This window comes from Haemaphysalis longicornis, unplaced genomic scaffold (genome assembly GCF_048455015.1).
Source record: "Haemaphysalis longicornis isolate Haplotype H1 unplaced genomic scaffold, Haemaphysalis longicornis Haplotype H1 scaffold_7, whole genome shotgun sequence".
In the NCBI taxonomy this organism is placed as follows: Eukaryota; Metazoa; Arthropoda; class Arachnida; order Ixodida; family Ixodidae; genus Haemaphysalis; species Haemaphysalis longicornis.
Window position 1 is genome coordinate 115,752,732 of NW_027526422.1, and position 134,184 is coordinate 115,886,915.

Below are 134,184 nucleotides of genomic sequence, written 5' to 3' on the forward strand. Positions count from 1 at the left end.
AAAGAGGAGGAATGTTCCGACTGTGTTTTTTGCCAGTACTCGGATATGTGTGGACTCCACGGGTGTAATACAACGAAGAAAAGCCTCAGTGCAACGGAGGCGTCTTGCACTTGAAACAATCGCTGAATGCACCAAAAACGTTTTCGCGTTGCATGGCGTCACCCTTAAAAAACACCACAGTAGGCGAAGGCGGGGCTGTTAATACAGTTGGATGTGCGCGTGGTTCTCGTTGCAACGATTCTCGTCATTTGTACTTGAGGTATACTCATAATGGTTTCTCTAGAAGTATCTTCACACAAGTTAGGCAAAATTAGTTGCATGCGTTTTCATCTAAAGTTTGAGCTTTTTGAAATATCCAGATCAAAGAGCAGTTACGTGTAAACGGGCACTTTCAGGATTTGCGATTCCATTTCCTTCAAATAAGTGCATGAGGGGGATTAATTCTTACCCACAGCCCGAGATTTCTAATACAATGTCAAGATAACAACAAATTAAATCATTTAACACTGACCGCTGTTAAGGGATTTAAATTGTTATCATGACATTGCATTACAAGCACTCACCACTGTATGGAGGCGATGAGCAAAAAGGCCCGTGTGTACGAGATTTCGGCGCGCGTTAAAGATCCACAGAAGGCCAAGTTAATCCGGAGCCCCCACTACGGCGCACCTCATCGCCTGCGTTGCGTCCGGGCGTTAAACCCTAAATCAATCACTCAACACTGACCACTGTTTACTGGGTGACATGAAAGCTGCAGAGGCCAGGCAGCGCAAGCACTGGGCGTAGGCGGGCAGTAGGGCGGACATACCCAAGCCCGCTAAACGCTGGCCAGCACATTTGTTCACCGTCTTCTGCACTCGTCAGTATGTCTGCGTTAACAGTGCACGACATTTAGCCGCACAGTGAGGCACCAAAATGTTGCCTGCCTATTATATTTTGCATTGTTTTCCTCCAGTGGCTGCAACTCTTTTTGTGAGGCGTTCGTCTTGCAGTGGAAACAAATAAGCTGTTCTTGTTGATTTGCTAGTGACAATGACGATGATCACGATAGTGATGACGTTTTCACCTCCCGGGTCGCGATGCTTGTGTGCATAGTTCAGCGGAAGCTAAGTTTCGTCGTTCTCTTTATGGCCCGGCGGCGATGGAAATGCTCGTGTATACACCAATGCGTATAAACAAGTAATATCCAAGAGATTTTTATTGATTGATTGATTGATTGTAGGGTTTAACGCGCCGACGCAACGCAGGCGATGAGGCGCGCCGTAGTGGAGGGCTCCGGATTAATTTTGACCACCTGGGGATCTTTATCGTGCGCCGAAATCTCGTACACACGGGCGTTTTTGCTTTTCGCCTCCATCAGAAACCAAGAGATTTTTAGGGGGGGTTGTGTAGCATCATAGCTCCTGCTGTGTGTCCCCAGGCCACTGTCCCCTGTTCTTTGCTCCAGTTCTTAAGATTTTATCACAACTAACCCAACTGTGCATAAACTTCAAAAGGGCCATCAGGCATCTGCCGTTTTATGCAAGCTACGCATTAGCTGGAGACGGATAAAGTTGAAGTGAAAGTCTTAGTAATCCGTACCTACCTAGTGTATCTGCGGAGAAATTTTTCTGTGTAACTAAACCTTATCCCCAAATGCGCTAAAGAGACGCAGGTTCGACTCGTAGTCACTACTTCGCTGAGCATGTGTGCGTGTGCGGCACCCCGCAATTGACCGGCCATATGACACATGAGTTTCGTAATGCATTCCAATAAAGATTACTCAATTGGTAATGAACTTGTAAAAACCATACTGATGAATAACAGGCATGAAAACAAATGCAGTGGCACATTCCGCTCTTCATGTACCTGCACCAGCCTCTCTGTGCGTGATGTTGTAATGTTATTCTTTATGATGACGACGAGGACCTTTATGATGATAATTCCCACGAAACGTACGGGTATGGTATGCTGGTATTGCTCCCAAGCAAAAAAATTGTTCTGCGCCGCACTCCAAGGTTACCGACCGGAGTGTCATCTCGAAACAAATCTCGACTCCATGAATATTTAGCGTGAGTGGTTCGGTGTATTTCAGTCTTCTGCGCCTAGTGATTTTGCTTGCAGGTGCCGTGCGGTTCAGAACACAACCAACTGCTGTTCTACGATAATATTCTAGACTGCGATCGCGACTGGATGTAATGATCAGAAAGGCAAGAGTGTTTGAGCCACATACATGACTCTAAAGACTCCGTTAAACCTGAGCCCATACCAAAGACATTAAACGAAGCCAGCCAACGACCACCACCACCTCAAAGAAGTCCTCTTCAAAGAAAGAAGATTGTCGTCCTACTATATGACCGTGACGTACGGACTCCGAAATTGAACACGTAGACTGATGCCGCTGTGATGTAGAGACTGTGGTGAGGTAGCAACATTTCGGCCTAGCAACATTTCATGCACTACATCCATAGAGACAGAGAAAGAGAAAAACAAATGTTTATCTGTCGAGCAGAGGCTGTTATGAGCCTCGCCCCGTGTAACGCATCCAAAAAGCCAGTATATGTTCGAGCTTGCACAAAGTTCCGTACGCTGCAAGTGCATTCCTCGTGTCACAATGACGCGGCCTGGCTTGATCTCTAAAAGTAGAAGCTGAAGCATTCTTAACGGTCGGCAGGGCATCCACGCTGCCCTTTTTTTAAAGTTTTTTTTTAGGGATAACGTCGTCAACCGGTACCATCGCTTGGCGTACACTTGGCATGTCGTTCGAATGAACACTAACGTTACGTAACGTTCAGGCTGAGCATAGGCCCAACAGAATACCCAGTAAGGGGGATCCACAAGTGAGTGTAACATCGGCTGTAAGAAGCTTAAGCCGATCCACCAATTTTGCTTAGCAATGTAGCAACACACCAACAAAACTTACATAAAGTAAAGATTCCCTTGAGTAGGGTGTCGATCAAGAACCTCATCGCCCAGGCACCAGTTGTTTTTGCAGGAGGCTCAGCGGGGAAATGGATGGTTATTAATGAAGGTCTTGACGACAGTCCCTGAAGTGATAAGATGGAGAAGGCGCTGATATGATGACGGAAAATTAGGGCTGCACATACTATTTACATTAAGTAACTGACTAAATGAATAATAAAACTTCAAACTGCAGCTAGACTATCTCCAAATGCGTAACGACCGGTTGAGCGCCTTAAACTCCGTATAACTCTCCTGTACGAAGCAGACTGGGCTGGTGGGCTGATGAGACTTCCTACATTTATTTAGGTCGCGTAGGCCCGTCCAGAAGTGGGACCGGCGAAGACCAGCTACCGCCCCGGTGCGCAGTCGTGTCCCATCTCTCCTGTATCGCGTGTCCCTGCTCACGAGCCAGTACCAGGACCGCTGATGATGATCGTGGTGCACGGGGACGATGGCGATGGTGTCGTTACAGGGCTCCCACCCTAGCGCTTAGGAGCGTTAAGATGAAAAATTGATGACATGGGTTGCGCGGAGATCGAGCGCCGCTCTTTGCGCAGCAGCCTGATCGAAATAACGTCACAGGCTGCACGGCTGTGCGGGCGCACGAGGACACGGGGTCTCGCTGTGTGCTGACAAAATAGAATCTGTTTTGCCTTGCGCCGAATGGTCGTCCTGCCTGAGGCTCCTTTCTCTCGCCTGACATAGCGCCCTACAACTGGTGACCCGTGTGCTGATTAGACTTCCTACATTTATTTAGGTCGCGTAGGCCCAGCCAGAAGTGGGAGCGGCGAAGACCAGCTACCGGCCAGGTGCGCAGTCGTGTCCCATCTCTCCTGTGTCGCGTGTCCCTGCTCACGAGCCAGTACCAGGACCGCTGATGATGATCGTGGTGATGATCGGGGTGATGGCGATGGTGTCGCTACACTCCTATGCTTCCAGTGTACAAAACCACTCGAGCGACAACGGTCGAAAGTCTTTTCCCGCCGCAAGATTCGCCTGTTTGCCGCATACGCAGCCGCACCCTTAACCTCCGGCGTGATCATCAATCTATCTTCACCTCTAGCTTAGGGACCTGAAAAATCTAAATCGTAGCTGCTACGGGCGAGAGCCCAGGTCAAGGCAAGAGCTCCTTGGCTCAAATGCTCAGACAAGGACACTCCTTTCGCCAGATTTTGGCCTACGGCTGTTTTTTTCCTCTCTCTCTCTCTTGTACGCCCATACAGCTTCCGTACATGTGTTGAGGAGGGCCCAGAGTCACACAGGCGGCATTCAGTCACAGTAATGTTATACTCTCGAAGTCTGCCCGGTATGTGGTCTTCGCGATCCAACTCCTGTCCATCCTTGCACCCCACGTTGCGCCATCTGTGGCCTAGACCACAAGACGGGGGACAAAACGTGCAAACAGCGGTATCGCACCCCCTACCTATTGCAACGACGCCGCTGGGATCAAGAACGACACCGAAGGCACACTCCCGGACGATCATTTCACAGCAAGGACCGGGATACTTCATGCACCCCACGGGACCGTTCGACCTCCGTCCCGCGTCTCGCAGGCCCCGCCGCACCCCAAGGGGTTCAGCACCGCTCCCGCTCTAAGCGAAGATCTACAAACAAGGCGGGCCTCGTCACGCTCGGACGCTCTCCGACGCCTAAACCTAGTGGACGCCAGCACAGCCCTCCTCCAGAACAGCGCCAGAGCTTGTCCACCGCTCGCCATCCCACCTCGTCTCCCACTCGCCAGCGGAGCTGCTCCGGCCGACGCCAGATCCGGTCTCCAGCATCAGGCGCTACAAGCTTCGCTGCGCCCCCCAAGGTGAGCTGGGCAGAATTGGCCTCCCAGTCCACACAGCACGTACATAAGGTAGACCCGGTACAGCAAGAATTAGTTAAGCTCAGGCAAATGATTGAACTCCTAGTGGAAGAGAACACTCAGTTACGTACACAACTCGCCCGACAGGCGGCAGGACAGCTCTCGTCCCAGGAGAACATGGACACCACTACTACACTTCCTTCCGAGTCAGCCCGGCACACCCCATCTGAAATTGCACGCAGTGAGCTCCCCAGCGACATACCCACACCCGCCGACTCGGAGCCCGAAATCGCCTCTATACAGTCTTCCAAACGTCGTAAGGGACTTGATGCTAAACCCAAGGATGCTCAGTATACAACTGAGCAAGTCGTGGACTCTAAACTACAGCAATTCGAACAGAAAACCGAACGTGCAATGAACGACCGCCTGGAGGAGCTCAAGGGCATGATCACGGATCTCACCAATACTATCGCAAAAGAATTCTCAGCCATGAAAGCCCGAATCTCGGTTCTAGAAAACACGCAGAGCCAGCCGGTCTCCGGTGGCGGCGGCCCAATTAAGCACAAGCCGTACACGCGTCCCACCCCTGAGCCCAACACAAGCACATTCCTAGAGCATATTGCATTACCTAAGAATACTCTCGGGGATTAACATGGGACAAGATAACCGACGACCCTATAGCAGCATAATTATCTGGCAATGGAACTGCAGAAGCTACCGAAAGAAGCGCGACGTCCTTCAACAGCACCTAAATGCAGTGGGGAACGACGCTGTACCAGATGTTATTGCATTACAAGAGACATATGGCACCTCCAAACTCGCAGGCTACCGTGCCTTTGCCCCGTTAGATACTGTCCCTGTCCCTGCCAGCCGTGACACGGCACGCTTGTGGCTCTAGCGATCCGTGCGGGACCTCCAGCGCTTCAGCGAGATCCGCCACAGCAACCACCTGGTCACCACGCTGGTCCGTCGCAATATCCACGTTATACAACATGCCATGGGAGTCCAGGGGGCCGATCACGTGCTGGTGGAACTGGTTTTCACCACGGGCCAGCGCAAGAGCAGCGTCTTTATACTTAATACGTACAGTAGCCCCCGGCAGGCTCACCGTTTTTCTAAACTTTTCCGACGTGCGGCCGATATGGCAGGCCATCATTCCCCGCTCCTTGTCCTGGGCGACTTCAATGCCCCACACACAGCATGGGGCTACGGACGGAACACAGCGAAGGGCACCCGCTTATGGCTTGATGCACAACAAGAGCGTCTTACGCTCTTGACCGATCCGATGCAACCCACAAGGCGGGGTACGAGTACCACACAGGACACCACCCCCGACCTCACCTTTATTCGAAATCATCACCGTTCCGTTACTTGGACCAACACTAGGGTCGACCTGGGTAGTGATCACTACATCCTGAGCATTCACTTAGAGACGCCGCTATGCAGACGTCGTGCTGGCGTTACTCAGCAACTCGTTGACTGGCCGGAGTTCCGCAAGGCACGACTGCAGGGCACCGAACTCGCTCAGCCCATAGAGAATATCTCGGAATGGGTGGCCCAGCTACGGCAGGACGTTCAACACCACACCCGCACAATACCACAGGAAGCTCAGATCCAACAGGCGGACTCCCGTCTGCTACGGTTGTGGGAAGCCAAATCTAGCCTCCAGCGACGGTACCGTGCCCGACCGGGTAGCAGGGCGCTCCGCCGTATAATTGTACAACTTCAATGCGAGATAGAGAAACACGCCGCTCACGTAACGGCACAGCAATGGTACTCATTCTGCCAACATCTGGGAACTAATATGAGTGCCTCACGCACTTGGCGTATACTCCGTCATCTCATTGACGACACCAAGAGCAGAACATCCCAACGACAGGAACTTCTCAAACTCCTGCACCAATATCCAGACGAGCCCCAGCAACTCCTTTCAGCGCTCCGAGCCCGCTACATTACTCAAGCGCCCCCGTCGGTTGCACGCACATATCACGGCACAGCCAATCCGACGCTTGATGCACCGTACACAGAGTCTGACACCCGCAGAGCCATGGCCCAACTACGTACGCAATCGGCACCTGGTTCCGACGGGATCACCAATAAGACACTTCGGAACTTGGACGACGCCTCTGTCACGGCACTTACAGCCTACTTCAACAAATGCTGGACAGACGGGGTGGTCCCGGATGACTGGAAAAGTGCGATCACCGTATTCATCCCAAAACCAGGAAAGCCCCTGAAAATCGAGAACCTTCGTTCCATCTGGCTAACATCATGCTTAGGGAAGTTGTTCGAGCACATGGTTCTCCACCGTCTTACTGCTTATGTGGAAACACACCAATTACTCCCCGAAACCATGTACGGCTTCCGCCAGGGACGCTCCACACTGGACGTATTGCTACAGCTACACCATGACATCATACTGGGCACCGGAACCTCGCCACGGGACACGCGGGCCGTCCTTAGTTTGGATCTCAAGAGTGCCTTTGATAATGTAGCCCATGACGCCATCCTACGCGGCCTCACGGACATGAACGTCGGCCCAAGAGCCTACAACTACGTACAGGATTTTCTATCTCACCGTACGGCACGCCTTGCAATCGGGGACCTCAAAACCGATTCTATCCTGCTGGGCGATGTGGGGACTCCCCAAGGATCAGTGCCCTCGCCCTTCCTATTTAACGTGGCGATGCGGGATCTCCCGCCAGCCCTAGCCCAGATACCGAATCTCCGACACAGCTTATACACGGACGATATTACTCTATGGATAGCCGGGGGGCAGAGACGGCGACATCCAGGACGCCCTTCAAGCCGGCATCGGGACAGTGGAATGCTACGCCAACAGCAAGGGGCTACAGTGCTCTCCACAAAAATCTGAATTGTTAGTTATCTACCCAGGCCGTCACACCCCTCCACCCCACCAGAGCATTCAGTTATACTCTAGCAGGGGAACGCCCATACCTCAAGTTCCCGTTATTCGGATATTGGGGATGCACATTCAAGCAAACGGTCTCAACTCAGAAACCATCCGCCGCCTCGATGTTCATGCCACCCAGGTCGGGCGCATGCTCACTCGGGTAGCTAATCGGCGGCAGGGAATTTCCGAACACACTCTATTTCGCCTCGTGCACGCCTTCATACTCTCCAAGATAATTTATGCCACCCCCTATCTCCTGCTGACTCGACTTGAAACAGAAAAGCTCAATATAATTCTACGCCGTACCTACAAGCAGGTGCTAGGAATTCCCGGAACGGCCCCTACCCACCGCCTTCTGGAGCTTGGCATCCATAATACAGCTGATGAGCTCATCGAGGCTCAGCGCACTTCTCACATGCACCGCCTCGCACTCACGCCTACGGGCAGAAAAATCCTACAACGGCTAGGCCGCAAGGTCCCATTTGAACACCCTTCTGCGCAACCCGTGCCTGCCTTTTTACAAGCGGTGATAGAAGCGCCCCCTCTTCCCAAGAACATGCAAGCGGGCTCGCAGGACGGTCGGCGCCGGGCACGAACGAGGTACCTCACCCGCCTCCTCAAGACCCATTCACATGTGTGGTATACGGACGCCTCCCCATATAAAGGACGCCCCGCCCTTTGCGCTGCCACATCTAACTTTCCCAATAACCAGGAAGTCGCATGCACCTTGCCCCATGGCGACATCACAGACGCAAAAGAGGCAGCCATCGCCCTTGCGGTTGTACAAATCGCTCGCAGTGCCTCTCCTGGAATCATCGTAACTGACTCTCAGACCGCCCTGCGAAACATTACGAACGGCAAGTGCAGTCCCCCAGCTGCTCGCATACTACGCACCATCCCCGAGACCCCGCACTTACCTCCCATACGTCTCCTTTGGACCCACGCCCACTCGGGCCTGGAGGGGAATGAGGTGGCTCATGAGCTGGCCTGCGAGCTCACCAACCAGGCGTCAGATCATCCGGCCACTACTCTGCTCTCAGCACCCCTCCTTATTTCAAGATGTCCTAGCTTACTACAAGGACGCTAGACGCATTTACCCACACCCGCACGCCTCACTCACTCGATACGAAGCGACCACACTACGTCAAATCCAGACGAACACCCTTCCTTCCCCAGCACTGTACAGCAGAATACACCCTAGCTTATACAGCCCGTTCTGTCCATCCTGCGGAGTCTGGGCCAACATGCAACACATGTTATGGCAGTGCCCCACTATGCAGACCGACAATTTTATTCACAACGAATCAGACTGGGAGGCCGCGCTGCTCAGCCCCAATAAGGAGATATAGAAGGCGCTTGTGGCTCTAGCGATCCGTGCGGGACCTCCAGCGCTTCAGCGAGATCCGCCACAGCAACCACCTCCATGAACGGCCCGGCCACAGGGGGCCACCGTCGTGTCCAAGCTGGGCTCAACCGCTGACCCTCTGAACACTATCGGGCCACTAAATAAAGTTTTCTCTCTCTCTCTCTCTCTCTCTCTCACAGTAATCTGACCGGCACTTCATTAGCCGCCACCGCTTACGGGCAGGGCGAACAGGCACGCGGGGGTTCGAACGCGCGCTGACTATGGAAGCGGGAGGAGGGGGGCTCGGACGCGGTGCTCAACGCAGCCTTCCTCTCGCCGCAGGGTTAGCACACACGTGATGGACAGAGAATATTGCTTTCCCGGCTAGCAGGCGGTCCGCTTTATGCTTGGGGTGATCCTCAACGTCCGGCCAATCTGCGGATGCTATTACTCCCTTTGAATTCACCGAGCCCGAAGGGAGCCGTTTGGGACTCGACGGAAGAGGCTGGCCCGACGGGCTTTCCTTGCAGACACACTGACGCCCCCAGACGCCGAAACAAATCAGAAAATTGCCAACATAGAAGGCTTTCGCTTAAAAACAACGTAAGGAGTCTTCAGTATCTGTCCAATTTTATTTTTTCCCAAAATTTGCAAGATAACAAAGCTATTGGAGTTCAACTGAAACAAGACGAGAAATCGCATGAGTACAACTGCAGTAAAGGGATGATTGGCTCGTGTTGGTCTGACACAACAAAAAAACAGCCCAGCACATGCGGGGACAGAGGTTAGTTTGTTTCTAGTGTTACTCCCGTCCATGCCTCCACTAGGCTGTTTTTCTGTTATCCAACTGCACAGAGCAACCACTGCCACTCCGAATTTTGTTCCTTGTCTTTTCGAAGCTCGAGTCAGTTATTTTTGCTTCGCAAAACTACAGGACGTCATTTTACATGCCAAGGCTCCAACTTGGTTATGATGCGTGATTTGGACATACGGCTATAAATTGTGCAGACCACAAAGGTTTCTTTATATGGTGTCTATTCTGGCAAGAAACCGCATTCTCAGTTCTCCTCTCTATTACAAAAAAGTCACTAGGGGAGGTATGCTAGCCATGACGCTGTGATATTGCACCATGAGCTGTTTATAGAAAATGCTGAGACCTCGGTGGGGATCGTGACGCCAAGACCTGTGGGCCCTGCCCACATCGCCAATATTGGTGTCGCTGTTATACACAAAATGAAAATGCCCAGCAGGTCAATCTCCATAATAACCAGCCGCGGTGGCTCAGTGGCTAAGGCGTGATGCTACGGAGCGCGAGGTCGCGGGTTCGATTCCAGGCCGCGGCGGCCGCTTTTCTGATGAAGGCGAAAAGCAAAAACGCCCGTGTGTACGAGATTTCGGCGCACGTTAAAGATCCCCAGGTGGTCAAAATTAATCCGGAGTCCTCCACTACGGTGCGCCTCATTGCCTGCTTTGTGTCGGCGCGTTAAACCCTGCAATCAATCAATCAATCAATCAATCAATCAATCAATCAATCAATCTCCATAATACTTCTCATTCTTGTTATCTCATTAAATTCTAGCAAATACCATATGATCTAAAGGTTTGCCATAGTGAACTCAATCGACAGCTTTTTGACGACGTCATCGTTTGTGTGTCAGTCGCCTGTACAAAGTTAGTTTGAAGAATTGGGGGCCCGACCCCGGTTTGTGCATAATGTTTACGCCGCTCCTCACCTTCCAGATGGTGGCCTGTTGGGTTGCTGACACCGCTGGCCTCGGCGACTGTGCTTGGTCACCACCCGGTGGCCTACCTGTGCCCTTAGCGCCTGCGCGCTGTCTAGATCAACGAAGGATTCTGTTGCCCATCACCAGCCCGTCGACACCACCCTGCGCCTGCGACTACGCCTGGCAGCGCTTCTCATCGTCGATGTCATCAATCACGTGGAGCCAATCCGTCCTACTTAATCTTTGGCACATCACCCCCATCTCGGAGCCTGACACCGGTTCGCACAAAATGTTCACGCCGCTCCTCACCTTCCAGACTGGTTACCTTACACATTCTAAACAATACTGAACCAGCAACTACTTCCTTGTCGCGGTGTCGTGCCCCTACGACATCAAATTACGCGACTTGGTAGGTACGTGTTACATTGTCTGCACCCTACAATTGCTGTCACAGTTGATGTTATTGTTATCCGGAGATGTGGAACTAAACCCCAGCCCAACTAAAGCTCAGATAGAAGCCCTATTTGACGCTATCAAGAAGCTCGATGAAACCGTCCTAACCATTCTTTAAGATATTAACCAGCTCAAGGCAGTACAATATAATGATGAAGCAGTTCTCTCAACATTAACGAACCGAATTTTAGCGCTGGAAACCGTCGAAATCGAACACTCACCGAACGCTGTATCCGAAGACGCAGTCAAAATCAAGCATGAAATAGAAACACTAAAAGCCGCTAATACCGACGCTAGTAATCGACTGCGCCGCAACAACCTTCTCTTCTTCGGTATTGAAGACTCTGTAAAAGAATCATGGGAAGAATCCGAACTTAACGTCATAAAATTTTGCAAACTCGGTATTACGCTCGAACCAAGTGCATCGAACGTGCTCATCGGATCGGAAAATGTGCCCCTGACAAAAAACGACCAATCGTGATAACGCTTGCTCATCTTAAAACAAAAGAAAAGATTTTAGGCTGCGGAAACAAGGTTAAAGAAACGACCTTCGCCCTAAGGGAAGATTTGCTGCAGCCACTCGCCTTGCACGTGCTAAGTTGCTTAAATTCGTTCGGCCACAAGAGTGTCCATTTAGGCTGAGGGTGGACAAGCTTATTGTTGGAAACAAGACCTACTTCTATGACGTGAAAAATGATAGCATTATTGAACTTGGGATTTTACCAGTAGTTACACTGGATAACAACTCATTATCACAAGCCAACTCCGTTGGCAGCGCATGACAGGTTTCGAATGCTTCCGCCTTGTTTAACACGTGTATCCGCCCTACGGCATTTCTAAACATAAACATTGCATTCACTAACGTACGAAGCATAATTCCTAAACGGGATGAATTTTACAGTTTCTATAATGACATCAGTGCTGACATAGTCATATTTACTGAAACATGGTTGCATGAAGACATCATAGATACGGAAGTGTTTCTCTCCAATTTGAATATCACAATTTTTCGCCGCGATCGATAAAGCAAGAGAGGTGGTGTCGTGCTGAAAGGCATTGGAAACACAATAGCATCTCCACTTATATTCCATGACGACCAACTAGAATTACCCTGGGAAATTTGTCTCAAACGGAGCCTCGAAATTCTTTTTTTGTGCCTGCTATAGGCCGCCGGAAGAACACCCCGGCTTCTGCGACCTACTTCATCAATCCCTACTTACAGTTGCTAATAAGTATCCTAAGGCAGCCATATTTTTATTCGGGCACTTCAACTATTCAGCAATCAGCTCGTCGTTGCTTTCAGTGTCGAATGGGTCACCGTCTAAAGAGCTTCAGTTTTTAAACACTATACTTTATTTTGATCTTCACAAGGCCATAACCTGCCCTACCAGGGGTAATAATATCCTAGACCTCCTGTACCTTCATGGCCTGAGGACGTGAAAACAATTAATACGCTCCCTGCTCTTAGTGACCACAAAATAATCCATATTTGCATCGCTTCCCGCTGAAAAAGAAATCACCCACACGGAAGGTAATCACAGATTACAAGAGAGGAAATTTTAACCCCATTAATCCCGAACTCACCAGGTTCTTAGATAACTTTAGGATTACGTACCTAACTTGAAGTGTCAACGCTAACTGGAAACTTTTTTAAGACAACGATGCAGAACCCCAATAACAAATACATTCCTACTACCCTAATTTAATCATATTCTAACTCTCGATGGTTCAACAAACAGCTAAAATTGCTCTGTAACCGGAAGAAACGCTTGTACAGAACGGCCCGATTAAGCCAAAGTTCAACTTCGTGGGAGCACTACCGCTCATGCGCGAAACAGTACTTAACCAAACTCAAAGCTCCAAAAATTAAGTTCTTTTCTGACGACCTATTAGCAATTCTTCAATCAAACCCCAACAGCTTTTGGCGCATGCTTTCCCCTACGTCACAATCTAATCGATTAGACCTCACTAATGCTGACGGAGAACCAATCAACGCCACGCTGTGCGCTTCTGCTTTGAATAACCACTTTTCGTCTGTGTTTTCCTCTGTTAATACCACTGATACCGTAACACTGCCAGATCCTGCAGCTGTAGCGATGCCAGCAATTCAAATCTCTCCAGAAGGAATATTTAAACTGATTAACGATCTAAAAGTTTCATCTCCGGTGGGCTGTGACAGTATTAACAGTAAATTACTAAAACATACAATTTCAGTCTGTTTCTTAATCTTAACGCAATCATTACAAACAGGAAACGTACCAGACGATTGGAAGAAGGCTAACTTTATTGCTATTTTTAAATCAGGCAACCGTGCCATCCCAGCAAACTATCGACCCATTTTCTTTACCAGTATCACATCTAAAATGCTCGAACATATCATAGCTTCAAACCTAATGACTTATCTGGAATCCATCATTTCTTTCTTTGATCATCAACATGGTTTCTGGAAACTGCTATCGGGCGAAACCCAATTAGCGGAATTCACACATGATATACTTCACTCCATAAACGAAAATCTTCTAACTGACGCCATATTTTTAGAGTTCTCTAAAGCATTCGACCGTGTCCCTCATAACCTATTACTCTCTAAGCTATGAAACCATGGAATCCCTCTAAACATAATTTCCTAGAAAAGAATTTTAAAGAAAAACCGGAAGCAGTTCACAAGCGCTAACTATTATGACTCGCCTCTCTCTGACGTAACCTCAGCCATCCCCCAGGGTGCCTGCCTCTCCCTGCTTCTCTTTGCAATATACATAAATGACTTGCCCACTAATGTACTAACAAAATTAAAACTTTTTGCCGATGACTGCGTTTTATACTCTCCAATCTGTAAACCCGATAACAGCGCTAAACTTAAACATGATCTAGATTTAATTGCAGCTTGGTGTGATAAATCTCTTATTCCATTAAACCTCACTAATTGTAAAATGATGTCATTCACCCGCAAAATGAGCCCAGCACAGTATACCTATAGCATAAAGTATCTTGCCATTAGCGCAACACTATCATACAAATCTCACGGATTGCATCTGTAATCGTCGCTGTCATGGTCAACCTATATTCGAATAATCTGTTCAGGATTCTCACGCACCGACGGATACCAGCGCCGCAACTTGAAGTTAGCCTCGCAAGACATTAAAAAGTTAGCTTACGAAGCTTATGTGCGACCGAAATTATAATATGCTTGCTCAATCTGGCACCCCTCAAAAACTTATCTTACTAACGGTATAGAACGGATACAGAACCGCGCTGCCCGTTTTATTTACTCCCAATACTCTAACGATAATAGCATTACTGCACTGAAAGAATCATTGAACCTGCCGTCACTTGAGTCTCGTCGTATCATTTCTCGTTTGTGTCTTCTGCATGCTTTCTATTATCCCCCTAAAGTTAGGCACGTCCTGCTTCAATCATCACACAGAACTTCATCTCGCATAAACCATAGCCATCCTATCATACCTATAAATGGACACACGTCTGCAATGATTACCTCCTTCTTTCCTGATGGGATTACACCGTGGAACAAACTACCCGAAAATATAGTAACATGCATTAACCGCCAAACCTTCCGCAATAAACTAAAAAGTCATATGTCACGATCTAGCTGAATTTACTGTTCCCCTGCTAGTTTTTACAACAATTTTGAAGTACTGCTTGAACTGCTTGAATCGTGCTCTGAATCTTTACCCTTTTACCTTACTTTTACGTTGCACTTGGTAATGTTTACTGTATACTCTGCATTTTGTACCCTTTGTATTGTTATTGTTGTCTGAATGTTTACCCTTGGTACCAGCTGAGTTTTGTTGCGTTGTTTCTTACCCCTTGTACACCGCCCCACTTATGTAAAGCCCTCTGGCCTTTAAGGGGAAATAAATGAAATGAAATGAAGTGAAATCTTTGCGACAGAAAGTTTGTACGTCTGTATTGAATTTGTGGATGAGACGTACAAATGCTTGACTTGTCTTGCCTATCGCAACATTTAGTGCTGGAAGATATGTAGGGCTCACTTGGAGCCCGCATGGGCCACTGAAAGGGTGGTCTAGTGGCAAAGCCCTCTGTTGTAGTGAAAGTACTGTTTATCTGCGGAGCAACATATGAATGAATGAATTTATTGTAAACAAGGAAAGGAAAGACCACCAGCAGGCGTAGTTTGTCTCGCCTAAGGGTGGACACCGGAACGCCTGCTGGTGTGGGGGGTGTGGTGAATAGGGAAAACAGTTGTACAGGGAAGGGAGGATAGAGAGAAGAAGAGGTTACATATATACAAATATACAGGTCGAACAGGACATATATGTACAATACAGGGTGTCCCAGCTATCATGCACCAAGATTTAAAAAAAGAGTAAAGGCGTAACTCGAAAGAAACCAGGTGCATAATGTTTGCAGTACTGTGAAGAAGCGGACAGTATTTTTTTCTTTAATGAGACTTAATTAACTAATTGTAATTAATTATCTAACTCTAGAAATACTCTCCTAATCACTAAAGTGTCAATGAGGCACTTGAAGGTAACCACGAGGGGCATCTAACTGCGGTATTTTCAGCAATGAACTAATTGCGTACACATTTATTCTGACTGATAAAGGAAACCCGCGAAATATGAAAAATACCACGTGACGGCGCCTCCGCGCGCACCGTAAACAAACGCCCTCAAACAGGCTGCCTCTGAGTTAGCCAGAATGAAATAGACAAAAGAAAGAAAGAAGAAATCGCGACCGAGTTTGTTCCTTATCTGCACACGCGTCCCGCGAATCTTGCTGCTGCTGCTCCTTCCATGCATGCTATTATCAAGGTGATGCGCTGTCTCTTCGGGCGGGTAACACGCGAAGCAGTTGCTTTCAATCAGCTTTCTTTGGGGACGCTGCTTTACAATGCGCGCGTAAGCGTCGTCACGTGGTATTTTTCATATTTCGCGGGTTTCCTTTATCAGTCAAAATAAATGAGTACGCAATTAGTTCGTCGCTGAAAATAGCGCAGTTAGATGCCCCTCGTGGTTACCTACAAGTGCCTCATTGACACTTTAGTGATTAGGACAGTATTTATCGAGTTAGATAATTAATTACAATTAATTAATTAAGTCTCATTAACGAAAAATTACTATCCGCTTCTTCACAGTACTGCAAACATTATGCACTAGGTTTTCTTCGAGTTACACAATTTCTCTTTTTTTAAATCTTGGTGCATGATAGCTGGGACACCCTGTATATACAAGGTAAACACTAAAACACGAAGACAAAAAAAACACAAGAAAAAAAAAAACAAAAAAAAAACGAAGCACCCACACACACACCGTTTAGGTCATGTGGGGAGAAAGCGGAGAGCCGGGAGGAGTCCTGAGGCATCCAGGTACGACCCCAAGGCCTCATGGACTCCGTCCCGCTCTCTGGCACTGCCTGGCGGCCACAGAAATTCTTCGAGGGGCCGAGCCCTTCCCCCGAAGGCGGCCAACAGTTCGGTCCTCCCTGCCACAAACTGGGGGCACTCCAGGACCAGATATGGCAGGGTCTGGACAGCCGCCCGGCAGTGCTGACACGACGGGTCATTGATGAGTGCCAGGCGGTGTTTTCGCTCGGCTGTCCACACGCACCCCACGGTTAGGCGCAGGACAGCCGAGCGTTGATGTCTCGGCATCCGTGTGGCCCGGATGGGTGGTGGGGCCTCTCAAGCTGCCAACCTCGGGTCCGGATGCTGGGCCCGTACATGTCGCTATATCAGCAGGCGGGCGTCATCCGCAGCTGCGTGGGCTGCCGTGGGCGAAGGGGGCAGCTCGTGCGCGTCGGCGGCCAGTTCGTCTGCCCTCTCATTGCCCTCCAGCCCAATGTGGCCTGGCACCCACTGCAGCCAAAGGCGAGTCCCCCGCTGGGCCAGCCGTGCCCCCTTGTCCCGCTCAGCCCGCACCAGGAGGGAGCGCGGGTTGCCCTCCTGGATCCGGAGTAGGGCCACTCGAGAGTCACACAGCAGGGCGCAGCGCTCGGGGGGCGACTCCAGCTCCATTAGAAGGTCCAGGCCAGGCTTACGCCCACCATTTCGGCCGTGGCGGATGGTGTGGCGTAGTGCTGCCGCGCCTGCCTGGTGGCCTCCCCAAGCACTGCCGCCGCCGTGGCCGAACCCTGCTGCTGCCGCACGGAACCATCCGTGTACACCAAGGTGTGGTCCTCCAGGTCGCCCCTCACGACGCCCCGAGCCAGCTGCAGCTGCCCGCAGTGCGACGTCCGCCGCTTGCTACGCAGGCCCGGGATGTCCGTGTGCACTTCGGCCTCCAGTGCAGGGGGGTGGCTGGAGGGACGGCCTGCTTCCACGGGGGCCAGCACCTCCTCGCACAGGGCCAACATGCGCCCCATGCGCGAGTGGCGGTGTGTGCGGAGCCGCTGCAGCAGGGGGCTGCCTCCCTCAGCCCGCCGCAGCCGGTCAATGTGGCCCAGGGCGCGCTGGTCCGCCGTCATTTGGAGCGTCCATGCCCCCGCCTCAGCCAGCGTCTTCGCACACTGGGAGTCTCGAGGCAGGCCAAGGCAGGTGCGAACGCCCCTACGGTGGTCGCCCTCCAGCTGCTGCCAGCTGGGCTTGCGCAGGGTGACCAATGGTAGCCCGTACATGAGCAGACCCACAGCCGCAGCATTGTAGAGTCGCAGGGCCGTTCGCTGCGAGCAGTCGCGGTCCCTAGCAGCCATCTTTATCACGGCCGTGGTGGCCATCTGTGCCCTGGCTCGGAGCTCCCTGGTGGCCTGCCGGAAGTTGACGCAGTGGTCCAGTGTGCGCCCCAGGTAGCGCACACTGGACTTCCAGCTGAGCTCCTCGCCATCGATGTGCAGGCACCTGGCCCTGCGACGAGACTGGGCATCCGGGTGGACCAGCATCGCCTCTGTCTTGCTTGCTGACAGCTGCAGGCCAACATTGACCAGCTTGGCCCGCACCGCATCCAGGGCCGCCTGCAGCTGCAGCACGATGCTTCGGCAGCTCGCCTTGGGGCCCAGCACCCACAGGGCCACGTCGTCAGCATACACAGACTTGTACACCCTGTGTGCCCCTCCTCTCGGCAGGCAGTCTGGTAGTGCCGCCATGACCAGGTTGAATAGGAAGGGGCTGACGACTGAGCCCTGCGGGGGGCCCACGTTCACTGGCCGCGGCGCCGACAGGGTGCTGCCCACCTGCACCCGCGCCGTGCGGCCCGTCAAGAACGCCTCGACGAAACCCCGCAGCTTGCCCGCGATACCTGCCTCCTCCAAGGCCAGGGAGATAGCAGGGTGCTGCAGGTTGTCGGAGGCACCCTTGACGTCTAGCAGCACCAGGGCTGCCACCTGCCTGGTGGCCCGGGCATGCTCCAGTGCTGCCACCACGTCGGCAGTGGAGTCCGTCGCAGCCCTATGCCTCCGGAAGCCTGTGAGCTGCTCCGGGATGAACTCCTCCACCGACGTGATGGCCACCATCCTGCGCAGGGCCACCCGCTCCAGCAGCTTGCAGCCACAGGAGGTGAGGGCAACGGGGCGGTAGGCCGTAAGTGCCCCAAAACCACGAACTGGTTTGGGGAGGGGCCGCAGGATGGCCAATAGCCAATCGGGAGGCAGCCGCCCTGTCGCCCAGATGCGGTTGTAGGCAGCCAGAAGCCTCGCGAACCCCACCTCGTCCAGGTTGCGCAGCATCTGGTAGGTGAGGCCGTCAGCCCCTGGTGCTGACTTCCGCCTGCAGGAGCGCAGCGCCCCACGGAGTTCGGCCTCCGTGATGGGGGCGTCATTGAGGGGATGTCGTCCCTCTGACTCCTCTGGCGCTGCAACCACCTGCCCAGCCGCTACCTGGTGTGGCGGAAGGAAGTGCTCCGTGAAGAGCTCGGCCAGCTCCTCGTAGCTGGCGTTCCTCCTGATGGCCAGGGCTGCCAGGGGGTTGCGGTTACCACGCGGCTTGAGGACCGACTGGAAAATGCCCCAGAGGCGGCGGCAGCGTGGGTCGGCCTCCGAGCTAGCGCATAGCTTGGCCAAACGCTGCCTGCTGAGGCGGTTGGAGTGCCGTCGATAGGCCGCGTCCACACGGCGGTATGCCGTCCAGTCAGTCCTGGCTCCGGTGCGTTTGCGCCTTCCTCTCAGTCCGGTTCCGCTCCGCTCGCAGCTGCAGCAGCTTTAGGTCTGGCGTCGTGGCATCCTTGGCAATGGAGCAGCTCCGCGTGGCTCGCTTGGCGCAGCGAACCAGGCCCGCGAACAGCTCCTCTCCCCCCCCCCCAGGTCCTCCTCAGCAAGGCAGCGCCGGAAGTGGTCCCAGTTGGTGACGTGGTGCCGTGTGGGTCGACTGTCCGGCTTGCCGGTTTGTGCGATGTGCAGCGGGTAGTGGTCCGAGCCCCAGGTGCTGGGCTCCCGCCTCCAGGTGGCCTCGACCCCGGCTGACACCAGGCTGAGGTCAATGACCGGGGCAGTGGTATTGCCTCGCCTAAAGGTGCACTCACCGGTGTTCAGCACAGTCTGGTTGAGGCGCAGCACGGTGTCCCACAGGTGTTCTCCGCGTGTGTCAGTCCGGCCATCTCCCCACATAGTGTGATGTGCGTTGAAGTCACCACAGAGGAGATGCCGGGCTGCGCAGAGGGACACCAGCCGATACAGGAGGCTCGAGTCCCAGTGTTGGTTGGGGCGCGCATACACACTGCACACAGTCACGTCACCACCCGGCACGAGCCGAAGCGTCACTGCCACACACTCCTGCACAGTCGTTGTCATCGCACTGGTGTTAAGCACCGTGTGCGGCACGTCGCTGCGCACAAACAGTGAAGCGCGCGAGGATTCTGGGAGGTGGGAGGGGTCGCCGCACACCACAGCCGAGCACTGCCTGCTGTCACACGCCGTGGGACTATGGTAACCCGTGTATGCCGGCAGCGTGAACCCCTAGCCATCACCCACACGCACATAGCTCTCCTGCAGAGCCACTGCATCGGGCGCTTGCTGCAGCAGGTACGCGCTCAGTTCCGCACGACGCGGGCGGAGCGCGTTTACATTCCACTGCAGCACAGTGGGCACCGGAGGCTGTTTGCGGCGGCTCCTAACCACGATGGGGCTCGGGGAGTGGTAGTCCCTGCACGGCCTGGACGCACAGGGGTCGGAGGGGATTGTCAGCAGGCAGAAGCTCTCCCACGCTTCGAAAGACAACGTCTAAGTGTTCCTGCTGCTGCCGTAAACTCCCCCGCCCTCGTCCCGGACGTGCTGGGGGTGCCTGGCTGCTCTGCTGCTGCTGGGCTGGGGCGACTTGGCTGCCATGCGGCGGCGGCTGCCGTCCGGCGTTCTGGCTGCAGCTGCTGCTCCTCGGGTGCTGGTGCATCGATGTCGCCGGCGCGACAGGGGGCGGCTTGAGCTGCGCGGCCGCCCGCATGGCCGCTCGAGCGTCCACGCGAGAGGTTGGCGCCTGCGCTCGTGCTAGGGCAGCACACACTCGGCGCTCTTCCTGTCAGCGCGGACGGGCGCGGTCGAGCACGGTGTGGGGGCCCCCGCAGTTAGTGCAGAAAGGCTGCGCTGCCTTGCACATTGCCATGGTGTGGGAGCCCCCGCATCGCCAGCACCTTCTGTCGCGGTTGCAGCTCGCTGTTGCGTGGTCAAGCCCGCCGCACCTGTCACATTGCAGCGGTCGTGGTCGACACGGCCTCACCGGCCGCCGGAGCCTGTGCAGCGCTACCTCCGCAGGGGGGATGGGTGCCGAGAAACGCAGATACACTGGAGGCCCCGTGCGAACGGCCGACTGCACCGTGTTGTGCCAGAGCGCCTGGCCCAAAGGCGTTGCACGAGGCGACGCGCCGACAGCGAGGCTGAGTCACGCCTCTCCCTTTGTCGCTGCGGCGCGGCCGAATCCTGCATCTCGAAACGCTGCAGTGCGGCCGGCTCCTGCATCTCGAAACGCTGCGGCGCGGCTGAAACCCTCAGCGGAGAACGACCCAAACAAGGGCATGTCGCTACGCCCGGAGGCGAGGTCACGGAGACGGCGGCGGCATCGCTCTCCCTTTCCCCATTGGCGGCGCAGCTGACTCACCGCTTCGCTACCATTCGTCGGAATTCAAACTTCAGGCAGCGAGAGCCCTGATTGGAGCATTTCGAACTTCTTGGGGCCACAACGAACTCCCAGGCTATAAAAGAAGCCCGGAGGCTCTCATCGTCGGCTTTCCTCGGCGGCTTCTCTCCGGCACCAGTCTCTTCGGAAGCACCGAGTGAAAGGGTGCTGTCGCCTTTGTGCGAATGATGTAACTTTTGCTTACCCTGTACATACTGTATATAAATGTTACTTTAAGTTTTCGTCGGCTCGAGAACTTCTTCGCTCTGCTCTGCGCCGCGTCGATAGCGGACGGAGCGAGGCAACGTCGCTACACCGGTGGCTGCGCTCGGATGGCCAGTCGCAACAGCGGTGACAGCGGTGGGATGGCTGATTCCCAACTTCGGTGACGAGCTGGATGCGAGTCACAACCTTGGCGACCGCCCTGGGATGGTCATTCCCAACAGTGGTACCAGCGGGGGATAGCAACTTCCCAACAACCGGCACGGGTGTCTCAAGGCCGGATACGACTGCCTCGGCCGTGATCGTCGTGTCGTCGACCACGGTGACGCCCGTGCTGCTCGACGACGGCTCACGGGGGCTCATTTCGATGCCACAGATGATAGTAGTGGCCAAGAGAGTCCCCTTGGCTACCTGGGTGGCCGCGTCCGCTGCAACGACGTTCCGCCGGCCGTTCGCCCGAACATCCAGCAACATATCCTTGATCATGTTCTTGGCTGAATGACACATCACCAGGGTCTCTTGTTTTCGACGTTGTCTTTTTAAAATTCTGAGACGTAACACAACCGCGGTGTTTACAAAGGCTTATGTAAGAGTTTAATTCTGAAACAAGGCACACGCACAAGCACAATGTTTAAGGAATATTTAAAGCACAAGTACATTGGACATCTAAGGCACAAGCGCACGTGCACAACAACACAAATACTTCAGGAAAAAAAATTGGCCGCGTATCTGCTTCTTTCGTTGCAAATGTCCGCAAAAGACGATAGTCTTTGTCGACATCTTCCACGTAAATCCCTCTCTTCGCTTTCCCGCTCACCCCTCATGCTGTTCCTCTTTCGTCGCACTCCTCCCAAGGCAAACACGCGAAAGGTTTGCTCGAGTCAATTTAAATTTACCGCGTTCCACTACTCCATGCCGTGTGCCTCGATGCTAACGCTACTGTACGGCGGAGACACGCGTACATCGAGGTGCCCCACTTCAACGCTTATAGAACCGCGTTGCCCTTTTCCACGTGCGTTCCTAGCAGAGCGTGGAACCTATCTAGTGGAACTTTTCATAACTGTTGCCGCTTGAATTTTTAAAATGTCGCCAGGAGGTATAGTGGTGGGGGCGACAGCAGGCGACAGTGTGAGTTTTTAAATGCAGAGCATTTCTTTAACTCACGATGTCACCCGTTCTAGTTGTCCATCGTCGTCCGCACCCCTCCCCCTACACTATATAAAAAAAAAATACTTACCGGCGCCTGGTTTCCATCCCACGACCCTGCGGGTGGAACGCAAGGTACATGGTGCTCTACCCACTGCGCCACAAAGCCGACACAGAATGGAGGGCTACGAACGCGCCTTATATCCTTGACTCATTCAAACTACGTCAAGAAGCTGCTGATACAACGCATTCACTACCTGTGGGCGGAACGCTAGGTATATGGTGCTCTTCCCACTGCGCCACAATAAACATACCTTACTGATAATAAATGATGTCATACCCACCTGGTAATAAATTATGTCACGTGACCACGTAATTACGCCTCCTTATTTAATTACAATATAACAACTAACAGCAACAAGTGCAACAACATTAACGTAACGCAAACTACTTAACGTCGTGTGCCCCCGGAAATGCTCTGCATTTGATCGTGCCCCTCGCGAGGGGGATGTTTAGTTTCCTGCCGAAGCAAGAACCAGGCGGCCTCCTGCGCATTTTGTGGCGCATACCCACTTGGGGGATTTGCCAGGATCATTTCACTTACTACATGCCGGTTACGGCAGGGTTTGACTCTTTTTATTATTGCGTTGTGTGCGACCATCTTCATTGTTTTATTAAGAGTGCATTTGTATTTTAGCCACCGCACTTGCAACTTTAGCCACCGTACTTGCGTTGAGTACTCAGTGTAATGAACGACTTCTGAGTCTATCCTTTCTAGACTACCCAGCACCTATCGGTATTTGTGTCTAGGCGGGCGTTCGCGGGGAATGTGCTGCGTAGTGTGGCTGTCGAGCGAGTAACCTAAGCGTGAGCCCGAGTGTTGGAATGCGTGTCCTGTGTTTTAAGTGCGAATGCACTTCTTAAGCGAGCCTGAATCGTCCGCCGCCGTTGTCCGCATAGCAACAGCTGCGGGTGCGCGCGCTCCTCGTCTTCCTCCTCGTCTTCTCTAGCAACGGGGGGAGATGGGAGCGCGCTACTCTCCTCCTCCTCTCTCCGCTCAGTGACTACGGGTGAGAGAGAGAGAGAGAAAAGACTTTATTCATAATTCCTGCGTGCGGGAGCACCCCAAAACCGCGCAGGGCAGGGGGTCCCTGTCTTGCTAGACCTCAAGAGATGCCGGCCGGGCTCGAACTACTAGGAGTTTCCTCCGTTCGCTCTTGCCTAGCCAAGGCCCTCTCGAGCCGCTGGATGGCTGCACGTTGCAGTTCGTGGTTACCCGAACGGAGCAAGCCCATGAAGTCCACCGGGATTTCATCCGGCACACATGGCCTCACGCCATCACTGCTGTTACTAGTGTCACTATCACTACACTCACACAGTAGATGTCCGAGAGTCGCGGGAACCGTCTTGCATACACTGCACAGATCACTCTTGTAGAGCCCGGGAGCGACGTGTCTCGCAAGGGCCGGGGTAACGACGGAGTCCGTCTGTAGCCGGCGTAACGTCACTTCTTCTTGCTTGGTGAGCTTCGGGTGCGGAGGGGGGAAGGTCCTCCTCTGGTCCCGGTGCCACCGCAATAGTTCACCGTAGCTGAGCACAGGGTCTTGGTCTTCTTCTGCATCTTCCTCGTCATTGGGGGAGAGGTGCCCGTCCCGTACTTGAAGATCGGGGGGTGTCGCCACTCGGTGTGCGAGCTCACGGGCGGCGACGTCCGCTTCTTCGTTCCGGTTCGGTACTCCTCCGGGAAGACGGCCCATATGGGCCGGGAACCAGCGGAGGTACACATGGCTTGGTAGTCCCCTGGGAAGAAGTCTGAGCGCCTTTGGGCCCACTCTCCCTCTTCCGTAGTTCTTGATTGCCGATTTTGAGTCGCTCAGGATCGTCCCTATCCCGTTTGCGCTCTTGAGGGCCAGAGCAATGGCGACTTCTTCCGCTTGCTCCGGCGAATCTGCTTCCACGCTGCAGGCATTAACCAGCTGTCCGCTGCTGGACCGCACGACAGCAGTCACGTACGTCTGTCGTCTGCGAGGAACTCGAGCGACGTCCACGAAGTAAGCATGGCGGTCGTCTCCGTAGGTGTGTGCCAGCGCCTTGGCCCTGGCTGTGCGTCGTTCCACGTCGTGGGTGGGGTGCATGTTCTTCGGTAGGGGAGGAACGACCAGTCCCTGAAGGAGCTGTCGGTCGATCTTCCCTTGAGGGGGGCCGTCTGCGTCTTCCGCGGTTCCTAGCGGGTTCATGCCAGCAGCCTGGAGGATGCTCCGGCCCGTCGTTCTAGTGCCCAGGCGGACGAGCTGAGAGATGCGCTGGGCCTCGCTGATCTCGTCCAAGGTGTTGTGCACCCCCAGCCCGGCTAGGGCACTATTTCTAGTGCATCCGAGCAGGCCGAGGGCAGACTTGTAGGCTTTTCTGATGGCCGCGTTGATCTTGTCTTTTTCGTGTTGCTGCCATCTGTGGAAGGCGCCCACATAGGCAACGTGGGTGACCACGAAGGATTGAAGAAGTCGGAGAAGGTTCTCTTCCCTCAACCCGGATCTCCTCGAGGTGATTTGTTTGACTAGCCGGGAGGTGATTCCGATCTTCGTGGTTATCTTGGCCAGGGCAGCGTGGTTACCCGTGCCCGTGTTGATGTGCATACCTAGGACCCGGATCTCGGATACCCGGGGGATGTCTGCGCCGTCGCTCGTTTGGACGCTGATCTTCGCAGCTTCCGCTTCGGCCGAATTGCGGTTGCGTCCCGATGGGGGGAGAATCAGTAGTTCTGACTTCTGGGGAGAGCAGTGGAGGCCGGTGCCTCGGAGACCTTCTTCTACCTGCCTTACGGCAGCCTGGAGGCACTCCTCGATGCGGCCGGTCGGACCTCCCTTGACCCAGATCGTCACATCGTCCGCGTATATCGTGTGGCGGACGTGCTCTAGTTGACTGAGGCGGCGGGCCACCGGAATCATTACTAGGTTGAACAGGAAGGGCGAGATCACCGCTCCCTGTGGTGTGCCCATGCTGCCTAGCTTGCGTTCTTCCAGCTGCAGTTCGCCGACTTGTAGCCGCGTGGTTCTGTCAGTTAGGAAGGCCCTTATGTAAGCGTACGTGCGTTTGCCCAGACCGAGCGTTTCGACTTGCTTGAGGATGGCTGAGTGGAGGACGTTGTCAAAAGCACTCTTGACATCTAATCCGAGGATGGCGCGGTTATCCACCTTGCTAGGTGCTTCCAGCAAGTCCTTGTGGATCATGAGCATCGCGTCCTGCGTGCTGAGCTTCGCTCTGAAGCCCAGCATCGTGGGGGGATATAGCTCCTTTGTTTCCATGAACTCTGTCCATCTTCGGTTCAGTACGTGCTCCAGCACTTTGCCTATACAGGAGGTGAGGGAGATTGGCCGGAGGTTGTCGATCCCCGGGGGTTTGTTCGGCTTGGGGATGAGAACCGTGAGGGCCGTGCGCCATTGCTTGGGCACGAATCCTTCTCTCCAGCAGCGGTTGTAATACCTTGTCAGCGCTGCGATCCCCGTGTCGTTGAGGTTTCGCAGCGCCTTATTACTGATTTTGTCTGGTCCGGCTGCCGATTTACAGTTGAGGTCCTGAAGCACTTGCCTCACTTCCCACTCCTGTATGTCAGCGTCCAGGTCCAGATTGTCGGGTCCTTGATATTCGGGGTGGCAGTATTGAGCCGTGGCCGGGAGATAGTTGTCGTTGAGGCGTCTGCAGACCTCGCTCTCGCCGTGTTCTTTGATGGCGGCGTGCATAATCTGCGACAGCCGGTGCTGTTGGTATGATTTGCTTTGCGTTTCGTCCCTGAGGTGTCGGAGCAACTTCCACGTCCGGCTGACGTGAAGCTGTCCGTCCATCTCATTGCAGACGGCACGCCACTGCTGCGCACATAGCTGGCGGCTGTACTTATCGATTTCTCGACCGAGCTGGGCCACTCGCTTGCGCAGGGTTCTGTTCTGCCTTTGTTTCCTCCACCTCTGCTGCAGCGAGCGGCGGGCTACTATGAGGTGTGCTAATTTGGGGTCCATGTTGGGGAGGTCCTCATCTCCTTCAATCTCTTCAGTGGCCCGTGCCACGGCTGTCGCCAGTTGGCTGGTCCATTCGTCCAAAGTCTCGATTTCCGGCGCCAGCGCTTGCGATCGGAAGGCGTTCCAGTCAGTAAGGCGCTGTTTGCGCTGCGGGATCTCGCTCGCGTAGCGGGCGCTCCGCATTCCGACGCGTGAGGGCGCTCGTGTAGCCCTCGCCGTAACGGCGGGCGCTACTCTCCTCCTCCTCTCTCCGCTCAGTGACTGCGGGTGTTGGGCGCCTCCTCTCCACTCCGAGATCACGATATCCACCGTAATCGCGCAATCAACAACCGTGCATTCGCACTTACACACTCTCCCCCTCGGGGAAGTGCGAGGGAATTTTTTCGATCGGCGTATGTGAACAACTGTTTACTGGCGGCGACGTCGCGTAGATAGTAGCGCTTTATGTAATGAATGGAATGAATAAACCCCTTCGTTTTGCTTTCCTTGAATGCCTGTGTTTAAGCCTTTTATGAATGAAAACTGGCGAAGTGTTTGCAATCGCAACCTTGCACTCCCCCTATATCGCTGAGGTGTTCATGGAGAATATATTACAGAATGCAGCTAGGCACACAACCTAAGTGCCACAGGAGAAGTTCTAGAGATCCGCAACGCTATATGCTGGCATGGCAGCGTCCTAATAATTTCTCAGCGGCTGCTGCTGTCGCTGTGTTTCAAGTAGTGGTGATAATCTTCTCACTGCAGCCCATGCCAAAATATCGTATGGTCGGCTATTGAAAACCCTTCTTATGGTTGTCTTTAGCTATTTGGCCCTATTATCTTTAGACGTTTCTATGGCTGTGTTTAGCCATTCCTATCAAAATTCCTATGGGTGTCTTTAGCTTCTTCTATAGCCGTAGCGATATCGAAAGAAGAGCTGAAGACAGCCATAATATCGGCTATAGAAGAAGCAAAAAACACCCACATGAATGCCGATACGAATAGCTAAAGACACCAATATAACCGGCTATAAAAGAAGCTAAAGACATGCATAGGAATGTCGATACAAATACCTAAAGACAGCCGTAGAGCCTGTTATAGAAGAAGCTAAAGACACCCATAGGAATGGAGATACGAATCGCTAAAGACAGCCATAGAAACGTCTAAAAATTATGGGGCCAAATAGCTAAAGACGACCATAAAAAGGATTTTCTATAGCCGACCATAGAATATTTTTTATGGGTTGTGTCAGATTGTAATGTCCGCTGTGTAATGTAATGTGCGCCTGTGTCTTGTAATGCAATATACGCTTGTGTCCTTCAGTACAATTCTCGTAGCGTTTTACCCAAAATGAAGATGGTTTACAGGTCGTACTGCGGCCACTGCGGGCGGAAAGAGTGAATGAATGCAACGAGTGCGACGAAAGCATGATACAGGTGGGCAGCAAAAGGAGTGAGAGGGAGCCTATGCCGCTGCAGAACAAAGGAAATGCTAATACTGAGACGGTTATGGTGCTAAACAAGTTTCTCTCGGAGCAAGATGGGCAGAAATGGTGCGTGGGGAACTTTTGTAACCTTGGATTTGCGAGCAAGAGGAAAATGGTATACTGTGCGTTCACAAATGCTAGTACTGTACTTACTGTACGTTATGCGCTCAAAAATTCTAAAAATCCCCCTAAAAACTTTGAAATAATTTTGCGCCATCGTGAGGGCTACACCCCAATATGTTTACCCATTTCAGTCCTCATTTTTTTAATTTCAAGCAAAACAATGTCCGTGTGTGTTGTCCACAGGGCTACATAGGCCCACCAACGGAGAAAAAGGGCACGTAGAATGGTTATGAACTCATTTATTATCGAGGCAATTTATAAGCCTATCTGGCCATAACAAATTTTTCTGCAGCGGATGTGGTATTTCATTCCGCAAAAATCCAGCATCTATAGATTTTTTTATAAAACACTGTAAATACATCTGCAGTATTCTTTTCTGCCTTATATTTTCGTATTGTCTTGTTCTAGTTCAACAGTGTTGACAGGTATGAACATATAAAGCGGGCTTAGACGTTTAGACTTGGCTGTGAGTATATAAGATTATTGTGGAGACTATGTTTCACTTTGGCCGGCTGGCTGAATCGAGTCACAGACAGACAGACAGAGTGACAGACAGGCCAAAATTTCTCTATTTAAGTAGCCCAACAAAGACCATCGTCTTTAAAAGATGCCGGCTATAAACACATGTGGACGAAGAGAGGCATGAACCACCTATACGCGCACGGTAGAACGGTCCGCGAACTCCACAAAATATTAAATCGCTTCCTCGGAAATCTTGTATCTGTGTTCACAGCCGGGCAGCGCCTGACAGTGGGAATCTTTGTGATAGACCGACCACGGTAAAATAATACACCACAAACTTCTGCGGCTCATGATCAGGGCGCAGCCGTGCGAGCGCTTCCTGGGGGACTGCGAGTGCTATGGAGGAAAGAAAAGCTTAGGAGAAGGCCTGGCGTCATCACTACTGAAGCTTGAAACGTCATTTTCGGATGTTTTCCTTTTTCTTGTATATTGCGCGCACACGCCACCTCCTTCGCCTTCGCTCGGTCCACAGTCGTGTGCTTCGTCTCCGCCTGATGGCCATTGCTACTGGCTGGGACGCTCAGTTATGTAGGGCCGTGGTGGGCCGGCGTTCGGCGCCGTTGCTAGGACGTGGTTTCCGGTGACCTCCGATGAACATGAAAAACTTCGTCACTTCGTTCACACTTTGCCCTATGCGTCAGTAACCAACGGGGCCTCTCTTAAGCTTTCTTTCCTACATGGACAGAACTAAGAAACTCTATCGCGGGAACAGCAGCCGCCGCCCCAGCGCATGCCATCGCTCTTGTCGTACTGCGTATCGTGCCGCTTATTGTGGCGCCTGATATGATTTGAAAAGTGGTTATTCGGCATGCCTGCACGCCACAGTTGAAACGTATACCACAAAGGGCCTTCGAGTTCGGGCGAGAACTAATTGTATTCCAGGTTTGTCCATGCTATACACAGATGGCGAAGACAGTGTGAATCGCGTTGTTCTCGCTGAAACCACGATTTGTGAGGTTCCGTTTCACCGAGTTATCTCGTTACTGTAAATTGTTCTAGCCGACTTTCCCGTACCAGATGAATTAGCTTTGTGCTCAGCTTTCTCGCGTATCCACAAGTGAGGGGTTGATTTTCGCTGGCCTTGCGTTCATCAAATCAGCATAGCTAACTTGTAGGGAACAGAAGCATAGGATGAACAACGTGACGGAGATCTATAACCGGCCTTCTAAAAGGAGGGTCTGACCGCACTTGTTTCTGGAGAGAGGTTAGAGTGGGAATATTTTTGGTTCAGCATGACGACTCATTCACGACAGCGCTCAGGGCGCCCACAAAATTTCTTAGGTGATAAGACGTCGCAAAAGCATACGATTATTTCGTTGTGGTGTTTCTTGCATTAGTATATGGTGCGCTTGGGTCGCTTGTTAGAGCCGTCAACAACGGCGCCGCGATTCTCGAACGGGTAGGCTCCGCACATCGCAAATTTCACGCGAAGCACAGCGACCTACAGGCGGGATTCTTAGCCGCGGAGCTGTTTAAGCTTTTAGTTCGGCCGTTGAGCGTTACCAGAAAACTATCACCATCGGCGAAGTGTAGAAGGCGGAAATGATAGGCCAAGAAGTGTGAGGAAAATTGTCGAGTGGTCAAGGAGCCCACGAGCAGGTGTTAGGAGTGCGCGACTCAATAAAAAAATCAAACCAGAGATCTTTACGCCGTGAAACTGGCAACCTAATCACTGGGCCACCCCAAAGGCCTTTGGGGTATGGGGTAAGCGGCGGCGGGGAACAATAACATGTGCAGTCAATTAGAAAGAAAAAAAGGTTGCGTTGGCGCGCAGTGCGCAACACCTTCAAGGAAAAAAAGGTTAAATAGAAATTTTCACAAGTATGAGAGTCAAATGGGTTTTTTAAGCGGAAAAAATACATGAATCTAACAACAAATTTAGACACCCATAGTGTGCAAAAACCATTCCATCTCCCCTTTCTAGGCCTCCCCATTACGAGACGGGAACGTAAACGCACACATCGGTTTAGGAGGTTCAATAAAAGAATGAAAAAACCTTTAACCTAACCCCTGAAATTAGGCGGAACACAAAACAATTCAAAGACCACCGCCGAATGAAAAAAAGAGACGAACCAGTTAAAAAAACGATTCCCGTGGTCGGTATCTAACCTGGGTCCCTCACGGTATGAAACCTGCTTCTATACAATAGCGGTGATGGTGCGATCTCTCTGGGGCTGTTATCCTCACCAGTTCACGCGTGTTAACGTCTGAAGTGGAAAGTGCCGATCCCTTGTTCGCGCTACAGACACCGATTTCGGGAAGGAGGAGGAGGAGGAGGAATAAACGTCCCTATGAAGAAGTTCGCCTTGGGGAAGAGTCCTTATTCCAGGACCCCTTGAGACCGTCCGGCTTCTTGGGCTCTCTTCACCAGCCAAAGCTGGTCATCAGGGTCCGAGCTGGACAGTGCTCTCTCCCAGTGCTCAGGGGAGGGGAAGGGCAGAGGGGGTAGGTCAGGGTTTTTATCACAGCCCCACACAATGTGGTAAAACCGTTGCCCGCGGATTCCAGCGCGGGCTAACGCTGTCCACTTCGACAGAAATCTGAAAGGCTGCGAACAAAACGATCCGGGCTTGCCAGTCGTGGAAAACTTTCCGCGGCAAGTTCGGAAATTCTTGTGAGATGCAAAACGCGATCTGTGTACAGCATGAGCAAACCTGGCATACAATTAGTTTTCGTTCGCCTGGATTGCGATCTCGGCTTCCTGAAATAAGGATCCGCGCCTACATTTACAGCTTTATAAACGCTCTCTCTATCTCCCTCTCTCTCTGTATGATGAACGGTTAAACTGTAGGTGAGTCAAATTACCAAATTGCAAGCCAGATAAGGCGACCGAATAAGCCCCACGATACTCAATCCTACGTGGGTGGTGGCATGCGGCCAGGTGGGAAGCTACTGGTATTCCTGCCGTCCCCCAAAAAGCGCCGTATGCTGGCGCACCGATCGCGGAAAAATGGCACCGCCCTGAGGGCGCCGCAAAATTAGCTTGTGTGCGGGCCACCATATACCTTAAGTGTATACCCAGTCACCCCTGAGCAAGGAGATGCGATGGTACCGAAAATTCAGGTTCTGCGTTTTTTTCACCTTGGTTGTAGAGTTATTTTATGCCTCAACACGCAGGCGTGCGTTGCGCGCATGCGTGCGCGCGTGCGCGTGTGCGTGTGCGTGTGCGTGTGCGTGCATGCGCGTGCATGCGTGCGTGCGTGTGTGTGTGTGTGTCTGTGTGTGGGTGTGGGTGTCTGTGTGCGGGTGTGGGTGTACGTGTGTGTGCGTTCGTCCGCGTGCGCGTGTGTGCGCGTGCGTGCGCGCGTGGGCGCGTGTGTGCGTGTGAGCGTGTGTGTACGGGCGTGCGGGTGCGCGTGAAACAGAAAAACGAAAAAAGGGTAAAATGTTAAGTTTTTGCATATTATTTATTATAACTATTTCTGCGCCACATTGTTTCGAGGTGTCACAGTTGAAGGAACCCATTTCAGTTCTGAATTTTCGCCAGCTGTGATGTACACAGTAATTTCACACCTCGCGCAGTTAAAGCTTTATCCGACGGCTACGGGGCGTTGTACTCACACGGCGGTAGTACTGACACTGAGCTCACGTACTTCTTATCGGTTGCTCCTCCCGTCTAGGCTAAAAAACAGCCCCGTTATACACTTGCCCAGGCAGGCGTTCTTCGTAGTGTCAGGCCAGGCCATGCACACCTGCCTTCTACCATAATGACAAAACAAAGCTTTTTCCATCGTCAGGCCACTTCTTCGTAGAGGAAAGCCTTCCGTCAGACAGCCTAAGTACCAGAAAGGTGAGAACACAGCGTGCTTACTCTCCTTGTTTCAGCAGCGTTTTTGCGACTTAATCGGTCAATGTTCGCAAGCTTCATTCAGCATAGAAGCTGAGTGAGGTCTGGTGGTTGAAGCTCGCCGAGAGGCCGCCCATAAAATGGTCACATCATTAATGCCTCGAGGGACGACTGCTCGGTTGTACACGAATTTCGTTTACTCTACAGCATTCATTTTATTCCCCCTTCATTCATTCTAGAACCGACCTGTTTGTGTCGCTTTCGTTAAGATTTAGGTGCCACCGCTTTTCAAACTATTCCTCCGGCTAAGGATACTTATTTCCAAGAAGTAGCTTTCGCTAACTAACCCAACGCCAGCCCCAAAAGCCGTCTCTTTAACTGAGAATAGTAAGTAACAACAAAAACTCAAATTTTGTGCAACACTACCACAGCATTGACACGTTAGTGGGAACACAAAAAATGGAGTTGCCTGTGTATTGAATGCACCTTAGCATTAAAGTGGTATGATGAAACGGATCTAGAGGGATAGCTACAATAGTGCAGTCGTGTTTTTCTTGGCGGTTACTTTCGTCGTCGGTCGCTAATAGTCCAAGCGTAATTTTGTGAGGACGGTTTTGGCGCTCTTTTCCCCAGTCCGCCTTGCGCCATCAACACACAACCATCATCATCACCATCACATTCTGTGACGACATAAGGATCCGGCAAAAAAAGTGGTCGGTGATTTCCCACTGGCTGATCTGCTTTCCCTTATATCTGAGGTATTGTGCCAAGTTCGCGATAAAATTGGTACAATTGTTAGCGTTATACAGCAGTACTCTACACAGCGAAACTGGTATTTTGTTTTTATGTCTCATAAAAGGGAAGCGGCCAATAGCTGCTACACTGCTCTAATGATGTAATTGGAGTGCTGAAAGAACGCCAAATGTCTTTTGAGCAGGTTTCCAAGTTATCTGATGGGCATAGTGGAGTACTTATTGGCTGAGGTATTTTGTTCCCCCCTTTTCTGACTGCTCGATGTATTTGTTGACCACGTCCTGAAAGCATTTACTATTCAGAAATATTTTGAAAGAAGTGTTGCAGGGTACCTTTAAGAGACAACGCACGGGCTTGTTTATTCGAAGCTACTAGCTTTTGTTATCTGACAACACCATTCCAACACCGAAGAGAATTGTTTTGACACACATACACCAAAGGGATCAAAATTATATAAAAAACCTTTTACATTTTCTCCCGTAAGACCTGAAATGTGACTTCATTGGTAGGGGGCCAAAAATATAGTAATCAGTGTTTTAAGTCAGTGCATTGCCACCAGGTAGAACCAGACGCAAAACTACAACTTCACGCGTTTCTGCAGATATACCTTTGGTTGGCACCGCCTCCCGATACGAACTATTTCCCATGACATCATACGGGCAGTGCGAGAATGTGGCTGATGACTCACCTCGGCTTCATCTATTATTCTTATAATACAACTTTTTTTGTTTGAGGTGCGAGCATGGAGTTTGATACATTGATATTCTGAGGGCCGGGCAAAATTCAAATGAACAAAACTTGAATTCCCCTTTCCCGGTCCCATTAAGAAGGTCCGATCTATCTTCCCGTCGTTCAGGGGACACGGAGGTGCCATGAAGACAAAATTTAACTTTGTTCGGTTTGAGATAACTACCATTTGGTGATTCACTCAGCTTCATTGCATCCACGAAATACAATTTTCTAAAATAAAGAAACTCCACAAATACTAGGAAACGTCCGAATTTCGCTCTACAGCTTCGTATTATACGCAGGAGTAACGTGATACAGACCACTACAAAAAAAAAACATAGTTATTGTGTGGTAACGGTAGTTGTCATTCAAGTGACCCTATGGAACCAAAATGCATGCATCACTACAATCGCCCAGTCACGCTTATTGAAAGTTGCGCGGGTCGGCGGCGGCCCGACACACAAACGAAATGCTGTACCGTCATAGAGAAATCGCCCCAAAGTGACTGGGGACACACCACTCCATAATTTTTCCCTTTAGTGTCCCCATAATTCCTTTGAGATGAAATTGGTGTTTTGGTTCATTACCAAACGTGAATTTTGTCTTCATGGCTCCTTTGTTCATGGTTCATGGTACACCGCTCCCCTCATTCTATTGTCACGGAATGAAGCCAGAAAAAAACGACATCACAATTCCCTGCACAACGGGCAGGCAGCCGCGTTCCGTCGCATTCTTCAACTCACTGAACAGGAGATCATGAAGAGTGACACGTGATCAGGAACCTTATGCGGTGCAGTGACATTTCGTTGGGTAATAACGGAAGGATTGACGATAGATGGTGCCTTTACTCCGTCCCCGGGGAAAATCACAAAATAGTGACCAGTAGCGCATTAGTTATTCCTGAATTGAGTTGGCTACAGAGTCGCTCAATCCGAATCTTCAGTTACAAGGCATTCTTTGGCTTGGTGGCGGAGCTGTTTCCTGGGAGCACAGGTCGGAAGGGGTGGGAACGTTTTGGCGGAAAGGTTATGCGCTCGTGTAATTGTCGCACTTATGTAATGGCCACACCCCGAAAGGGAAAGATTACCCGTGTATGGCCAGCACTAATGATTTAAAGGATTGGCAGTGCCCTTGAAGAAGTTAGGAATGAATGATCACACGTTAGTGATGGCCTTTGCGGGATAATCACGGATGATTATTTCAGAAATGCATTATGTTTTGCATCAAAGCGGGGGGCATAAAAGCAATGAGCAAAAAAAAAACAGCACTGAAGAAGTTCGTCTCTCACTGAGTAATGCACAGAACCTCGACTTCCACTCAAAATGCTGGAAGGACGCCAGACGGCATTGCACGAAACTATGCGAAACAACTAGGCACAAATTGTGAGCAAGGCATAGACAAAATGGTTTGTCAATTTTTTAGGAGAATTTTAAATATTATTGAAGATGTAAATGAAGAAAATTACGTCCTATACTGTAGTACAAAAAAAAAATGTTAGTGTCTCTACTCCGTGGATGAAGGCGAGGGTGCGGAGTACGGCGATTCGAAATGACATCCAAGTTGCGCCCCGAGTGACATCTGATTGGAAGGGGCGCCGGCCGACTGTCATTTGATTTGAGCCGTGAGCTGCACCTTGATTATTCCCCAAATGAAACTGCAACTCACGGCTCAAATCGAATTTCGCGTGATTTTTGCTTGATGGTGGTGTGCGTACGGATGGACGCGGAGGGACATTCAATATAGCCTGTCATGTGAATTTTCACGCATGTGCTTGCCTTCGGTGTTTCAGCGTTGACCCGCTTGCACAACCGGTTTAGTTTTTAAATGCAGAGCATTTCTTTAACTCACATATAGCGTCCGCCGTCCGTCCGCAACAGCTCAGCGCGCAGGTGCGCCCTCTCCCCCACTCCTCCTTTCCCGCATCACACTGCCCTCCTCGCTCTCAACACCAGGTACGCACCCCTCCACCTACACTATATAAAAAAATAATACTTACAGGCGCCTGGTTTCGATCCCACGACCCTGCGGGCGGAACGCAAGGTACATGGTGCTCTTCCCACTGCGCCACAAAGCCGACACAGAATCAAAGGCTACGAACGCGCCTTATATCCTTGACTCATTCAAACTACGTGAAGAAGCTGCTGATACAACGCATTCACTACCTGTGGGCGGAACGCAAGGTACATGGTGCTCTTCCCACTGCGCCACAAAGCCGACACAGAATCAAAGGCTACGAACGCGCCTTATATCCTTGACTCATTCAAACTACGTGAAGAAGCTGCTGATACAACGCATTCACTACCTGTGGGCGGAACGCGAGGTACATGGTGCTCTTCCCACTGCGCCACAAAACCGACTCAGAATCAAAGGCTACGAACGCGCCTTATATCCTTGACTCATTCAAACTACGTCAAGAAGCTGCTGATACAACGCATTCACTACCACCAACTCCCCAAACACTAAAAGTTAACGCAATACACCCACCCCCTATGCGACGCATTTACTCGAGTCCCCTTCGCGGGGAGATGGGCCCAATTTTTTAGGTGCAGAGAATACGAGCAGAGAATATATGAATGTGCAGAGAATATATGAATGTGTGGAAAACGTCGTATACGAAATTCCATTGTCACCGTGTGGCCGCACTTACATCGGGAAGACAGGCCGCTGCCTCAATGATCGCCTGAGGGAGCATGCCAACAATGTAAGGACGTCATCAAGTACCACATTGGCAATGCATTGCGCTTCTTGTGGCTGCGCCCGCCTCTTCCATGACTGCGTGATTCTCGCGCGGTATCCTGGACGAAGAGAGCAGGAAATCTTTGAGGCGTTCAAGATCAAGAAGAAAGGAGGTGCTTGTATTAGTGAGCCATCAGTTTCACTTCTGGAAAAGGAAATGCTGTACCTATCTTGAACATTAAACTTTGTATCGGCACGAGGGGCGGATCATGCTTTTACGAGTCATCGTGTTTTTTTCGATGTGATATCTCCTAGGTCTTTATCGGTCCTTCTGTTGTTTTCCTTTTTATATATAGATGTTTCCTGCTGCAATAAAGCGCTCAGTTGTTCGTCAGCGCCTGTGGTTTAGTCTTACCTATCTTCGTCCCGTCGTTTGCGCTGTTTTTCTTAGTCTAACAATGTACCAACTGGCCCGTCAGTATAGCCTTCTTGAGTATGAAATTCGTTACAAGCAAACAATGTGAGCAGTGGACCAAAAGCACGACAACAAAACAAGGACCATGCCCCTCACTCTAATCAGTAATTTAATACAAAAGAGATTTACTATACATAAATGTACAACTATTTGCAGTAGACAGTAATTTTCGCTCTGACACTCCGTTTAGCAACATCAGTGAGAATCGCAATCTCGACACGCGGCATCACTTCGTCTAATTCCAGTCCACTTTCCTGTAATTTGAAAGGTTCTGCCGCTGCTTCGTCATCATTTAGCTATGAAGCGCTGTAATGCAAGTGCACAGAAACGGGCGGTCTAGCTTCGGCCGGAGTCGAAAAAGCAGCACAGCAGTTATGGCCGTTTTCCTTCCTTTCCTAAAACGCGATCGGTCTGGAGCTGCTGGCGTTCCTAATAAAAGATGCCGGATTTTTAGGTATCAGAAAACCGCGTTTTAAGCTCCAAAAATAGGCAGGAAATTCATCGTTTTAGGCCTTCAATAGTAATAACGGGCGCAATAAAATGTAGCATATATGCAAAGAATTTTTAACGAAGACACACGACTTGTTTTCTACGACGGGCAAACCAAACAATGTTATTGGTGATGATGGCACAAAGGTGCCAAGAGTTAACCGTAGTCATTCAATTTTCCCATAAAACTGCTGGACTAATGGTGATTCATTGGCTTAATTCAGCTAGCCCACTGCTCACATATAGTGAAACAGGCATGAAAAAGAATATTCGAGAGGTGGCGTACTGAATAATAAAAAGCGCTACTTCGTGTCTGCGTGATGCAAGTTAATTACGGGACAATAAGAACAGACACAGATATTAAACGCAAGGTAGAGGGCTATTTATCTAGATGTTAACATGCTCCTACATGAGGTCTGCTATCTACAACTTTAGCAATTTCCTCTTATACAGAAATTATCAAAATTCTTCACACGAACCGTCCCAACACTGGCATATCCACCATACGAAATTGAAGAACATTTTTTAAAAGCTGTTTAGCAGCAGCACACATTTTAGATAGAAAAGGGTGTTCAGGACCCGTCAGCAGTATGAATTTTAGGTACACCATAGGGACCCGGCGGCCGTTGTAGGGCACCACCGTCGCTTCAGCGAACAGCGCCGCCCGTGGCGAACCGCTCGTCCGTGAAATGCCGGTGGCGGTCAGCGCAGCGCAGTTGTGCATGGCTGTCTGTCGTTCGGCTGCGGTGCGGCTTGCAAAGGACTTTTTTCAGGACTTTGTTCAGATCAGTAGATTTGAAGGTATATAGTCTACCTTTACGAGGCATGCCAAGTGTGTGATTTACGCCCATACTCAGTAACTGCAAATAGCACTCGACGTCAATGCTCCAAGCTGGATGTGCAAGTTCGTTCCTACGTGCAAATTTTTCATGCCTGCATGCAGTTTGGCGTATCAAGGAATATATTGCAGCTTAATGCTCCTACAAAGCTGTTGTATGCAGCCCATCCAAAAATGCTGCGGCGCTGGCCTTTGACAGTTGATGACGAAACGTCATCGTGCACAGGCAAAAAGCAAAGTTGGGGGGTGCCTTCTATGATTTTCTTCAAAACAAAAATTGTCATGGACGAGGCTCCGTAACTTCATTAACCTCGGTACAAATGTGTTTAATTTCCCACAAATACGCTTACCACAGTAACTGGGAATTGTTTACAGAATAAATACGGCACAATAGTCGGACGCTATTGCTTGCGTGCAAAAAGCATTGCTTTACAGGGCTTGCAATAGTTTCTGGCTAGTTGGTGAGTGGTTTTTCAAAAAAGAAACAATTCCTGCGTGGGTAAAGGACGAGAGACAGGAGGTGCCAAAAAATCTTCCCTCAGTTCCATGACTGAATACTGTGGTCAAGTTTTACAAGCTGCCACCTACGCTTGAAAAATCATGCTCTCCTCCATCTAACGACGATGATGGTTCATCGCAAAGCTTTCTCGTGTAAGTCTCTTTGTTTGCCTTCTGGATTTACAGCTTCATTACTTGAGCTTTGAATTTGACCAGCACGCAGTTTGGTCTTGTGATCACAGCCTCTTTGACTTTGACCCTTCCCATTCTTCCGCCTTCTCTAGGGATCCACTCTGTTACCCTTAATGACTAATGGTTATCTTGACTTTGCATTACATGTCCTGCCCACGTCCATTTATTCTTCTTAATTTCTACTAATATGTCCTTGACACGCGTTTTTTCCCTGACCCACTCCGCTCTCTTAGTAATATTAGCGGCTGACAGTATAACTATTTGATTATAAAGTCGCTTACATGCGTTTCATTCCCAGGAATGAAGTATTTTTAGCGGAAAAAGAAAAAGTCGAAAGCATCGAGAACTTGCTCAGGAGAAAAACAATAACTCAAACAAAAGTTATTCTCGATACAAACTATTTCCGGAGTATTTTAAAATTACTGAAGGCTATCTCTGATTTTTTTTTACTTTTAGAAAACAGAGAAAGAGAAAAAAAAACGTTTATTGAAATAGCAGGGACGGGGTAGGGGAGAAAAAGAGTTAAGAGCTGTGGGCGGCCATCCTATTCCGGTAAGCCACGTGCCGCGGCTGCCATCCTCGCCCGAGAGATCAGGGCCTCCTGGTCTGGCAGCTCTGCAACGCGCACTCCCAAATACACAAAAACAATGCGCATGCAATTTTTTGGTCTGAATACTTCAAATTTCGATCACTTCACGTTGTTTAGCCGTCGCCTTCTTGGAGAACGATAATGGTCGTCTGTCATATTTGCTCGGGCTCGTTGCAGTGCGATTACTTCTTCTCTTTGCGTGTGCCATAATTGTCAAGAAATGTAGTCGGTACAGTATCTTCCACAGCCATCATCCCCGTCGAATCAAGCGTCGTAAACGCAGGGTGGAAGAAAGGAGTGGTTTATCTCCGCAATTAGGGATTTATGGACACACCCCCAACACCCCCCTAGCACCCCCCCACCCCCACAGAAGGATTTGGACACCCCCAAAAGGATTTCGCACCAATGGCCCAGGATTTATACACCCCCCAAGAGGCCCTCAACTCCCCCCGGGGTGATTTTGACAACCCCAAAAAATAGAAATTCTGGATAATCCTACAGTGCACGGACTGTGTCACCCCCGGGTAAAAAAGGATTTATCGCTGCCTTTCAGAAATCGGCTTTGATATCAACCGTAAACTTAGTGTTCTGTGCGACCGCTTCGAACGTAGTGACGCCCTGCCGACACCTGCCGCGGCGACGCACGCTAGCGGTTGAAGTCGCGATGCCTCGTGGGGTGCGAAGAAACAAGCGTTATTTTATTCTGCTAAAGCGAGACGACACCACCGTACGGCGCAAGCAGATAATTGCGGGACGTCAAGCGTTACAATTTGAATCATTGCTGCTTCACGAGACACGCGAGTGGGGAGACTCTATATGTCTGTAAGATTGATAGACACTACGGTGTCATGCTTTTAATCCAGGCGACGATTTCTGATGTGTTTACCGGCGATGTAATAAAGCAGCTGCCGCCGTTTCTATCGTTTCACATCACCGTTCCGCAGTTTCCAGCTTAATGATAAGGCAGAGCATCCTGACTGGCGGTAAAAATTGATACAAAAACACCCTGAAGCACAACTACCCGCCTAAAAAATTACCGTTGTGAGATTTCGTCGGAACAATGACTAGCGACCTACCAATTCATCCTTCCAAAGTTTTACTTTCGAAGTTATGCCACATTAAACTTTCATTGGCTTTACACTGAAATGCAACAGGCTGCCCTGAAGATATTTTAGTACTGATGCGGCATTTGAAATAGCATACATAACGGAAATATTCGGTTCAACCTGTAATTCCTTCGCAGCCATGTCAAGCTGTCCTAAAAACATTTTCAGTTCTGTTAATCTGCCTGAAGCCAATAATCTTCCCCTATGTACACCAAACAGTGACGTGGAACACTGACGACCTCATACGAAACTCCAACGAACGGCTAAGCAAGTGCATTCCATTCTTGCTGCACCCATTTAGACAACTACACTCAGCAGGCCCAACAACATGAATATGAACACGAATATGAGATTTAAGTGACTTATTTAAAAACGTGCCGACACCTCCATGCAAGGATTTCTATTCTTTTGTTCATTTCTGCAACCAATCAGAGTACCGACTGGAACAGGGAGAAGAAATATATAATTCTCACTGCCTGTTCTGTAGGTGTCACGGCCGGCTGCACAAGCATTTTCTATTTAAGGTGGAATAAATTATGTTAGCGATTACCTTGGTAAGTACCTTGTAGACGACTGACTCTAAGTTGATCGGCCTGTAATTGTTCAAGTCCTTCATGTCACCTTTCTTATGGATAAGGATGATGTCCGCGTTCTTACAAGATTGCGGTACACTCGTGGTCATTAGGCATTGCGTGTACAGGTTTGCCACTCTTACTAGTACATTTTGCCTGTCATCCCTCAAGAGGTCTGCTGTTATCTGGTCTTAACCGGGCGCTTTCCCCCTTTCATTTCTTTCAAAGCCTTCCTTACTTCTTCTGTCGTTACTGATGGTATTTCTATCTCCTGTGATCTACTTTCTCTTTCGGCATTACCCTGGATGTCCCGGCTACTGTAAAGATCTCTACAGAACTGCTCGGCTACTATGACTATTGTATCCCTTCTTGTGATCACATTTCCTTGCTTGTCTTTAAGTGCATACATCCGATTTTTCCCCACGCCTTGACACCTGTTCACTGCCTTCAGGCTGCCACCGTTCTTTGCAGCATATTCGATCCTCTCCATCCGTATGTAAGCTGTCTTGCGCTTATTGATTGCATTCGACGTCTCCGCTTGTTCTATTCTGTCAGCTCGGGTGGAGATTGTCATAGTTTGCGAGTTACTAATTAGATCTTTCGTCTCCTGGGAAAGTTTACCAATATCCTGTGTAGCCATCGTGCGTCCGACTTCAACTGCACACTCCGTGATAATGAGTGTAAGGTTGTCTCTGGCTTCCTGTGTCGTAAATTCTGCTTCCTGTTTAAGAGTTGAATATCGGTTCTTCAGCGCGATCTTGAACTCTTCAACTTTACGTGTTACTGCTAGATCATTGATGGGCTTCTTTCGTACTAGCTAGTTGCGGTCCTACGCCAAATCTTGCCTAATTCGAGACCTCACCACAGGGTGATCACTACACCACACCCTACCGAGCACTTCCACATCCTGCACAAGTAAGGGTTATCGCATAGTTTGAAGTCTATTTCATTTGTATGCTTCCCAGTCGGGCTTCTCCACAACCACTTCCGGCTCTCCCGCTTGCAGAAGAAGATATTTATGGTGCCTACGTTATTCCGTTCTGCAAACTCGACTAACACGTTTCCTCTGTTATTTCTACAGCCCAGACCATAGTTCCCAACTGCCTTGTCTCCAGCCTGATTCTTGCCTACTTTAGCATTGAAGTGCCCCATAACTGCGGTATACTGTGTTTTTACTTTAGCCATTGCCGATTCCACACCTTCATAGAAGCGTTCAACTAGCTGGTCCTCGTGGCTGGATGTAGGTGCTTAGGCCTGTACTACCTTGAGTTTGTACCTCCTATTAGGCCTAATTGCAAGACTGACTTTCTTTAATGCGATAGTATTTGTCTATGTTGCCAGCTACGCTTTTATTGACTAGAAGTCCCACTCCCAGTTGTCTTCTGTACACTAGACCACGATAACATAAGACGTGTTCATTTTTCAGCACCTGTCCTCCTAACCTCCCTAAGCCCTATGACATTCAATCTAATGCGCTCTAATTCCTCGAACAAGACCTCTAGACTCGCTTCGCTAGATAAAGCTCCCGTGTTAAACGTTGCCAGGTTAAGATTCCAATGGCGGCATGTCCGGCTCCAGGGATTCTTAGCACCCTCTGCTGCGTCACAGGTCTGACCACCGCCGTGGTTGGTTGCTTCGCAGCCACTTGAGACTGAGGGCAGTGGGTTAATTGGTGTAGTCATGGGAGGCGTTGGCATTACTACACCAGGGTGGCCATTACTGCTCTGGTGAGGTAGTGCGTTACCGGCAATGGTCACCGGGGTCAAGCCGCACCCCAAGCCTCATTCTGTAATTGCATCAACACGCGGATTTTTAACGCGACAGCGTTATTAGGCTCGTTTGACAATTTTGCCGGGCCTGCTGGTTGTCCGCTATCAGCCGTGCTCATCAAGCATCCACGGAAGTACGTCACCGCTGCAAAACGGAAACTATAACTGATACAGCCAGATATGAGGGCTCGCCCGAAGCAGCACTACAGAGCAGCGGCAACTATATTGTTGAAAGCAGGAAAATGATACTACGGCCGAGACGAAAGAAAAGATACGCGATTCACGCAGGTCACCCGCCTGCGCATTGAAGTTCGTTCTACGCGCGCTATGTAGTCGCATACTCGGCACATACCGTCGCTAGCTGTACCCGCAACTTACGCCACTACCAAGGCGCCTCTCCAATCTGAACTAATACCGGCGCTAACATTGCATCACCTAAATAAAAATACGCGCCAAAGATTACCGCCAGATGATCTAAATCCCCGGGGAACCTAGATTACCACCAGAACCAAATAAAATGTGTCACATTTATTTATTTATTTATTTATAAATACTGCAATCCCTGATAGTGATTTCAGCAGGTGGGTTACAGGGCATAAAAAGGATACATGGATTACAACAATTGTAAAATGCAACACAGATGAAACGGCTCCGTTTCTTCTCGGGTACAACCTTTGTTACAGATAATATCACACACAGCTAAAAACAACAACAGATGATTTCTTTACAGTGCTAATTAAGGTGGGACTCAAACAAACTTAGAGAAGGCTGTAGATCTTGTGAATTCTGAAGTTTATTCCAATCGGAAATGGTTCAAGAAAGAAGGGATAGTTATAACAGTTAGCACGTGTGCGATGGGGGGTGACTGTTAGTTGGTGCCTTTGTCTGGTTGCGTACCCAGCTGAAAATGAAATAACATCTGAAAAATCTTTTTTTATAATGCCCCTTGATTATTTGATAGAAAAACTTCAGTCGGGATAAAAGATTCCTGGGTGCTAACGACGTTAAATCGGCTCGTCTTAGAAGCTCGGTAACTGAAGTGCGTACAAATTGGTTAAATATGTAGCGCACAGCCTTCGTTTGTACGTTTTCGAGTCTGCTGACGTTTGTCTTAGTGTAAGGATCCCAAATAACGACGCAATATTCTAATGTTGGTCGCACTATTGATTTGTACGCAAGTGAACGAACATTAGGAGTGGAAAGTTTCAGCGCTCGTCTAAGAAAGAGAAGCTTTTTATTCGCGGCAGCAATCAGGGACAACGCGTAAATGTGGGCTAGTTGGTTCGAACTGTGAAACATGGTTGAGTAGTGCGGAAAGGACGGGACAAAAGTAGAGACCACACAGGACTAGCGCTAGTCCAGTGTGGTCTCTACTTTTGTCCCGTCCTTACCGCGCTACTTAACAATGTTTCACAGCAATCACGGAATCAATGTGCTTATTCCAATTAAGATTATTAGCTATCCATAAACCGAGGTACTTATATTTAGTTCCGTCAGGGTGACTGTGTTCACAGAGTATTTAAAGACAAAGGGATTTTATTTCTGGGTAATTCTCATGACTACGTTTTTTTTGCTAGTAGTTTTTTTTGCTAGCCTAGTAAGCAAGGCCACATATAGCGTGATCTGCTAGTGTTTGACGGGGCATGACATGCAGAAACTTTAATATTCCACTGCAGGCTGTCCGCTTCATCGCCGCGCTGCTTCGTCACACGAGGGCGGAAGAGCTTTAACGTTACGCTCAACTTCCCACTCTGCAAGATGCCATTCAGTCTCGTGAAAAAAAAAAACAAGACCGCTGGCTGCTTTTATTTCAGGGCAGCGCTGTACTCCGCCATGATTGCAGCACACAGCGTTCGATCCTACACCAAGCGGGAAACACACTCTTTTAAAATAGGCTGGGCGGACTCGCCATTGTGCTCTGTGTGCCCTATTAGAGAAGACGTACGGGATGTCTTGTGTTACTGCCCGCAGCATACAACTCAACGCGAAACAGCGAAAAGAACTATTGTGCAAATGCTACGTGGAAACGTTTTAGAGCTTTATCACTTTCTTCGTGCGGGGCAAAATCACGCTGACGCGGCGCGAGGAACCAAGGCTCTCTTAACCTTTCTGTCTGACTCTGGATAATTCGAGGTTCCTTAACGTTGACATCCTCAGATTTTGTTTCTCCTAGTGCTGTAATTTTTTTCTATATTCCGAACTGATCTCATTTTCTTCTCCATATTATTCGTTGTTGCTGCGTACTTCTTCCCCTTTTGCTTTCTTTTTTCGCCTCCCTATGCTCACCCCTATCTGAAGTATCAAGCCCCGCCGTTTGTGGGGCTAACCTCTTCAGTGTTCATTAAACTTCTCTCTCTCTCTTCAGAATATATGCTCATTACAGACAAACACCAACTACCTGAAAAGACAAATGCTCAGCGTCACGCTCATCAACCGCCGCGCATGCTGCCAAAAACGCGTCCAATGATTGCAACCAATCAGAGCCCCGACGTCGAACAGGGACAAGGAATATTTAATTCTCACTGCCTGTTGTCAGGGTGTCATGTGTTGCTGAGCAAGCATTCTCTATTCTTGCCACACTCACCAGCCAGTAGCATTCTACCGTCCTCCGACTGCTTCTTCGAGCAGAGCTGTGGCCAAGGCAACTGTTTCTGACGTTCTCCATCAACAGCACACACGAGCCTTCAGTGCGTTCTGTCACCTTGAAAGTGCCGATTTGGAATGGCGCTGCATTCGTCAAGGGTGTTTGACTGGCCTGCGAAACAACTGGCCATCTTCAGGCGCAATATAGCAAAGTAATTATGTACACTGACAACGCCGACACCCTCCGGCACCTTGTAGGTCCTCAACAGCGCCACTGGACACTCCATCTCATCAAGAAGGCGTGTATGACCACATTCATTAAATAGCCCTTCATGTTACGGTCCGCTGGATTCCCTGCGGCGCCGGGAACCCAGGCAACGCGCGCGCCCTCCAGTTAGCCAAGTTGTCTTTTGTCCAAGATTTTCAGTTATAATCTGTACACCGGAGTCATGCGTGCAAACCCCAATACATCAAGACGCTGTTATCGACTGCTGAATACGCGGTTAATGACGAAATCAGAACTCCAGTCCATCAATTCTTCTAACGACACTCCATTTACCCCTGGCCTCTACCGTGAGCAAAAGTACTTTTCAGTTTGGCTCCCTCCGCCTGTGCCATAGTCAAACTCTCGAAACGCTGACGAAAGTTGAGGATGACTTCACTCGGGCCACTTCTGATTTTACAATGCGGAATTCTGAAGTCCCTACCCTGTGCCTCAGCTTTCACCAGAAAATTGCTCCCGCGATAGCTGTCCTTGTGTGGGACTTCTCTCGGCTCAGTGTCCTTCGCACCAACTACCGTCCGGGATGGGTCTTTGATTTGATTTGATTGTAGGGTTTAACGCCCCGACGCAACGCAGGCGATGAGGCGCGCCGTAGTGGAGGGCTCCGGATTAATTTTGACCACCTGGGGATCTTTAACGTGCGCCGAAATCTCGTACACACGGGCGTTTTTGCTTTTCGCCTCCATCAGAAAAGCGGCCGCCGCGGCCGGGAATCGAACCCGCGACCTCGTGCTCAGCAGCGCAACGCCTCAGCCACTGAGCCACCGCGGCGGGTCCTGGATGGGTCTTGAACTACCGGGTCCGGATTCGACTGAAAGGGCGATTACGAGCAGGATTTCCCATTTCGGTTCGTCACGGGGGCCGCCAGAGGAGAGCAGCTCATTGTTAACCCTCCCCCCACCCTTTTTTTTTCCTCTTCTGGTTCGACGCATTCATTAGTATGTCGAACACTCATCGACATACTCATTAGGTATTTCTGACTCGACTACTCCAGTGCGGGTGGTCACTTAAACCTCTGGATGAATAAGACAGTTCCGAATGCTTGCGTTGGCATAAAGGAATTGTGTAAAGAAGTCTGGTGTAAGGAACCCCCAAAATGTTGAGTGTCGCCAGTGTGTGTGGTCACTTTAGGTTTAGAGGCTTGAGCAATATTTTGACGGCATAAGACTAACCGAGGCGGACGATTTGAAAGAGCAGCCTCTGTGGCGCCGTCAAGCGGCTCGGTGGACACTGCGACTCTCCGAGGACATGGTTTCCTGATTCCGCTGGAGAATTCCAATGGCTATTTCCGGCCCACTTATTTGCAGCGAGTACTGATACGTTAGATGGGGAAGTAAGGTAGGGCAGCTGGTAAAATTCCCGACTCGGTATATTTGATTAGTGTCGCGGAAGCAGCTATGAGGAGTGGCTCCATCAGCATCTTCCAGCAATTCTTTTTCGAAGCATATTTGAGCGGTGTACCAAAAATACGACGAATAATCTTGCCGCTTAGCGTCAGAATAGCAATGATGGAGAGATGCGCCTAGAAAATGCTGGACGCTTCTCGCGAGGCACAAGCGCATAGGGACTCGGTATTTTTTCTTGCTATTTTTGCGAGCTTCTCACGCGTCGCAAGCTTACGCGCAACCCTGGCCGACGCCGGGTGCTGCTCACAAAGCGGACGCTCACGTGCGCTCGGTCTTTTTTTTTATTTGTTTGTTGTAACGCAATACAGCGGAACTAAACACTTAAAGATCTCTGCTGTTAAAATTTATCAGTTCAGCTGCACAAAGCTGCCACAATAAAAAAGATTTTCACTTGAGTGTGTTTTGTATTCAATCGTCGTTTTTCGGCTTTTTGCAGCGGCATCAAGTGTTGTGGGCTGGAGAACTTCAAGTGGTCGTTTTTCACTACAGAACCGCATCTGGTTAATGAGGCATGACTTTATATAAAGGGTAACCGATCTGTATACCACGGAGGTACGCCCATAGGGTGTTTATTTGACACAGACAAACGGCCTCAAAGTTTTCATTTTAAAAAGTCAATAGCCGCGAAAGTGTGCTAAGATGGAAAGCCCCTGAGCGGCTCACCCACAACGCCGAGGTTGTTACACCATGAGTTGTTAATGAAAGTTCTGAGGCCTTGGTCGCCTATGATGCCAGAACCAGTGCGCCACGCCCACATGCACGGACGTAGCCGCTTTCAGCGACGGGGAATAATGATTAATTTCTAATCTAATTTTCTGGGTATATTGTGTTACGTGGCGGCAGGACACAGCTGAAAGGAACCATGGCAGATGATGGATGATGTATTTGCATTACGCCCGAGCGGTGATGACAGAGCGCGCGCAGGCTGTACACCAGTCCCTACTCCGTCGTCGCCGTCGACATCGTTGTCGTGGATGGCGGGCCATGGCCCCATGGGGTATTGCCCGCCACGTCTCGTTACAATACCAGCGAATAACTAAAAACTCAAGGTTCGCTGCCGTGCGCTTACTTCAGCACGTGGAACTACATCATATTTGCCCTGCACAGTGTATGTGCCGAGCAAAATATTCTTGATGCTTTTGTGAGAATGACACATTCCAGTTGTTTCTTGGTTGCTAGTTCTTGTTTTTAAACGGAGCGGGTGTTTCTTGAAGTTTGCTTTTTGGCAAAATTAGGTGTTTCTAGAGTTCATCTCACAGTTTTTCTACAAAATTCGGAGTTAAATTTTGCGTCTATCGCTACAATCTAAAAGCCTACATGTGACCACAAAAACAATAGAACACAACAGGCGCATTTCGGTTGCCTGGAACGTTTGAAGGCACGCAATCATGTGCACACAAGTACAGATAGTTTATCTGAAACAGATTTGGGAGCTAAACTTACATGAACGAAGAGGCAAACAAACGACATATACGGGCACGAATACTCCACAAAACCGTCAGAACTCTTTCGAACGTGCACATGCGCGCTACGTTCCACAGCTGGTTTCGGGAGAGGGCAAGCGCGCTAAAACGCGACTCTAATTCCCTGAGGAAGGAGCCAAGCTGCTTCCAAAACGTCGGGTTCTCCATTTTTTGCATGTTTGGGTCGGAACTTATTTTATTTTTCATATAATGTCTGAATGGGGGGGGGGGTGCGTGTGCGTGTGCGTGTGCGTATGCGCGTGCATGCGTGCGTGCGTGCGTGCGTGCGTATATGCATATGCGTGTGCGTGCGTGCATGCGTGTACGTGCGTGCATGCGTGCATGCGTGTGCGTGTGCTTGTGTGTGTGTTTGTGTGCGTGTGCGTGTGAGTGTGTGTGCGTGTGTGTGTGTGCGTGTGTGCGTGCGTGCGTGTGAGCTTGTGTGCGTGCGTGTGCATGCGCCTGCTTGGGAGTGTGCGTGCGTGTGTGTTCGTGTGTGCGTGTGCGTGTGCGTGCGTGTGTGTGTGTGTGTGTGTGTGCGCTCGCGTGCGTTGTGTATGTGTGTGCGTGCGGGCGTGCGCTTGTGTGTGTGTGCGTGTGTGTGTGTGTACGTGTGTGTGGGCGTGTGCCTGTGTGCGTGTGCGTGTGTTTAGAAAAATGAAAGGAACGAAATACAAAGTTTTTGCTGGATATTTGAAATCAATATTTCTAACCGCATAGTTGCAAGATGGGGCGCTTCTCCGCGGCAGCAGCAATCCATTTTGTGTTTGTGTTTTTGTTCACTGCACTGGACACAATAATTTGACACCTTGCACACTTGCCGTTTTTCTCCAACGACTCCGAGGGCGTTGCACTTACCCGGCGGTAATACTGACCCTGTGTTCACGTGCTTCTTATCGGCTTCCCCCCTTCTACAGTAAACAAGAGCTTGCTAGGTGATTATTGTTCGTGCTGACAGCCGCGGCAGCTGCTTATTTCTTTTATCCTAACAACCAAAACAAAGCACAGTCAATCGTCGGGACGCTTCTTCGTTCAGGCCTTCCGTCCGACAGCAGAAGTATCAACCAGGTAAGGACATAGCGTATGTATGACATGCTGTTTCAGCAGTCTCTTTAAGCTCTGTGCTCTGTGTTTGAGCGGTGCGTTCGCAAAGAAGGCAGCTCTCCTTAGCGGTAATGGGGACTACACTACTGGCAACCACTCCCGGATGAGAAAGGCCTAGGTCACTGAACCTCTCAATCACCAACGTAGAAGGTGACAAGTAGGCACCTCTCCTGAACTCTATGGGGGCTACACTATGAGCGGCCATTCGTTAAGAAGGAAGTCCTGTGTCACCGGCCTTCTAAGTCCTCAACGTAGAAGGCGACAAGTAGGCACCTGTCCTCAACTTTATGGGGGCTACACTATGGGCGGCCATTCGTTGAGAAGGAAGTCCTGGGTCACCGACCTTCCAAGTCCTCAACGTAGAAGGCGACAAGTAGGCACCTCTCCTCGACTCTATGGGGTCTACACTATGGGTGGCCAATCGTTGAGAAGGAAGTCCTCGGTCACCGACCTTCTAAGTCCTCAACGTAGAAGGCGACAAGTAGGCACCTCTCCTCGACTCTATGGGGGCTACACTATGGGCGGCCATTCGTTGAGAAGGAAGTCCTCGGTCACCGACCTTCTAAGTCCTCAACGTAGAAGGCGACAAGTAGGCACCTCTCCTCAACTCTATGGGGGCTGCACCATGGGCGGCCAATCGTTGAGAGGGAATTCCTGGGTCACCAGCCTTCTAACTCCTCACCGTACAAGGCGACAAAAGCGCGCATGTGCTTCGTAAACACGACGTACTTTTACAAAACACCGTAGCACAAAATACTGCAGACTACTAGGGGGCTTACTGAACTCTAATGACTGTAGTGTCCTAACGCTGATCACGCCTCTTTTCTCTCCATTCTCACCTTCCCACCACTTTCTCTGTTTGTACCTTTTTCCCATTTCACCCTTTTGTTACGTGCAGGATAGCAAACTAGTATATAGAGTTGTTAACATTCTTGCATTTCCTAAACATTTTTTTTCTTTGCGACTTCCAAGCTCAATATTCTCTAGTCTCACTAAGTATTGCGGCTGAGTGAGGGTGTGAAAGTTCAAGTTCTACGACAGGCAACCTTTGTGAAGGTTACTTTAATTATCCCTAAATAACGGCTATTTGTTCATAGATGAGTGTAGACTATTATATAACGCTCGTTTAATGCGGTTTTCATTTATTTTACAACGAAGCTCCTTTGTAGCTTCCGTGAAAGTGTTTCGTGTGGTCGTACCAGTCGCGTCGACATAAAAAAAATCCGTTCCGCTCAATGTGAAAGCTGTCAGAAGTGCAAAGCTTTGATTTGCCACAATGGGCTGCTCACTGCTACCACCCAATACAATTCAAATTTCCCGCTTTCGCAGTGCTCGCGCGCCCCCTGCCTGAAACTGCGCCAGCGGGAGTTGCGTCCTTTTTGTGCTCGCTTTGCCTCCCGCACGTGCCGACGTTGCACTGCCACTTTTCTTCGCTTACCAACCAACCCAACGGGCGTTCCTAACTAAATGAACGCGGGCGCTGCCGGTTGATTACGTTTATTTTGCCTCAAATGTATGTACTATCGGTGTAAAATGAAACACGAACACGAAAATATGAGCCTGAACACACAAATAGCGCGATTTATTTCCATGCAAGCCAAAATAAAGCTTGGCGTAGTGACAAAAACAAAGTTGGGAAATGTGCATTTCCAAATATACCAAGAGCGTTCCATTATATGAACTCTACGAGCATTATTTTCTAATTTCGCATGTTCTGCTTTATATTTTCGTGCTCGCCTTTCATTTGACGCCGATAGTACTTGCATTTTTCTTTGCGCTAAACAATGTGGAGATGTATGACGAGTTTTGAACACTTATGACTATATAAACCGCTTGGCTTTCGAAGCCTCTGGGTTGCGCCACGACGACGGAACGCCGTGTGGCTCTACTTGGGTCCAGGGAGTGAGCTACGACGACAAGGCGAGCCCCGAAAGTACTGTGCACTTAAAAACTTCTGTGCCGCCACTTCGGAAATCATCCTCCCTGCATGAATGAGGGGGCCATGAACACAAAGTACGACATTGTTTTGTTGGCTTTAAAAAAACTAGCTTTCCGAAACTCACTCAACTTCGTTTTAGCCATGCAAGACGTTTAATAACTAAGAAACGTAACTAATCACAGAAACCATTTAAATTTTGCGTCCCACCACGTCAGCAGTGGCGAAATACATGGGAAGCCTAAATGGGAGATATATGTGGGTTCTGTGCAGCTTAACATCGAAGTGGTATAATAAAACGGATCTATAGGCAGATCACTGCAGTCATGCAGTCGGGTTTGTATGTTTTTGCAATTACCTTGGTAGTCGGCCGCAAGTAGAATCAACAAGAGCATCCGGCGTCATCTGGATCCGGCCAGAAAGTTGCAATTGAGTTGACAGTGGCTCACTTATCTGTTTCCTTTAATTCCCAGGTTATTTGTTTGAAGCTTACGGTCAAGTTGGCTTGGTTGTGATGGCAAAAAAAGAAGGTATTTGAACCAGCCAAACTTCGATTCCGTTTATATTGCCGCATGAAGAGAGGATGACCGAGTATCTACCCGGTTATGGATGGGTGGATCCGGTTCCTCTCCCGAATGGCTTAGGAGGAAGGCAGTTCAGGAGGATCAGGATGACCGCTACTGCCTTTGAAGGCTTGCGAGTTCACGGATCCTTAATTCTCGAATTAAGGATTGCCTTGATGAATGACAGCTTATAATCCGCACTTTGGAAAACGACACACACCGCATTTACTCGATTCTAGGCACCCCCTTTTTCCCACGGCAGCGATGCGCAAAGTATACGAGGGGTGCTTAGATTCGAAAAACGTAAATGACCCCACTTCTCGGCACTTTTTTTAGGGTGGTATCTCGACGAGACGGGCCGAAGGAATAATATTTAATACGGCAAATATTCAACAGCAAAATAGATACAGACGGTGAACCCACTGCTTAACGTACGATACTCAGTCACCCCCATTACCATTCGAGTCCGCCGTGCCGCTTGAGCCGCCGCTCTCAGTATACCCCAGCAGGTCGCCTTCTGCTCCGCTGAAGTGGTGTGCAATTTAAAACTTCATAAATAATTTCGCCCCAACGTCAACTATAGGGCCCGTGTCAAATTCACCTTGCGGTGTTTGCTATAAAAGGCGGGCTTACATTCGCATGGAAACATTTTTCAATTTTTTTTTCCCAAAAGCACGGGAGGGGGCTTAGAAGGGGGGGGGGGGCTTAGAATTGCAAAAATACGGAGTATAATTCCTTTTGCAGAAGGCGTTCCTTAAGGGAGGTGTCTTAAGGCCAGTGCTCTTCAATTTAACCGTATCCGACGGAAACAGACCCTAATTGAGGAGTCAACGCCATGCGGAGACGATTATTAAGGTCATGTAATTAAAGATGGGTGACAAGACATTTTTCACTGTAAAGGGAACATTGCGAAGATTTGCAAAGATGTCCTCGATCTCAAAGATGCTTCCATAGAAAGCGCGCACCACATACGAGCGTATAAGGACTGAAAGACTAGGCCTCTTGTGGCGTGCTTTGCCGGCTGTAAAATTGGAAAATCCGTGATGCCCAACGCTTCCAAGTTTAAAGGCACCTAGTACGGTGTTTTCTGAATATTTTAGCCAAGCAATACAGAAAAAACACGGAAGCTTTCAAGCTGCGCGAAGGAAAAGAAGCAGAACAAAGATAGCCGCGTTTACTTCATATATGACATGCTGGTTATCCATGCCGAGTCTTGTCTGGGACAGTTCAAAAACGAACCGTCCATTGTGCGAAAACCTATGTCAACCACGCTATCAGCAGGAAGCGAGGGACGCGCTGCGCACCTGAAAGATAAAACGTGGAGCGGCAAAGTTTGCATTTGGCCGGACGTGTTATCTGTTTTCGTGAATTGTCTTCGTACTATCAAAAATAAAGTACATAATTTCCGCCTTCGGTTCCTACTGCTGAACCGCAATTATGGCCATGGAGTAACGGTTCGATGAAAACGTGCGGAGCGCCGTACTTTTACAGCAAAGCTGTTAGCCTCTCATTCCTCGGAAAATTTCCTGTGGTCGCCAAAATACCCAGGCAGGACCCAGCAGTTCTCGCCCATGACGCCGAGAGCGTGCGTCAGGCTAACCAGGCGTGCTGAATAGAGCTCAGAATTCGTGTAAACAAACCCACAACACAAGCATCGAAACCTCTGCTGGATGACCAGGCGCCTGTGAACAATGGGAACCCCCTCTCCGTTGGTCCTGGTAAAGATTAGGTTTGCAGCTGCTCTCGAAATGGTAGGGGGGTTGACGTCAATTGAGGATTAGCGCATGCCTCAGGCTAGGCCGGTCCCACCAGTTCTTGCCCAAGACGCCGAGCACATGCTTCTGGACCTAGAAATTGCCGCCAGAGATTTCCAGTGCAAGCGACAAGCCCGCTGAGAGAACGAGGAACATTTCATGTCCTCCCCCATCAGCGTTTGTAGTGGCTTACAACAGCTGCGCTGGACATCTTTCGCGGGGAATCTGGCACCCATTTTTTTCTCCCTGGTGTACCGTTTATCGCAATAAGAAGCGTCCACCTGGCGAGGGGGAGGTGTTTCTGTTAATATCAAGTAGACTTTAAAAAGCCAGCCACTTTTTTTAACGACGATACGGAGTCCGTATAGTGTCCAGTTTTTTTTTTTTCGAAGGAAAAAAATTGCCGCGTATCTGTTCCTTTCGTTGCGAATGCCGCCGAAAGACGATAGTCGACTGGCGCCCCTGCCAAGCATGGTCTTCCTTCTCTTTAGCGCTCACCTCTCATTCTGTTCCTTTCCTGGCTCGTTCCTCCCACGATAACACGCTAGAGGTTTGCTCAAATCAATTTCAATTTACCGCGCTCTACTGCTCCAAATCGGGTGTCACGATGCCAGCGCTGCCGTACGGCGGACACACGCGTGAATTTAGGCACCCAATTACAACATTTATTGAACCACGTTGCCCTACTGCACTAGTGTTCCAAGCGGAACGTGGGTGCCACCTAGTGGAACCTTTCGCTGTATTGCCGTTTGACTTTTTAAATGGTACCAGGAGGCAGGACTGGCAACAGCAGGGGACGGTTTTCCGCCGTTGATGTAGTATAGCAAAAAACCAAGCATCCATGAATGTTTAATAAAGGAACACTGCAAATATCGTTGATGTTTTGAGTTTCTGCCTTATATTTGCGTAATGTCTTGTCAGAGTTCAACAGTGTTGACGAGTATGCTCCGTGTTCATATATGAACACTGACACCGAAATAAGACGTTTAGATTGGGCTGTGAATATATAAGACTATTGCACAGATTTTCTTTTACTTCGACCGGATGGCTGAATCGACTCACAGACAGACCGGCAGACAGGCAGACCAAAATTTCGGCGTTTAAGTAGTCTAAGAATGACTATTGTCTTTGAAACGTCAGTAATTGGTACATTTTATCGCCCACTGCAAAATTTTATAGATCATCATCATCGCTGCACCGATGAAATCATCATCATCGTGCTGCCTGCCATCTCGCCGGAGCAGGTCACGCTCAAGCTGCTTTGTCTTCATCTAATCCGCCATCTTGTAATAGAACCATCGCCGTATCACCCGGACGTCTCGGCCCTTGGTCTCTCCTCTTGTTTTATCCACCAAACAGTAATGAAGAACCAAACGGCAAACTTGCTGATGTGTTATTAGTGCTACCTTACGGAACAATTTTGGGGGGCAATTTTAATATGTGCAGCTTTGATTGGAATCCCCAAATTCAACAATTAATAATTCTGCGCTTCATTGTAAGTTAAAGGATTTTGTGTCTATGTTTACCTTCAATCAGCACGTTTTAGAACCGCTAAGGTAGGATCCAATCTGGGATTTGATATTGGGTAATAACACAAATATATCTAAAGCATCTGTCAATCCTTGCATAAGCGACCACAAAACGTTTATACCAGGATTATCGTTATTTAGTGCTTTGAATCTAATGCAACATCTTCGCAAATTTTTCATGTCCTATAAAGGAAACTATGAAGCTAGTTATACAGAATTGGAGTGATTCGTAGGAATAATTATTCGGCTGTCTGAATTACTTCACTTGGAAAATCTTTGGTGTCTCTTTCAATGTAGAGTAAAACATCTATCCGAAACGTTTATACCGTCTATGTACGTAACGACAAAAACAACCAAAACTTTGGTTTAAAGCGGAAATTTGTAAAATAATACGGAATCCCAAGCGAGTCTATAGACGTTTCTCCCAAAATGGAAGGGCATTTATTGAACACGCCTTGGAAGACGCGAACAATAAGGCTAAAATTGCAATAAAAATACGAAAAGACAATTTTAGGTCTGTTGAGCACAGACCTTAGGCGAAACCCAAAATTATTTCGAAATACATAAAAAACTAGAAAAGATAACATTCCTGTGTAATCTTTGTCAAAAGATAGTATCGCTGTACAAATTAATGCTCAAATGGCCAAAAATTTTAATGCATTTTTGCAGTCTGTTTTTTCACAAAAAACGGTAACTTCTCCTGTACAATAATGTATTAGTCATGCGGCCCATTCAAGGACGACGTCATTATAGACGTTCATGGTATAGATCGCCTCTCACGTGAAATGGACACATCGAAAACATCTGGTTCAGATGAGCTATCCCCATTTATTGCTAAGGAGTGCCGTGACGTTATTCCAAGGTATCTAGCTATCACTTACAAAATGTCACTTGAGTGAGGCATTATTCCGAACGACTGGAAATTTGCAAATGAAAATAATTTTTTTTACGTCCGGGGATAGGAAAACGTGAAAAATTATAGGGCAATTTTTTTTAATTAGTTTCTTGTAAACTGTTACAGCATGCTATACATAGTGCATTGTTTCGATATCCCAAATCCATTAACTACTTTACACCATCTCAGCATGGCTTTAGCAATTGATTTTTATGTAATACTCATTCAACTCGTGTACTTTTAGCGTTACATATCACAGGCAATCGATAATATTGACCAAATAGACGCCACCTGTCTTCATTTTAGGAGAGCATTCAATACTGTACTACGTAACCTTCTGAACAATAAGCTTGCATCCCTGAACATTACCGCAACCCTCATACTTTGATACATAACTACATGGACCGCCACGAAAAGTGTGTGGTACTCAACAGCCATAAATCTAGCACTGTTGCAGTGATTTCTAGCGGATCCTAAGGTAGCATACTAGAACCATTGTTGTTCTTAATCTATATAAATGATGTTACACAAAACATTACGCCGGAAACCAAATTATTCACTGATGTTCGCGTCACTTATAGGAAGACAAATTCACTAAACGACACATACACTCTACAGAAGGACCTGGAAGTGGTATCTCGTCGGTGTGGCGAATTGGACATGAGCCTAAACATCGAAACATGTAATACTCTCCGCTTTAGAAAAAAATTAGCTATGTTCCAAGCAAGCCCTAAAATATAAAGTACAATAATCAGAAAATTCTCAGAATACAAATACCTAGAGGTATACTTAACTCAGACACCCTAATGGAATAAGCACGTAGAGTCATCATCATCACCATTGTCATCATCATTGTCATGATAATCATCACCAGCCTATCTACGCCCACTGCAGAGAAAAGGCCTCTCCGATAATCTTCAGTTTTCCCGGTCCTGTGCTAACTGCGACCAATTTATCCGAGCAAATTTCTTGATCTCCTCTGCCCATCTAAGTTTCTTGCATCATCTGCACACGCTTATTTTTTATAGGGATCCACTCTGTTACCCTCATTGACCAACGGTTATTTTGCCTTCGCATTACATGCCCTGCCCACACCCATTTCTTCTTCTTAAATTCTAATAATATGTCCTTAACGTGTATTTGTTCCCTGACCCACTCTACTCTCTTCTTGTCCCTTAATGTTACACCTATCATCTTCCGCTCCATTGCTCGCTGAGTCGTCCTGAATTTAAGTTGAACTCTTTTAATGAGCCTCCAAGTTTCTGCCCGTAGGTGAGTACCGGTAAGATGCATGTAGAGTATATAATTACAAATACAAGTAGAATCATATTTTATCCGCAGAAATTTTAAAGACGTGTGCATTTAGGGAAGTGAAAGAAACACTGCATTTGGTGCACGTCATATCTATACTTCATTATGCGGGTGTAGTGTACGACCCACACCAAAAGTATCTTAAGAAAAATAAAAGAAGCTCCAAAGCCAGACAGCGCGTTTTCTTATAAATAATTATTACCCTTCTGCTAGCATCTCAGGGATTAAAGCTAGAACTCGCTAGAAATCGCTCCAGTCCAGACGTAAAAATTAAGGTTAAAATTTTTCCACTGCATTAAAACAATAAAACTGGCATCGACACAAAGCAGTATCTCTTCGACCCAAACTACATATCACTCCATCATGATAATTCCCACAAAGCGTTAGGATGTTATCCTAGAACACTGCGCGATTGGAATTCGTTGCCACAGGAATTGGGTAGCATACCTAACAAAAATCTATTTTTCGCTCGTTTATTACTAGTGTGGGATCTGTCTTCTTAACTGACACTAATTAGCGCTGTTGGAAAAAGGACAAATGTATGTATAAATGTACAGTATTTTTCTCCTCTGTTATGTACATGTTGCAGGTTCCCCCTGCAAAAATGCCCTCATGGCGATGTAGATATCGCGTGTCATAGGAGTAGAGGTAGATGAAATGCGCGTACCGCAGTAGCACGCAAATAAAAAAAGAGGAAGCACGCTTCTAAGATTTTCTACGCCATGGGCGTTTGGGCTCTTCCTGGTCCCTTCTTCAACAAAACTTGGTGCCGAAACCCGTTGCTCGACGTTCTCCAAGCTTGCGACTAACTGCCGGGAGAAGAAAAAAACCACCATGGACTGATTGCAGCCCGTATGAGTGACCCGGCGGGCCCAGAAAACGAAATTGGTTAGCAAAGTGAAGGGAGCGCTGCAATGCTCAACTCCTGCCTTGGTGAGCCCTCATAACTTGCTCTAGACGTTTGACTGCGTGCGACGCTGAACTGCGAGCCATTAACGCCGAACTTGACCCGCTAATTCTCGTGAAGATACTTGATACCGAGCTTCAGACTATCGTGCACTTCAAAGACGAATCCATCGGCTCGTTATTGAATTTGGGGACCCTGAGACACACCCTCAAGAACCCTGTCCTACACCGACTACGCAAAGTGGTGACTTAGATGAATCTGCCTCTCAAGACTACATTCATTCTGCCGTTCCTTCAGGTGGACCACGATTCTCGAAGCTTGATATTACGCTCTTGGGAGGAGAAATAAGTAAATGGCTTCCTTTCTGGAAACAATTCGCAGCGACCATCGACAAAAACCTTTCATTAACAACAACGGACAAGTTCCACTGATTAAGGAAGTATTTCTCTGCAGAGGCTACGTCAGTCATTGCTAATCTTCAGACGACAGAAGCATGCTATCAAGATGTCATAGACATGTCTCCCTAAAGACTCGGCCACCCTTTCCGCATTAAGCAAGAACATCTTTATTGTCTGCGATCCCTGTCAGCTCTCAAGTCGTCTTGTGACGTTGCCGGACTGAGAAGACTCCATGAAAAGTCATGTCCGTTGATTAAAAGCCTTGAAGGTGCCTACTATATCCTACGCATCTATGCTAAGGGTTATTTTGCTCCGGAGCCTTCCACCGGACATGGTGATCGAGTTCCATCGGCGTCGAGCGTCCACTGAGCCGGCTTCCGAGACAACACAATACGAATACGCGTCGCCAGCTCACAAAAACTTACACCACCTGGTTTCTTTTATTCAAGCGGAATTTGAGAGTATAGCGAAATTCCAGACGATGTTTGATGCAAAAGAAAAGAAATTTGACCCAAACGTGGAACAAAATAGAGGTGGATTTCGCCGGCCACAACCTCTTACAGCAGTGGTGTTTCAAAACGCTGAAAATCCGCATGAAAAAGAAACCTCCTGCTATTTTTTTCAAAGTGCCACTCCTGAAACTTACCAGGGAAGGTCACAGATGCCGTACCTTGAAAAATGAAGGTTCCTACTATAGAAGCCCGGTGCTTCAGATGCACAGCCAAAGGACACCGCTCAAAGGACTGCCAAAAACGGATTTCATGCTCCAAATGTCAGCAGAGGCATGATTCATCACTATGCTTGCAGTCGACAACCGCGAATCAACCACAAAAGCTTGACTCGGATCAGGCGTTCTATGCGGCTGCGGACTAGGGCACAAACGTCAAGCATAGCAAGACCATACTGCTGCAGACCTTTTGTGCATGGGCTGTCTCCAACGAGCGGCGATGTTTCCTTCTTGCGGTCATCGACGAGGGCAGCCAGAGACGTTTTATATGCAGAGCATTTCTTTAACTCACGATGTCACCCGTTCTAGGCGTCCGTAGTAGTCCGCATCGCTCGCAGGTGCGCCCTCTCGGCGCGATCGTGGCGTGATAAAGGCGGGTGTCGGCGAGGCTGGAACGCACTCATCGCCGCGCTCTCTCGTCAGCCCCGCTCCTCCTCGCCTACTCTCCGCTCGCATCGCGCGCTCTCTCCGCGGTCGGTTCGCGCCCAACAGGTGGGGGCGCGCGCGTCGCGGGATCAACAACATCTGTGGCGTGATCGTGACGTCAGCATCGCGCGCGCGTGGCGCGATAGTGGCGTGATAAAGGCGGGTGTCGGCGAGGCTGCAACGCACTCATCGCCGCGCTCTCTCGTCAGCAGTTGCCACAAGTGCAACAACATTAACCTAACGCAAACTACTTAACGTCGTGCGCCCCCGGAAATGCTCTGCATTTGATCGTGCCCCTCGCGAGGGAGATGTTTCTTCCATCAGGAAAACGGCTACCGCTGGCGGGAATCGAACCCGCGTCCTCGAGAACAGCATTTCTTCCACCCGTCGTCTTGTCATCATTCACTCAGGACGGTGACGCTGCTGAGCCCAGAAACGGTAGCCAAATGGCTGCGCCCTAAAAAAAAATTTTAACTCGAGGACATCTCCCGAAAAATGAGGCTCCCCGTTGTAGGTGAAGTTAGTCTGACCATCAACACGTTTGGAAACACGCGCCGAAACAAAACTCGCGAATACCGTATCTTCCTGCTAACACTACGACGTTTGTTTGATCATTCAGAATTCCCTCTTACGTTGTTGTAATTCCCGAAATATGCCAGGATATTCAATCATACTTGGCTGATGTTCCTTTTGTGAACAAGTTCGAAGAAATCGGGAAAACGTCGGTGATTCAGGCAAATTTGGTTGGAGCATTGGCAACGAACTTCTCATCGGAAGAGATCGAATGTGGCTACTTTTGACGCCTGAGGTTATGCGCGACACTAATTCGAGCCTTGTGGCCGTGAACACAATTTTCGGCTGGACGTTTCAAGGCGCTACGGACACTGCAAACCAAGCCGCGCCGTCTAACTGCATGGTATGCGCCTCGCACAGTCACACCAGCTGGCCGGAGCAAGATTGTCACCAACATAACATTGCCCTACAGCTTTGGGAGTTGGAGACTATAGGAATAACTACATATGACACCACTGAGACCAAGAACCTAGATTTAGAGGAATTCGAATCAACTATTACCAAGATTCAAGGACTTTATGAAGTGGCTCCTCCGTGGAGGTCTGTGGAGAAGAAAGCTCTAGGAGACAGAAGTGGTGAGGTGACGGACTTCTTTGGTGCAACGCCTGCATAAGAAAAAACGACCTTCTCGAAACGCATGACACAGCCCTACGGCAGTATCTCCGAGACAGTCATCGAGAAATTGTTCCTGAGACACGTTTTCCACCATAAGAGGAAAAACAGGTTTACTATATGCCCCACAGAGAAGTGTTCACAGAATATCGCACAAACACAAAACTAATACATAGTTGTTTTTGATGCATCGTCATCCGTTCCGGGTTTCCTCTGAATAAACGACTGCCTACACAGGGAAGTTAACTTCAACCCTGATATACTGGAACTACTTCCGAATGAGGTTGAGGTTCAGGACGAGGTTCAGGAGGTTCAGGACGCACTCTATACTGAGGTTCAGAACACACTATATTGGGCTATAAGTGGACGTGCAGAAGGCATTCCTCCAAATCGGCATCCAGGAGAAAGACCGGGATGCCTTCTCGTTCTTTTGTTGGTACTCAAGTCTACCAACTGGGACCCTGTCAGACCATCTACAAGAGTGGCGGATGAAAATTGTTCCTTTCGGAGCTACATCAAGCTCATTTCTCCTTTCGGTCACTATTCAGTTCATTTTAAGTAAGGCTGCAGAACAGGACAAGGAAACGGCCAAACTTCTGAGGACCTCATTCTACGTAGACGACTTATTTGCCGAAGCAGATTCAGAAGACTGTGCTCTACGCATCTATGAGCGAGCCAATCGCATTATGCTAATTGCGGGCATGACACTGAATAAGTGGTCGACAAATCCCGCTTGCTTACAGGAGCGTATTGACGACACCCCAAAACGACAAGCGGCAGTAAACAACCAAGAGCCAGTATTGCCGCCTGAAAACAGAAGCGTTTTTGGGATCGCTTGGGGAGAAGAGGACACCCCTTATCTTAGCATGCAATTGGCGCTTGTATCTAGCAAATAACCAGTGACAAAGAGGACCGTACTCCGCGAAATAGCTGGAACCTTTCTCAGTTTCGGATTGATTTGTTCATTTGTCGTCAAAGGAGATATCCTGTTTCAGTAGCTCAGGGTTCAGAAAATTGATTGGGACGTGCCTCTTCTGAATAATCTGATGTCCGAACGGAACGCTTTCGTTGATTCTTTTCCAAAGCTGCAAACGCTACTTGCTACGTCAAACGCTACTTGCTTCCAGACGCCGAAACCAAACCGGAATGTGGGGATTTCCCATACTTTGTACCGCGAGTCCGCAAGCACATGGAACAATAGCATACCTCCATTCCGTGAACAGTGCAGGAGGTACAAAAACACTGTTCTTGTTCGCGAAAACCAGATTGGCACCAGTCAGAAAACTCTCCGTACCTAGACTGCAACACATGGGAGCTTTTACTTCCGCAAGAATTGGTTATCACGTTAAAATAAAGTTTTTCACTGAAGGATAGTTATCACGTTTTGGACATATTCCTCGATTGCACTGGGATGACTCTGTGGCGGCAAGAAATGGGAATCGTTTATTACGAGCAGACTGGCAGAAATGCAAGGAACGCCTCATCCAACTCAGTTGCGTCATTGCGCAGGATCTGTCAACTCCAAGGATGCCCCAACTCTGAGGTTACTCGACTGACGAATTGACTAGCACCTCACTTCGGTGGGAAAGGGACGACCTGGATCAAGGTGCCTGCAGAAAATATGAAACAAATGGTAATACCGACAACTGATAAATGTTTTCTTGTCAAGATGGACCAATTACTACGCCCAACTGTCCTCGTTCCATCGTGTAAAATCAAGGAAGCCCACATCTAATAATATTGTAGACGTCATGCTTATCGAAGGAAAGGGTCTTGGGCAATTTGGACGACAGGAATTATAGCGGAAACGCATCCCGCTTGTGACGGAATAGTTCGTGCCTGCAAGGTCCGAATCCCGAATGGACAGTTTCTGACCCATCCTGTTCAAACCTTGTACCCTCGCGAGTTCGCAAACAGCCTCGGGAAGGAGGCCTAAGAAGTAGAAGCAGATGAAGTGCGCGGGACGCAGTAGCACGCAGTCATTGCCACCCAGTCGTTGCCATAGGGACGTGTGCAATGCCATCCACTCTTTTATTTCGGATACAGCTCGTCTGCAGTGTTAAAAACATTCCGATTAGTCTCTTTTACTGTAGTTTTCCTACTCTTCTCTCTGTCGTTTTTTTTTCGTGTTTTCTCTCTCTGTCTCATTAACCTAGGCAAAATTCTTTATTCTGCTCCATTATTTTGCCTCGCATGATTGATTGTAACGAAAACATAACTCTTCTTGGCCAATCCCCCTAAGTGGGTATGCGCCATTTTTCGGGCCACCACCACCGATGCCTCGCAAAGTGATGAGAAGGCTGGAGTCGGGATATTCTCCCAGTTCCTCGATTGGTCCTTTTCAATTAGGTTACCTGATTACACAGCTATTTTTCAGGCAGAATTATTGGCCATGATTTTGGCCACTAAAAAACTTCAGCATAGATTTTCGCATGTTGTTGTTCTTTCTGACTCCCTCTCTGTGTCTTCCGCATTATTTTATCCGAAAAAAATTCTTCAATTATCCCTACATTCCGGTAATTTTCTCCTCATCAGCTTTGTGTGGTTAGGCTCGTGTAGGTTCCAGGAAATGCAGGAATCTCATACAATGACGTGGTTGATCAATTAAAGGGACACTGAAGTGATATGTAAACATTGCGGGATTACTAGCGCAAATTGTAGCCCGGAGTCCCCAGGCCATGTTTCGACAACTCTGGGCGCGTTTACGCGATTTTATTTAGTAGAAAAATTAATTCGAAAATGCTGTCCTCCTCTCTTTACGCTCGCCCATTTTCTGTGGCGTTTTCGTGTGACGTCAGGAGGTGCCGAGCTCGCAATTGGTTGCGCTACTGCACGGCTCCCCGGCCTTCAGACAGAGTCAGTCGGCCCAGCGTTTCGTCCGCCGGCCGCCGACGGGTCGTCGCAATTCCTTCGCTCAGTTGAAACGAAGCCAGGACACGTTTGTGAATGGAAGAATGTGCCTTTCTTTACTTGGTTAGTTTGTACACTGTATTTAGCTCCAAGTCAAGGTCGCTTCACACAAGCGCTCCACAAGCGCACATGCGACGCTTCGCTGACTGGTACGCCAGTAGGAAAATATAAGGCCTCTTGAAGGCGGGAGAAGAGTCAGCGAAGTCAATATAGGTACTAAGGAAATAAAATCAACTGATATTTTTACCGTACAGCGTAAAACTAGGGTGCGGGAAGCACTTTTTTGCGCTGGGCGAACAACCACAGCGGTCAGCAGCACGACTACGCATCTGCGAACGCTTTTCCGTCTAAGAAAGGCAGTTGCTGGAAACTCGGGGTACGCTTACTGCACGAGCGCAATACAACAAATAGTCACCTAAGCTGCTTGAAATGCCAAAACTAAATAAAAGTGTAAACGTGTTGTACAATATATACCTTATATAACCAAGGTCGGCTGAGTCGGTCTCGTGGCCTAGTGGTCTGGGGCGCTAGGTATGTTGTCGCAAGTGTTTTGCAAGGCACGAGTTTGAGTCCCCGCGGGTACGCGCTTTTTTTTTTTGTAAGTTAACTTTTTCGTTTTCTGCCGATGTTTTCTACATTGAGTTCACCTTTTTTTTGGGCTGCAACGTTCATGGCTCCACGAACTAGTTCAGTCTCCGGGGCATCAGGGTCTGAGAGGTAACGAGGCCGCGCACGCGGCTGCCCGAGCGCTTACCCACCGGGCGCCTCACCCATGCTCTCCCGGCTCGGAGATTAGCAAGCCACTTCTGCGGTTTAGAGAAATCGTAAAACATTACTGCGATAACCGCCGGCTTTAGCCAGCCCCTGCAAAGTGTCTGAGCAAGGCCGATGAGCGAATACTGCGGCGCCTGCAGACGAACACATTTATGTGCCCTGCAGTAGCAAAGCATTTCGATCCTAAAACAGATGGGCGGTGTCTGCACTGTGGGGAGGTGTCCGACACCTTCCACATGGTGTGGGCATGCCAGCGCAACCCTGCGTTATCCCCCAACCCTTCCCCTACCAGAGAGGCATGGGAGGCGGCCCTGCTCAATTGCTCGGGGCTGGAGTCTCAAAGGGCTCTAGTTCGACGGGCGAGATTGGCGGCCTTGACCAATGGGGTCCCGGAATAGGGACTCCACCTGTGCGGAGCGCCACAGGCCCTAACTCTCTTCTATTCTGATCAAAAATAAAGTTTCACTCCTCCTCCTCCTCCACAACGCGCGCAGGCTGGCACTGGCGCGCTAGCGAGTTCTCGTTGGCGTGCTGTTGCCATAAGCACCGACTGCTTGCGGGCAGTGGGCACAGGCCAGAATGAACAGACCCTTGGCCTGGTGCGAACACGCTTTTTACGGTACAGGCATGAGTGAGGCAGGCTCCAAATATGGGGGAAAACCGCATGACATTTGGGCGTCTGCGGGTACGGGGAGGGCGTTCATGCACTGCGTAGGCCTCGGCTAGTGAATGCTACGATTCCAAGCCGTCCTGGGAGGCTTATCTTTATGCATTTTCACAGCTGACAACATGGCAGAAGCGCGGTACGATGATTACTGAGTTATTGAGAATGCCCATCCAACAACGCCACCAGTTGTGTTTTACAGAACCGAAACCGAAACCGAAACTTGTTTGGTTGCTCACCTTGGGCATCGTCCAATCACGGTGCCCGCTCCTCCTAACGTCACAGCTTTAGTTGGTGCGGCCGCCGCAAACCGCGCATGGTAGTTTTTCTTCTTTCGCGCTTTGTAAAAGAATTATCGATTTGTGAACCGGATAAATGATGAAAAGTGTGCTAATTTGAGCCAGTCTACGCAGTCCAAGCAAAAACGGGAGCTTGACAAATTCACTTCAGTGTCCCTTTAACATTCCGGTAATTTTCTCCTCATCAGCTTTGTGTGGTTAGGCTCGTGTAGGTTCCAGGAAATGCAGGAATCTCATACAATGACGTGGTTGATCAATTAGCCAGTATGGTTCATGGTGGCCCTGTGGTCGTGCAATGTCCAGATGATAGCTTTCTATTGGGGGCGAGATATAGACGTTTACAACTACCCTAGAGTTATCGGCAAGACGCCCTTCTCTCTTCTAGAGATTATAGCCACCTTCGTCATGCATGGAAGCCGATGTTTTGTGAATCAAGGCTATGCGAGGTAGAAATCTCTAAACTTCGGTGCGAAATTCCCCCATTAAATTTTTATCTTTATAAATCTGGTTTGGCTCCATCTCCGCAATGTCCTTTCTGCGACGAACTGGACAATATAGATCAATTCCTGTTTAATTGCCGCAGCTTCTCCGCAATGCGACGCAGGCATGTGGAGTCAACCTTCAGGCGCCACCACCTTCCGCTATCGACTTCCGAGGTTCTGTCACTAGGCCCTTCCGTCCTAGGAGTCTGCCTCAGGGATGTTGTGTCCGCCCTTCACTCTTATGTTGCTGCGAAAGGCCGGTTTTCCTGCTAGCCAGCTAAGCGTTTACATTTATTTAATTTTTCTTCCTTACTCTACTTTCATATTATATATATTACAAAATTCTGTTCTATATTTCCTTTTCTAAATTTTGAGATCTACAATAAATTAAATCAGATCACATCCTGATTAGGTGCAAAGCTTCTTTGCCAATCCCCCTCGTGGGTATGTGTCATGGTTTGAGGCAACCAACCAACCAACCAAATAAAGAGGAAGAACGCTTCTTCCCAGTTTTGCTATAGGCGTCTTGTCTCTTCCTGGGCCCTTCTTCAACACATCTTGTAAATAATAATAAAATAATCGTATAGATGACACTTCGCGTTCAATGCCTTGGTGTTGACATTGGTGGGAAGAGTTCTGACGTCACTCTGATTTGAGGCTTGAATTGCTGCGCTTCTGCTATCAAAAGATGGCCAGTTTTGTTGGTCCTATATTTGTTCTGAAATATATAGGCACCAGTTTTTTTTTTCATTCTGGAATACGCCAGTGTTCTATATTTTGCTCTGAAAAAAAAGAAATAAATTTTGCATTGTATCCTTGCACCCGTGTCCACTATAGGTCAAATAGTGCTATAAATTTCAAGCAATGAAAAAAATTCTTGAAATTTCACCTAACATATCGCACTTTTGGGATGTAATGGGTATGTTTTGTAGCATCCGTATTTCTCATGGCTGGCGCGAACCTCGTGTCGTAAATAGACATTCTTGTGTAATTAGTCGCTATATGTTGCTGCGTACGCCTTTACGCCTGATGGCTTGTTTCTGTGTGTAGCATGGCAAAACCACTCCCTAAATTTTCTAATGAGCATGAAGCAATAGTTCCAGTTTAGCAATCATTGCGCATGATAACTGTGCTCGGAACTTGAGAATTCTACAAAAACCAGTTAACAACGTACGCAACGTCTGAGAATGCTGGACACCGAGTAACATATACAATGAACGTGCTTCTTATCTGCTTCTCCCGACTAGGCTAAACAACATTCCCGTTATACTCTTGCCCAAGAAGGCGTTCATCGTAGTGTCAGGTTAGGCCATCCGCACGTGCCTTCGATCCAAATAAGAAAACAAAACTTCTCCCACTATCAGGCCGCTTCTTCGTAGAGGAAAGTGTTCCGTCAGACAGCACAAGTACCAGCAAGGTGAGAACGCAGCGTTCTTAGGTTCGCTGTTTCAGCGGCGTTCTTGTGACTTAATAGCTCAATATTCGAAAGCCTAAATCAGCATAGCGACTGAGTGAGGTGGTTGAAGCTCCCCGACAGCCCGCCCCTGAAAAGGTCACATCATTTTATGCCTCAAGGGACGACTGCTCGGTCATACATGAATTTCGTTAATTCTACAGTGTTCCTTTTATCCGTTCTTCCTTCATTCAGAAACGAGCTGTTTGCGTCGCTTTCGTTAAGATTTAGGCGCCACCGCTTTTATAATCATCTCCTACAAAGGTTCGCCAGGGGGCAATAAAGCAAAAGTACAATTATTATTTATTTCAAAGAAGTAGCTTTCGCTAACTCACTCAACGCCAGACCCGAAAGAGGTCAGTTGAACTGAAAATAGTAAGTAACATTAAAAACTGAAATTTTGCGCCACACGAACACAGCATTGACACATTACAGGGAGCACTAAAAATGGCGTTGCCTGTGTGTTATGCGCACCTTAGCACTAAAGTAGTATGATCAAACGGAACTAGAGGGGTAGCTACAATTGTGCAGTCGCGTTTCTCTCTGCGGTTACTTTCGCCGTCGGCCGCTAATAGTCCAAACATATTCTGTGACGACTGTTCTGGCGCTCTTTGCCCGAGTCAGCATTGCGCAATTAACACCCAACCATCATCATCATCATAATCATCCTATTTTGTGACGACATAAGAATCCGGCAAGAAAGTGGTTTGTGATTTTCCACTGGTTGATCTGCTTTCCCTAATATCGGAAGTATTTGTGCAAATTTAAGTTTGCGATAAAATTGGTAAAATTGTTTTCATAGCGATGACTCAGTACCTGCTAACAGAGGGAATGGAATGGATGACTTTATTATAGGCCCTGTTGGGGGAGAGGGTGGTAGTGGTTCATATGCTCAGTGGGTTAGAAGGCAGGCTGTTTATAAAAAGAGAGATGACCGCCCCTGTTTTACGGCTTGCTAGTGCTCGGCTCCTAATGTGTATGCCTGGACAGATTACTTTGATAGACGCCAGCTTTTTATGCACACTTCGCAGGGCGACACATCATATTATCCCCTTGAAAAGGGCTTTCCCCAAGAAGCTGTCTTAGTTACTTGCTCTTTAATTTGATATGACTCTTACCCAACTGAAACGAAGCCTAACGTGAACATCGAACGTCACGATGAGCCATTCGATCATTTAATGAGTTATTCTTTTCTCACGTAGTTGAGGAGGCGGTAACACGAAATTTTTAAGGTATAGTCGAGGGGTTGTCTTTCCTCAACTATACAGAAGCGATTGGTTGCGAATTTTGACGTCACTCTGATTTAATTTTTAAACGGCGGCGTTTCTGCATTTAAATAATGCCCAGCATCACTAGACCTGCATTTTACGCCAGATTTTTCCAGCCATGGATAGGCGTGTGTTTTATATGTTGCTCGAAAACAATAGAATTACTAAATTGGACTCTAGCATAGAGGACCACTTTTCACCGCGGGAAATCGGGTACTCTCATTGCGAATTTATATTATTCGTTGCGAATTTTCATTGCGAATTTATATTATTCGTTGCGAATTTTCATTTATATTTTCATTGGGAATTTATATTATTCGGACATAGATCGCTTCTTTCTGGGACTGTTTTCTAAGGTAGATATTTCGCATGGCATACGCCGACCTTCTATGGTACCTTAGGGTACGAACACTCTGTAAGTATAAAGTATTTTTGTGCGATTAGTTGCCAAACATTGCTGCCTAAACAGTTACGCGTTATGGCTTGTTCCTATGCGTACCATAGAAGAACTACTTCCTAACTTTTGCAGTGAGCACAAAGCAACCTTATACTTCAGGCGTAAGTCCGCATGAGAGGTGTGCAGAACCCTGGAAAATTTTATAGAAATCACGCACGAATGTACCCTATGCCTGAGGACACAGGACGCGGAATAAACATCACAATGAACGTATTGACTACGAAAAAAATGTTCCTTGTGAAGAACCTGTGTACGAGCGGAATGCGGGACACAAGAAATGCGTGAGGAGGAGCAAAAGCGCCAGGCTTCTGGTTCTGCGTTCTGGCTTGGAAACTATGCCACCATACTGTCTATGTCACGAGGTAGAACGTTAGGGTGTAGGAACTTCGCGAGAAAACGTTTGTACGTCCGCATGAAGCTGATGTACGAGACGTAAAAAGCCTTGGTATGCCCTTTCTACGACAATACTTTATGACGCAAAAGTTCTAGGGCTCGCTCGGAGTCCACTTGAATGACAGCACACTCGTAGGGATTCAAGTTGCACTAATGTCAACACGATCCGCAGCAGTCAATGACTTCATACGTTCGAGGCACCATCCCAGAAAAGATTAAAAAAGTTAAAGCCGTTTCAATTATTGTGAAAGCTGTCGCAAGTCCAGAGCAGTGATTCACCATAATGGGTGGTCGGGCCATTATCCGTTCACTGCTAGCACCCATCACGCTCTTCGCCGCCCTTTCTCACGCCTCTCTAGATAAATATGCAATTCAAATTTCCCGCCTTTGCAGTGCTCGCGCGCCCCTTGCCTGAAACTGCGGCCGCGGGAGTTCTCTTCTTTTCGTGATTGCTCTAATTTCGTAAGCTGGAGATGCGTAGCGTCATTTCAAACGCGTAATTTTTTTCTTGCGTGGCTGGAGCCTTTTTTCCTCATTCTGAACGCGCCATTTTTTCTTGCGCGACCGCTTTTTTTCGCTTAGTGTCGTAAAACACCAGCCCACCGAGCCTTCCCAACTAAATGAATGCGGGGGCTGGCGGGTAATTACGTATGTTTTGCCCTCAATTGTACCTGCAGTCTTCTTTGCTCTAAACAACGGGAAGCGCCAGCGGTTCACGAGTTTCAAACGGTTATGAGTATTTAAACCGCATTTTTTTCAAAGCCCGAGCGTGACTCCCTGACAACGGCACAGCGGGTTCTACTTGGACCCGCTATCTCGCTGCGCCGCCAGTTTCTGGAAGCCGCATCGACCGTTAGCGGGCTACGACGACTAGGTGAGCCCATAAACTGCTCTGCACCTAATGTCTGGATACCAAAGGCCACAGTGCTGCTCATCAACCTTACCTCGGCAAATGCGCCCCTAAATACGTAGAGTGAAGTCTCCATGCTCCCGTTACATGTGCTCAAGTACTAATAAGCCGGCCAAAGGTACAGATAGATCAATCTGAGGAAATTCGGTGGATGGCTCGGGAGCTATTCTGTTCCAAACATTATTTATTCTCGCGATGAAATCCCTCAAGCACTGCGTTCCATCTTCCGTGGCTTTGATGTCACGGGTTAGGCAGACGACGCCACTATGGGCAGAAGCCCCAGCTCGCATCGGGACCGAAGCCCTCGTCTGCACTCTTCATCAGGCACTTCACACCATTACACAATATCTGGCCAATAATAAAATAGAATTGTCCAGCCGAAGACTCATTATATTGCAATGCGTGGCGCAACACAACGGAAGAGAAAGTTTCCCCTTGGAGCAGAGCTGCGGCCCTGGCTACTGTTTCTCACCTATACGAGGCTTCAATGCGTTCTGTCACCTTGAAAACGCCGATTTGGAATGTCGCTCCATTCGCCAGGGTGTTTGGCTGGAGAGCGCCGATTTGGAATGTCGCTCCATTCGCCAGGGTGTTTGGCTGGCTTGCGAAACAATAATTGACCATCTTCAGGTGCAATATGGCAAATTAATTATGTACACTGACAACGCCGACGCACTCCGGTGCCTTGTAGGTCCTCAACAGCGCCACTGGACACTCCAGCTCATCAAGAAGGCGTGCATGGCCACACTAATTAAATAGCCCTGCATGTTACAATACGGTGGATTCCCGATGGCGCCGGGAACCCAGGCAATGCGCGTGCCCTCCATTTGACCAAGTTATCTTTTGTCCAGGATTTCCAGTTATCCTCTGCACACCGCCGGAGTCCTGCCTGCAAATCCCACTGCATCGAGACGTTGTTATCGAATACTGTATCGCCGTCAATGACGAAATCAGAACTCCAGAACACCAATTCTTCTAACAACCCTCCATATACCCCTGGCCTCTACCGTGAGCAAAAGTACTTTACAATTTGGCGCCCTCCGCCTCTGCCGAATTCAACCTCTGGAAAAGTTGATGAAAGTTGAGGATGGCTTCACTCGGACCACTTCTGATTTTACACTGCCGAATTCCGAAGTCTGTACCCTGTACTTCGGCTGTCACCAGATAATTGCTCGGGCGATAGCTCCCCTTGCTTGGGACATCTTTGTGCTCAGTGCCCTTGGCACCAACTACCGTCCGGGATGGGTCTTAACTACCGGGTCCGGATCGACCGAAAGGCCGATTACGATGCTGGATTTACCATTTCAGTTTGTCACAGAGGCTTCCAGAGGACAGTAGCCCATTTTTAACCCTCCCCCCTCCCTTTTTTTTCCTCTTTTGTCTTCGACGCACTCATATGTCGAACACTCATCGAAACACTCATTAGGTATTGCTGACTCCACTGCGGGTGGTCACCTAAAACTCTCGAATAACTAAAACAGTTCCGAATGCTTGCGTTGGCATAAAGGAATTGTGTAAAGCAGTCTGGGGTAAGCAACCCACAATATGTTGAGTGCCGCGAGTATACGTGTGGTCCCCTTTAGGTTTAGAGGCACGAGCAACCTTTTGCCGGAATCAGACTCTCCGAGGCGGACGATTTGCAAAAGCAGCCTCTGTGGCGCCATCAAGCGGCACGTTGGACACTGCGAGTCTCCGAGGACATGGTTCCCTGATTCCGCTGGAGAATTCCAATGGCTATTTCCGGCCCACTTATTTGCAGCGAGTACTGATACGTTAGATGGGGAAGTAAGGTAGGGCAGCTGGTAAACTTCCCGACTCGGTATACTTAATTAGTGTCGCGAAAGCAGATATGACGAGTGGCTCCATCAGTATCTTCCAGCAGTACTTTTTTCAAGCATATTTAGGCGGTGTACCAAAAGTACGAGGAATAATTTTGACGCTTCTAACGTCAGAATATCCATGATAGAGAGATGCGCCGAGAAAATATACACGAGTAGACTAAGGGGTGGGCATGGCTGGGGTTAACTGCAAGTTTACAACTTTTCCAGTTCAAAACAAAACCGTCTTCTGCCAAAGCGGCAACTTGTTTCGCGATCTCGGCGTCTGTAGCGTGAACTCGGCGTCTGTGATCCCCACTTCTGGCGCGAACACAAGTGGCGAGTATACAAGAGCACGCTATAGATCACGCCAGAAATGCTGAGCAGACTGATTTCAAAGGTCGAGCTGGCCGACGCTGGGCGCTTCTCGCGAGGCACAAGCGCATAGGGGCTCGGTATTTTCTTTTGCTATTTTTGCGAGCTCCTCACGCGTCGCAATCTTACGCGCAACCCTGGCCGATGCCGGGCGCTGCTCACAAAGCGCACGCTCACGTGCGCTCGGCCTTTTTTTGAATTTGTTCCTGGCAACGCAATACAGCATAATTAAACACTTAAAGATCTCTGCTGTTAAAATTTATCAGTTCAGTTGCACAAAGCTACCACAATAAAAAAGATTTTCACCTGACTGTGTTCTGGTTTCAATCGTCATTTTTCGGCTTTTTGCACCGGCATCAAGTGTTGTGAGTTGGAGAACTTCAAGTTGTCGTGTTTCACGACAGAACTGCATCTGGTTAATGAGGCATGACTTTATGTAAAGGGTAACCGATCGGTATACCGCGGAGGTACGCCCATAGGGTGTTTATTTGACACAGACAAACGCTCTTTCGGTTTTCATTTTGAAAAGTCACTAGCCGCGAAACTGTGCTAAGTTTGAAAGCCCCTGAGTGGCTCACCCACCATGCTGAGGTTGTTACACCATGAGTTGTTAATGAAAATTCTGAGGCCTTGGTCGCCTATGATGCCAGAACCAGCCCACCGCGCCTTCGACGCGATACGGACGTAGCCGCTTTCAGCGATACGCAACTGCCGAGCAACTCAATATAAACATGAATTTATAATCTAATTTTCTGGGTAAATAGTGTTACGTGGCAGCAGGACCCAGCTGAAAGGAATCATGGTAGATGATGAATGATCTATTTGCATTATGTCCGAGCGGTGATGACAGAGCGCGCGTAGGCTGTACACCAGTCCCTCCTTCGTCGTCGCTGTCGACATCGTTGTCGTGGATGATGGGCCATGGCCCCATGGGGTATTGCCCGCCATGTGTCGTGACAATACCAGCGAATAACTAAAACACCCAAGGTTCACTGCCGTGCGCTTACTTCAGCACGTGGAACTGCATCATGTTTACCCTTCACTGTGTATGTGCCGAGAAAGATATCCTTAATGCTTTTGTGAGAATGATACATTCCTGGGGTTTCTTGGTTGCTAGTTCTTGTTTTTAGACTGAGCGGGTGTTTCTTGAAGTTTGTTTTTTGGCAAAATTAGGTGTTTCAAGAGTTCATTTCGCAGTTTTTCTACAAAACTCGTAGTTAAATTTCGCGTCTTTCTTTACAATCTAAAGGCCTACATGTGACCACGAAAATACAACGAGAACACAACGAGAACATCAGAGCCGCATTTCGGTTGCCTGGAACGTTTGAAGGCACGCAATCATGTACACACAAGTACAGATAGTTTATCTGAAACCGATACGCCGACTGAAATCGCAATTGTTACCGCTATAGGTCCTAATACACAGAAAACCGACCAGTTTTAGGGCAGAATTCAAAGAGAATGCCCGTCCGCTCGTACAAGACATCCTAGTAAGCAAGGCCACATATAGGGTGATCTGCTTTTGTCTGACGTGGCATGACATGCAGAAACTTGAGTATCCTACTGCACAGTGTGCGCTTCATCACCGGGCTGCTTCGTCACACTAGCGCGGAAGAGCTTTAACGTTACGCTCCACTTCCCACTCTGCAGGATGCCATCCAGGCTCGTACAATGGAAACCAAGACCGCTGGCTGCTTTTAATGCAAGTCAGTGCTGTACTCCACCATGATGGCATCACACAACATTCGATCCAAGACCAAGCGTGAAAGACACTTGCTTCGGGATATATGCTCATTACAGACAAACACCCACTTTCTGAAAAAAACAAATGCTCAGCTACCCCTTGAGCTCAGAAAGAACGTTTTTCACCACCACCATCAGTGTCAGGCTCATCAACCTCTACGCATGCTGCCACAGACGCGTCTAATGTTGATACCACTGTGCTCCGACTGTTCCTTGGAGCAGAACTGTGGCTCTAACTACTGTTTCTGACGTTCTGCTGCTGCAGAACGTCAGAACCAGTGCCGATACACCACATGCGAGCCTTCAAGCATTCTGTGAATTTTAAAATACCGATCTGGAATGGCTTTCCGTTCGTAAAGGCGTTTTGGCAGGTTTGCAAAACTATGACTGGCCTTCCTCAGGCGCAATACGACAAAGTTTTTATATAAAGGTACCCCAAAAGGTTAATGGAGCACGCATTCGTGAAATTAGAATAATTTCTATTGTATGTGGCTGCCCCCAAAAATAGAATATGTACAGCCCGACTTTATTTTAGAATGACTTCCTTGAAAAGTCACTTAGAGGTTGCTGGCTAGGCACCTGACGAACCCGTGCTCCGTTTACTTCTGGGGGAACCTGTACACTAACAACGCCGATGCACTCCGGTGCCTTGTGGTTCCTTCACAACACCGCTAGACGCCCTATCTCATCAAGAAGGCGTGCAAGAACACACCCATTAAGTTAGTGTTTCGTGTAACGGTCCGCTGGATTCTCGTCTGCGCCGAGAACCCAGGCAACATGCGATCCTTCCAGTTGGCCAAGTTATCCAGTTATCCTCTGCAGACCGGAGTCATGCATGCGAATCCTACTACCTCGAGACGCTGTTATCGACTACTGTATGCGCCGTGAACGACGAAATCAGAACTCCAGCTGACCAATTCTAACGACCCTGTATACCCCTGGCCTCTTCCGAGCGCAAAAGTATTTTTCTTTTAATTTGGCGCCCTCCGCTTATGCCGTATTCGACCTCTGGAAACGCTGACGAAAGTTGAGAATGACCTCACTCGGGGCCACTTCTCATTTTAAACTGCTGAATTCCGAAGTCTGTACCCTGTGCTTGAGCTGTCACCAGAATATTGCTCCCGCGATAGCTCCCCTTGTGTGGGACTTCTTCGGTCTCAGTGCCCTTCGCACCTACTGGGTCTCGAACTGCCGGGACTGGATTCGACCTAAAGGGCGATTCAGACGCCAGGCTTCCTATTTCGGTTCGTCACCGAGGCTCCCAGTCAGGGAGGGCTTTTGTTCATCCCCCCCTTTTTTTTTACCTGTGGCTTCGACACATCCGTAATTAGTGCAGGTATTATTTCTGACTCCACTGCCAGTTCTCACTTGAAACTGTCGGATGACCAAGGCAGTACCGAATGCTTGCATTGGCGTAAAGCAATTATGTAAACCATCATCATCATCATCACATGCTATCTACGCCCACTGCAGGGAAAAGGCCTCGCCCATTAATCTCCAGTTATCCCGGTCCTGTGCTAACGGCAACCAATTAATTTCCACAAGCTTCTTGATCTCATCTGCCCAATTAACTTTCTGCCGCCCCCTGCCACGCTTGCCTTCACTAGGGATCCGCTGTGTTACCCCAACGCCGCCTGTATCAACATTGCCTGACGCGTCGCGCGCTTTTTAATGGGAAGGGTAGGGACGCTTAGTTCAGGCACTGATCCGCTATGTGGCGCGTGCCGGCGGACATCTCGCCTTACGTCACTGCTCGCGAGTCGCGAACGCTGCACCCACTTCTACGACGTGTGTCTGTCAGCTTGCCTGTTGGGCTTCAAGGGCCGTTTCGCTTACATCTTAGCGGCGACGGGGCGCTAGTTCTGTGGCGCACTGGGGATCTCGTTCAACGTGTCGCTCGCTTCATACTTGCTGGATTTTTCCAAAGATAAAGACGGAGGCCGACTGAAATAGTGTAAGAACATGCTGATTGTCGGGTAGACATATAGCTAACAGAAAAACGATATTTTCTGCTGAGGCAGCCATTATTTTACTGATATTTTTCTTTCTGGAGTATTGAGAGAAGAAAAACTTGCGTGCACGTTTTTTTGTTCAGGCGCTCACTTCTACGATTACTTTCCAATAATATCAAGTGCTTGAAAACTTCAGAAAATTACAGGAAACAAAAGGATAAGCAGCTGGGATCCCGCCACGCTGTCCGGGCGCTTCTACAGTACAGTCCTCAATTTTACAAGTGCGTACTGATGCGGACTGCGAACAGCGGGGTCAAAACAATACCTAAATGCGGAGGGGATAGAGGTGGGTGCCCCACTCAGAAAATTTCAGGGCCTGTGATCCGAGTAGATAAGCGGGCAAAGCCGGCATCAGCCTGCGGCAGCGCAAAGGATTTTGCTTCGTGACAAAGGAAGTTTTATCAGTGACAGACCAAGACCGACAGGCATGGTGAAAAACAAGAAGGTGTTGGAGCACCGCCTCGGGAACGCTAAACACACTTGCCACTATTTTGCATAGTTTCCGAGAAGCGGCGCTGGCTGGCGGACACGAACTTCACGCTGGAAGGCTACGGAGCGGGGAAGGGTAGGAGAGAGCAACAGGAGAGTGGCTATTTGGCCATTTTTCGCTCACGCGTTAGGCAATGTTTATACAGGCGGCGTTGGTTACCCTTAATGACCAATGGTTATCTTTCCTTCACTTTACATGCCCTGCCCACGTCCATTTATTCCCCTTAATTTCCACTAATATGTTCTTAACACGCGTTTGTTCCCTGATCCACTCTGCTCTCTTCTTGTCCCTAATGTTACACCTATCAACTTCCGTTCCATTGCTCGCTGAGTCGTCCCCAATTTAAGTTAAACCCATTTAGTGAGCCTCCAAGTTTCTGCCCCGTAGGTGAGTGCCAGTAAGATGCAGCGGTCATACAAGCCCCGTGTACATGGACGCGACGGGGGCGGGGTGAGTTAAGTGGCGGGTTCAGCTTACCTCGACGCGTCCGAGTTTATATGAACCCCGTCCACAGAATCGAGGTGAGGGGAGCGGCGGGGTTCAGGGAAAAGGGGCTACCGTATTTTCACGATTCTAACGCGCACCCTCTTTTGCTAAAAGGTAGCTTAATATTTGTGTGCGCGTTACAATCGGACTCAAAACCGAAATAGGCTTTAAAGCGGCCAGCAGCATTGCCATGCGCAACGGACACGAACTTGAAGTACCCGCAAAATCCAACTCAATCCAATAAAAACAATCCGTAAACACCACGTGAGTGAATTTCGGCGCACTTATTCCTCAATGGCATGCCGCATACCCTGGTCAGCTGTTGCACATTTTTTTTGCGCTTCTACTTAGCCCCTAGCGCTTAGAATTATGAAGATCAAGGCACTTGAAATCGCAAGAAGCTTCAGTGTTCCCCGCTATATATTTTATTTCCAGCAGCAGCTGGATAAGCAACCTTGTGAAGCACAATTCATTTTTGACTTCCAGAGCTGCATACGCCAAATAAAATCTCCCTCTTCCAGGTACGTGGTGTCATGTCTTTTCCATCTGCGCAGTACCGTCAGTGTCACTTTTTTTTCCCCCAATTTTCCTGCGCGAAGTTACCCGCGCGTTACGATTGGGGGCGCGTTAGAACCGCGCAAATACGGTATTCTGTTCCCCGCGGCCCGCCGACTCAGCCCGACGAGCGAGCTAACCCACCCCCTGCCTCCGAGTTGACTGGACTCGCCGCGACGGCTCTCTGACCCACCCCGTCCGCTTATACATGAGGGTGTCGAGTCCAAAAAACCTGTTTATTTCGACTCAACGCGCCCTCGTCGGGTCAATGTAAACGGGGCTACACTTTCTTCTTCACAGACAATGATAGGCTGCCATTCATTATCTGGGAATGCCTGCCGAATGCACTCCAACCCATTCTTATCCTTCTGATTATCTCTGCCTCATGGTTGGGATCCGGGGTCACAACTTGGCCTAGATATATTCGCTTAACACTTCCACTGCCTCGCCACCTATCTCAAATCGCTGTGCTGTCCCGAGGTTATCGGTCATTAGTTTAGTTTTCTGCATATTAATGTTCAGGCCCACGGTTCTGCTCTGTTTGTGTAAAGCACTTTGAGGTAAAGGAAAATCAAAATGTTGAGTTAAGCGGGTATGTGTGATCACTTTTAGGTTTAGAGGCTCGAGCAATATTTTGCAGGTGTAAGATATATCCGAGGCGGACGATTTGCAAAAGCAGCCTCTGTGGCGCCGTCAAGCGGCTGAGTGAACACTGCTATTCTTCGAGGACATTGTTTCCTGATTCCGCTGGATAATGCCAAGGGCTATTTCACGATCATTTATGTCCACTGAGTATAGGCAATAATACTGAAACGTTAAATGGGGAAGTAAGCTGGGGCAGCTGGTAAAATACACTCTTGTGATATCAGATGACCAGTCGCTCCTTCAGTATATCCCAGCGATACTTTTTAAGCATATTTTAGCGGTGTGCCAAAACTACGACGAATAATTTTACCGCTTTGCGTCTGAAAGCCATGGTGGAGAGATGCTTCTAGAAAATATACACGAGTAGCCTTAAGGGATGGGCAGGACTCCTAAGGTTAACTGTAGGCGTACAACTTTCCGTTTCCCAGAAGAGACCAAAACAAAACAAAACAGAATTTTTCTGAGGAAGGCATTAGTCCCACTCACGAAATTTAGGAAACTACAAAACGAATCGCCCTCAAGCTGTCGCTCTCAACCACCACGGCTGATGCAGGGACAGCCAGAAGCACACTTCATACGCATATATCGATAGACAACTGACCTGCCACCGGGAGCCTAGCCACAGCGGCATTGAAGGGTACAAGACGAAGCGCTTTCCTGGAATAGAATTTGCGAAATACTTGTTTTTCCACGTAAAACCTACCATAAGTGCCCGTGCATATGTGTCAGCCCATAGGTAAAGCTTGCACGAGAAGGAAAACATTTCCAGTGATTCTGACTTCTGCACACCTTTTAGATGCGACGCATCTCATTCACTCGCTTTGTCCCTGCATCCATCAGGCGTTGTTGTCGGCGTTGTCGGCGTCCACCCCTCCCCCATTCTCCTCGCCGCGCCAGCTGCGCTCTCCGCCGCTCACTCCCTCTCCTCTCCGATAGCGAACACTCTCTCGCGAGGGGCATTGGATTGGATTCGATTGGATTAGCTTGGCTTGGATTGGATTGGATTGGATTGGATTGGATTGGATTGGATTGGATTGTAACTTTGCGATGCTTCGCATCACCTCAGGGTTCCCCTCGGGAAGATGGTGTAATTTTTAAAGATTCCCCTTGGTAAAACGTAGCCGCACACCTGGGAGACGTGAAGAAATTTGTCATCCCTTATTCAAGAAAGCTGAGAGAAGCGCAGAAGCCGAACTTGCGTCCAAACTTCGCAGAAAGTGCGTCCAAAGGATCGTCACGAACGATGAACGAACCCTTGCGGCGATTTTTTGCACCCCCCGTAAGCGCGTGTATACCAAATGTACCCATACGCGGTTTATGAGCTGAAGGTATACTGTTGTAGTCCTTCATTACCGATGCGTGTATTGGCTTGTCTAGAATCATTCCTTTTACACGATTTTCAAGTATCCGTTTTGACACACTAGAATGCCGGTTTCACGCACGCACCGAGTGTCCAGAGATTTACAGAGGTTTTCGGTGGAGCAACTGGTCTGCAGAGAAATGCAATAGTTTTTTCACAGAATGCCATCGGTCCACTAAGAACGCTTTCGCTTTACAGAGCCAGTGTTGATACCGTATCTGCTCGCTTGTGTTCGATGTGAATTACGAAGTCTAGGACGCGGTCTCGCGCACGCGGGTGCTACCGGAACCCACCTATGCCAGGAGAAACCTCAAGGGAAATAAAATAGTGGTTTGAAGTCTAGTTCTGTGCGACTAACCTTTGTTTTTTCTCGTTATAGTATTATAACAAGGAAGGTGTATATGGTATGTAGTAAGGAAGGTGTCCCCTTTAAAATATTTATCTTGCTGACAGAAATCTCTCCAATTGCTACAGAAGACCAAACTCTGATGTGGGGAACATATTACTTCCCTAATCTCTTTTTACCTCCTCCCTCTCCCTACCATACATTTCTGTTTCAACATACAAATGGCATCGTGAAACTTACATATTTACCGTATATGCATCCAATCTTCTGTACATGGAGCCTCACCATCAATGGACCATGGCTTTTCTGATAGGCCGCTGCAAATAAACAAGTGATCGTCAATACTTTCCTGAATTTTCAAATGCAGTTTCGAATGCAGTCTCGAATGAAGGAAAAAACTGGCTTCGTTTCTCTTTCCTTCGCTTCAAATGTCATCGAAAGAAGATAGCCTTCTGCCGTTCCCGCCACTTACTTGCATCTGCTCTGTCTCCCGCGCCCACCTATCACACTCTTCCCCTCCTGTCTCCGTCCTCCCACAATAAACACTGTGGAGGTTTCCTGAATTCAGTTCTATCTCCCCGCTTTCGCACTGCTGCTGCGTCATCTGTTGGTACCTCTGGTGCTGTTGTGCTTGGCGGGCCAGCACCTCGAGCCCTTTTTGTATTTCCGTTTAAAAAAATTTTGTAATGCCATATTTATTTGTAATCCCAAAAAATCAAGACCCTGTCTTCTTTTAATAAAAAAAAACTTTTGTAGTAAGTTATGCATTTATGCTTTGTCTAAAATATACCTACTGCTTTTTTTTTTGCCGTACAATGTGGACAAGTAAGAAGCATGCTACAAGATTTCGTGGTTTGGAAAGATTTTACGTACGTATAAATATTGTTCAAGACTTTTTTCAGATGTTTTCCTTATTTTTTCACATATTTTAGATTGGTGGCTGCATCGGGGGATAGACAGACAGGCATTGATTACACGAGGCCGAGGACTGTAAATGAATCTGCTTCACAAAGGGAGACGACCAATATTTTCGCTTTAGGAACCCCGAACTATCTCCTTTAAAACGTGCTAGCAGTACGCTCAATTCAAGCCTGCGCGCTCGCCAATGAGCCGTTATAAGCGTCGTCAGCAAACCCGGGGGAAAGATGGTTCCAAGAAACAGGCAGTTTCAAACCGCCTTTCCTCGTTACAAAATGAATTCCGATCTGTCGAACCACTTCTGAGCACGGCGTACAAATTCAGCCTTTTCTCTGGTCAGGTAATTATGCACATTTTACAGATCAGTTCAGTGTCCCCTTCGATTTCGGCAAATTCTAGCAATCCTGAACGCCTTCGGGTTATTTTTCACAGCCACACCATGACCTTGATCCCTTGCGCACACTTTAGGCTATATTGAATGAAGGTTCGTGTCTGTGCTGTCCATCTTCCGCCACTCACTCGGGAAATAATTGGCGTGTTTACTGCCAGACAACCTATATGCAGGCAACGCACGACCTTCGCTCTCACTATGCGGGAGTCGACCGGGCCCTCTCTCCCATTGTAATTGGCGGCTCGTCGGGGAAAGGGCTTCGGTAAGAGCAACAAAACGGGTCGCCGCGCCGCCAAGAGGCCTCCGCTCCTTGAACCGGTTCGCACATATCAACAACGCAGCCCGCAGCCCTCGACGCCGTATTAGGCTCCAAGGGAACGAAAGCGAGGCTGCCTATTTCAGCGGGATGGCTAGAGACATCTCGTTACGTGAGAAGAAAGCTTACGTAGAAAGCCTTGAATAAATAGAAAAGAAAAGTGCGCAAGAACAACAGCAACACGGAAATAGAACCTGCCACTAGTGCCACCCCGTCCGGCGGCATTCTCCTATTCAGCTCTCCAAGTGGAGAGACTGAAAGAGCAGGAAGCCCAGAAAGAGGAGTTTGCATGAAACTATTCCGCATGGGCTTGAAGGCCGCCTATTATCGAAACGTTGGGAGAAGGCCGCACGTAGCCGACTCCACGGTACGGCTTCTCGAAAGCGTCCGCGCCACAGCGACGTGGTGTTAACAGGCCTTGAGATGCATCGAGGGCGCTGTCGTCTGACTACTAATACACTCACGTTGCTTAAAAGCTGGTGACGCTTACAAATTCGGTCCGACAGGATGCCTCAGCGACGGATAACTTTAGCGCTTGTCATTATTAAACTAAAAGGGCATTGCCACTGGGTGGCGTTTACACGAAGTGTTTTACCCTCGCCCCAGCTGAGCGAGCCGAATGCAACTGCCTAGCTTTGGCCGTGCAGCAACAAGGCGTGACAGCGACGGTTACGCTCTTGAGAGCCCGCGGAACAGAAATGTTAGCACTTCCGTAGACACTCGGCTTCCGGGGACGTAAGTCGACATCAAATAGTAGCCATTGTTAACACAGGGATCTAATTGTTACCTTTGAAAATTGCAAACCTGTGCAGCCCAGTGACTTATTGTTCTTCGACGAGCCCCCCACTCGGCTGGATTACGTGGACAGTTAACCGGCCTCCAGGCATGGCATGGTAACCAGGAGACTTACGACTTCCAACTGCAGAGAACCTTCAGGGTCGTCGCGTCTAAGACAACGGTAAGTAAGTCGACGGGCTATATTTTTGTATCTGCTGCCTGAACGAACCGCCTCTGAGCGATCTTTGATTTGTGGTTTCGCGTTTACATCAAGCGCTTAAAACGTAATTACTTAACTCAAGTTTTCCCTACTCACTTTTTTTCCTGACTCCAGTGCCATGCTGAAGAGGCTGAGGAAATTTTAGAAAATTTATACATACGGAAACATTTCTTTGCTCCGGCAAGCAGTCCTCTTTTATTAGGACTCTTAGAAAAACGAGTTCTTGTACGTACAAATACGTGTTCAATTAAATCACTGCCGCTAATGGCCGCATCATGAACGTGGACTGTTGAGTTACTGCGGTACCACAATGCGGGCCCAGAGTGGAAGTATGCAGATGAAGGTGAAAAAATGATTTCGAAATAACCCCATGTCATTAGTTTAAATCACTCAAAAAACGATTTTTCCACCAGGCTTGACGGCCTCCCAGAATAAAAATGGCATACTATCAGAACGCACCACGTGTCAGTGAATCGTCCGAATACTTAGGTGCCACATGGTGATGTTTTATTAAACCTGAATGCAAATTGTTATTATAATAATTTATAATACGTTAAATATGGCACAATTATAGCTTATTTCTTTCGATGACATTGAGGTGCTATGTGAAGCATAGCACGTCACTATTGCCACCATAATATGTTCTCCTGGCATATTCGGGGCCACAAAACATAATTGGAGAACCCCTACACAGAAAATTCGGCCGAAATCCCTGCGAACGTTGTGTATAAACTGCGGTCTCTCACGGCTGTGACGACACCAGCGGGCTTGCTGAGGGTTTGTAATTTTTTGCTAATTTCATTCTGCCGTTTTATTTTTTTTTTTTTTGTGCAGGTAAATTTTTTTTTTTAAATTGCGCTAAGGAAATAATAAATAAACATCTCCGTCACCGCGCGGGTCCCATTGAGCAACCTTCGTGGCGGTGAGTGGTGACGCCATGGATCAGGAGCTCCCATGCATAAGCTGTGCACCAGAGCAACAATGTTTATTTATTTATTCAAAGTACCTTACAGGACCAGCAGGGCATTGTGTAAGCGGTGATATATTTATTTGGTGGAGTTATATAAACCGCAAACAGGCACCCTCCGATTCCTGGCCCCGCTCTGGCCATCAGGCTCCCGAACTTACTCGAAAAATCATTTATACTTCCAACCCTTATTCTATGGACGTGGACCACGTTCAAATTAATTCTATCCGTGAGCGCTATTCATCCGTTAGAGGCAGATATATCCAGGCATCATAAGCTTACAAAGTTGGCACTCCAAAAGGCTTTTAAACTAAGTGATCAAAAAGTACGTACATTTTATTTCCAAGACTGCTGGGGTTGCACCCGCAGTCTAACGTAACAAATATGGGTGCGATGCGCATTTGGAGTTTTTTGAACTGCAGTGGCTAGCATGTACTTCCTCTGTACACTCCGTGTTTCATGCATCCGGATGCACATCCGTACGTCGGCGCGCCACAGCATCCCTTTCGTCATCCTCACCATCATCACCATCATGGCCTCATCACTGATTTATGGTAGCAGATAAGTGGGAGACCCGTTCCGTACCTTAGTAAAGAGCAAAACGAAGTCAGCAGGCACGTAGGCAAACCATGAAGTGAAATGGAGAGTGGAATGATGATCCTTGTACTCAGCAAACGTAATCGTATGTGAAGAGACAGCTGGACGAGTTAGTGAATGTTCGTACTCGAAAAAATCCCGCGAAACACCGGGACAAGAAACACAGGAACGGCGGGACGTAGCTTGTCCCGCTGGCTCGCGCGCTTTTTTCAAGGCTGTAATGAAATGTGCTTTTCTCTTTACCAGCCCGAGTAGCTTTAGGGAGACAAGGACGTGAGTGTTTGCGTGTGTGTGAGAATACTACCTTATACCCTGTTCCCATTCGTTTGTGAAAGTTTCAATCAGAAGAGTATTATCCCTGACTTTTTGAAAGCGGTACTTGTGCTTTTGCGAACCATCAACACTGAATCATAAACCGTAGCCCCATACACATGTTTTTTTTTTTTTTTTGAGGTGCAGAAATAAGGTAAAACACCGATTCTACCACGCCAACAAGAAAATCACAACAAAGTGTTACGAAGTTCCCGACATAAGCCTTCAGGTGGGTGACATATTTTTCGTTACAACTTTATAGCTTTAGGCACAAAGTACTAAAGTGACATAAAGGTGTTCGACCAACGGCAACTATTCCAGGAAACATTGCTACGTTATTTTGGGGCACGAAAATACGCGTGCGTTCAAAGAGGCTTCGAATTTGTTTTAAACAAGGCGCAGAAATCACCGCGGAACAAAAAAGGCCGCGTATTTGCTCCTGTCGTTGCTAATGTCGACGAAAGACGATCGTCGATTGGCGCCGCTGCCAAGTACATGCCTTCCTTCTCTTTCCCGCTCACCTCTCATGCTGTTTTTCTTCCGCCTCGTTCCTCCCAAGTTAACGTGCTAGAGGTTTGCTCAAGTCAATTTAAATTTACCGCGTTCCACTGCTCCAAGTCAGGTGCCTCGATGCCAGCGCTGCCGTACGGTGGATACGCGCGTGAATTGAGACACTCTACTACAACGTTTATAGAACCACGTTGCCCTGCTCCACGTGCGTTCCAAGCGGAACGTGCATCCTGTCTAGTAGAACCTTTCGTTGCTGTTGCCGTTTCGTTGCTTAAAATGCCGTCTGCAGCTATAGTGGTGCGGGCAACAGCAGGCGATGGTTTTCTGAAGTTGATGTAGTATTTAATTTCCTATCGCGAACACCAAGGATCCATGAATGTTTTTAATAAATGAAAACTGCAAATGTCACATATGTGTTGATTTTCTGCCTTATATTTACGTAATGTTTTCCTCTAGTTCAACAACGTTGACATGTATAAATATTGACACCGAACTTAGACGTTCAGGTTTGGCTGTGGGTATATAAGACTATTGCGCAGCTTCGGTTTCACTCTGGCCGGATGGCTGAATCGAGTCACAGACAGACAGCCATGCAGACAGACCAAACGTTCCGTGTTTAAGTAGCCCAAGAAAGGCTATCGTCTTTAAAAGTACAGTTGGAGATCGCTTTAAATGACCTTGGCGCACTCAGCACCTTCTCCGACTGTCGTCGGTGTTCTGGGCACCGTACCAAATATTTGCTGCCGGCGAACCGGTCGTAAGATATGCATGTAGTCAGAGCCTTGAACACCGTCTCCGCACTTCTTTATCTTTCCGACATTTGTAGATCGACCATTCAATTTTCACAGGTGCAAGCGGTCTGTTTGTTGAAGGTCATGCGTTTGTTGTCGTTTCATGAACTTTTTTTCTATGTTGTTATTCTTCTGTCTGTGACAAGTAAAAATGGGTGCTTTCTACCTGCTAGGATTCGCTCGAATATATCTGCAAGTAAAATCCTCGAGCAGCCGACGCCCTGTTTCAGCACGTTGGCTAGAGCTACCATAATCGAAAAGTCGCGGTAAAGTGTGTTTTTCATGGAAGTGTTTCCTTTCTATCACATGTCACATAGAAAACACAGTTTTTTTTTTTTAACTTCTTGCACGTCTCCTTTTTCGGTGTTACTACCAATATTATCGATCGTAAAGAATTACCAATCAAGCAAAAAAAAAACACCCACAAACCCCAAAAAATTAAAAGATCAACTCTCTCTCCGCCTTCGCCTAATGGTCCACATATTGGTTCAGCAACTGAAACTTCTCCCCACCTCTTCAGTTTCAAAATATCTCGTCATTTCTACTTTACAAAACCCCGAAGAGGACTCTGTGCAAAGCCAGTGTAACTCAGAATGCCATTAAAGACACCACGAAGTTTTGTAATTTAAAGAAGCAATACACATTTCACACAATACGACGGATTGTTCGACCAAGAAAAGCTACCCGTGAGGGTACCACCACCGTTTCCCGCCTCCTTCTATGTCTCAATGAAAAAAAAAAGCATTACCACAGTCAGCGCTTGCGGTGCATGCGCTTGAAGCGCGGGTGACTACAATGAGGGTAGTTGGTGCGAAACCCATATCGTGTACTCTTTCAAATACGATAGTCTTGCTTGAGCTACCCAAGCGTTGAAATTCTGCTACGTCTGTTTTCCACTATATTAAGCCAACCAGGCAAGAGTTGAAACAACATTTTGATCAAGGCGTATACATAGGCTTGATCTTTCCAAACAACTAAACGTGCAGCGTTTTATGCGTCGCACGCCATGATTGGCAAGCAGAAAAAAACTTTACGGACATGTGAGCCAAAGCATCAATACTTACATAACTGACAGTAACAGCTCTTTATTACAACAAACGTGGGATTGATGTTTGCGGTAGCAACTAAATAAAGTGATAAAAATGCTGTCAACCACGGACGAGATACAGCAAAATCTAAAAGACATGTCTTTGAGCTGTTCCAGTAATAATAATAAAAAACATTGTCTGAATAAATGCGAAATAAATCTAGTTGAGCGACCCTTAATTTGCATTCGTCTTGGAAAGAGAATGAAAGGAAAGCAAAGGGTGAGGATTAGAGGGAGAGAAAAAAGAGAGGAGTGTTACTTAACGGGGGCGGTCGAAGACCATCGCCTTTCCACAACATTTGCACGAAGAAAGCAACCAAGCGGTCAATTCTATTCCATACATATTTACACTTTTGTTTATTTTTATTTCTCTCCCAAACTGGTCAAAATGCCTTTTGTATTAACCCGTCTCTTGCATCACGCCCTGAATGAGCTATGATATTCAAGCTCAAGAGGAACTTGGTAGCTGTTAGCTGACGGACCAATCTGTAACCTACTAATTGATATTTTATATTCTGTTTTAAAGCGAAGCTTTCAGCCTCTCACTGATGTCGTCCGTCGTCCATCCAGAACGCACCGAGCGAAAGCCAACTCTTTCTGAAGATGATTATGATCGTGGGAAAAGGAAAGAAAAACCAAAACGCATTCCGTGGTCGCAACGAAACTTGGGTTTCTGGGGTTATGATGCCGACTGCACCATTCGGGCAGGGTCGAAGCGGTTTGGATTTGGAGAGGGGTTCATGAGGGGCAAAATTAGAAGATGCACCGCTCCGTCTAACGGCAACGATGCTTGTGCGCTAGGGAGCGCCACGGTATCCCCTTATCACTAAAGCACTAGAGAGCACAATCGCAGTTCAGTCAACAGTCTCGATAAGAAACAGGTGGTCGCCTTTGGGTTGGTTCGTTCGGTGTTGCACTTGATTTCGAAAAGCTGAGCGCTCCCCCATTGTCGTCATTGCGACAGAGACGTAGTTGATGTATTGCAAAGATTCGCAACGCGAAGTTTCCGCTCTGAGCCTGCCGGCTTGCGCGAGCAACCGCCCACTTAGACCCGGTTCCATAGTTCTAGCGATCTTTCGCTCCAGTGTTTTTGTTCCGCGTATGGAACGCCCGCCCGCACCACACGTTTCCCATCCCACCTTGCAACTATGAACTTGTGATGCCAGCATGCGAAGGACGGAGGGTGAACAAGCGTGTCTGTTGGCGGGACATATTTTATTTATTTATTGAAGCAAAGCTTTACTATTTTCATCCGACGGTTTTCCGGCCAATCCGCAATTTCACCTTTTGACCGCAGACACACCTCCGGTGACACGCCTCTCGAAGCGCATCGCGTGATTCGCCGGGTCCACTTTCGCCGCTGCGCACAAGCCCCGTTTTTTAGTCGTTCTACTCTGTACGAGCGACGGGTGCCGCCGCGGTTGCGGCCGATCAGCTGATCGGTAGTCGACCACCCCCGCGGCCTCCCAAGCACGCGCTTCGGGGTCGTCTCGGGCTACTTGACTCGTCTCGCGCCCAGCGGAGAAGAACGGTGCGTTCGCCCCGGCGAACGCCGCGTTCGCCGGGCCTCCTTCTGTGAGCGTTGCACTGGACCGAACAGCTTTGAGCCGTGGTCGACAATACAGCTACATCAAAGGTTAACCAAACGAATCCAAGGCTCAACCAGACTAAGCAAAGCGTGTGCTTCGCATATCCAAAGTCGCCTGAGCTAAGCCGCAGTCATTTTATTTATTTATTTATTTATTTTTATTTTTTTATTTATTTATTTATTTATTTATTTTTAAATGCAGAGCATTTCTTTAACTCACGATGTCACCCGGCGTTGGCATGCCTCGGCATCCGCAACAGCCGTTCCAGGTGCGCCCTCTCCTCCACTCCTCCTCTCCCGCATCACGCTAACCTCCTCGCTCTCAACAACAGGTCCGCACCCCTCCCCCTACACTATATAAAAAAATAATACCGGCGCCTGGTTTCGATCCCACGACCCTGCGGGCGGAACGCAAGGTACATGGTGCTCTACCCAGTGCGCCACAAAGCAGACACAGAATGGAAGGCTACGAACGCGCCTTATATCCTTGACTCATTCAAACTACGTCAAGAAGCTGCTGATACAACGCATTCACTACCTGTGGGCGGAACGCGAGGTACATGGTGCTCTTCCCACTGCGCCACAAAACCGACACAGAATGAAAGGCTACGAACGCGCCTTATATCCTTGACTCATTCAAACTACGTCAAGAAGCTGCTGATACAACGCATTCACTACCACGAACTCCCCAAACACTAAACGTTAACGCAATACACCCACCCCCTATGCGACGCATTTACTCGAGTCCCCCTCGCGGGGAGATGGGCCCTTTTTTTATTTATTTATTTATTTTGGGCGATGATGCGTGTCGTCTCACCAATCGCACCAATGAGGTTATAGAGCAGATTATAGAAAGGCCTTCCTATAGCGGTGCAGTAGGGAAACAATATAAAGGAAAAATTAGGAACACGACACATGCTTGTTAGGGTCGGCGAAGATGTTTCCTGTATTTACGCAGACCAGTATTTGAATATTTATCGAATCCCGGTGCGCGTTTTTCAAATATGGCCCGTTTAGATCCATGCTGTTGGTTCACTCATCACCTATGCAGATCCTGCTCGATATTTTCTGGCGTTTTATTTGAAACAAAACAGCACCAACTTACGTTCCACCACCCTTCTACGAGAGCAGCTGTTCCGTAACTACGGGAACCACGTGCAACTGCTCAACGGGAAAAACTTGGCAATAAAGATATAGTGGCGCCACACGTGTACAGCGGCGCAGCCGAATCGTGTACTCGCATTTTCATCCAGTTCAAAGAAAGACTGTATTCGCTCCGAACAGTCGATTACTGTCAACCTTTAAGCACGGTTGTCTTTTGTTTATGTACTCGCTTATGTTATCCAATAAAGTGAAATAAACTTGAACTTGAACGGTAACTATTTACGCGCGCTGAAGCAACTTTCTGTGGCCGAATTAACGTAACCCTATATGCCTCCACTGAGCTCATACACAGGCCATGGCGCATGGAAAGAATCTTTGTTCATTGCGTGGTTGTTGTAGCCGGTTTTCAGGAACGAGGCAGCCTCCCTTTCTGTCCGCTTCTTTTTCTCACTTTTACTATCAAATGACAAATGAAATGAGCGTCGGCCACCCCATTTTTTATGTGCAGGTATTATTTGAATATAGTTCGCAGCGTGGGTCTCTCAAAAGAGCGTGGCAGCCGCTACGTAGCAGCGATTGCCGAAGAAAGCCGTTTTTTTCTGGCAGTAGGACCAGCAAGTGCAAAAGGACAGGGGCAGACGTTGGAGGTGTGGGTGGCCCATGGTCTGCTCGTCGCCGCAGCCGTGACAGGTTTACTCGAAATACTTTGTGGTTGATGAATGAAGCGGCGATCGTCAGGTAATCAATGATGACACTAAAATTTCCCGTGGAATCCATTTGCACAAATGGAGTGTTATATCCTCATCAGTCCGTTTCGTCCTTCTGTGCCTGAAGTACTTGTGTGATTTATTTGAGAATAGTGACATGCCGACCATTCTCAACCACAAATTCTGTAAAAATAATCGTTCGGGAGCCCAGGAATTTATTCTGGTTTAGTCAACGCTAAAGCAGTGGAGACTAACGGCCGCACGTGCGCTTTAATTACATCACTGTCAGTTTCTCTTCGCGCCTATTTTGTTTCCTCTCTCTTACACAGACTAATCACGAATTATAAACACAGCTTCCTCGTTCTTCCTCAGGGGTGTAACTTAAAGCAATTCAGACTTAGTGCACTTCTACATCATCGTAGAAATGCACTGGTGAAACTTCAAGTATCTAAAGAGTCCAGCACTTTCAGCTGGATGTTTTTGGTTCAGTCGGTCGCCAGGTCAGTCAGGCACTCCTCTTTATAGATATGGATTCGCACGTTAAAGTGGCCTTCAATGTAAACACAGTCCTAAAGTATTTGTGTAGCGTGGTGCCTCATGCGACAGATATTCCTTGTCAAGCATCGATTGAACGAAAATTGTCACAACATGAAACCATTTTGTTAAACTTCGCTCAGTTGACGCAAGTGCGCTAGAGCATGCGTGGGTGGTAGGTGGTAGATCTTCACACGTTTAAACAAAACTGAGAACATGTATTTAACGTGCATTGCCATACCAGCTTCATTTGTTTTTTTTCTTTTTCACATTTTTTGGAGCTTGGGAAAAGGGCTCGCAATTTTCTGCATTGGCGTTGTTCACACGAATAAACTAACCACATGCTCTCAGACACTGATGAACCAACTTCGCCGTCGAAGCGTGCCGGAACATGCCAAGCCTTCTACCAGTTTCAGTAAGAGAATCCTGTTAGGAATTCCTTCATCCCAGAATTTCTCGTGCTCCTTAGAAACCGAGGCCAGCGTCCAGTTTATGTGCAGTGAAACAGTGACCCGCGACGAATGGAGTATATTCGCTGTTATAGCGGTAGTTAGAACTAACGGTGTACGTGCTCGAGCAAAAACAGAAAACGCGGCTGGCATAAATAACACCGCTCTCCGTACCAAATTATCATTCTTGGGATGTGGAGCCATGGTGTGGGGCAGTTGGTTTGGTTACATGAGCAGTCAATGCAGATTTACAGACTTTTCACAAAGGAAGTCTGTTGATCTGGTATTTTCGGATTAGTATACTGTGTTCTTCCAACTTATATTTGCCTAAGATGGAATAATGTATCGCCAGAGGTTTCTGAACAGGCCGTGAATGCCAAATATTTGCTCAAGCCAAGCCGCACTACATATGTCCGTTCACCGATACTTCCACCGGTCCCAGGTCTGGCTTGAATGTCGGAAATTGACCATAAAGTACTTCCCTTACTGTTTTTTTTGTGGGTTGGGGTAAGTGCACGCCACCCCAAACAACAAAACAACAATTCACGCTTTCCTCCACCTGCTTTTTGTTATATTTCAAATTACAACCGTACGCGGGGCACGTGCGGCCCAATGCACAGCGCACAATGTTGAAAAAAGAGGCATGGCAAAAACCATTGTTACCATATATTTGCCTTCATTGCTTCTGACTATTTTGTTGTAACTCTTTAGTTTCCCATCCTACAAACCGTTGCACGGCTGTTCACGAACTGCACTCCCTTTCTGCAGCCTGCCTTCCTGAAACTTCTCAGCCATGCCCAGCGGAAGGCGTTTTCTCCGGGGATGGAACGGCTGCGCCCACGTGCCGCAGCACGGCCCCGACAGCATCCACAGCTGGCTCATAGCCGGTAAGGCGCACGTCCTCCTAACGACTGCACCCGTGCGGAGCATGTGATGCCTTTGTTCGTGATCCGGCCTCGAGGTACAGGTGTTGCGGCCCCCGGGAGTACGTACGGCACGCTAACGACAAGATAATAACTGGCCTCCGCGTTGCGGAAGATGCAACCCTTGGCCGTGCCATTAATGCTCGCAAAGTGGGATGCAGGAGGGGTGAGGAAGCGGGAGTAGCTCGTACATAATTCTCAAGAGGAGCTCAGTGGGAGTAATGGAGCCTGCAGAGGTGGCCAAGCATACAAAAATTAACAAATGACGGCTCTCTGTAACTCTCATCCGGTCAGTCCATGTCCTTTAATTGTTTGCAAGCAGTGATGGGCTGCACCAGGTAACAGAAGGGAGTAAATCTGGTCACGAGTACTTATATATCGACTGTTGTAACAAACAAAATAGCAAATTAATTCCCGCATCCGCTATTAAATATCCACGGAAAACTACAGAAGTTTAACTGGTACAGTAAAGCTGGCCAAGGATTGACCCCACTTGAATGCGGTTTTCCCATGATTCACGCCGGGATCTATTCTTAACAAGCCATCTATGGGACTAGCAGACTACACAGACGGAGTTGTTAAACCACCATCATTCTGAAACTTCCGATATTTGCGGTAAAGAAATATCGTGTTTATTTTGGCAAATTTAAAGCTCAATCAGAATTCGTACAACTTGTTTTAATTGTGTGTGTTTTTTTGTCAAACGAGATGAAAGTGATGTTTTCAAACTCAGTTCCCGTCCATCCTTCCGTCCGTCCGTCCGTCCGTTCGTCCTTTTTCTGTCATTGCACTTAGGGCACCTTCCTAGGCACTCTGAAGTGAATTCAACAAGCACTAATTAGACGCTGCAGTGCACAGTTAACACCATTTAACCAAATCAATGAGTGTTCTTCGATGTGTAGAACTTTAGTAGATCCGCAAGCGGTGGGACAAAAAAAACACTCTCGGCAGTTTACTCTAAGTACGTGATACTGGTTTGCAATGTCTTTTTGGTGTGTGCTACTTTCGCCTACATAGCATTCCTTGTATAACAAGCTTCTTCTTTCAATTACTGCTGGTTGTTATCGACTCCCTGTGTGTTGATTAAAAACCTGTGCCTGTGCGAAAATTCGCCAAGTCTACACATCTTGTCCTACTAGTGTCGCCTATGCCAGGGAATAGGTAGGGTACATTTTACGAGGGAAACAAGGTTCGAAGGGCGGTTTCTGGTACAAAACAGGGCTTAAATCAGGCCGTAAAACTTCTCAATGATCTCCGCATTGTAGACTTTATACTGCTAATGTAATTAAGCAGTATTTGCACTTCGCTTCAGTGTACCGCTCGGCCAAAACGCATAATTAGCGATTCCGCCCATAGCTGCTAAACAATGGGCTTGTGCCTCTGTCCGCTTCCTTAAGCTATCCGACCGATGCAAGAATAAAGCTGTTACTATTTTCCCATGGTGTGTTCCACTACTAGCTGCATTACCCAATAAACCACCGCATGTGCACAGCTACGTTTTGAAAATTACATCAGAATTCCACCGTGAAGCATGATCCGCCTGAATATTTTTAGAGAACAAACAGCAGTTCGACAACAATAAACTCCTATGACCTCTTCACAGGGAAACAATAATTCCAGTTAATTCCCAAGGTTTTGTGGCGACAGAGCTGCCCCTTTCGAACCTGACCTGATGCACGCGCAGTGACGATTAGGGCGGTGCATGCAAATTCGCTTTCGTGAGTTTTTTTCTATTGCGATGCAAGGATCTCAGCTTCCTAGTTCAGCTTTTCGTGCGCCAAGTGTGCGCACCCTTAGGCAAGCGGGAACAAAATAAAGACTAAAATACGGCCGTGTGTCTTCGCGGGCAACCGTTCATCTTCAAGGGGAGTAATTGTGGCAGCGTGTGCGCCGTGCGCACAAATGCGGACTATATGTTAGTCTATGCCGACCTATAGGTGGTAACGGGAAGCCGAGACGCATGCATTTAGTCTCTTTGCTGCGTCCTTGATCCCCTGATATGTCGTCACCGTTGCCCTTTCGCGCGTATGTCTGTGGACAGTTTTAGGTTATCAAGACACAAGCCTTTGCAGTCAGTGGGTCCCTTGCATTGTGCCACGGGAGAAAATACCAATGTTGATTATTAGAAAACCGCTTAGGGGTAATCGAGCGGCGGTTAATGGCAAGAAGCGGCGAAGCGCGATGGAAAAAAGCTTCTCGGTGAGATTATGTTACTACGTTGTGTAGCATACGATTCGCGCAAGGTTATAACAGCCAATCAAATATTTTCAGCGTGTCAGCAAACACTAGTGAAAAGAGTAAACCTTGATCACAAAGCGTAATGAATATGTAAATGTTTAACCGACGAGACAAACGCATTAGTTGCTGATGACAACTGCAAATTGAAAATGCTCGCTACACCTAAGCGTCTTGAAGTTATCTTTTGCTTTACACTCGGTACGTAATTGCATTGTGCAGTAAATAGCTGCAGTAAATAGCTGCAGTAAATAGCTGCATTGTGCAGTAAATAGCTGCAGTAAAATCCGGTTGCATCTCCCAATCCCGATCGTCTAGCAACCCCAACTAGAAGAATTCAGGCTAAGCAACACCGAATTTGGTTTCGCCTACGCAGGAAAATAAGGTCTGTTTCGCTATTCTGACGCTCATACAAACTACCGCTGTCACATGGCATACCTTGAGCACTTAGCCTATGCAGTAAACACTAAGAATACCCTTAGTTAGCGCTAATTTTTGCGGAAACAAATGAGTCGTCCGATCGCCCAGCCACCTCTCCCAACTAGGCGACGAGTTCATTGTCCATTACAAGATATATCAAACTATGGTTTTGAGGCTCTACTTATAATCAAACTGAGCGATAGTCCCTCCCGTTAGCAAAACGCAAATCGCAAATCGCGGTGACATTTGCTTGCACAAATAGAAATTTGGACACCAGTTGCAATGAATCTGTCGCGTTGTGCACAGTACTGCGTGCTCTGCACAACAATACGCGTTTTCTACGTAAACTCTTTTGTCTGGGGCTCCATGTGGGAGCGCCAGAGTCGCTCCAGTTTTTAAGTGCAATGCACTTCTTAAGCGACCCTGAACCTGCGTCCACCGGCGATGTCCGCGCACGTGGAGATGGGTGCGCGCAGCCTGGCCGCTGACATAGCACATACCCACGTGGGGGATTGGCCAGGAATCTCATCGTCTTCCTTGGCAACGGGGGGAGATGGGCGCGCGCTGCCTGGCCGCTGACATGGCACATACCCACGTGGGGGATTGGCCAAGAATCGGGCGTGAGAAGGGCTAATGCACCCGCTTAAAGGAGTACTGACACGAAATTTCAAAGCTGAGATCCGCTCTAGCAATCAAGTACAACAACACAAATAGGTGTCTGTGAATAAATGCATATTTCTTTCTTTGTAGTTGTGTGTGTGTGTGTGTGATCTCTCTTTCGCGAACATTACCGAACCGCGAAAATTCAACTCGTGCATTCGCACTTTCACATTCTTCCCTTCGGGGAAATGCGGGGAATTTTTTTCCTTTCCGTGAAGTCTGGTAGACTAGGCTTAGTGAATTTATTTCTGAAACAATTCTTTTCACAATCCCTTTTCCTGAGATACTAGAGTGATGATTTTATACGAACAATGATTCAAGAATGCGAGACACATTGCCGAATTTCATTCTTTCTTCAAGTGGTGTACGAAGTGGTTGTTTATGCGGGTTCCTGCCAGAGGTGGTGGGGCGATATAATTTGCTAGAGGAACGGTTTGCGGTTCAGTACCTCAGCAGTGTACCACGCAGGAAATTGTATAAATACGTCATCGAAAGTTCGCTACTAGTTCCAGTCTGCCCATCCATAGACATTGCGGGATCAGCAAAAAATGTCCTAAAGTGGGTTAAAAAGATGCCGGTTAAGCCACCCGCTAGAAGTTTCTTCTTCCAACGGCACACCTGTACACTGCCGGTGAAATCATGGCTGCAAGAAAATGGGATTTTTGTGCCGTGAAACGTCAAGTCTGCGTTTTTTCATAAGCCGAAAACAGTCGAACAGATTATCTTGGATTGTTCCGATGCTGTGTTCTATTGGGGCGTTCTTGAGCGGAACTACGAGTCACACCGTATGCATACTTTTCTTGCTTACCATCAATGAAGAGGGTGTTCCTTTGAACATTTTCATGCTCCTGAGCCTGCATAGCCTAAGGAAACCCCATATGGATCTCCGGCATGCAAATCCAAAATGGACTGCCTGCTAAAGATTATTTCACTGAGAGCGCTGCCTACATCAGAGATGTATTCAAACTACGGGAAGAGGAACCCAGCTGGGCGCACATACCGGACACCCTTATAACTATGAGACGTTTTTAACATAACTGCACCGGCCAAAGTGTATTGCTTTTTGTATTTTTACCTTCAAGTGTTTGTATGCATGCCCCTTTTTTGTGTTGCTGTATAGAGCAGGTTATAAACAACAAAGAAGCCTGGCTTAGTGGTACCGTATTGGATTCCTTGGGTACTGTTGTGGGAGTTGGTTGTTCAATCCCTGCTTGTGCTAGGTTTGTTTGCTGCAACTCCCTTCTAGCAGTTGGTCCATGGGGAGTATCGGAATGGACCAACCGGGTGGCGGACTAACCGTTCGTTCGCTCTCATTTAGTCCCCGAAGGGAGTAATGATTGTGGCAAAGGCCCTTAGCCCCCAGAAGACGAGCTTTTAGTCCTTTTTGCCTAAGTGTGCGGTCTGACCTACGTGTCACGCTGCAGTTAAGTGGTGAAGTTCAATTAAAATTTTCGGGATTATTTTACCTTCCGCAACGTGGTAGGGACGTTTTCCCAGCTTTAAGCAATCAGAAACAGATGTGGGGCACCAAAACAAATGAAATAAAGAGCACGTTCATCGGTGGAGATATAGCCGCAATCACTACACGTCAATTCCCATTGCACATGGCAGGAATGATCCACGGGGTGACTTGGAGAACTTTTGCTGAAAGCAACGAAGAGTTTGTTATGTAGTTTACAAGCCTAAAAATAATTTTAAAATGCATCCCGGTTTTGGATTACATCGTTTGTGCTCACACGAGAAAGCTGGAACACTTCTGATATACGCCTTCTCTCTTGCAGGAGCATGCGCTTTGTCCTGTTTCTTCGCCATGGCGGGCCGGCGCTCCGCTGGCTTCCTCTTCGTCGCCATCTTGGACACCTTTCAAGTGAACCGCAGCGAGGGTTCTTGGCCCATCATGCTCATGGGCGGACTAGTTTACTTGGCTGGTAACTCCATTTCGCCCATTACTCTGCTTTTTATTGGTGTGCAGGTTAAAGCAGGGGTGTACTGGCCGCTTTAGGTTTTAAAAATGGTGTGTGGAATATCGCACTTTCATTTTACACGATACCTTCTACGTTGCGTTTATTTTTTATCAGGCACTATACTTCTCTCGGCTAGCTAGTTTTGTGGTGATAACAAAATACGAGCTTTGCAATCCTGAGGACAGTTGCGTACGCAACTTTATTCTTGTGACTTACGCGATGTGGAGATTTTTTGCTTATATATACGAGCGTATTTGCGTGGGCCCAAAACTGCGAGCAGATTTCTTTAGTACTCGTATTATTCATCGTTTCTTCGTTCTTTCTCGTCATGAAATATTTATGTTGACAATGTTTTATGGTAGGAGCATCCTATTTGCTCTCAGGACAGTACAAATTAAGTGACCTATGAATGCCGCATTACAATGTGTGTTTTTTGCGTACATAGTTCCAAGCTCCTCTCTCGAAAACCATCACGCCTATAGTCCAAAGTTATTTATTGAGGCATACTCGTACGTAGTCAGAGGAACCCAATTTTCACAAGGTCGGGGGGGGGGGGGGGGGGGGACACTCAATACATTTAGAACGAACTGGCTTTAAGTGCTCCCGCATTGCTTCTTATGTAATGCTCAGATCACGCAGATAGGCGCACGGTAGGAGTTGACAACTTTAACATTGCATTCAACAAGTGCATGACCCGGTAACAGTGTCCATTAGATCGAAACATTTCCGGTGTTACTTTTATAGGGTAACCGATTACAACGCGTAGAAGCAGTTGACGTTAAAGAGGTCCACCATGTTGGGTGGCGCTGGTCGTACAAATCAATGCCGTTTTCATACAGATCACATGCCCTGTTTGAGTAGTACGAAGTCAGGGTGGCCGTGGGGCAGGAGCATCTCCTGGCCTCCGGTCACCCAGGACCCAGGAAGTAATGTTTGCTAAAGGACCCAGCGACTCGTACAATAATCACACACCAAAGGACCGGTGAGGCCAGACCCATTTCGTCTGGCCTGGACGAAGTGGGCCAGGCAACCTCGACACCCAGAGCGCCAACTAATTCTCTAATATTAGAGAATTAGTTAGTGCCCAGGGTGTTGGGAAGGGTAATATTGCGCCGAAAAGTTTCTAAATTGGGTTGCGCTGCCTTAGTCCAGTTTCACCGCCGAGGAGATTGGCTGGCCATAGACGCAGCGCCGTGTTTCTTTACCTCAGGTTCAAATTACACGCTTTAAGACAGCTTTCGCCATCTGTTGAATCGCCTACAATACAGCGCCCAACAGAGCTTCATCATTAGCGCCTCTTGAAATAGTGGCGTGATGTCATGGAACAAAAAGAAAAGAAAGACGACTGCGCAATACCATAAAAAATAAACAGTATCGCAGTTTGTAACGCGCTCATCAGCAGAGCACTAGCAATAGCGATGGCGTAAAGGATAGAATCCTCCAGGTGGTCTGTTTTTTTTTTAAGTGAAGCTTTCAGCCTCTCACTGATGTCACCTGTTGTCCACAGGCCCTTTGTCTGACGATATTAATGATCGTGGTGAAGTGAAAAAAACATTAAAACGCTTCCATTGGTCGGAACCGTACCTTGGTCACTCGCGTAAGCCGCTCAGAAACGGCGTACTTTCCTCGGTGCACTTCCACTAAGATGCGCTCTGTCAAAAGCACTATCGCGTCGGTCTCACATCCGCATCATAGTGGCGCCAGGCCATGCGCGAACTCCAACCACTATAGAGACAAATCGAAAACAAAGCATCGAAGGGTACATTGTCGTAATTTTCTACACACAAACCCCTTATTACATATGAGTGCAGTGGCAGATCTTTATGGATCGTTTGTTGGAGGACGTCCCCCCCCCCCCCCCCCCCGCCCCCCCAAAAAAACGCCGTTCACCTGCGAAAAAATGCGTACTCGGTGGTTTCAGGCCATTTACACATAAAGCATCCTAATCCCAACGGCCCAGACAGCCCCCTTTCATGCCACCACGTACTGATAGTGTTCCTTAGTGCAACATAAAAAATGATGACTTTATGGCAGGATGTATACGCTTCACTCGCTTGAAAGCATTTTGGCCTGGGCCAACCGAATATAAAGTTCAAAAAACGTACTAGAAAAATAACATAGCAGATATCCCTATACAATTACTTGCTCGTTACAGCAGTCAAAAATTCTGTGGGACGTCGCGCAGTTAAAAACTCGCTGGCCTTAACAACTTCTTTAAAGTATCCGTATATGCCACCTGGCATGCTATTAGGCGATACCACCAGCTCAGACAACACCTGCGCTTACCGTGCCTGAAACACAGTACGCAGAAAAGGGTCACATTGATCCCGAAAAAACACAAATTGCCTTACGAGTTGCCTCTCATTCAAGTGGGCAATCCCGAGTCCACCATCACGCATTCGTCTAAAAGGCTTTTTCGACTGCACCTTTCTGAGTTACATTCCCAGAGAAATGCCGCGAATACTCTGTGAAATACTGTTACAAGGAGTCTACAACAATGTAGTACTTGCATTACGTAAAAAATTTTGCAACAAAAAATAAATTACCCGCTTTGGCCGCCGAAAACAACTCACAGATTTGCAACTTACTATTTCTCCGCCCTCTAATTCACCATTTGCAATTTATTTCGCCAGTAGGGTGCACTATCCAGGTAGTACTTGAGTAGGGCACCCAAATATTTTACCGGCGAGGTTGGCGAAAGTCACTGCACTTGACGGCCATTCACCGCGCCAGAATGTCTGGCGTTTTGTCGAATTTACCAAACTCTCGGCAACAACACGGAAGCTATTTACGGTGTCAATGACCAACGCGGTGCTTTCTTTTCTAGAACGAAAAAACAGCCACATCGTCAGCATAAGCGTGTACCTTAAAGGGGCACTGACACAAAATTTTGAAGGCGAGATAACTTCGGGGATAGATTGGTGGGAACACACATAAATCATCTGCAAAATATCAGTGGCGAATACAGCCTAGAACATATTTAAAATCAGTTTTGAAGTGTGCTAAACGCAACCGAGAGCCAGCAGAGGACCACGCGCAATTGTAAATAAACAACATCCAAACACGTCACGAGTTTGTGTTTGCCGCTTCCGCACTACCGGCGTTTTGCGCCGGCTCGCGCGGCTCGCCCCTCCAATCGGAGGGTCGGAGGGCGGAGCTTCTGCTCTCGAGAACGAACAACCCGATCGTTGGCGGCGGAGGCGCCGTGATTTCCTCAGCTAATCGGGCAGCTGGCCGCGACCAAAGTTCTACAGCGATTCCAGGCACTCTGTTTCTATTACTGTTTATTACCATTGGATGCGAAAACGCGCCGGAGGCACGAAAAGCTCACTGAGCTAGCCGCACGGTCGCTGTGCAGGCGGCGGCCACGGCCGCGAAGTGGCCCAGGCAGGCGCAGGTAGCTCGAGTGATAGCTTGTTACCGCTGCACGAAATTGTCCCCAAGTCCCTACCATGGTGGCTTACGTGAGAAAGGAGTTAATGATGCGATGTCGGGTTGCATTAAAAATTGTCATCTGCACCGCTTACGAGAGCGGCACTCGAATATCCGCCGCAGTGCTGAGCCGAACACATCTGTAGGCGGACCTGTAGGCAGACCGGCCGGCTCCTCCCAGCGCGCGTCTTGCCACCCACCGTCTCGAGCGTCGCGCGTCGTTCTTTAGCCGCGGTAGCATTTGCACTCGCAGCGCCTGCGTCACATCCACAGTCACTTTTTAATTAGCGCCTCACGAGATCAGTACGTGGGGGCATTCGCAGAAACTGCCGTCGATGCGGATTCGGCAGTGCTACGGCGGCTCCGCTCTGTGATATCCCTCCGACGGTCACGTGGTCAGCTTTGTTCACACAAAATCCACAAAATCCATCGTTTCGCGGCACTCGCTGAAACCGAAACTGCGACTGGCCGCATTGAAAATGCCTCTTATTAAACAACCGTCGCACGCTGAAGCAAATGAGGTTTCTACATGTTATAAGTAGGTCACTAGCTACTTATCGCAACAAAAAAAACAAGATGCAAACTTTTTGTGCCAGTGCCCCTTTAACTTAGACCTCATAGAGTTTAATGCCCTCTACGGCGTCATTTCGGATTATATTATGGCATAAAGCTTCAATATATACATAAATCATAGACGGCTGAGGGGGAACCCTAGCCGTACAGAACGATGCACATCGATGGGTGCTCCCTAGTGCTTATTCACGATCAGACCAGTAGTACAATTCCTGTATGCAAGCACGACGCCCTCTTTAATAATATTCCATACGTTAACATATTCAAGTACCGAAAACAATTTGGTGGCCCCCACAGTCAAATGTCTTTTCCAGGTCAAGCTGCAAAACCGCAACTCCGGTGTGATCGGCATCAGTGAACTCTAGCACACATCTCGCCATGTGTATGTTTGTCAATATGCTGCTGCCTCTAAATTAGTATGTTTGATGCGGGTCGACTACTTGATCATTAACTGTTTGAAGCCGGCTTGCAAGAATCTTCATTATGATTTTGTAGCCTACGTTGGTTAAATAAATTGGCCGGTAGTGCTTCACGTTCTTTGGCTTTTCAATTTCATCCGTTTTGGGGATTAGAAATGTATGTGAAGGCGTATGGCAGAGGCACCTTTGATGTCATAGGTTTCGTTGTGCATTCTGGAATAAAGTAATGATAGGTCGTATTTATACAGTTTGTAATACGTAGTTGTACGTCCATCAGGTCGAAGCCGCTTCCCTGGGATTTGGTTATCTATTGCATCTATAACTTCTTCTATCGATATAGGCATGTCTAGCCATTATTTTGTTTACCATTCAGACAAGCCGACGTATCGATAAACTTGAGTTTAAATCACTGCATTTCAAGTGGTTTGAAATCGAAAAGGGCTTGATAATATTCCTTGATCGCGTTTATTAAATTCGTTTTTTTTTTTCATTAACTTACGATTCCACTCTATCTCTCTTCATCTTGAGCTCAGCATACTTCTTTTCAATTCCAAGCGCCCGCTTTGTGGGTCTTCTCCTGCAGCCACAACAAAATTCATAAACCATTATTTCTTTTAAGAAATTCCAGTTGAATTTCCGCAAGTCTCGGGCAGCTTTCACTTTCGTTGCTTTTTCACTAGGCATACTTGAACCAAAAGATAGTCTGAACAAGAATGCTGCTACTTCAGAGCTGCACACTGCTGTATTATATGTAAGGAAATATATACTCTGTCAGGTCGTGCATGACCACGTCTTTGGTAGTGCGCGTAACGTAAATCTCTATCTCCAAGTGCTCCCCCACGTCCACCAAGTCACGTTATTTTACGTTTCAGCCAGAACAATGGTTCTTTAATCTCTGTACTACTATTTACTTGACTTAGCTGAGTATGACAAAATGCAGTTGAAGTCGCCCAATAATAAAAATGTTTCTCTGTGTTAAGATGTTGCTCAAAGTTCTCAAAAAATAAAGTTCGTTCATTTACCACACTGTCAGCGTACACACAGGTAAAGCGAAATTCTTTCATTTCAACTGGGAAATCGCACACAGAGACGAACGTCATCAAAAGACGTAATCACCTGCGCAGCTAGGTTAGGCACCTTCTTCACAATAGGCAGGGAACTCACATGTCCCGACAGCATGGCTGACACACACATAGTACTGCGAGGCGAATTCGCGCACTACATTACTGCGCAGTTCTGGCATGGTTGAAGCAGTTTGAATTTGGTGAGGCAGCATGGACGTGCAAAATTGGACCGAAAATGAAGCCCCCCGTACAACTACGACGATGTTTGGACGCTAGGGAAAGCCATGGTATCCTGTGTCAGTAAAGCACTGGACAGTACAATCGCAGTGCACTAAACAGCCCCGATAAGAAATACATAATGTGTATAGTGAAGTGGTGAGACATGGGTCCGCCAGCTTCTGGGTTGCTTCGTTTGATTTTGGAAAGCTTCGCGTTTGGCCATAGCTGTCGTTTCATTGGAGGGCTGATTGATTTTTATTGATATTAGTAATTTGGGGGCTGTTTTTCTGCCGCGATTCTCTGAAGACGGCCTGTCTTTCGCACAACGAGCCAGGTAATAATAAAACTATACGAAACAAACCATATTTCAGTATGTATTTAACGATAAGTGTGGCTAGGTTGTTCGTAAACGCCAAGATCTAGATTCCTATGAACACCATCCCAGCTGTTGAAAAAATGAGGGATCTCACTATAAAAAGTTCTCCATTTGCTGTGAAGCCGCCACTTCCGCAAGATTGCGCATTTCGAATTATTTTGTGTTCAACACCTTCACTCTTTTAGGACTCATCACTGGACCCTTGGCCCACAGGTTCAATGCCAGGCCAGTAATCATTGCGGGAGCCGTAATAGCAGGTGTCGGGGCCATGTTAAGCTTCTTCCCTACGAGCATCTTACTCATGACGATTACACTGGGCGCCATACATGGTAAGAACTCGTTTTTTTTTTTGTAAAACAAAAATGTGTACCATACCCGTCTGTGTGGTCTGTGCATACGCGTATAAGAGCAATGTTCCATTTTTTATCGAAACACAGTACTTGATGTGGCTCATCGCACGTATTTCAGAGGCTGCATTGCATTCAGGTAACGCGGAAGAGGCAGTTCGAATGGCAGTTATGTGCAGATTCCCGACATTGTTGCGAAATAGTGGTAGTACCTGGTGATGCGCCGATGTGGTGCTACATCAAGTTGTCTTACACATACTCAGAAACCCGCAAAAGTGCATAGTGTGGCGGAAATCTGCAGTCACCTCATTAGATGCTGCTTCGGAAAGACCCTGCATTTTTTAATAAGCATTTGTAAACGCTACACAAAAAAAAACCAGTAGCGCGCCTCTGTGATAAACCAAAATTCCGGAAGAAAGATTTCAGAGTTTCCATCCTCTTAGGGTTACAACTCATTAAAAAATGCAGCTTTATTATTCAGCTCCTACGCACAAATACTAATATACTCTCGACGTTTTCTCTGTAGGTCTGTCACTTTTGGTTGGGTGCTGAAATCGTGTCTTAGCTGTTTTCACTTCGATAAGTGCGTACTTTTAGAAATCTCGCTCGCTGCTTTAGAAGTTTGTGAGAAGAAGACCCTAGAAGGGGTTTAAAAGAAAACAAAAAAGAAAGAAAAATGGGGTAAAGTAAAACCCTAAAAAGCAAAGAGCATTAGACTATATCAACAGGCTGAACATACATAAAGAATTTGTTTAACCATCCAACTTACAACCACAATGCTATTAGCCCCAAGACTTGGATAGGGCGATAATCTGAAGATGTTTCTAAACATTTTAGGGCTAAAAGCGAAAACCTTTTCTATATCATAAATGGCGTACAATATAATGAGAAATTTTGAAGGAAGAACGTTTTAACACACTTCCATTCCTTAGCGCGTTCATTACAGCATTTCACTGCATTGAGCTTATATGCGCGGTGATAGCAGTGCACTTCGTAAATTTCCAGTCTCTAGCACCAGCACTACGTCTGGACTTTGACGTCTTCGACGAGGCCTTTTCACTACGTGAGGAGTATAATTTCAAAAAATCCCGCGCGTGGTTTTAGAGGCCTCTTATTCTGAAACCTCAAATTTGTTTTCAGCACTTGCATGACATTCCTCGTCAAAAATCAAAACGATATGTCAATGGCCCAAAAAAAGTTCTAATTTACTCCCAAGTTCCGACTCGCCCATTAAAACTGGCTGAGGCAAAACCGTGAAGCTTCTTTTTTAGGGGATATTATAGTTACCCCTTGTCGAAACAACCAGTTCGTATGTCTATGAGCATTCGGGATAATCAGGAGTTTCTATTAATATAATTTCGCCCCTTCTACAATTTTCAAATATTCCGCCCTAGGGAGACCCGACGCCACGGTAGGAACGTACGCCTAAAATTTAGTCCCCGGGCTCAACACTTGCGGCTAAGCATTGATGAACAGTTCAGTCAGTCAGCATGGCATTTGTTTTCATTGGATAGAGATTTAAAGCACTTCGTTGTTTATTTCAATTCTAATAAATTCAAATAATTTCGCTCCTTAAGACTGCAGTATATCGCCTGCGAGCAAGTTTCGCCCTTAACACCCAATTCTATTAACCGCGTAACATTCCGAGTGGGCTTCTACGTCTATTGCACATCTTACCAACTACTTTTCCGTGAAAGTTAAGCAAAATCCGTTGGACATGAAAACATGATAATCAGTGTCCGTTTCGCCAGCGTTCCCAATTTCATTATTACAAACCAGGAATAGAGTTTGTTTTTTTGCCTTCTAACACCGCCACTTTGTATATTTCGTCTTGCTTATAGCCATCGGCGCCGGCATGGTGTTCGTCGTGTCACCCACAATCATCAGCGAGCATTTCGTCAAATACAAGGGCTTGGCGATGGGCATCAACTTCACCGGCGTCACGATGGGAACGTTCGCCTTCCCCAAGCTGCTGGAATACATGACAGGTTCCTACGGCCTGCGGGGTGCTCTGATCATCTTCGGAGCCATCGTCATGAACGGACTCGCCTTCAGTCTCTTCCTCCGCAGCCCCAAGTGGAGAAGCGCTCCCGCTGTTGGCAACAACTCAGAGTCAAGTTCTGGAGATAAGCATGGAACTATGCGATACGGGCTCACCGTCTTCAAGCATCCCATTTTCTATCTCGTCATGTACAGCTTCATCGTCCATAGTTTCGGATTCGAGTGCTACATCTCCCTCTTCGTGGACTTTGCCGTGGATAGGGGTGTTGCTGTGTCCAGTGCTGTGACCATGGTTTCAATGGGTGCCATCGCCGAGGCGCTCGGGAGGCTCACCCTTCCGGCAGCAGTGGACCGCGGCTTGCTCACGAACAAGGCGCTCATTGTGCTCATCTTCAGTACCCAAGGAGCCATGTTTATCCTGCTGCCTTTCCTCTATATTCACGGCCTAATATTCGCGGTGGCAGCGGTCATCGCCTACACCATCGGCACAGGACTTGTTTTGTTTCCCGTGATCTTGGCAACCTACCTCGGACAGGAAAGGATGTCCATGGCTTACGGGATGGTCATCGCCTCAGCAGGCCTGTTGTCTTTTGTGAAACCTTCTGTTATAGGTGAGTATGTCTAGTGGCAGTCCATGAAATGATCTTTTTAAAAAAGCAGGAAGTAAAAGCAAACCGCAAAAGCTTATCTGTTTTCAAAGTTTACGCAACTTACCTTAAGAGTGTCACATTACTTATGGTTCTATAGTGCTACTAGCAGGCATAGTATGTTTAGAGAAAAACAGGTATCAAAATAGTTTAATAAAGATTGGGAAGCGATTTGGCCGTCCTCGTTAAACGTACTGAAGAATAAACCAGCCACTTAAACAAGGACAATAGAAAGCGACGCGAAGGAAAACCTCCCTTGCAGCTGAAAAGCAGCCAAAAGGCTATAAAGAAAAGCTAGCTTTCCTTTGTAGCGGTATGGCTGAATTTCAGGTGGATGTAAAGCTTTCCTTCGCAGAAACCTAGCTGCAACCTCCTGTATTTCCCCTAAATCTGATCAATTAAAAGAAAACGATACTGATACATGAGCTGAAGCACAGAAAAAGATTACTGCCACCTGAAAACTCCATGACAAAAATGGCAAAAGGGGCGAAGGCCTAAAGAGCTGACGCATGTTCGGACAGGAAGTGTGAAAATAAGATTATATTGCGCACTAGAATCGTTCATAGGTTCTAGTAAACTTGCTGTACAAATGCAGCCCGCAGAGTAGACAAGCTATGTGGTTTAGGAACGGGTGAAGTTGACAATTTTGCTGCCACTTTTGTACGTGCATGCATACTTTTATTCCACAAGTTTGTCGTGGTATAAACTCTTCCTGGAGTAAACTAAGGAGAAAGAAGATATTCTTCCTTCATATTCAAAATAATTTACAAATGAACGATAAACACTATCTTCGCAAAGGTGACGCTACAGGTCAATAGGTGTCGTGTATTGTGCTCATGATAGTATTGGTGCAGGTTCCCCAGTTGCTCTCCGCAGCCTTCGTTCTTCTATAAAAGGAGAGAAAGGCACCTGCGTTCGATTGCTTTGTCGGGGCCATGGCTAAAGACTCGTGCGGGAGGGCGTAATGCTATCTGAATGTGTCATTTGAATGGAACACAACAGCTGTATCCTCCCAAGGCTGCCGCGTTTGGTAGGATACACCTATCTCTGATTTCTGACAGAGAGCGACCAATCTCTCACAATGGAAGAGTTAACCGGCGCTTTAGTGGCAAGCTCTCTGCGAAAACAGAACGTACCCTATTCCGCAACCCTTTAATTTTTACTGCTGAGTAGGTTTGAATGTGGTAAGCATGCATTCGAAATAAACAGGTCGACTGTTTAGCCGCTATTGAAAAACAAGAGTTCTACGTACATGGCTTGTAACGATTGTTTTATATTCTAAGAAACGCTAATATTACTAACGTCTGAATGCTATACATCACTCTTTTTACCAACACCGTACGCAGTCGAATTCTCTGGAAGAGGCTATTTTGCCTCTCCCGTTGCTTCTCCAAGCCTGAAGCAGCTCTGTGAGCCAGAAAACTAATATTGTGATAACCTTGTTTGCTTTGAAAAGCTTCTTTTTTTTTGTCATCGCCTTTACGTTCATATTCTTTACTTCACAAGTCGAGCTACACTTTTACCTCCGATGTGCAAGCTTTATGAACTGAATAACCGGAGTTTGGTTTCAAGAACCACCTTGTTTCAAGCATATTTATATTGTTAATTTAGTTGTTGTTGCTTGGGATCGCTAGATTAATGAGTGCTGCTAAAATTCTTGAAACAAATGAAATTGGGGCCGCATATTTTTCTAATATATTTCATAGCTAAATGGGTAGAAGTGTGGTGTTAATTTAGCGAATAATGTTTTATAACTTCAAGTGTAATATGTAGGCACATATAAAAAAAGCCCTTGTATTACTTGTCAGGTCTATAGCCGCTATTACGACACCTGTATACCAACAAAGGTAAGTCGAGGCATTAAATTTGTCTATCTAGACTTGCGTCACTACGCATCCATTGTTTTTGCTATGTATGCGCCATAGGTTGTACGAAAGGCAGAAAGAGTTTTTAGAGGTTATTTGGCGGTGACTAGCAATTCACTTTCAAAAGCGATGATGCAAGAAACAATATCTGCCAACGAACCATGTGGCAAGGATTTTTTTGTCAAGTACACCATTTTCGTATTAAATAGCTTAACGTCAATTGACATTCGAACAACAACCGCCCTCAAACTTTTTGCTCTGTTAAATATAAAAACAAGTCCACTTGCCACCGATTGCTGACCACTTTATTATTTTTCTACTTGTTAGGGCTGTTCATTTTAGCACAGGTCATCGCACTGAAAACTAACCGAGGTAATTCCTTGCTTTTTTTCTTTGTCTGCAGGACACTTCAGGGACAACGTTGGCGCCTACGACGTGCTTTTTGTCATCTGCGGCTCTCTCATTGCATTTGCCGCCATTATGTGGATCTTGGTGTTCACGTGGGAAGTGAAGCAGAGGAAAAAGAAAATTATGAGCGAAGCACGTGCTACCGGCGAGGACATTGCCACAAAAATGTAGGCGTACTAAAATCTTACCCATAAGCGAAAAATACTCTACAAAACAACCAACAATGACGAAGTAGTTTTAGGACAGGTAAAGGCGATATGTTTTTGGCGCATTGTTTAGAGAGTAGCAAGGTTCACAAATCGGTATTGGGGTGAGGGCCACGTGCCTCACAAGTTGGCTTTTGCTGAGCTAAACTGGTCGTTATAATGTCAAGCCCCTTTCTTAAGAGAAAGATAGTTAAAATGCGAAGTTTGCTGCCATGCGACCTTAGTGAACGTCAACGTTCAACTGGTTCGACCATGTCGGAATGGCTCAGTCGGTCCAACATGGACATTGCCCCTTATATAATTCGGTTCTTGTCTTTTCGAGATGTTACTGGAGGGCCCTATGATATATTTGTTGTGATTGAATTGTATAGCTTATGAAAGTGCCGCATGACGGACAGGCACGCGGAACCCCCTCGCCCAACGAAGTCCATTTTTTGGGAGCAAGCTGCGTTGGTGCGGAGTATTTATGCGGCGCAAAGTGACCCACCAGAATCGCTGCATCTGTTGAATGCGTGCGTCTGCTTGCCGGAGGTTTGACGGACGGCTTATTTTAGCTGCAGTGATGTGCATCTTCTTGGATTACTCATAACTTTTGTAGGCTGTAATAAGGGCCGTTTTCTATGCAGTAAAGAAAAAAATTGCGCGGTCGGTAAGAAGTCAGTTTAATAACGCGTGGGACCCAAGTTCGACTCCCACCATGGGAAGCACTTTTGTTGGGGGGGGGGTCTTGTTGCGCCTTTGTCAAAACCCATTGTGTATGTTGTCTTTCCGGCAATGCATTCAGTGAGTAATGATCTGAATTTTCGACTTTGACTTTGGATTTTGAAGACATTGGTTTTCGACGAGAGAAAGATTCGCGGTTCAACCAGCTTTCACTTCACCCAGGATATTATTCATCGTCGGAAAAAGTTGGCTTTCCTGCAGTGCCTTTTGGGTCAACATCTCCTTCAACGATGCACAGAGAGCTTCGCTTTAATAGACCACTATTGTTGCTTCATTGAGTCAATATTGTTGCGTTTATACTTTATGGCCGATTGCTTGCTGCTCCTGACAAAACTGGAGTCGGTATAACGACGGATTTAGATCCTGCGCAATGCTTTCATGCAGTGAATTAGCCCTTAGCTGTGCGGCAAAGGGTTTTTTAGAGCACTATTTTTATTTTTACCCAGGCATGATACGGGGACACGATACGTATCCCTTAAATGGCCATGGGAATGTTTCAGTGACGAAAGCCTCGGGTTGTCGAGGACACACTCTTCTTCCACCTGGAAAACTGTACGAAATGTCAAACACACCGAATGCTGCAAGTCATTGCAAACGAATTTATTTTGTCACTGCAGAGTTCAACGCTAATAAGGAGTCGCTAACGCCCCACAGGGGCAATTGTGATCACGAGATTGCCTGCAAATGTTAGTAGTGAAAGACGCAACATCGCGATACCAGCTCCGTCAATCTCAGTATCGACCACGAAAAATCACAGTGTAAATTGGCGCATTAGAAAATTCTGTACAGTTTAATGCTGGTCTAGTAGTGACGTCATCCCCAAATGTAATATTAGCTTAGAGTGCTACCACCACGTTGGACTATTCCTACAGCAGGTGGCGAACACCTTGTGAAGAACACTGGAAGACTCTTACACGATTTAAAAACTATATGCTTGATTCCTTTGTGTTAATTGCCCTTAATACATATCATTCTTGAGCTGGATGAAATTCTCGCTTTTGCCTCACAGAAATCCCTAGACATCAATCCCTTGACTTCACAGGAAATCCATGCCGTAGTGTTTGTGCGTATGCGGCGTGCGTGATGCGTGCGCGTCCGTGCGTGTGTGCCTGTGTGTGGTGGTGGGGAGAGTTGGGGGGTGGAGCGCTTCCTATACAACGGAGACTTGTTACCGCATTTCGCCACAGTTATCGAAGAGCAAGCCAGCCAGGAAGTCGAAACACGGTTAGCGGGCGAAAAATTTTTCGCCTTAAATTACATCCTCCAAAACTAGTTACACTTCCGAGAAAATGTTCCTAAAGGCCTCCCGGGCAAATTGAGATCATCATACGATGCAGAAATATGGTTAGAAGAACTGCCAGTTGGGCTTGTTGGTACAGATTCATGATTGTAAAAGCGCTACTTGAAAACGACGACGAAGGAAGAGCGCTTCGTGTTGTGTTTCTTCCTTCGTCGTCGCTTTCAAGTAGCGCTTTTACAATCAAGAAACATGGTTAACAGCGTTGAGAACCATTGGCCAGGATCGCGCGGAAATCGCCAAAACAATGTATACTTTCACGGAGAAATATAAAATTGGTGTGCAAAGAAATGGAAGATAAACGGTCCCAGCTACCGTTTATTGGCTTTGTGAAAGACCTACCAAAGCGAAGACAGTCTGCGACTTTGGCAACGCAAGCATCGTCCCTTCACGAGATATCTTCATGGATCTAGCATGAAGATATCATGGATCTACTTCATGGATCTACCCAGTAGACTCGTGCTTATTTTCTAAGCTTTCTGCGTTCAAATAAACGAATGAGTGGTTTCCATGGCACTGAGCCGAGAAGCGTTACAAAGTAAGGGAGTCGCGACAACGGCTCATCTTAACAGTCCCGTCATCTCACGTACCATACTACATACTGCGACAAGGCCGGCTTAGGTTAGGTAGCCTAGTTACCGGATCTAGATTAAGTCTCCCGTCTATTTTATTTGTATCACCCGATCACAAGAGCTGCGACGCACGGACATTTTGCCGTTTTTCAGACATGCAAACTGATATCCTTTTTTCGTTGCTTTAACCTTCATTTCAAGGAAGCTTTTTTTTTATTTGCACTGCGAGGTTCCCGTTAAAGTAGATTTCAGATCTGGATTTTCTAAGGTCTCCCGCCTTTACTAGCCAATGATCTGTGTTTATCCGATACGAGAAACGAAAGAGAACCTTTCACCTCCTCCTTTTTCAGCCCTAGAAGGAATCCGGTGAGCGGCTTCATTGCCAGCTGCAGAGAGTGGCAGGAAGTTCTAGATTACCTTCAAACACATTCAGCCTCTGAACTAGGTTTTTTGGGCCGTGCTGCTGCAGTGCTTGGACTTGTTTTGGTGTCTGCTGTGCTGGTGGCATCACGGACCTGTGGCTTAAGTTTCTCAACCTCCTGTTTTTTACAATGCAAAAACACAGACAATGAACAAACTACAGAACCACAAACACGCGCTGACTTCCAACTAACTTTTAGTGGAAAAGGCAGGTGCCTAAATATACATTCACAACAACACGAAACGCTAGACAGCACCATATTTCAGTTTTCAGCGCCATAATTCCGACAGCGCCCTATCTGAACCCCACGGCAAAAAAAAGACATTTCTTTTGCCGCTGGCCGGGGACGCTGCTAGAGCCAAAGGAATATCGGCCGACGCCGAGGATCACCATCTTGTCCCAATAAAGCTATATTTCTCCAACTCTCTCTCTCTCTCTCTCTCTCTCTCTCTCTCTCTCTCTCTCTCTCTCTCTCTCTCTCTCTCTCTCTCTCTCTCTCTCTCTCTCTCTCTCGCTCGCTCGCTCTCTCTCTGATCTCTATCTCCTCTCTCTCTCTCTCTCTCTCTCTCTCATACAACGGGTGTAAGATATGGCGCTATCCTTGTTGACGTGACGTTTTGTTTTGTTGTGAATGTATATTTAAGTACGTGCCTTTTCCATTAAACGTTAGTTGAAAGTAAGCGCTTGTTTGAGGTTCTTTACTTTGTCCGTTATGTGTTTTTTCCGCTGTGAAGCATTATGTACTAGCAATTAGACGGAACACTGAGTTTTAAGGTTAAGCTATTTCACCTTCAGCTCTAGGATTTTCACTCACCTTTTAAACTTCATTTAAGAAAGGACGTCATTGTACTTTTTTGACATTCCCGCACAGAGCATTTAATGTCGTCACCATTTTCTAAATTTACTTGCGTCATCTGCTTTCGAACTAATTTCAAGCAAAACTGACAGTTTTGGTATAATTTCAGCGATCTTGCTACCTGGAGTAACGTATGCTTTTTCAGCGGGCTTTGTGCGAGCCTTACTGCGTTCCGCCTTAGCGGTTTTGCACTTACAGCACCTTCAAGATTTTTTTTTGCGAATGCACCACTACGAAACATGCGCCCACAAGAAAAATTCGGTGTACTGTCGGCGCCCGCTTTTTGTTACCCCTCAGTATGTGCCGAAGTGAAAGGCATATTTGCATAGCGAACATGACAAAACATTTCTTCGCTGTTACAAATATCGCGACATCCCGCGCAGCCCTCACAGATTCTGTCAAAAGGCAACAATAACGCGACCAAATTAACTACGTAATGTCACAGCCGTCATTTATTAAGCTGCAGCGGCAACGGGAAAGCCCAAAAATGTAAGTTATGCTTCAAACCAGAAATTACGATCCCTGTTTTCCGGGGCACTATCGGGAATAAGGGTGCCACGCCAACCATCACCCGCAGTCGCAGCCACCCCATGCCGGTCCTCCATGGTCGTTGCCATTAAGCAGCGTGGTGTCCTCGACGACGATGAATTCGATAACTGTTCCAGCTGTACCCATGGTGATGCCACCTCGATGGACAATACAGAGAGCGATACGACCCTGAACGTCCGTCTCCGAGGCTTGGAATGGCTCATCCCAGCCCAAGACATGGAGCCCCAGGCAAACCCAACAAACGTGACCCAATTGGAAAGCAAAAATCAAAAGTCTGCGAGATTCAGAAGAATTCCGAAGCTACGCCGGAACCCCTTGCCTCCAAAATAGCCGCCTCCACTTTAAAAAACCCCTTTTCGTGAAAGCATTACATTTTTTAAACCATGACACTCTAAATGCATGCTTACTGGGTATAACTCATGCTCAAGGTGTTCACTGACACTTTGGAGACAGGAGCAAATAGTAGATGACTGGTACTAACCTGGGAGTATTTATTTCTACTCTACAATTAGGATTCAACCACACTTCGCGGGTATCCCCAAATCATCTGAACATTTGCGGCCAATTGGAGATCTGCGGTAAAAGAAAAGGAAAGGACCATGTCACGGCTACTCTTTATTGGTTAAATTGTTTGAATTGATGACCCAACGGGAGGAACAACAGTAAGCGATTTTGCCAGTTCCAAATATCGCCCCTTCGCTGGCTACCATACACCGCTTCAACATGGACGAGTGTCTAATAGGATGGTTGGCCACAATGCAGCGAAACTCGGACGGAGCAAACTGTTTCCAAAGCCCGATTGAGACCAACAACGACACCGCCAGCAACATGCGCAGATAGGTCTGTCGCAGCGCATTGCGCTACTCTTGTTAATACTCGGGTTCAAATCCCTTCAGACCACACATTGCTTTTACAGCGAAAGCTTTCTTAGTGGGGACGATGGCTTCCTGTCTAAAAACCAATGCAGTTCCCTTTGGAGTAGTTCGTCGACCGAAGAGCTCTGATAAGATCTCTCAACACATGGCGCGTGCGTGACACCGGGCTTTCTTTGTGTCAAAATGGTTAGTTGAAAACCGCGCAAAAGGAATACACGCATAAGACTACGACAACACACGCATTGATCATGAAGAATGGGTACAATAGTACCCCTTTACCTCATACAACACGTATCGGTATGCATTTCAATCGTTCGTACATGCGTTTACTTAGTGCCCCAAAAATCGTCGCAAGGGTTCGTTCTTCGGTTGCCATTCGATTCTTTGAAAGTGTGACGATCGATTGGACGCACTTTCATCGAATGTTGAACGCACTTTTAACGAAGGGTTTTACGCACGTTTGACGCAGTTTAGATGTCACGAAGCGTACGCGCTTCCCTCAACGTCCGTAAGGAAGGAATGGTACAGTTTATTTGTAGTCTTTGCAGTGGGGACCATTTTTTTGACCGGAAAACAGCAATTACTACTAGAGCAACAACGACGATGACTACTGGTTTTCGCAGTAAGGGGCGCTTTGGGCTTTCGCCTTAGAAGAAAGAAATACTACGCATAATTTCGTACATACATATTTTTAAATTCGTCCTCTAAGATCGTACTCATAATAACAAAGGAATGAATTATTGTAAACCCGTAACATCATCACAGAAATTTTTCCATTGTGGTTGGAATTAGTGCACGCGAAAGCTTCCACGTTGCATAGATCTACAACTGCGCTCACACGTGACTTGATACACAGCAGTAAATGGCAATAAATGTTGCGGAAGAACGGCTGCCGCAAACGGACCCGTGCGAGCCTAAATACTCTGTGGTCCCTTAACTTGACGCCATGCTTGCGGCCCGGTTGCACAGAAACCAAAGCCCACAAATTTGCTCTGGAACGTGTATACAGAGCGGTAAGTATTTTCCGCGGCTCACACTAACTTCACAATCTACCTGATATATTTTTAACGTTTACAAGAAGCAGCGTCCTTCCTTTTCGTTTTAGCCTCAAATCTCTCTACTTTATTATTTTACATGTTTGAGTTACCATGTGTCAACCTCGGTGACCCTAAATACCCCAATAAAGATCAAACCAACTCATTGCGCCACAAATATACGTCGCAGATTAAACACGCCGAATTAATTTCCATTCCACACCCTCACCAATACACACGGTTAAACTTCCACGCCATTCATTGAATCAATGAAGACGGGGTGCTTCTGCAAGACTTCTCATTTCAGCCCTAGACCCTCACAATATTCGCCTCTCAGGCTCAGGTCACGTGGAAGCCACCCCTAGCATACGGCATCATTCGTTGAGGTCACAAAGGCTGGTGGTGACTCGTATCGCGGGAAGCCCGCAACAAACGCCAACAGCCGATTCCACGCTAGCACGTGGCCTCCGCGATTTGCTGCCGGCGGCGCGCGCGCCGCCGGTAGCCGATCGCGGAGGCCACGGCTAGCACTTCGTAGTTATGGTGGAGTCCCACAGGTGGCTCCACGAGTCCCACCAGAGTCTTGTGCCGTATTCACATTCCTCGCGCTTACCGGAAAGGAGGGGTCGCCTCGTTCATTCAGCGATATATCTCTACCTGAAGGAGGGCTTGGGATCGGGCTACTTGGTGTCCATAATTTGCACCTTCAGCGCTCAGAAAAAGAGCACGATACAGCCAGAGTCCTGCAATGCATTTGAAGGACTCTGATACAGCTTTAGCGCGCGAAGAAACAAAACGTATCCCTGCTCTTTTTTGTGCGCGGAAGCTTCAAATTTCTCTACCGTTAGACGTGCCCTCAACTTACACAATTTTCGAAGTTCTGTTTGAATAGTCATTGCCACCAAACCTCTGTTGTGTTTTGCCTTTACAGAAACCGAAACAGAATAACAGCAAACTGTTGCGGTAATTCAAGCCCGCTGTCAACTGTTTCGTCCTCCATGGCGACCTATCTTATTTTCTTGGTGCTAGGCAAAAGCAGTGGTCGATTACGTTTATTTGTGAGAGTCTTTTCCTTCCGTGTCGTTCGTGTGGTGCGTAAATCCCGTCCGTTGCGGAAAATTATTTTTGGTCCCACTGCGTTGCCCTAGAGCAAGGGTTCGGCGATTTTTGAGGTGGAGGGCCGGAGGGCCGGGTTGCATGAAGACGACACGGACGGGGACCGTAGTGCAAATGGAAAGGGGAAAAGAGGGCTTTGCAGGCAGAGAAAAAAATCAGCATAGAAGAAGAAGAAGAAGAAGAAGAAGTCTTTATTTTTCAGCAGTCGTTGTTACAATGCCTGCTGACGGGGCAGGAGCTAAGCATTGAGTGCCTGACGAGGGCTCCTGGCACTCTGGGGTTCACAACAGAGGAGTTCACAGCAGAGGACATGTTCAAATCAAATATGCGTGCCTAGTAATAGGACCCAGCAATAGAGAAAGAAAAAAATAAGTAAACTAAGAAAAATACAAAAAATCGTACATTTCCGATAATGAGAATCCCCAGTTATACAATATACATAAACGTTTTTCTGCAATACCTGTTACCATTGCAGATAATTGAAAATAATTTACAATACACTAATACAAATCATGGAATAGAAACTGGAAGGTTAAAACGATTACGTTGATCTTCAGATAGGAAGTAACGCGAAGAGGGGGGTGGCATTGTTACGTCGTGCCCGGGGCCGCGTAATTGTGCCCCTAGGGCGCCATGCGACCCGCCCGCCGCAGTTTGGCGACCTGACTCTAAAAGGTATGTTGGGAGAGTTCTTTCAAGGCAATGTGGACCGTAACACATCATTGAGAGCTATTGCAAGAACTCCCGAATTCTGCCATACCGTCACACCGCAGACGTGGGACATGGAAAGGGGCAGGTTGTTTAGCAGGAGTGATGGTAGCCGACACTTGGTAGCCGACACTACAGTGAACTAGAATAGTCGACACTCTGGAGTGGGCACAGTGTTATGCGCCCCAAATTGGCCAACCCGTAACGCCCAGTATTCACCGCTGTCAGCACCGTAAAGCTTAAGTCCATCTCCTGCCAGCATGGAGGTACTTCCATTCACTCCCGAAAAAAATTGAATCCTACTTGGGTGACGAATCAGGTAAGCAGGAGGATTTACGTCGTCTCCATGAGAAGCTGTAATTTGGCTTTCGTAAAGAAATATCGTTGCGTCGCTGCTAAAAACACCTCTACCCTTACAGTGTGCCCGACTGCGATCGGTGTACAAGCGAACAACTTTTTAGGCTAACAGTATACAGGCCAACACCCACTGCAACCAGTACCACTGATCATGCATGTCAGCATTGTTTAGACCAAAAGAAACCTTTTGTACATTGCACGCAGAGAAAAAGTACATAACCGAGTCTAGCACCGGGCTTTATTCAAAACGCGCACTGATTTTGCTCCTTAAATGCAAACAAAAAGTAGTGCGTCTTGATCAAGAAATTGCTAAAAAAAGCGCTGTAAGCTAAAAAATTGCCGAGCTTGCGCTATTACTTGTTCAAGGCTGGGGAAACAGCAGAGTCTGGGGTCGACCCACCCCACCCCCCTTGCACATACACTTCTCCCCACACTGACAGCGGTTCCCCAGAGAGAAGGAGAAGCTGGACTTCAGCAGCGCAAAGCCTTTTAGAACGTCATTGTAAATCAAAGATTATAAAGTATGTAGAGTGTTTTATTCAGTAGGAGTCGCTGTCATCCGTTTCCCTGGAATCTCCCGAAGTCACAACTAAATACGGCAAATGTGCGTGTAGAGTGTCCTAGCCTCGGTAGACCTCCACTTCTTCGAAGGGATAAAGGGATGGCTTGACAGATCCACCGTTATCGTCTTCGGCGCGGCGACGCGTGGCGCGCCGGTAGCTACACGAAGACGACCACCAATGCGAGAGCTCCTAATGTGACGGAAGCCTACGCGCTAGCCTGGACGACACCGCGCGGTAGCCGCAAAACACGCGCTCACGTGCGCTCGGTATTTTTTTTTCTAAAGGGCAGGTGCCCCTAACATCAGCACCTAAAGCTCGTCTAAAATAAAGTTTATTCCATCTATTCATCTAAAGCCACAACGCGAAGGCCGGGACCGGCGCGTCGCGCCGAGTACGACCGGCAGCCGCCGCGAGGCACCCGCTCACGTGCGCTGAGGGTTTTCTTACCTTACCCCCACAGTGATAACGCGTAGCATCATTTGCCGAGTACCCCCACAGCCAGGACCGTGTAACGACCTGCATTAAATTTCCACAATAATGAAGATTTCGCAAACATTTCCAAATGTGATCTTTCTGATAACGTAACTGGCGGTAATTGGTCGGACGATGTATTGAAAAACTAAAGATATCAGAAAAATATAAAATAATTACAGAACATACAGGACATAATTTTTCGGACTAAATTTTGAAAAACTAAAAAAAAGAAAAATAGAGAAAAATGCGGAAAATGGCAAAACATATAACGCATGACATTTTCACAAGAGGGCAGGTTTAGCGAAATTTCCACCTGCAATCGTTACAATAGTGTAAATGGAGATAATTGAACGGACGAAATTTCGAAAAACTAAAAAATAAATAAAAAAAAATAATCACGTAAAAGGCAAAACGTGTCACGGCCCGCATTTCTACAATAATAGAGATTTCGCGGATGTACCACTTCTAATTATAATAACGTAAATGCAGATAGCTGGTCGGACAGGATTTAGAAAAATACAACAAAAATCGCTATAAACACTCACCTAACGACAAGTGGCATAAGAATGATAGGCATTAGTAGATAATTCCCTGAATTTCTACAGATTTTTTTTTAATGTTGCTGTTATTTCATACTCCCCATCGGTTTGTACCACGGTAACTTCTAAAAAAAATTCATTACTCCTTCGTACCATCAATTGTCTTGGCCTCGTTATTTACGCGATATCAGTCTCATTTGGGTTGCAAGGCACAGCGGCGTATGGATCATTCAGACGGCTGATTCTTTGGCCAGATCATCTTTAGATTGTCCTCCGGTGCGTCTCAGCCCTGCTCCATTTCTCCTGGAGCGAGCAAGGTTCCGCAGAGACCAACGGCTGGGGATAACACAAAAACGTGTTCTCACATCCTAGGAGTTTTATGTTACCTTCCCCAGCATCAGGTGTAGAATAACGCAGGTTAACCTTTATTTGAATCCCGCTGGTCTCAACCCCCACCCCCACCCCCGGCATTTCTGCTGTTTGCGGTTAAAGAGAAAAAAATCGATCATTTTTTTGTATTGCGGCAGTCTTCCTGTCATTGGGAAACGCTGTTTATCCGCACCAATTCCACGCCTTGTGATTCCCTGTCTTTTCGTTCGGGGCCACATCCCTGGGGTTTTGTCACATCACAAGGGGTGTTTGCGGCCGTTCACGTGTACATTTCAGAGATCAGACGCCTGTCCTGTTAACCCGTTCGAAAATTTATTTTGTGCCTACTCTCCCATAATGACGTAAACCTATCCTCGGTATTCAATGGCGTGGAATCCATGCAGGCAACCAAGTGTGCGCCGCCATATCTGTGGCCAAGCGTCTGTTGCTAGTTGACGTTGTGCGCACGGCCCGCAGATCAGGCACCCCTCTTCTCCTCCATGCAACCTTGTGAGTGCGCCGTCACTCGTTACGTCGGGCTCCGCGGGATGGCGGCACTTGTCCGTGCTAAGCACGACTGTGAAACACATGACTGTGTTTCACGTTACGAACTCTTCGCCAAACACAGTACACTGTGAGTGCGATTAATAACATCTCTGTTGGCGCCACAGTTTAGAATCGGATTGGAACGGAGCAGATGACGCACGCCGGTATCTTTTTTTTTCTTCGGCGTGCGGCCGCAGTGGCCCAGGCTGCGCCGTGTCCGTGGCGCATCGGCCATGTCTGTGGCCGTTTTCAGTGTTGCCAAGAGAAGAAATTGACCGCTAAACTTTTCAACGAATAACGTCTATACAGTCGAGTCCACTTATAACGATACCATTTATAACAATATATCGGATATAACGATGAACAGCTATGACATCATCAACTTTTATATTCTTTCTATGGTAAAATAAACCGCTTACTACAATACTCCAGTGCACGATATCGGATATAACGATTGAATCCGGTTATATTGTGCACCAAAAGTGCAACAGTGACGACTCTAATGACGCGGTTGCGCAGCCTACTCAGGTAGTGTCTTCGTAGGAAGCCCAATGCGTGACACAGTCCCTCGGGGACTTTGTTTCCGCCAAGGACATGTACCTCAGCTAGGTGAACCACCTATAGATGCTCTGGGAAAAGATTTGCTCTAGCTTCACACGCGGCAAACAAAGGTGACCAACAGAGTCTTCTTTTCCGCAAATCAGTATTAGTACTACCTTGCTGGCATGCGAATAAAATGTTTTGATCTCTGTTCCGTCTTTTTATTTAGCAACCCGCTTATAACAATTACCGGTTATAACGATGGTATTCCCTTGCACTTGGATATTGTTATAAGTGCACTATACTGGACCTCTTTTGCAATTCTATAATATATTTCTGTAAGCATTTTCCCAATTAAATTATACAGGATGACTTTATGGTGCTATGAGTTGGGCGTGTTAGCCCGAAAAGCTACCCCGTTTCTTGCCCAATCCCGCACGTAGGTATGTGTCGTCAGAGAAGGAGCAACAACAACAACTATGCCGGTCGGATTTGTGTGGGCGTAAACAACTGTGCTGTTAAAAATGGCAGCGTATTAGTTGTATCAGAGTCCTTCAATGCTTTACTGGTCACGAAACTCCTCCGTAACTCAATGGGAGAGCTTCATATGCTGCGTTTGGCCGCCGCGCCGTGGCGCCACCCTCTCACTGAGGTCACTCCTCGGGCGGCGTTGCGCTGGCTCGAACGGCGGAGCCGCGGCGAGTTGTGTTTGTTTTGTGCGGGAAAAAAATGTAACGTGCATATTGCGCTCTTGTGATGCGACTTAAGTAGTGCAACGACGATGCCGAACATGTGTTGCGTCCGGGGATGTCGTTCCTTGTACAACGATACCACAGAAAATGTTTCCTTGTTCTGTTGACCGAGCGACGGGCAGCTGTGTGAGAAATGGAGGGGCGTCATTTCAAGGCAAGCAACGGGAGATTTCAGTTTCGATTATAAGTGCGCGACTGTGTGTGGAAATGCATTGTGTGTGAGAGTGGAAAAAGCAATGTACCCTTTTGAGAGCATCGTGGACCTAGAGCTGTACAAGACTAACTTAAAGCCCTAACTTAAAGCCGGATTTTTGTCAGGTCAGTCAGGTAGTATACGGTGCTTCATTACCTGTTTGCAAACTTGTATTACCTTGCGCTCAGGCTCGCGTATAAAAAAAGCTTTGGGACGTCCTTGTGCTTTTACTTTTCATATTTCCGCGAATTATACCTTAGGGTTCGTTTTGTTTGTTTTGTAACCGCGCGTGGCCGATTCCGGTTTCTTATCTGGCGTTTCAACCGTAGTGCCCGTTTGCTCTTTTTGTCGTACGTCCCGTCGGGCAATATTGTTCGATATGGAAGGGCCTTGTCGCTAACTTGATTTTTTGTTTCTTCGGCAATGTTCTCGATCCTATTTCCATGGATCTGAAATTAATAACGTTCCAAGAGTAATGCATGCATAGCAAACGCCGCGCAACTCACTTTATTGAGAGAGAGAGAGAGAGAGAGAGAGAGAGAGAGAGAGAAATAACATTTATTGAAAGAGCTCCCCCTTATGGGGTGGTGGCGGCTGCCCACAAGGCTGCAGCGACCTGGAGGCCTCGGGAGGTGACTAGCACCTGGTCCGAAACCTCGGAGCTCCGACGTTCATCTGTTCACGTCACACTGCGGACTGCTTCTTCGACGTTTCTGTTTCATTCTAGTCTTTTGTAGTGCAGGAGATCGCTAACTCGCTGCGTTCAGTAAAGCTTTGCGTCGTTCTTGGCTACGTGGCAATATTCTGTTTCCTTCGTGTGCTGCACATCGCAGAGCGAAAAAATAAATTTTTGTACGCTGGACCACGCTCTTTTGTCTCCCTTCGTAACATTGAAATTTTTTGTTGCGTAGGATAAAATCAGTTTCATTGTTTCGCTTCCTGTTTTTGCAAGGATTGCAAAGCGTGGAAGCAGAAAGACACGTGGTGCAACATATATCTCTTCGTTTTTTATCCTTCGCGTTTCTGCAGCATTTTTAGATGTTCACAAGTATGTACCCACTCATCGAAACGACAATACTATTGGGCTATCTCTTTTAGCGTTCTGTGCATTCCAGAGCAATCAACGGATTCATTAAGCGTAGTCTGAACGACGCGTACTTGGTTTCTTTCAGTTTTTTTATTGTATTATCGATAGGCCCGCAGCACTCCGCTACCGTATGTGTGGTATTTACAACTTTGCTTTAAGAAAAGAAGCAATATAGATTTAAAATCCGTAAACACGACGGCGCAGCGCTTGTGCCAGAGCACACAGAAGCCGTTGCCGTTCGCGGCCGAAGTCTACGGTAACTTACTTCGAAAAATAAAACCCCATTGAAGTTAGGTGATAAACACATTAACTGGACTATTCATCGCTAACTACTACGAAAAAAAAAACACACTTAATCAGCGCGCAGACACCAAAAGCAGCGAGCTTTTGCACTCCAAGAGCTGGCCAATACGCCGCACGCGCGGCGGCTGGATGACCTTCGTGCGGCGGTGGCGCCTGTAGTGGCGCGCGCGGTCCCTATATGAAGCGAGCGCCGAAGTTTCGTGACCAGTAAAGCATTGAAGGACTCTGGTTGTATTCACTCGCGTGGCACGCATTCGCGCAACCGTGTGTGTGCGCCGTCAAGCGTCTATGTTGCTAAGGCGATGCCACCAAACTGAAGGAGCGGCGAGCGCGCAGCGCCTGACGCTCCTCCAGTCCGGCCGTGACCACTTGTCACTACTTACGTCGCGCTCCACGAGATGGCGGCACTTTTCCTTGCTGGCGCTCGAAGCGGCCCGATAAAGGTTGGGATAGACCAAGTCGCGCGCGTATGCTAGTGAAAGCCGATGGCCCCTTCAAGGCATGTCAGCTGCTCAAGGACAACATAAATATTCTTGCCGAATATTTGGCCGTGCAAAAGCCAAACTCGAGCGATTTGTTCGAAGGGCGCTTGTGATTCGCCAGCGCTTGTAGCGACTGATGAATGCAAGCACGGCACGGCTAGGGAGATGGCCTCGCGTGCATAGCTGCTACGATATCATCTTATCTAAATCGGCGTACGCGGGAATCATTTCTTTAAAACCATTATCTGGTTTTTGTACTCAACTATGCATTAGAAGGCATTTGTGTCGACATCCATGCTCGCAGGCAACTACAGCGTCAGCCTTTTGCGCTACGCGTCGCTTTTGTTCACAGCCACGGTTACATAATCCGATGGTGTGAAATTCTCCATGGCAACGAGAGCGCCACCACATAATCTGAGTGCGATTAATAATACATTTGTTGACACCAATACCAAGAATGTGGTTGAGGCGGGGCGAACGACGACGCTGGTGTTCTATTTTTGTACGAGATGCATATGCGGGCGCAAGGCGCATGCGCATGCAAGTGGCACAGGCATGGCGGTTCATATCTGTCCAGCGAAGAAATCTCCCGCTTAACTTTTCGGTAAATGCCATCTATTTGTTTCCTTCGCTGAAAATGTTGTCCAACGACGATAGCTTCCTGCCGTCCCTCCCCCTAACACCATCTCCTTTCACCTCCTCTCACAACTCATGGCTCTTCATCTCCACTCTTGCTCTGCAAATGTTGGTTGTGGTGGAGGTTGGCTCAATCGAATTCAGTTTTCCTGCCCTTGCACTGTTGTCGCCCCACCTGTTCAGACTTTTTGTTTGTGTTGAGCTTGGAGAAGTTGGAGCCTACATATTTTCCTTCTGCGTTTCTTTTACTTCGCCGCTCTTAGACACCGTTCCGGCGTTTTTGTTTGCTATCGAAAAAAAAAACAATCCTAGGTGAATAAATAACCTTGGTACTCTCGGCTATGTACTATATTTCACCTCAAGCATTCCTGAGGTTTTTTTTCGTATAAGCAATGTTAACATGTATGATCCACGTCTGCAGTTTTACTAGTTTGGAATGGTGTGGCTATTTTTATTTCCTGTATACACGCATTTTTTCCCCCGTTTTTGGCCTAGGTGGTTGAATAGAATGAAACAGACAGACAGACAGACAGACAGACAGACAGACAGACAGACAGACAGACAGACAGACGAAACTGTTTTCGTGTATAGGTAGGAAGAACATCGTTTTTAGAAGAGGTTGGCATTAAGAGTGGTCGGTTCCGAGGCCAGCCTCTGTGTTTTTCATTGAGTGCATTGTGCGGCTAAAAGAGAAACTTCGGTGACCAAACTAGCTTGGCGCACCCTTCGTTGATTACCGTGTTTTCCTCCTTCTTAGCTACACATCCGGTTTAACCTCACAGGCGAAACATTTCTGCAGGTTCTTGCAGCTGGAACATGTTGCGACCACGGTGAAGCGGCGGTGCGCAAGTGAGAAACTGTGCTGTTACCTACAGTAATTACGCGCGCATTCATAAAAATGCGCCGTCGGCTGGCATTGGCCAAGGGGCTGCAGATCACGAGCCCAGTATACGTGGTTGAAAGATCCCATAATGAACCTAGACGCTAGCACTTGTGCCTCCTGTATGCGAAAGAGCCCAACAGGAAGCAAACGCAGTTGACAGGCGTGCACGGGTGTAGTTGGCCTCCATCCTGATGCTGGGCGGATCCCACATGTCTGAACATCGTGGAAAGAGAGCTTGTTCCGCGCTTATTCTCGCCCAAAATAAGAACGGTGCAATTGTGCGTGTATGGTGACTACAAGAAACCGGAATCGCGTAAGCCATATTTCGCAACCAGGGCTCGCAGCCAAGAGAAGCGTTTGCACCATGCTGTCACCACAGCTAGCGCGCGAACTTCCAAGTACGCTAACGGATGATGGTAAAACTGATAGGTATTCAGTGCCTTTCGCTTGTACAGCGCGACTGCCCTTACTACGACGCGTGATACAACCCATTTTATGATTTCATCGCACGTGTGCTGGCAGAAAGTCTGTGAATTTGTATTATCGTATTGGCAACCGTAATGACTCCTCAGCAATGCAATGACGCTACGTTGCGATCGGGTTTCCAAGAGTTACTGCTGCGAAGCTACTTAGCTTTCACCGTTATATGGAAATAGAGGAATTCAGTTCCGGCAATGTATTGCGTTCTTTTTTTGTGTGTCGCGAACAAGCACCGCCGTCGTTTTCAACTATGATTACAAATAAAAAGGTACTCGTCTACTTGCCACGCATGTTCCAGTAGTAAAATTTCTCAAAAACATTGTACTAGTTGCGATCTTTTTTTGACGATGTTAACAAGAACAACTTTGCTCTCATGTATGCATTCAGTCTTATAAAGGCTATATATGTATTAGTAGTAACGACTGAACCGTAAAAAGGTCAGTGAATAGAAACAAACCATTTCTCTGAATAGGTAACTGAAAGAAAGCAGAAAACTTCCTACGTTAGACCGACAACGTAGCGTAATTTTGCAGTGTGTTAAGACACTAATCATATAGTTCATTTATATAAGACAAAAAAGTTTCGCAATGGGAAGTTACAAGTTCGGCGAAGCATTTGCTATACAAAAACTGCTTACGCATGTGCAGGATTTGCTAGGGCACACAAGCAAAGAATTACCCGCACCCTTATTTAAATATTGTATTTCTCAGCTTCTTGCATCATTCTGTCTTCGTTTGGCTGTTTCTTCTTGCGAGAAAGTTGAGTGGATGACACCATAATATGTCATCTCATTAGACTCATTAGGGATTCTGGGCCGGGGCCTTGTTCATTGATTTCACAAAGGCATTTGACACGATTAATCATAGTATACATTTTTGTAAATTAGAATCGCTCGGAAGATGTGGGCCCATCTTAAACCTTTTACGCAGTTATTTGGCTAACCGGAATCAAGTGGTAGAAATTAAAGATTCTTTATCACAACCAGCAACTATTAACAGAGGTGTACCACAGGGTTCCCTGTTAGGCCCTCTCCTTTTCCTCTTGTACATTAATGATTTGCCTACTTGCCTTCAATACACTAATTGCATCCTCTATGCCGATGACACCACACCATTTGTTGGGGACGAAATTTTGACAAATGTAACTGATCGACTTAACACCGATCTAAAAAATATTCGTCTTTGGTGTGAAAAACAAGCAACTTCATATAAACCCCGCTAAAACCAGCTTTATGGTCTTTCACTCCCATCAGAGGCAGCTTCTTTCAACTCCCTCCGTTTTTCTTCGTAATCACTGCATAACCGCATCTAGATCAGTTGTATTTCTGGAAATTACATTAGACCCCCATTTGAAATTCAATCTGCAGGTTAAATCTCTGACGATTATGCTTTGGTATCCGTGTCTTGTTGCGATCACGTTTTAATTTCCCTGTTCACCTACTTCGTTTGCTTTACTTTGCCTTCGTTCACAGCCACATTTCATATTGCCTTTCATTATGGGGAAACGCTTACCAAGCGCACCTATCTGGGATTGAGCACTTACAAAACAAGCTATTCGCATAATCAGCTTCAGCACTTACAGGGCACTTACATATTCCATTTACAACAGTTTGAAAATCCTTCCGCTCAGACGCTTAGTGCTAATCAAGTTAGGACTACTGATCCATCGCCTTCGGTATCATGTGGTCGTCATTGACGGTTTTCCCCACGATCACCTCACAAACTCTAACATTACCATATTTTCTGAACATCATAACCTCCTCCCTCCAAAAGCGCGCACCAATTACGGCAAACAAACAGTTCTGTTTTCAGGCATAGCATTCTCGAACACAATACCGGTTGAAATTAAATTGTCTCGTTCCCTTAGTTCTTTTCACTGTAGATTAAAAAGCTTTTTCTTTGAGAGCTATTGGGATCTCGGCACTTAACGCATCAGTGTGTTGTAAGCCGCCTGAACAACTCGCGCAACCAATCCGGTACCATGCCTTTTCTTTCTGTGCCATGTTCTCGCTTTCTATTGTATAATTTTGATTGCACTACCGCAATCGAATGCCGCTACACCTTCGGGAATTTTGCATCATATAACGTTGTCACAGGAGGTCCCCCCGACAGTGTTTCACTCTGGGACCTCCATCTGTGTGTATCCATTATTGTATTTCAATGTAACAACTTATATTTTTTCAATACACCTCCGCATACGATTGAGTGCAGCCAGGGTCGTCCCCCTTTTACACCAGACACATGCTGTGTGGCAGTATTATTACCATCCATGAGCAATTATTAACAAGCGATTAGAAAAGTGGGATTAATCCCGAATTGTTACACAAACTGCGACAGCACGATTCTTCCCAGCTTCGTTCCTGACGTGGCGATTCAGTATTTACCTCGTTAAGAAAGGTTCGCTACACGCCTCACTGTGTAAAACTTAAGTACAGATGTCAAACGAGACGTTTTTACGCTTTGCCACCAAAACGTATAAACATATATGTGCGTGTACGCTTTATGAATACTTCGGAAACCTTCTAATTATTGTGTTTCCACATGGGCGTGCGCTGTGAATCAACTTCACTAGGGTAAACAACTTGAAAACGCACTTCACAAGAATTTGTCGCTGGACGTGTTGGTTACGGTCTAAGAAAATATAAAATAGCGTAAATAAACGACACCCGATAAATGTGACATGGACGGGCATTATACATCCAACTGTTTACTCGCAAAGACTACATATAAAGACCATAGTATCTTAGCTACTTTCGTTTGAATAGTCACAACAGTTCCCACTGAACTCAGATACCATACTGCAGCATGTCACAGCGGGGGTTTCTGCTCCACGGGTACCCTGGGTTATTTCTTTCCGTGCATTTGTAAAAGAACCATGTATATGGTCATTTATATCTTATATTTACACCATAACAACCCGCAGTTTCTTGCCGCAGGAGAACAAGTGTAAAATTGTCTGCCCAATGATATGAATTTTTTAGAGGTGTGCATGCTGCATTGCATGTGCAACATTATGCTGACAATCATTCCGTCCTTCCAAAGCAAGAAGAAGCCCCATTAGATGGTAAAATCTTATTGGCCAAAATGGCTTGCAAGAAAGGCAAGACATGTCCATCACATTAGCGCAGTGTCACGACATAGGCACCGTCACGCCAGCATTCATTACCCATAATTATCCAACGTTGGCCATGATTGTTTTGTGTGAGAATGTTTGGGTAAGTCAATCCTTTGAAGCAGGAGCCATTACTGACTGCAAAAAAGCCGACGAGCTTGAGAATTACGGCTGCTGGTGACCTGCAATGTTTAGGAGCAGCCCTTTTTTCTGCTTGAGTTGGTGTTTTTCTGTTTATATATGCTTGACGCATAGCTCCTTTGTCACGGATGAAATAAACAGTGAATACTCCCCACATGTTTTTGTTACGACAGGCGATGTCATATAATAGGCATGAGGAAACTATTTCTCACTCGCTAGTGGAGCTAAGTTGTCTACATAAAAAAATCAGAGTTTTTAAGAAAACCAAAAAACACATACTTCTTACGCTATCTAGCACTCAGTAGTGCGGTAACGGTGTTAAAAAGACGCTTAATCTCACGTTATACTAGGGAAACGTAAACTTCAAAGGTACCTTCTAGTTCGGATTTAAGGCTAATGAAGTCTCCGTCGTTAACATCAGCCACTTCACGCGTACGTGTTGGTAGCAATGAGTAAGTTGCTTTCACCCTTACTCATAAACATATTTTGAGATATGGTCCCACGGTTCTTTAGCATGTATGAAATTCATCGTGACGCAATCTGGTAAATAGTATTTCTGTGAGTAGTAATTTGTAATGCAATTTTACTAACCAATGTTGCATACTATTTATTGTCGTGTTGTCAAGAATACATTGTTACTGGTAACCCCAATAAGCACATCTTTTATAACCACGCAATTGTTGAGCAAAAATTTAAATATCTGCAGAACGGCTGCGAATAAAGCAAATTCTATGTTAACAAACCTAGTTAAACTTTTCAGGATTATCAATATTTACAGCACAAAGCAGCGTGTGATACTTTTAGAGGGGTAGCATTTCGGAGATGATTACTTTCCAAAGAAATACAGTTCCGTTTTAATCCTCGTAGAGGCGCCGCAGCTTTCTAAATCTACATGATTACCGCGGTGGCCGGTACTGCAATAACTAGAGCAGCCTACATTTAGCGGTTTTCCTGAAGGGCTGTATGCGGCTGCAACATACAACTCTATGACTAAACGGGTTTGGTCCAGCGCTACACCTCGTACCCCGCTTCACACCCTTTTAGAGACACATGTGGCGTCTGCTGTATCTGTGTCGTCACGCCAACCGAATTCGGCTGGCCACCACCTCTGCTGCTTCTCCTCCCCTACGTCTTAACCCATCTCGCACAACTCTACCTTAACCCGCACTATCGCAATACACGCTTTGTCTTGGCCCAGCCACTACCCCTGCGTGTTCGTTTCAGCGCCCACTTGATAGTAAAGTATCATGACTTTGTATAGCCAAAAGATAAGTTACATTTTGGCACGTGAATTAATTTATAGTTGCGCAGAGCGGGGAAACTGTTTTGCCGTTATTTGTCAGAACCGCGTGCCTAGGCATAACAAAGGTACCAGTGGTTGACATGTGACAAGTGTTTCGTATATAAGCCCTACGCACAGTCATAGACAATTGAAATACGAACCCCGGAACGCACGGGCGAAGATAACGGTGCCGTCACCTGGCAGCAAGCGGCGAAAACAAACGGACATGCGCAGTGGAGGTATCGGGAGCGAGGGTGCGTGTCCCACTGCGATATGCTGCCCTCTCCTCGCTCCCACGCTTGCCTTGTCGCCATGCCGCAAGAGCGCTGAAAACCATTCTGTTAGCGATGCGGCGCGAGATAACTGCGGGCACTGCGTGCTCTGCGCACACGAGCTCCTGCTCGCTGTCAATGCCGGCGTCACATTGCCAACACATCTTTGCATCTGTGGTGCAGTAACTTGAGCAAATAACGATGGACACCCGTGTGACGCCCAAAACCATGCTCAGTGCTGCCCGCTCGGGTTCCACAAGCACTGAGGCGCCTGCGAAAAAAAAAAATCGGGCCGCAACATTGTCGTGCAAGGGCAACATGCCTATAAAATGGTTGGAGCTGCCTAACTTTTATATTCTTATGAATATTACCATCCTGTTGGTTATTATACCAGCGCCCACACTGCTTGCAGTCAATAGATATCATTGGAGACAAATTCTGGTGGTATATTTATTGCTTTGTACAAGCACCAAATGCCCGATGTGACTAAGACATGACTGCGTCAACAAAAGCGTGTTCTTTGCAGTCAGCTCATTGTTCTATTCCCGAGCCACTGCACCACGAACGCAAAACATCGCAGTGCCATCACAATTTGGCGGAACGCTTTCATTTTTGTCTCCATTTCTGTGCGCTGGCTTTATTCAGGAACGTATGATGAACTCAACAGTATGCCTTCCGAGAGCGTGCACGCGCTTCCCGCGCAAGCACTGGCCGCAGCTTCAAGCAATCATGTGCCGTATTGCTCTCAGCACGACCAACACCCTCAGCTACGGCGGCGGTAGTACTTGCAGTACTTGCAGTACTTGCAGCGCTCTTGCGGTATGGCGACAAGGCAAGCCTGCGAGCGAGGAGGGGGCACCATATCGCAGTCGGACAATCACCCTCTCTCCCGACACCTCTACTGCACGGGTCCGTCTCTTTTCGACGGCCGCTGCCACGTGACGGCACCGGTATCTTCGGCCGTGCGTTCCGCGGTTCGTATTTCAGTTGTCCATGACTGTACATTCGCTTGCAAGCTGGCGCCAAAAGGTAGACAGTAGCACTTGCTCTGCGTGTATGCAGGAATGCGCAACAGAAAGGAAACACTGTTGCCGGGCAAGGACGGGTGGGGCTGGTCCATAACGCCTTGAACCTCGAACCACGGGAGTCTGAAAACGCAGAAGCTCCGCTCGTTTCTAGTTTCTTGTCGCAGGGAATACATACTTCGAAATGCTACGGGTAAGAACTGTTGGGTCACTTCAGATAAGATCGAACAAAACATGGCTGGTCGACCTCTTCGATTCACTTGAAATTTTTTACCTCATTCCCGAATGTATGTAATGTGCGGATTCACAAATATTTTCGGCGGAAAAATTTTGGCCCACAGAAAAAAAATTTGAAACGCACCCGCGTGGACCCCGGCCGCTACCTGCCCCTGCGCCAGGGCCAAATATAACGACGTCTACAGAAACATATACTCATCAGACGGGAATGGTAATTTTTATGCTTACTCTACGCCTGGTGTACATTTTTCCCCAAAAATATTGCTGACGACAACAACATATATTTTTTCGAATAAATTTCCAACTCTTGCTCAAAGTACATTTTGTTTGTACTTTGCGGGACAGTATTATCGTAAGTACTGGAGCTAGAGCGTTCACATAAGTACTGGAGCTAGAGCGTTCACATTTTGGTGAGGGCTGCTCCTGGCAAGCCCAAATAAGGGCCGTAAATATTGAGTCTGTGCAAGCTACGGTTAAAAAACAACTGACGCACAAGTTTGAAAAAAAAAAAACGAATACACTCCAAGGTCAGAGGCTTATTAAAGAAAAACACTTCTCAGATTTTGCTGAAATTCTCCCTAGACGTTCAGCTGTGCATGTACTTCAATGATCACTAAAAACATGTTGTATCATTTTGTTCCTGACTCGCCTACAGCGCGCTAAAAAAGCGTCGTCGGATAGGTCTTCACAAGGTCCTGAGACACGAAACAGTGAGAGCAACGTCCACCGAATGTGCAGACATTTTATCATTTTTTGTCCCAAAGGCAAACGATTACTTATAGATAGTATTACGGAGAATCCAGAGATGAAACTGAAATTTTTACGTGAATTTTATACGGAAATAAACAGTCGGCGTACCGTTAAACGTGTACTGTTTGTAGAAAAAACGGAGAAACTCCAGGTTCACGCGCATTTAAAAAAACGCTTCTTCAAGTTTGATGAAGCTTTCGACAGATATTTTCCTCTAAATTTACTTGCGTGAGCCATTAAAAAAACTCGCACCGTTTTGATCACTGGAAAGCAAAAGAGCCTTGTCAAGCATGCTCGTCCCAAAGAGCTGAGAAATCAAACGACGGTTGTGACTTAATGCAGATTTTCTTTATTTATTTTGTAGACAGGGCAGAATGACTTCTGAGATAAGGAGAATAGAATTGCCAAGTGACATTTACGAAGTCAATGTTTGACATGACAGAGTTCCATCGGCACCCCATCAATTCAGTGCAGCTACTAGCTGTTTACTTGCACGTTGCTTGCTACATCAATCTTCACAGTTTCCTCAAAGGGGCACGAACAGTCCGCGCTGCATATAGTTCGCATATATCTGCTTCTAATGACTTCCTTAAACGCCACACGTGCCAGGACTGTATGCCGGGAAACGCACGCACTGTTCGCCATTCTTCCTTTTTTTGTTTTGCAATAGCTGGAACTTCGTTCCCCTCGAGGTATATGAAGTGAACAACCTTGATCTTCACAGACAACACAGTTACCATGTCTTTTGCCATCTGATTCGCATTTCTTGCGGGTTGTCTTAGGCTGTAAAGTGTCGCTTAATGTTGGACGATTCACCCAACTCCGTCGCACGCATTCTTTCCGTGCCCTGTTGCGGAAAATATTCATTGCGTTTCAGGCACGTCGCTCTTTCGCAACTCAGGAATCTGGTACC

General features: G+C 47.7%; 1 protein-coding gene and 1 pseudogene across 4 annotated transcripts; both read left to right on the top strand.

Moving 5' to 3' along the window:
- The first annotated feature begins 10,725 nt into the window (after positions 1 to 10,725).
- On the top strand, positions 10,726 to 11,971 carry LOC144146490 (uncharacterized; annotated as a pseudogene).
- Positions 11,972 to 32,345: 20,374 nt separating this feature from the next.
- LOC144146850 (monocarboxylate transporter 12-like) lies at positions 32,346 to 110,087 on the top strand. 4 transcript variants are annotated; one of them, XM_077678795.1, is made up of 8 exons: positions 83,027 to 83,431; positions 83,509 to 83,654; positions 85,717 to 85,798; positions 93,108 to 93,226; positions 98,359 to 98,505; positions 104,810 to 104,953; positions 106,813 to 107,583; positions 109,888 to 110,087. In XM_077678795.1, exons 4-8 carry the CDS (start codon positions 93,133 to 93,135, stop codon positions 110,061 to 110,063), a joined length of 1,332 nt encoding a protein of 443 aa, XP_077534921.1. In that variant the 5' UTR covers positions 83,027 to 83,431; positions 83,509 to 83,654; positions 85,717 to 85,798; positions 93,108 to 93,132; the 3' UTR covers positions 110,064 to 110,087. The 4 variants fall into 4 exon arrangements, with proteins under 4 accessions (XP_077534920.1, XP_077534921.1, XP_077534922.1 ...); XM_077678794.1 differs by lacking the exons at positions 83,027 to 83,431; positions 85,717 to 85,798 and adding an exon at positions 32,346 to 32,479; XM_077678796.1 differs by lacking the exon at positions 85,717 to 85,798 and having other exon boundaries at positions 83,509 to 83,658.
- Positions 110,088 to 134,184: the final 24,097 nt, after the last annotated feature.

Excerpts from the sequence above, each read along its gene's own strand:
- LOC144146850 (XM_077678794.1), top strand. The coding sequence starts at position 93,133 with ATGCCCAGCGGAAGGCGTTTTCTCCGGGGATGGAACGGCTGCGCCCAC. Across the intron at positions 93,227-98,358 it reads CCACAGCTGGCTCATAGCCG|GAGCATGCGCTTTGTCCTGT; the intron begins GTAAGGCGCACG and ends TCTCTCTTGCAG. Across the intron at positions 104,954-106,812 it reads TACACTGGGCGCCATACATG|CCATCGGCGCCGGCATGGTG; the intron begins GTAAGAACTCGT and ends TCTTGCTTATAG.